General features: G+C 30.9%; 1 protein-coding gene and 1 long non-coding RNA gene across 3 annotated transcripts; one reads left to right on the forward strand and one right to left on the reverse strand.

Annotated features, from left to right (window-relative positions):
* Nucleotides 1-25,308: 25,308 nt before the first annotated feature.
* LOC148313544 (uncharacterized) lies at nt 25,309-107,603 on the reverse strand. 2 transcript variants are annotated; one of them, XM_088261654.1, is made up of 3 exons: nt 107,465-107,599; nt 106,688-107,236; nt 25,309-28,508 (listed from the first exon to the last, which is right to left on the reverse strand). In XM_088261654.1, the coding sequence occupies exons 2-3, from the start codon at nt 107,039-107,041 to the stop codon at nt 28,482-28,484; spliced, it is 381 nt and encodes a 126-aa protein (XP_088117780.1). In that variant the 5' UTR covers nt 107,042-107,236; nt 107,465-107,599; the 3' UTR covers nt 25,309-28,481. The 2 variants fall into 2 exon arrangements, with proteins under 2 accessions (XP_088117780.1, XP_088117773.1); XM_088261647.1 differs by having other exon boundaries at nt 28,406-28,508; nt 107,469-107,603.
* LOC148313545 (uncharacterized) lies at nt 102,120-104,832 on the forward strand. Its single transcript, XR_015837681.1, has 3 exons — nt 102,120-102,218; nt 103,007-103,902; nt 104,292-104,832. It is a non-coding gene; the product is annotated as an uncharacterized LOC148313545 (long non-coding RNA).
* Nucleotides 107,604-139,786: the final 32,183 nt, after the last annotated feature.

A 139,786-nucleotide genomic window follows, 5' to 3' on the forward strand; every position in this document is an offset into this window, starting at 1 on the left:
GTCGTCGAAAAAGGAGCACAAGAAAGATTTTTTCAATTGCAGCATATAAACAATTTAAATATGAAATAAAATGGTGAATATTACACGTGTGTAAAGTAATGACTTAAACCAGCATATGAGACAGTTCGTAAGACCTGGAAATACATTTATTTCATTCTTCTTCATATACGTTGAAATCATAAATAAAATAAAAATTATATTTTATATTAATAAATAAAACCCTTATCCGCACCCCAATGGTGCATAGGGCACTGCTTCATATAAACGCAGTGTTATCTTGATCGTTTACACATGAAGGAAAGGTGATCAGCCCTCCGCTTCAGGTACCAGTCCAGGGTTATATTAAATAAATATTGCAGTGTAAAAATCACTTTTATTTATTTTACCCCCCCTGAGAATCGAACCCGAGACCTCCAGAACGGTAGCCGAGCGTGCTGACCATTACACTACGGAGGCGAACAGCCTATATATTAATTTATATTAACTCAATCAAAATCGGTTCTCGAAATGTGAATAATTAGGATTTTGGAATCTGTTTATTTAAAAATTAGCACCAAAATACACATTTCAGGAGATTTGCCTACGTTTAAAATAAATGATGACAAGGGCAGCATATTTTACGAAGATAAAGGAAACATATCAAAATCAAAAGCAATCCAGTAAAGGCATAAAACAGAACATCTTTTTTTTTAAATATATTTTGTATTAGAATTGACGTCATGTGTTCTGGTGAACGCAGTTGATTTACAAATTACATGAGATATGTAAAAAATACAGACAGACGTTGAAAATCATACAAACGATGACCTAAATAATACTCGAACAGGCATCTGTATCATATTTTTATGTGGGTCACGATTTGGGTCCAACAAAACGGTTTTTCTTTTTGCATAAATCTTTGTTCTACATGTTAAGCATTAACATTGTACAATACATGTCACAACTAGGGCAAGCGAAATTATCGAAAAATGGCGTTACCGGTATCGTTTTTGGTAGAAATTCGTAGATACTACCGATTTACTCGTAAATATAAGGTTGTCAAGAATTCAATATTATGAAATAAATGCCTTAATCTCATTCACCGCTAGAATTATTTGCCTAAATTGCAATAAAATAGTTTTTTTGTTGTTGCGCTATCGAATTGATGAAACACAACTAAAATATATTTAAGGAGGTATCGGTTGAACTTTAGAACATTTGTGGTGAAGAGGTTTCATCACAAATGTAAAAAAATGTAAACCATAGACACTGAAGTTCTGGTTCTCAATACCAGTACAATAAAGTTGTTACTTTGTACTGTGGCATAATATTTAGATTAAAACAAAGAAATGTGAACATTACGATACTTTTAAATTAATTTACAAATATTTAAAAATAGTCCACCATCTTTTTCTCCACTGTTATCAAAATAAAACCAAAGAACCATTGTAATAAATTAAGTATAAACGCTAATTAGGAATATGAAAGAAATGAAAAAGTACGTTTAACTCTTTGCGAGCTCGTATAATGCTTTACAGACGTTATCAACACATTTTTTTAAAATTTAAAATAATAAGCCTAAGTTACTGGTAATCCAAATTTAATTAGTGATAATTCAGCCATGGAAACCGGTTTGTCGAAAAACGGCTATGCATGCCCTAGTCGAAACTGCAAATAGGATTGGCAAATTTGGAAGATAATGATCGATAAAGTAAATGAAAATGTCGACATAATTCTTTTTCTCGGTACCAAATTCATTTTATTATCAATGTAGAAGAAATTGATTTAATACGTGTCCCGCATGCCGAATTTAGAATATGTATATGTACGTTTTATAAAGGCAAAAACTCGAGAAGTCAACGAATATCGTAGGGCATATACATACACAAATATCACAATAAAACTAAAAAAAAATTTAAAAAGAGTATTAAAAAGTTGTTGGTTACAAATTTAACATGCCAGAGAGAGAAAAAAAACGTTGATTTTAAAATAAATATTGTCGAAAACAGCAGATTTATAACAAAGCATATATGAAATAAAGACGACATTCCGAAGACTTGATTCGTAATGCTGCCGTGAAAAAAAATTTTTTTTAACTGTAAGAGGGTCGTAACATAAATATAACATTTCACGTAACGTAACATGTCGTAACGTTACATTACGCTAGCCATAATTATTGCATTAAAAAACTTCAGTACAACTATCTTCAGTGTAAAGATTCTAATTCATAATATGTTATATTATAATATTAATTTCAGTTTTAATTTTTACTTTACTTTTATATTTCATTTCATTACTTTTTATTGCTACTATTCCTTTAATACGACCAAATTCGTATTACGTATTTAACCTGACCTTTTACTTGTTTCATTAAGTTTGTTGTGTTCTCATCTAACTGAAGAAAAACGTTTCAACGATTTGTATTGCATTGTATTTCATGTCATGTTGAGTTTTTCATTGTTTGTGAATCATAAATAAACAAATAACTGAACGTTTACCCGAATGTAAAAACCTTTTATTACTTTAAGATAATTACTTTGCCAGAAATTTTTAAAATTTATGTGCATAAGATGGCAAGTAGTTATGAACACTAAATACCTGGCGCAAACTAATTTCCACGAAAAGGCATTTTTACACGGACTGTTACGTTTGGTAGAATAAATATCTGTTCATAAAACATTTAAGAGTGCCTTAATAATACGTGAGTAGCTTGCGCGAAATATACCGGCAGAATTATTATTTATAATCCCTCTCGTCTGCCTGCATAAATTGTTTGCCCAATAACGTAAAACGTATCTACATCTGCTTACCAATACTGTACGCCTAATTTAGAGAACGCACTTTAGTACGTTTAATACGGTGGGAATTTAAAAAAAAAACTACAATTTGTAGATATAAAAAGCTTTTTAAAAAAACGTACACACATGTGCATTCGTCGCACGCTATTTACGGAGGGTTCGTTTGTAGGTAGGGTAGAAAATGGGAAAACCAAGAATATCGAGTCGGAATGACATTTCTTTATAAAGGAATGCGGGAATTTAAAAAGTAATTTGAATCAGTACTTAACAAAAAGTTATTTTTTTAAAGTTAACGTTTAAAAATGATTTAATCACTTAAATAATATTAGAAATAGGTTTTCATTTAAGATAATTATTTATTATTTTCAAAGTTAAGGTGCAAAGTATCCATATTGAATAATTACCAAAGAATTTATTGTAAAATAATTTTTATTTTTGATTCGTTTTGATCCACTTAATCCACAAGTTTATTCCGAAAATGAAAATATATTATTATATGAAAAAAAATATTATTTTAAAAATTTAGGAGTAAAGGATCTATGTATAAAAAATAATCAACAAATAATTGATGGTAATTTTTTAAAATATTTTGATACGTTTTGATCCACTTAATCCACAAGTTTGTTTAAAATTTATATAAAACAATAAGTTAATTCACGTTTCTTCCACCCTATACATACTTATTATAAACTTCACATAACATGAATTTAAAAATATGTATTTTACCGCGTGGTGATATTGCCTCGCGTTAACTTTCGTTATACAATACACAGATCAAACAGCATACATACTTGATCAAATGTGTACATATAATACGTAATATACGTGAAAATTATGTATCTTAATACATTATACAAATATGAAAACGAAATATGATAAGACAGAAATCCAATATAATGATATTATTATGTTTGACAGTTTGGAAAGGTTTGAAGGGTGAAATAAATGGCTAATGAAAGGTGACATTCAGGTTATTAACAGATAAGTAAAGTTCATTATATACTCTCGATTAAGTTCGATTAATAATTTGATTAATATAACCAACATTATCGTGTTGGTGTATCAATTAGATTCACAACAAACTTAAAGAAACAAGTAAAAGCACAGGTTAAATACATAATAGAAATTAAGTACTATCTTTGCTATTTTTCAAAATAATATTTGATTAAAAATGAACAGCAGAAGATTAATTTTTCATATTTTTTTGTGAGACATGGCACTTAGCCCATAGAAGCCATATACTCAGCTTTGAGAATGGATGCCAGAGTAGAATTTTAGGCTTGCGGTGGTTTGACTTTGTGAGGAACAAGGAAATACGACGTGGGACGCAGCAATCTATGGTCACAACTGTCGCCAAGAAAAGGCGATCCAGTTAGCTAGGCAATGTACTTCGCATGCCTTCCGAGAGCCTTAAATCAAGCGTGCCTCTTTTACAAGGCATCTGGTTTCCGCCGCCCAGGACGTCCGCTGCTGACAATCCGCCGGTAGTTTTCGCCTGAATTTCGGGACGCAGACCTGACTTGGGAGGATGTAAGAGAGCTGGGAGCCTGGAGGCAGTTTGTGGATTCCATATGCTTTCCTTATTCTCATTTACTTATAAATAATAAACAAATTCCATTATTTATACGACGCGACGAGCACAATCCCATAATTTTATTAGACCATTAAATTACCCAAAATCAAATTGAATCAGTAAATACTTATCTGAATACAACATTTCAGCTGAATACATCTGGGAAATCAGGGAAATAGGAACGCGATCTTTGATATATTTCTTCGGGAAGAAAAACATATACAGTGGACTGCTGATTATTCTTAGTTAGTTTAACTGGGTTTCTGTTTTATCAGGATAAAAAAAAACTTAAAGAATTTTTGTATTTTCTATTGAGGATATCTTTTGTAAATACATATTACAATTTCTTGATTGCTTCTTTAAAGCGTAGTACGCTTTAATACCCTCCATACCAAATTAGTAGAAAAACGCTTAATTAAACCATACTTTTATAGAAGTACGTGTTGTTGAACAGTTCATAAAAAAATAACTAACCAACTATTAATCCGCTTCCCCGCAGGGGTAGGCATAGAGAATAGAATGCCACACCGATCTGTCTTTCCAGATAGATCATGCCAAGTTTTCCTTGATCTTCCTCTTCTATAGCGAACTAACTTCATTCTCCTCATAAATTTGTTTTACTCTTCTTTCTTCACTAACACTTTATACATGCCTAAACTATCTCAGCACACCATTCTTAATTTTAACGATAATGCTTATCTTCGCCTTGCATATCACCATTCAAATATCTATCATACATCGTTTTGCTACTCATTCATCTGAGAGATCGTATTTCGACTACATTCAGTCTACTTTCATCCTTGTTTTGCCATTTCCATACATTAGGGTTGGAACCAGGACTGATAGGTTTTTATTTGCTATAACTGATTTCAGTACACCATTCACTCTATTTCTAGCCTACATTCTTCTTTTTTTTACATCTTTGTTATCTTTCATCTTGAATAAATTATATATTACTGTTATTATCTAAGGAGAGAAATGAAAATAACTATTTTGTACGTTAGTTCGAAATTAATTTACCCTTTTGCATATAAATAAACTGCGAAGAGTCTTGCAGACTCTTGAGTAATGGAATAGTAAATAAAAAGTCATGTGTCGGGAATGTTAGAAGAAAAAACCTCCCAGCGACTGGAAGCACAATGGAGATTGCGTCATTTCAAGTTCCAATAAAAGAAACGTCCAGAAGGAAGATTAAACGAATAAATTTGAAACCAACGACGTAGAATATTAAGTTAGTGAACCCGTTCCATGCAAACATACAAGTAAAGGAAAACTAAGTTATGTATGAAGATTAATACAGCGTACATAAAGTTTTTTACGAGACTCAAATAACATTTTTATTTAAAAAAGCATAAAATATGGATAATCAATACACATTTTGTGATTCTACAATAAATTTCAACATGCTTGAAAGCTGCTTTGCTCTCGAATTAATACAATACCATATAAACAATATAAAATAAAACAACTTTGTTTTAACCACTTTTTATTGGTACACTTTATCCAATCGGTTTCGACAAGAACCTTGTCATCATCAAGTTGTCATTCGGAGTTGACGTATTCGCTACGCAATGCACAATAAAAGAACATTTAGGAGTTTTTAAAATCATATTTTTAAAATCATATTTTCATATGGTGTACGGAGTGCGTGGAAGTTTTTGGTAAGGGAAGGGTAATTAACTTTGAGTATTTCAATGTTTTAAAGTTTAGTACACAAACTCTGATGATGACAAAGTTCTTGTCGCAACCGGTTAGATAAAGTGTACCAATAAAAAGTGGTTAAAATAAAGTTGTTGTATTTTATAAAGTTTATAAAATGTGCAGCAAAGTAACTGCGAAAAACATTCAAGAAATAATACCATATATTCAAAATAAAATAACCTTGAAAATACACGGCATCATCAGCATCATCCACATGCCTGTTTTCAAGAATAATTTTATAAAAAAGTCAAATATTCTAAAATAAATTATAATTTACAATCACTGTTATTTACAAAAAAGTTACAACAATACTATTTTTCAACAGATAGATTCCTTTTTTTGTATATTGACGTTTGTTTTGTAGATTTACATAATTGATATAATCAATATAAATCAAAATATTTCATTGATTTTTTGTGACAAATATTGTTTATTAATATCATCGATTTACATTAATAATAATAGGTGGTTTCAACAGGGAGAGTTTTTTGGGATTGGCAAATATGATTTGTAGTTATATAGAACGTATGTATTTTAAATACCTGTATTTTTTAAATTCATGAATGAATTTTCGTTATTGTATATTTAAAATCTTATCATTAAAGATACTGAAGCGAAAAAATATCCAAAATTTATTTTGAGCCATCCATTAATACATCCATCACAAGATATTATGCATGATGGTAAAAAGCGTTGACCACTACAATATGGACGTCGACAAATTATTGCATTATAATGTATTAGATTACAATAACCAATATATTATCCCTTCACAATGCTGTTTGTCGGAGCGCTGTAAGTTGATAAGCTCAAATTCAGGACAAATAAATAAATCAAATAAATCCGAAAAACAAACAAATAAAAAGAACAAAGAAAAGACAAATCTCACATTAACAAAATGATGGTACATTAACATTACAATAAAGTAACGATTTCGATCATATAATGAAATGAAATTAAAGACATGCTTTAAACTGCTATTTCAACTTGAGTAAAGATTCGTTGGTATTAAAATCATTGAGTAATTTAACATGAAACTAAAAGTATGATGGGTGATGAAAATCATTTTCATATATTAAAAGTCGTGCCAAATAGGTCTCAGATAAACAAACGCTAAACTATTATAAATACGCAGTTACATCACAATAGTCAGAAAGCGAAGCAGATGAATTATCATTATTACTGTAAGTTATACTAACGATATTATTTATAAGCGTTTTGCAAAATGATTTTACTGTGGTGCATACTCAGCTGATTAAAATATGCAAATAATAAAAGCATATTTGTTCTCCGAATGGGAAATCGCACTGACAGCAAAGTAATGAAAATATCAAAATCAAGTATCATTTGTCTTCACCTACGCAGATCAGTAGTCAGCATATTTTACTCTTAGATATGAGTACCTACGCTTTTGATCACGGCGGTAACAATGTTTGATGTTTTTCACTGAATATGATACAAACGATGTATGAATTAAAAATCGGTAAATGATCTGAAGCTACATATAGACTTATATTATGTTTAAGCAATACAATTTCATAGCAATTCGAAACTATAACTGTGAATCTTTAACATATGGTCCTATGGACAACCCTACACTGAAAAAAATTGATACAAATGTAGTGCTTAAGAAGGATTTTTTTAGAAAGATAGAAGAACTTTGGCTGTCTCAAAGCAAAAGTTTCCCTTTAAAAGGTGAAGAGAAAAATACAAACATATTTTAATGATTTATTATTGTTATTATGTTTTTATTTTATTTGACTACTAAACTATTTGACAAACTAAAATGAGAAAATATGTCAAACTAATGAAGTTAAGTTTTTTAAAATTTTATTTGGTAAAGTATTTATTTTGTAACATTTGCACCGTAACACATATGCAAACAAATTGAGATTTGGTCTGCCGGGCTGTTTTAAGCTCCAGAACAAATGCATAACGAGAGAATAACTACGCTTGGCTAATAAACATGATCAGCGACAAACCTATCGCAACTTGAACTACACATGGCTAGACATGCATAAAATATGATATACGAGGTAAAGATGAAGAAAATTATATGTCAATTGTGATTTTTAAACTAAAGTTTATCCGCTCAGCTTTTTCTAAACTCAACAAATTTGACGTTGCCTCGGCGCATAAACATGAATTACAATATCAAAAACAGATATGGCTCGAAAACTCAAAGGGTTCGGTCACCCTGAAGTTTTTCATGCATGATAAAAGCAAGGCACTTCAGACATAATCGTTTCACGAATTTCCGCGCTGGAAAACGGGGGAGAGAAACCTTTTTATCCTGTAAAGTTGATCCACGTGGGTCTATACAGAGGCCGGAGTCGGAATTAATCACGAAGTCTACGAGAGGAAGAGAGGACCGCGGAGGGGAAGCAGACGACCACAATATCCTGTGTTTTAAATGTTAGAACATCTATTCCCAGCTGTAGAGCTGCCCCGGACGCCGAAAATACACCTACAGATACACACAAAATAAAACAATCGTAACAAATGAATAATAAGGTCGATTCCGCATCATGCATCATCGCGGAGAATCGGATAAAAATAGGAAAAAGCTTGATAGATCTACGACGTTAGCGACTTGACGTCTTTACAGTTTAGCTATTAGAGAATTTAACGATAATTACTGAAATTCGCCTGTCATTTCATTAGTGTAACAAAGTATAAAATAACTACACAAAAGATTTTATGAAGGTTTAACATTTAGGAACAAAGTAAAAAATATTTACAACATTTTGAGTGCGTCCAAATACTTGTTCACAAAATCTGGATTTTCTCTAATTACAGGAATTATTTTCATATTATTTTTTGACATCTCATCAAAGATGAAGAAGAATATGGAAGTCTGGGCATTTACGGGGCTGACAACCGTCAAAGGCTAGTTTAAGTGATCACTTTACACACGTGTAAATGCCCAGACTTCCATATTCTTCTCACAGCTTTGATGAGATGTCGAAAAATAATATATATACAAACATAGATTGCCTCGTGTTATGATTAATTATAAATAATAATAAAAAAAAAATAGCTTGATAAATCAACGATGGAAGTGACGTGACCTTCGTTATAATAGAGTTATAAATTAGAGGATTTGCTGATTATGGCTGCAATTTTGACGGGTTTTATCGAATATATTAATTTGATCAAATATTTTCCAGGTTTGAGAGTACTTCTTTGAGAAAAAATATGTATAAACGCCGGAAGCCCTCACTTTTAAGTAAATAATATTTCTTACAAATCACATAATGTTGTATCGTATGTATTTATAATGGCGAATATAATGTGCACTTACGTTAACAATTATAAAGTGTTTTATTTGAAATAATATAAGGTGGCAATAAAATCGTTTACTCAACTGAAAATGAGCTAGTTATATTCCAACCTAATAACCATAAAAATTAATAGATTTATATTATCCACTGACACTTCGTGATGGAATTGCATTTTTAATTTATTATTAGATTAAAACCAATATTTTTAGCTTTTCCACTTTTTTATATACCAGTCTGATGATGTCGGTAACGACGAAACCCGGTCGCTGGTCAAATATAAAAAAGTGGAAAAGCTAAAAATATTGGTTTTAATCTAATAATAAATTACCATAAAAATTGTTTTAATTTTTTAACGTATTTAATTTGCCGATATTTCAAACTTTAACGCGAACTTCACCGGTATGTTCAAAATCATGACCCAAAGTTCCCATGCATAATTCATTTCAGTGATTTCCTCTAACGATAAGAACAAAATAAAACATAGTTTATTTTTAAGAGACTGAACCCAATGAAACAAAAAACGAGAAATAACAAAATTGGACCCAATGAAGCTGTTTCTACAAACTTAAATCAGATAAAAAAACAACTGGTCTGAAGGTGTATCTTAGAATAGCAACGCATAATATGAATTTATAATCTGTTCTCGATTCTGTTGAAAATTGTAATTAAACTGCATGTCAATATCACAAACATCAGTAAATGATGAAGGAAAATATTAACATTTTAATAGTTATTAACCTGCTTATAACGAAAAAAAAGCACATTGGATAGAAAAAGATGTACCGTTCCCAGTAATATAAGAAGTTGCATTTTGTATAAAAAATAAGTATTTCAGTTGTTCATAATAGTGATAAAAAAATTGATTTCGAATGTACTAAAATAAACACTGTTTGCAAGAGAAATATTTGTTTTCTTATTGTAATATTCAAATTTTTCTATTTCATACGATTTTCGTCATCCTAAGCGCTTCGCTATTAAAAATAAAAATTATGTTGTGATAGAGTGGACTCGAACCACGAAACTTTGATTTAAAGTCCGCGATACTAACCACGGATCCACGACCCGATCGTCGTAAAATATAAATTATATCTAGTTATACAATAAACTTCCACCTAGAAATTTCACCAACTAAATGGTTTTAGTATTTTTTATATACTTTGACTATAACCAATCATTTATTTTACTCCTATTCGTTTCATTTCCGGAGACATACCGAATAAATGCCAAACAATCGGAAATGCTGAGTGTTGTAGCTATATGAATATGTTGTGCACTTCGACATTAACGAAGTCATTAGGTATTCCAAAATAATTCGATTAATATCCGTTGGCCATTCGCAATTCCCACTTAACTGTTGAAACTTTTTAATGTTGGGTATTTCAGGACTAACACCATTGTCAAACTTGTCAAAGTGCGCACGAACAATACATATGCGAATTGTAAATCATGTATTATAGATGGGCTGCGAAGGGTTGAGGACAAACCCCCGAGAAGGCTGAGGGTACGGAATATGCAAATGAGAGACAGAAATACAAAGCATGGTTAATAAAGGGTTATTAGTGTTTATCATATTGTAACTAAAATATAACATCGCACAATACTTGGGCCCTTATAGAAAAAAAAACAATATCTCCAATGAAGAATACGATCGTAGTTGGAAAATGAAGCAGAGGACGACCGAGGAAAACTTGGCACGATTAGGTTTGTCAAATAGTTGGAAGCGGCCAGGTCAGGAGTAGGAATAGTCGGTGGGTGTGTATGAGGAGATAAATGAATGTGAAAGAGGGTAACAATGTTTGCAAAGACAGAGTAGTGTGGCGTTTTATTTTCTCTGCCTAACCCTGCGATGAATCGGCGTGATGGTTAGTCAGTTATTTAATGAAATCAATTTTTAATACCTAAATGAGTAACACATTGAATCATAGAATATTCTATGATTCAATATATTCTATATTCTAACCTAACCTAACCTAACCTAACCCTGCGATGAATCGGCGTGATGGTTAGTCAGTTATTTAATGAAATCAATTTTTAATACCTAAATGAGTAACACATTGAATCATAGAATATTCCATGTATTATTTTATTTTTTTTATTTTATTTGTTCGGGAATTGTACAGCTTTACATTTAACAAAGTATATAATAAACAATAGTTACATTAACAATAATAAACATTACATTACATTAACAAAATTAGTTACATTTATAAAAATAAAGCCAATTAAACAATTCCACATTTATGTTAAAATAACTATTAAAACATTAAGAGATAAAAAAGGGTATGGTATAAAAAATAGATTTTGCAGGAAGGAGAAGGAAAGGAGAAGAATTACCTAACCTAAATAAAAACAAAACAAAATTATTTTACAAATTAATCTGTGATGCTCAACCTAATTGCTGAAGTACTAAAGGATGTTTTCTATCAACTGCGAAAAATGAGATATAAATGTTTGGTCGTGGAGGGAAACGGGTAATTAGCAAGAAGCCAACAAAAGCCACATAATACTGGCATTCTTGGTGAAGCGACCAAATGAAGTCCCAACGGCCTCCAATTAACCGTCTAGGTATCCCTGAAACAAACCTCATCAGATTTGGCCGGAAACAAAGGCCTAAGAGCGTCCCCGGAGACATTTTGAATTCGAAAATAGAATCGAACGTTTTTGCAACCGCCCATTCGAGAAGTCATTAGGAGAAAAATTCCTGAACGGAAGAATCGGGAATATTTAGTAAAAAGATTTCCAATTCCACAATATATACGAGTATATATATATATATATATATATATATATATATATATATATATATATATATATATATATATATATATATATATATATATATATATATATATATATATATATATATATATATATATATATATATATATATATATATATATATATATATATATATATATATATATATATATATATATATATATATATTATATATTTATATATATATATATATATATATATATATATATATATATATATATATATATATATATATATATATATATATATATATATATTTGTATGTGTGTGTGTGTGTGTAAATATGTTATATACATTTGTGTTTTTGTCGAAACTTAATTTAATTGAACTTATTCTACATTTGTACCTTCTCAATAATTGTATATTAATAATTGTATGTTGTAGTTATTATTCAGACCTGACGATGGAAGTTTAGCTTCCGAAAATAGTAGTCATTAATAAACTCAAGTGGTATAAAAATAAGTTTTTCCTTAACCATTGTATATTAATATGTATGCATTGAATTCGAATATCTGCAAGTTATGGAAATTAATACAATTTTTATTATATTTGCCATGAAAACGTGGTTAAGCTGTCGGATTTTCTGTTTTTATTTCTCTTTTATATCATTTTCTCTGACTTGGTGCTTCCCGTTGTATTACGTATTTTTAAAAGGTTAGTTTTGCTTTATTCAGTGTGTTGTCACGTATGTATTAAATAGATAGCCGACTGAAGATGCATAACACAATTTTTTTTATTGCATTGAAAAACAGTATTTCAAAATATGTGCAGCGGATCAGACTGGCATACTTAATATTCTAAGACAATTTCATTCCCTAACTGAAATCTTATAACGATGTGAGTTACTGTTTTGAAAATAAAATAAAATCTTCATATGCCATGTGAGTTGCGCATGTATGCATTATAGATAATAGAGGCGTTCGGTGTGCACTCGATAAAAACAGTGAAATTATGAAAATACAAAGTAATTAAAAGCTTGTAAAACTAATGTCACATATTCTGCCCCCGCAGCAGCACGAGGTAAGCCAGAAGGTGAATGGGCTCGTAACACAGGTATTCGTAACACTGCAACGTGTTCACATATCGCTCACTCCTTTCAAGAACGTCATAAATCAAAAAACTTGATTTTTTAGGAGAGCGTTTTTAAAGTTTAAAAATATAACACAATGTTTTAAAAATAAATATCAAGCCACTCATTGAACTTTTTACTGTGTAACAGATCTTTTTGGGTAAAACCTGAAGGTTTTTTCTCCATTTCAAAAATATTTAGTATATTCATAAAAATAATTAAACAATACGTTTTCTTCGAAATGCAAAAGCAACATTTTCTTCCCTTTAGCGGGTAAATATTAAGTTAAAAATATGCCTCTTTTGCTGGGATATAGTACATTTTCTGGGCATTCCGAAAACATGCACAACTGAAAATGGTCGATTTTTTATTTATGACGTTCTTGAAAGGAGTGAGCGATACGTGGGTTGTTCTAGACAATGCAAACGACGAATTTGAACGAGAATGTTGAATATGATTCGTAATAATTCAAAATGCCTGTGAAGCTCCATATTATGATGTATTATAGTGGATCCGCCGCTGGTACATAATATGTAAATTCCTACACATAGTATATTTTTGTGGGGTTTTGTAATCATGATTCGAATACGTATAAAAATATCATACAAAAAAAAATCTGTGCTGGAGATCCCGGGTTTTATTCCCAGGGGGGTCAACAAAACTGTGGGTGGTTTTCACTTTCATATTTATTTATTTATTTAAACTTCATGCACAGAAAGAAATAAGTATATTGGCGGGCTTATTGCTAAAAAGCAATATCTTCCAACCAAACAAAAATATTTATTTAATATTATAAACTTGTACTGATCACGTTGCCTTCGTGCAGTAAATAGCCCGGTAATTTAATATGGCAGTGTGTAAAATTTATTTAATATAAACATGTTTTATTTAAAAAACATAGTTTTAGTATTATTATGCCATTAATATTATCAAACGCCATGAAAGGTAGTAAATTTAAAAAAAAGTCAATACGATTATAATATTAAATGCATTATTTTAACTCGTGGCATACTAAAACCCATGGAAATAATGCAAAGATACCACAAAGTTAAAGCCATCATGTAAACATCGCAATCAATGGAAATCAATTAAAAAACAAGGATCAAAAAGTAAGTGAATTTAAAATAAATCGATTAAATCGTAAGGGAATGCTTTTATTCTTCGAAGATTAAAACCTTAATACTTCTTCAATCACTCCAACAATGTGGAGTCGTAATATAATGATACGTATTTACCATTATTTTCAATCGTGCGTTGTAATACAACAAAAACGCGTTTGATTATTTCAATGGAAATAAAGGCTGATCGTGAGTAATGTTCTTGAAACATAATGGATGAGAGGCTAAAAATTGAGGTGAACCATAGCCCTGCCGATGAACTATTTCCCTGGCTATAATTCAACATCACATGTGTGCGCGTATTAAGTACACTATTTGTTGGAAAATAAATTTTATCATGTTTCCACTGTTTTGACACGGCCGACTGTGAATTGGAACGCTAAATAAATTTTAACGAGTACGTAACTAACTGAAAGGTACTCTCTGAACCTCGCAAATTGCACGTACTTTGAATTGGGTACCGAGAATGGCGCTATTGGACCCCTGAAACAACAAATCAGCTTTGAATGTTCACAAATCGACGGTGAATTGCATCGATTCATCAGGGCATTGCTGTAATACAATTACGTCGAATAATTTGTGATTTTTTGCGACTAGCAACACAGAAATGTACGAGTGGTTACTAAAAATGAGTTATTATTCATGGCGATTTGGGAATACGGTACCTATAACTTTTTGAACAATTGTGAAGCCGACTAGTTAAAAAATGTTTCGTGCGGAGTGAAACTTTCATTTGACGTGTCAAATAAAGTATGATAAAAAAAAACATAGTGCGAAGACATAATATATAAATAAATGTATTATTTGAAATTAATAAAATAAAAATATTTTTATTTATTATCAGAAAGTACAAAAAATTAAGAGTATTTTAAGGTTATCAGAGATTTTACAATTAAAAATGTTAAATAAATACAAACAAACTTGTTAGATTTTGAACGTAATGAAAATGAGAGTGATTTTCGAATAAACGTTTAGCACAAGATGTTCGCAGGGGGGTAGTAAGGTGGATGCTTTATACTTTATACTGAAACGACTCTGGAAACACTCGAGCCCCAACTTTCGTGGATAACGAAAGTTCTCAAAATTAATTGCCCGAGATAATTTGCGAGATGACGAAATGAAAGGCCGAGGAAAGAACGAATTTAGGAACGAGCCAGGCCGGGGTAAGTTTACCGAATAGTTTAGACAACAAATTGGCGGGGATTGTCTTTTAAAATGTTTGCCAACTCCTCGCGCGAGAGTAATCTACTAGGTAATCGAAGCCTCGCTATCAATACTTCCGACATTGTTTCACAAAGCAAATTTAACGCAACGTCATGTCGGAATACACCCTTATATAATTTATTACGATTCGTTGGATCGGGTAATTAAATACGACTCTTGGAATGGATATAAATTATCGGGCAATCTTTTGTTGAAATAAAACGTTACTTGAATCACATACTTTATGCAAATTTTGTGAATTATATTTGTAAAGGGTACATAAAGCTGTAAAAAAAATACTCGATAAATTAGACAGTGAATCCTAATAAGTCATGTCAAATCGAATTACAATCGTGTTTCTTGGTTGTAAACAACTCCTAATATGGTGTAATATTAATTGTTATTGTGAAAAACATGTTTCCATTGGCACTTTACGCAATATACATTAATACACGATTTTATCATTTTTGCAAAAAATACTGAACTGACAACAGATAAAAAATTTATATTTTTATAATTTATTATTTTCAAACAAATCTGTTATTAGATTACGACGTAACGCACCTAAATTAAGTTTTTTCCTCTCAAAAGGACTCGTACAAATAAGGAATGTATGACGTTCACATGCTTTTATGAGTACGAGTATACAATTCTTGAGCTCTAGCAATTGCTGCTATTCTCTTTTCCTTACCTTTTTTTCAACTCGATTTCTACGAACCAAGCCTCTTTTCTTACGTTATTCGTACTTCATCAAATATATCATACATTATTAATAAAAAAAAAGGATCTTGCCTTAATATAATTAACGATCAAGGAAATACCGTATCCATCAGGTGTGGTACTCTATGCACCAATAGGGGCGGATAACAGAGATTTTATTTAACTCAAAGTGGTATATTTAAAACAAGACGACATTTCTGGTTGTTCCGTGATTTCAGGATTTTTTTTATACAGATGTACAATAAAAAATGGAAAATCGCAAATGTTTTACGAACCAGATTTCTAACTAAGTTAGCACGTGTGTGTTAGTGTGTGTGTTCGTTCGTATTTGGAAAAAGTGCCTTACAAACATCGAGTAAAATGAATTTCCTTTGAGCGAACATATCGCGATTCAGATTGCCAGCGATATTGATATCAAGAATGTAATAAAATTCAGATGACGCCTTTGCTCCAGCATTGATTGGAAATCTGAAACGAAAGTAGAGGATTTCATGAAGGAATGTATCCGTAAGTCGAGGAAAAGCTGCTCCCAATACGTTTTTGTGTTTCAGCAATTTAAAATGCAGCCATAAATTTACGGGCGAAATTAATTTTTACGGTGCGGTTTATTTAAGGAGAGTTAGGTTATCGCCGGGGTAAAATAGGGGATTCTGAAATGGATTTAATATTCAAACGCAATCAAAAGTCTGAAGCTTACCACTGAATAGGTTTAACATGAAAAAATAATGCTAGGGTGCGAAGTTTTCTCGTTATTTATTGCAACACCGTAAGATGGCTCCACTATCCCATTCTCTTGTAATCTACTACTAGTTATATTCCTCGACTCTGAATTCTCTGCCCCCGACCGCACTTACTGCTAATGTTCAGGCATTAGGTTTTATTACATTCAAGCCAAGAGATGAACCCTGAAACATGAATTCACAAGAATCCAGTGTTGTGACATTACTTTTCATTTCCCAACCTTACAGACATATTTTTGTACGTGCTGACAGCCATCGCACAGCCCCACAAGGCTGGAATAGATGAACATACGAGGTCTAAAACCTGTATGTCCAGAAAACAAAGAAATTCCTTCATATAAAAAATACGATATAAATATCGACGTGAAATCGTGGACCATCAAAGCAACTTAATTAATAAATTGAGCAATAACAATTGGCAATAACAATAGTGAATCATCCTGTTGGTTTTTTTTAAATATAATTTATGCATAAAAATAAATAATTCATATTAATAACCAGTATTTTATCACGGCGCACTATGGGTCCCGGATACAGAACAACGCTTCTTTTTAACATCACACAACATCCATCTAAAAATAAACAATAGCACAGCAAAATTCAAAATTGAAAAAAAAAACATCACGAGATTATTACATAGTATTTCTTTTAACAAACTCGCATGAGTAGATGTACAATGGACATATATATACACATATACATGTAGGTAGACGTTTTCAAAATAAATTATGTCTGATAAAATGTTTACTTGTATTTAAAGTCTGAATAGAATGCGGACTACCCTAATTTGTAAGGCAATGCGATAAAAGAGGTATTATAAAAAATGTCCTCGTTTATGTTTTAATTTAATAATTAAATAACTACTTTGTATATATATTTATTTCGAATATAAAACTAGGCAGGGCAGGCGCCATGGCAAAGCAAATCCGTGATTTTTCAGTAAATGCATTTGAAGCGCTATGACCTGGTTAGGTCACGTGGTTACTCTATTTAAGAATAATCTGAAGGAATATAGTCTTGGAAAAACGATAATCCATAGTGTGTTTATCATGTGGCGTCTTACGTTGTACGCAGAAATGTCTCCACAGGGGGTTTAAGTATTATCACGTTTTCCATTTTGCGCGCTGTTGATCTTCCTACAAAAGTACTCGTTCGGAAATCAAAATTGAAAAATGTGTACGGTACCTACTAGCTTGATCCATAGAATTAGGTTTTCCATAGATTTGTCTTTCGATACATTTGATTTTCCATAGAACACACTTTAAAAATCTCACATCTACGTTACGAATTTCAATCTAGCGTTGTTCTCGCAAACGAGCGATGTAAGTGAAAACAATTTTTTTTATGCAAGGCTAAGTTGAACTAAGTACAATATGTAAATTCAAAACATATCGTGTAACACAACAACTTCATGAATGCCACTATCAGTTGACGTATCTCACTGGCATTATATTGGTATTGTTAATGTGACAAAGTATTAATGTTGATTAAAATCATGATGGATGAAAACTTTTTACATTCATTTGTAGGGAAAAGACTTTTATTAATGTTGCATGCAAATATAAAATAAATAAATAATCGTAAGCTACGGTTACATATTTCTTAACGACATGTAATATATTGTACCATTCAGGTGTAAAGATTATTTTAAATCTTATACAAAAAGGCTATCTTATTTATAAAAATTATTATAATGTAGTTAGGACAAACAATACAAATCAAAGATTAAATTAAAATGCTTACGTACATACATGTTATGAATATGAGAATATTTTCGACTTACATTCACAAAGTAAGAATAGTGAAACTTGCGGAATACAGTAACTTATTACTGAAGATCCTTAAAATACATATATTTAATAAAAACAGTGACTTTGGTTTTATTGCAAACAAAATCTGTATTTAATTTAAAGATAAGAAATAAATATAAGAGAACTAATAAGATTTATCATCGCCTTAAAAGCCAAGGCGATAAGATTTTAAACTGTTATTAGAAGCTGCTAGGGTAATTTTGTTTAACTATGAGGTAGTTTTCAAAAAAGCACACCTCCGAAATTGCCAATTTATAGTAATTTTTATTATTTATAAATTTGCAGTTAATAGTAGGGAAGGAAAAAGATTAATTGATAACGAAACATTTTTTGATTCGTCACGATACAGATGACGTACAAAATGAATTGTTGACGATTCCGCATATGATTTAGCAATGAAGCTCTAGTAGTAGAGTCTTGCAAGTCGAATTCTTGAAGAAAAACTTAAAGCACAGTATGAAATATCCTCGAATCCATCGTTGCACAAGCCATAGAAAGTTAAAAAATACCCATAAAAAGCAAAGACAATAAATTAGTAATTTATTATTCTTCTTCCTGGCTCCAACTCATCTTATCGTCTTTGTAGACTATTGGGGTCAGCTCTCCTCGTCCTTATGTTGTAGGTCCTACGAACTTGATTCCTCTGCTTCACTTTGCTTGCCCCTGGAATCCCGAAAGCTGGCCCAATTCAATTGGTAATCTTCCTCTTCTTCCCCTATCCGCACCCAATGGTGCATAGGGAACTGCATTCCATAAACACAGTGATATTTTGATCGTTAACACATGAAGGAAAGGCGATCAGCCCTCCGCTTCAGGTTCCAGTCCAGGGTGATATTGAAAAAAATATATGAAAAATCACTTTAATTTATGTGCCCCCCCCGCCTTGGGAATCGAACCCGGGACTTCCAGAACGGTAGCCGAGCGTGCTGATCATTAAACGACGGAGGTGGATACCAATTAGAAATCCCGTGACAAAAATAAAAGAATTATCGATCTAAAAAACAACTGGCTGATAACTATATTATACAATACGTTCATTGTTTTTCTTTCATCGAAATATTTTAATGTAACGATAAATTGGCTGATTAAAAGCTTCTTAACATTTCGTTATGTGCAGCTGTTTTGGATCATTATAAACCGGTAGAAAACCACGATGAATCCGGATGTTTCAGCCATTGTAAATTGAAAACCCGTGTTATAGTTTTATGGTCCAATATAATCGAGCGCTTTAATTGAGCGACGAATTTACCGATCCCAGACGGATAACTATTATTTCGACGCTCGACTATTGAGTTCTGCAGCAATATCGTAAGCAAATATTTACCCGGAGTGAGTGCGGGCGACAGGCTGCTCAATACGGCTGGCTGTACCGGCCACGAACTATACAATAGAGTTAGTGAGCACTGATTACTCCCATCGGACAGCCGGCGCGCGAAAGTCTCTGAGATCAAAGGGATCAAACTGAACGCAATTTTGAAATACAGCTGGCATGATAATACCAAAAACTATCGAACATATATATATATATATATATATATATATATATATATATATATATATATATATATATATATATATATATATATATATATATATATATATATATATATATACACCGCAGGACAAAAAAATTTACGAGTTTACTTGCTACCGCACGCCTTGACTTTACTGAACTCTTTTTCTAAGAAATCCTTTATTGATACCTCTTTCTTTTGTTCAATAAATTAAAAACACTTTGTGTCACCTTTCTACAATATTTACATTTTAAAATGTCTCAACAATTTTGTTTTACCCGCGTTTGAGGGAACATAACACAACAATCATGGAAAGTGCAAAGCAAATGTCGATAGCGATAAAATCCAAAATAATCACACTGTCGCAACAAAACATATCTAATTGTAAAATATCTCGTCGAGTTGGGTATTCAGAAGGTGCAGTGAGGTTTTTATTTAAAAAATTCCAACAAACTGACTCCATAGAACGGAAAAAAGGAAGCGGATGGGGGCGCGCGACATCTGCCCGAGATGATCGATTAATAAAAAAAAATGTTATGCGCGATCGATTTTTAACGGCACTTAAAATACACGCAGAGGTGCAGTCTACTAGCTAATCAACATTTTCAGTAAAAACAGTGTTCAGGCGGCAGTTGGAGCATGGTTTCCAAGCACGAAGTCCCGCAAAGAAACCATTACTGACGAACAAAATGCAGAAGGCTAGACTGGATTGGGCGAAGGAGCACCAGAATTGGACCTTGGAGGATTGGCAAAATGTTATTTTCTCCGATGAATTAAAATTCAACCTTTTTGGTCCAGACGGCATAAAGATAGTTCGACGAAAACTTGGGGAAAAATACCATCCGTCGTGCGTCCCTCGAACCGTTAAACATTCACCCTACGTCATGATTTGGGGGTGCATGACAGCGTACGGTTTGGGACCTTTAAATTTTATACAGGGTACGATGAATGCCATCCAGTACAAAAAAGTGCTGAAAAACCATCTTATTCCAACAATCGAGGACATTACGCAGTATACCGCGGACCCGATTTTTCAGGACGATTTGGCGCCGTGCCATAGAGCCCGCACTGTGAGTACAAATATTTATTTTTTAATGCACTTTGTAGACCACTTGATAAATAATTTATTGTTTTTCTTACAGATCATTGAATACAAAGATAAAATTGGCTTAAAATCGTTGACGTGGCCCGGGAATAGTCCTGATTTGAACCCGATAGAAAATTTATGGGCGATTATGAAAAAAAAAGTTGGGAAAAAAAATAAAAAAACATTGAGGAATTAAAAAAAAACTTGATTCAAGTTTAGGAAGAAGAAATAACATCAGAAATTTAAGATTCGCTTTACGCTTCGTTAAATAATAGAATTTTACATGTTATAAAAAATAAAGGTGAATTCACTAAGTATTAAATATTTTTAAATGTTATAAATATGTTTAAATGTAAAATACCTTAATTTAAAATAAAGCGATTAGAACCTTCTTCTTAAATATGAATAAAAAAATTACATGTCTTTTATTACTCCATCACAAACACTCGACCATAAATGAACCGTTATGGGTCTCTTAGGTTCGGATAATCTGATACCTGGTATATAATGGCAATTTCTAAGTACAATTCATGAGTAAGATCTTTCATTTTAACCTTGAAGTAACGAGTAGTCATCACATATGTTAAACAATACAAAAAAAACTAATTAAATATCAAGAATAATTCATTATGTGTCAATTTTAGTTTTTTTGAGGACTCGTAATTTTTTTTGTCCAGGGGTGTATATATATATATATATAAATATATATATATATATATATATATAAATAATATATATATATATATATATATATATATATATATATATATATATATAAATATATATATATATTTATATATATATATATATATATTATATATATATATATATATATATATATATATATATATATTATATATATATATATATATATATATATATATATATATATATATATATATATATATATATATATATATATATATATATATATATATATAAATATAAATATGTATAAATAAATATATATATATACATATATATATATATATATATATATATATATATATATATATATATATATATATATATATATATATATATATATATATATATATATATATATATATATATATATATATATATATATATATATATATATATATATATATATATATATATATATATATATATATATATATATATATATATATATATATATATATATATATATATATATATATATATATATATATATAAACGTATTAACTAGAAAATAAGTAAGCATCACGCCGCTTCTTTGCAAGGGTAAGCAGAAAGTACGGCAAAACGATGTATGATAGATATTCGAATAGTGAAATAAGGAAGGAATGCAAAGCTGAGATAAGGATTATGGATAAAATTAAGAAAGGTGTGTGGGGATGGTTTGGACATGTGTAACTAATGAGTGCGAAAAGAACGGTAAAACTAATTTATGAGGCGAATGTTATAAAAGAAGGTACAGAGGATGACCGGGAAAAACTTAACGTGATCAGGTATGTCAAATACTTGAAAGTGGCCGGGTGAGGAGTCAAATAATCGGCGGGTACGTATGAGGAGATGCATGAATATGGGATAGGGAGTAGTGTGGCGTTCTATTCTCTCTGCCTACCCCTGCGGAGAAGCGGCGTGATGATAAATTAGTAAGTTAACATTTCTATAAATTAAGTGACGAAAACTAGCAATACATTGATGAAGATCTGGTAAAATGTTATTTATTTTTAAACAAACAATACAACAGTAAAAGGAAGCAGGAATAAATAAATAAATGACAATATTATATTACACAATTCGTTTGTGATCTGGTTGTTCCAAATACATAAATCTGAAAATATACGAAATTAATGTCTCGCATAGCCGTGGATAAAATGATGGTTTTCACGAAACCTTTATAGTATGCTTATATAAAACGAAAATTATTGTATTAAGTAGAAAAATATAAAATAGATCACCTAAACCAATTATTTACTGGAGGGTACTAAAGGGTTCTCAAGTGAGAATGTCGAGTAATTAAAATATAGAAAAGCTTTTGAAGTTAAAGCTTTTATGTTCAAAGTAAAGAAAATACCTTAAAGACATCAGAAAGTTGTGTTTTTGAGCTTTCTGAACACGCGTAAATGTAATTAAGTACAACTTAGATGTTTTATTGAATTTACGTTTAATACTGTGTTTTTTATCTACGTAAATAGTTTATTCGTCTTTTGAACAAGCCTCAGACAAATCAACTTATTCATTATAAAATCCTTATTGGAAAAAAATACGAAATAAACAAGGTAAGTATTAAAAAATATAACCCTTTGTTTTTTTTTCTTAAAATTTTGGACAGAGACCTCGAGGGGATACAAGCTCCACCGCGCACAATTCAGAAATTTAGACCTAAATAACAATGGCGATGGATATGTGCAAAGTTGCTAGTCAATGTGTGCTTTGGTGGCATTTCTGTGTTAATTGGCATTTGTGTGTTAAGGGTTTAAAGGTCGGTAACAAATCATACAATCATCAAAACACGAATTCCTATTCTGCTCCTATTACTTGAACATATAATAGCAGTTTGTCGATATAGCTCAATTAAGCAACAAGGAGTTCCACACCGAGAACTACTGGGTGTCAAAGGCAACATTCTAAAAATCCGTTCTCATCAAAATATCAAAATCCATCATTATTGCCAGTATTTTTTTTTTCAATTTATAAGTCCCTTTTTGTTTTTCGATGCGTTTGACAAAATAGCAATAAATATTATACAAATGAAAAAAAAACATAAAAACTGATTAAAATTTACAAAAAACTAAATGCCAATTCAATTAAAAGCAGACGGACTTTATGAAGGTCTCAAATCTTAATCGGATCAGGCATCAATCCTTACCTTTGTAGATAAATAGCAAACTAAGAATAATAAAAAAACTTATTATTTATAATTTCATACTTACGATCCTCAGAAGAGATAGTACTTAAACATTTTATACGGAAAGTTTTATAACTTTGATAGAAAAAATAAAGTATCCTTCAGTACTAAACCTTTATACATGTAATGTTTAATGTTGGTGGGTAAAAATCAACCCTTTGTGGTTCAGGTTTAGGTTCACTACAATACAAACAATGAAGGTATTATATTTCTGTTTCGATGTTAAACTTCGATGAGTTTTAATGGAAGGTTAAAAAAAGAGTGCCATCATCAAAAAACATGGGTTGTTTTATCTCAAGAGATTATAGGTACATAAATTATATGGCTGGAGATACAAGAGGATTTACCGCATGATATTTTTAATTTAAATAAATAAACTAACATAGAACGAAATATAAATTCAAAGGAAAACAAATGGGAAACAATTTTGGTGGATTTAAACAAATGACTTGATGTTTGTTTTTCATTATATGTAATATTTTGAATAATGTTATTGATTTAACAGACTTTACGAAAAGCACGTTTCGTTATTCTGCTCTAATTATTCTGTGGTCGACTCCCAATTAAAACAAATATACTTTATTTCTGTATAAATAGGAACTCTGGACTAGAACCAAAAATATAAGAATAAAATATAATATTCTATGTATTTCAAAAGTATTTCTCCTATTGACACGAAGTAAATGAACTCAACCTTACATTGGTCAGTCTTACGTTTTAAAACAACTTCAACTTTTGGAAAAATAAATAATTTTAATAGGTAGAATTGGTGAATGTTACACGTGTGTAAAGTGATCACTTAAACCAGCCTATGACGGTCGTAAGCCCCGTAAATGCCCAGACTTCCATATTCTTCTTCATCTTTGATGAGATGTCAAAAAATAATTTTAAAAAACATGGTATATCGATGGAAAATCGTTAATGTAACTTTAACTCTAGATTACAGGAAATTCGTAAAATTTACAAGAGGACTTCTAATCTGTGGGGAGCACATAGGCAATACATGTAAAGAATTTAGCGACAACTAGAATGTATTCAGTTTTTTTCCGATATTTTGTGTTCGTATTTTACATAAAGTTCTCAAAAAACACTTATTCTTAACTTATTTTTTAATGTAAATGTTTTTGGTTAAATGATTTGTTCTTATCGTCGAACATTTGACAATAGTCCCGCATTAAGGTACATTGAAACAAGTCCCTTGGTCTAGGGGTAAAAATTTTAAATTTTCATAAATAGCTTTAGAGAAACGACCAAATTTAGAGTTGAATGTATGTACATGTTAAAGATAAATATTAATATTGAGAATATAAACCATTGAATTGGCCAAGTAAGAATCTGTGTCATGCATGGATATGAATATGTCCACCCAAATTCCGCATTGCATCGGATCTCATATAAGCCATATTGAATAAAATATGTTCTCGAGTATGTAATATATGCGAGGGAAGATAACGTTTGCCATTATTGCCAAATTGGCGCCGTAACGAGAAGGCTAACGTAGACAAACTATCCCTTTGTTCTCAGCGCGTGTCCGGTTCCCGTTCCGAGAGTGCTAGACCCTTCACGGATCAAATCACAGCGGATCCGAATCACACCCTTTGCCCTAAATAGGTATCGAGTTTAAAAATGTACAAAATTAACTAAAACACTTGAGAAAATCTTATCTAAATTTTTCTCGAGTGCTATCGCACCCTTTATGGAGTGAAATAAAGATCCAAAGTCAGCACAGTGTTTATAAAACCACGTGTAGTCGGTTGATTTATTTATAAATACACGCTCATGTAGTCTATTGTCGTAAGTCTCTATCCGATTACATTAGAAAAGTATGTATCTGGCGCTAGAAAAATAAATATTCAAACCAATATTTTATAACATAGTCAGTTTTGAGTTTCAAAAATATTTTCTTCTGACCCTTATTCGCACCTTATTTGACCCTTATTTGCACCTTATTGACACTTATTTGCGGATATGAGTTAGAAAGTTTCATCCTCCCAATTTTAGCTAGATCTTTATATTTAATACATGAAGACATTTACTAAAGTATAAGACTTACGTGAAGGTAGTTCAGGGTGATATTAGAGACAGCAATTACTTATAGTTATTTTGACCTGGGAATCGAACCCAGAACCGAGACGTATATTATTGCTTATAATAAAAAAGGCACTAATAAAATGACAAATATGTCAATAAAGTGAGAAGTATGGTTGTCAAGATGTCATGATTAATGTTACGCGTATATAAAGTTACCAATTAAACCAGCCTATTCCAGGCCGTAAGCCTTGTAAATGCCAAAACTTCCATATCTTCTTTTCTTATTCCTTTTTCGTGTATTTTGAGATATAAATTAAAATTTTGATATAAATATTAGATACACCACGGAGATTTTAAAATGATCACAAAAATGTAGGATTTTTTTTTTACAAAAATTCGCAATTTTCATGTAAAATTTTTGCTTTTTCTGAATTGCGGGACGTCGCTTGGTGCTATGCGGAATATGGGTAAAATTATTGTGTTATGTCAAACCCTTGGAAACCCCAGATAACCCATGCCAAGCTCTGTTCTAAACGAGGGTGGGTGGAAGTGTTATGTCACTTAAAACTCCGTATAACCTATTCCAAATCCTGAATAAAACCGGTATTTATGTACGGAGAGAACAAAAAAAGGGGTAAAGGAACAGCCAACTATACTCATATTTAAGTATATTGTAAGTATAAATATGTCTCATATTACTTTTTGACATCTCAATGTAGATGAAGAAGAATATGGAAGTCTGGGGATTTACAGGGCTTACGACCGTCATAGGCTGGTTTAAGTGATCACTTTACACACGTGTAACATTCACCGATTCTACCCATGATCGACAACCAAACTACTCAAATTCTTAGAAGTTCTATATATTCATATGTATATGATCCAATTTCGAACCATTGTGCTTGAATCACTAGAAATTTACGAGAAACATCTATTGTGAGATGAAAGAAGCTTTTTACTAAGCAGAAGAAGTAAATATGTCTACTTCTATTATCTGGTGTTTGGCGGCAAGGAAAAAATAGCAATCGTAATAAAAAATTAAGAATAAAGTCTGATCAAAATTAGTCGATTAGAAGACAGTTTTCTTTTTAGAATAAGTTAAGAAAATTTGGTAGCATTACGTTATATTAATCGCCATTTCGTGTAACCCCTATGACGTTTATTTGACAACACGTGTTTGATTGTTAATATAATAGGAAGGCGATGGGACGGATGTTCACACGTCGTATGTTCCACGAGGCTTTGACGGCCGTACTGACGTTACTATCTAATTTACATATCACAGAGGAATCAGCACACAATCCCATATAATGGAGTCACATAGCGTACTGGCGCAGTATTCTAATTGCATCAAAGGAAGGATTTACTAAACCTTAGCATATTTCAATTTGATCAAAGATCGAGTATATCAAATATTAAGTATTTTCCATAAAATATAGAATTAATAAGGATGAAAGAGATTTAAAAAATACATGCTTAAAGTTTATACTTCGCTGTTTGAGCTGTTACCAATACTTTTTATAAAAAACACATTTTCATTGATTAAAAAGTTTTTTTTTTTAAAATATAAAATGATTATATCAAAAGTAGGTTGGTTACCTTTATTATAAACCGTGTTCATATATTATCTATGAGCAACATGTCGGCTACCCTTACAAGGGCTTTGATGTAATAGCTTATGTCTTAAATGCCATGTGAGAATAATAAAGATAAACTGTTCAAGAGTATTTTTTTTAAATTTTAAATGGTTAATTGTATAACAACCTTTTTTTACCAAACGATTTTTATAACAGCGCCCTGAAGAAAGTCCCTGCAAGAGTAAACAATTTTTTTTTCAAGTATCATATTTTGTAAGAACTATTTGAAAAAATCGCTTGAAAAAAAAGTTTGAAGATACTGTGAAGTACATATTTTATGATGTTTTCCCATTTAACCATGAAAAATAATTGTAATAAAAAAACTGATGAAAAAACTCAGAATGAGTTATTAAAAACTCAGAATGAGTAAAGTAAAGTATTTTTTTGGAAATAAATTTTACAAAGTATGTATTACAAAAATTCGCAAAAATATTTCTTGAGATGCCAGAATATACGAGTACTTACAAAGCTAAAGAACAAAACGATTATCGTCAAAAGTTCGAGCATAATTCTACATATTTAATAAAAATGAATTACCTTACAATTTTTTTTCAGTTCTATATTTTATGAAATCTGGAACAAACCTGAAATAGAAAAGAAAAGTACATTAAAAGTTAATTCACAAATGTGAAAAAAATGTTAAAAATATTCTCCATTTTAATCGTCAAGAATTGTGAAAAAGTTAACTTTAAGTGGCTATAATCACTCAGACTCATTGAAATTATAAATCAAAAGAGCGTTAATGTCGCCAAACTCGATGTTTTATTATGCTTTTGAAGTTATTTCGCCCAAGCTCGTAAAATAATAACGAGTTAGTTTTGATGTCTAGTGCCTTAACACAATGAATGAATAACGTCCATAGAAATGAAATACGGCAACTGAAAATAAAATAGTACTTTACCAATAAATTTACAGAAAGTTTTCTCATTTCTCTCGTAAGGGTAGCCAGAGAGACAAAAAATATTTAAAGAGTGTGTACGTTATATTACCGCGTTTTGTACCTTTGCGATTTGACAAGAGAGGATCAAATAACGTCCAAAAGGATAATAAACAATTTATTTACTTAAATCTAGAAGTTCATTAATTAAAAGGATTTTTTCTAAAACATAAAGTTTATTCATTAAGGAAAAAAAAACACAATGTACTTTGTAATTTTTTGAATAAAATAATTTTAAATTTCTGTCAGAGAATTTTCCACGTAAGTTGTTAGGAAAATGCTATACTAGACGCAATCCTAGAAGGAACACATATGGTCTCTCCAAACTTTTTTGAAAGACAGCCAATTAGAAAACTCGTTCAAACTTTCCTTGGTATAGTCATATTATTCGAAATTCATTTTCGTACTAAAAGATAATGTAACAATTTTCACATTTATCAAATAAACTCGCTTAGGCGTGCTTCAAATTACCACTACAGTTTTTTTTAAACTTATTCGATGTACGCGCAGAAATTCATTGGACAGAGTATACTCGTATGTAAAATTATTAAAAACTAATACAGGATAATATTTCAGAAAGAAAAGCTGTATTTTATTTTTGTTCACATATCAAACGTATTTATGAAGGTTTCATAGAAATATTACAGTATAAGGGAATTGAAAAACTTTAAATTATTGCTGTTTTAGCGTCAAGACGTATACATTCAGTGTCAAACCCTCGAAATAATAAAAATAGGACACAGGCAAAAAAAAAACTTCACGAAAACAATAAAAATAAATGTACCAGTTCAAATCCTTACTGTTTATAATATGTATATAATCATAATAAAATAAATATTTCTGTCACAGAAGTCTACTGAATTTTAAATTAACAAAAGAAAAGTAAAAACACTGCATTATGAATATTTTAAAGTCAATCCATTTTGAGCAAGTCCATTAGTTATTAAGTGAAAATATTTTCGCATGATTAATTTGATGGAAATGGATCAACAAAAGGTGGAAACATTCTCGGAATTAAAAATGACAAAAGGTAGGCGAAATCTTTCAAGTAAATTAATGAACAAAAATTTGTAAAAAAAAGTCTGACGAAGGGAAGAACGTTCGGTAGGTAAGTACATTTTCAATACATTAGGAATATTGCTAAATTCATGGCGTCAATATAATATATCGCTAACGTTTTGTATTTCAGGGTAAACAAAGAAAGCAGGCTAACGATAAATGAGGCGGGTTATATTAAAACTACGTTATCTACAAATTTTATTAAAACATAAAATGACAATATAAAGGTGAAGGAAGTGACATACTTGAGTGTCACGTTAAATCTCTGGAATTCAGCACATACCTTACTTGCGACCTGATTCAAATGTATTATATTTCCGCTAAGGTGGATCAAGAAACACGTTTCCACTATATGCTTATTACGAATCGTGCGCATGATAACACTTAAGCGAACTTTATTTTATAATAGAAAATCTGATTTCTAAACTTTTGCACGCACGTAATTAAAGTAAGTAGTTCCTATTTGTTTCAGTTGCAAGTCAACCCGCCATCTCCAATTACAAGTTTGTAGTTGACCGTTTGGGGAAACGAAGGGTAAGTATGTTATGTTGATACAAACGGAAAATGTTCCAACTTTCTAAATACACCGCAACATAATCCATTAATATAACATTTATAACTTTTTTTCTATTAATATGATTCAACGTTTTAAAGGGGTGAAGGTAAGCTTTAACATAACGAGGAACATGTGAGTTTTACAAAAGGGAGAAAAAGGTCAAAATTCAGAATTCAGTTGTTAATAAAAAAAACATTTAAGCTAAAAATACTTCTATACACTATAAACAACTCAAATGCATTTCACAAGTTAGTATTGTATAGAAATTACGAGTATTTTTCAGAAGCCCACATTACTTGGCAATTCATTTGTAATCGCCATTTGAAGTTAAATATTAAAACTTCTTTCAATCCACGAGCACCACTAAAGGTGTCAACATTTAATGCAGGTCATGTCATTGTCCTAATTATTTATATAGAATTTCAACCAGATACCTTTGTCTCGCTCCTTATTATCAAGAACAATCTAAATTATTGACATAACACGCAAAATACGATAAGTTTAAAAGCTATATTTAAAAAAAATTACTTCAAATTCAACCTAAAAGCAGATAAGATGACTTCTGAAACGATACGCTTGAACCAGGAAAAAATAGCAATGGCGTACGTGTTAGGGTAATGGATTCACAATAACTCCTAACCGCTACTGGTACGGAACTACGCCGAGGCGCGGCGTTGTTGTTACAAAAGAAACGCCTTCATGAAGATTGAATGTCACGAAGAGTGATTGTGCCTTTGCTGCGGAAACTACTGAAGAACTGGTAAATAACATAAAAAAATTGATATCAAAATACATAAAATTTGTGTTTATAATTATTAATAAACAATAGCTTAATAAGATGCAAGAGCTATTTAATTTATACGCGTTAAGGTGTTCTGCAAAAGCTGAAACGATAATTTGAACATTTTACGATAAGCGAAACAAAAGAATTGAATGAAAGTGTGATTTCAAGATAAAAAAGTGCACGTGGAATTGGTTTATAAAAATAAGGTTGATATATTCAATAAAACATTTAAAAATTAATAAAATAGTAAAGTATGGCTGAAAAAAAAGATTAAGTTTCAAAAGAAAAAAATGTTTCAATTAGACAAGTTTCAAAAAGACACTGACACGACCAGGAACAACTCATGCCCATAAATTTATGTACCCCGACTCACTGAGAAATTCAAACGAAAATATATGGCGAAACGCGTAAAAAATACTTTTATTCGTCGATTGATCTACTAACAATTCATGAAATAAATAAACTAAAAGAAAATATAAATAAAAATATTTCCTTCTACGAAAATATAATATTTTTTAAAGCAATCATAAAGATTTTCTTCAAGAGTATTTTAGTAATATGGAAAGGCTGGTATTTGATTTCTGATATCGTGATTCAATGCCCGTCAATTTCACGATATTTTTCATTTCAATGCAATCATTTTGTGGCTGTGAATTCAATACCCGACAAGAAAAAACAGTTATTCCTTCGCTATAAGTGATTTTGTCTACCTCCATAGCGCAGTGGTCAGCGCGTTTGGCTACTGTGCTGGAGGTCCCGTGTTCGATTCCCGGGGGGGTCAAGGCCGATTTTCACTCTCATATTTATTTAATATCACCCTGGACTGGTACGAGAAGCGCAGGGCCGATCACCTTGCCTTCGTGCAATTAACGATCGAGATAACACTGCGTCGCTACGATGCAGTGCCCTATGCACCATTGGGTGCGGATAAGGGTTAGGAGAAGAAGAAGAATAAGTGATCAAAATCATCACCAAGTTATTTCACTTCAAATTTATTATTTAATTTCGAGGAGTGAAATCACCATAGTAATGTTTTTTTATCAAAAAAATATACATAAAACGAACTCAAAAATAGGTGCTTTGCTCTAGTATTAGATTAACATAACTCGATAAAACGTATATTGAAAAGACAATTAATAATAAAGGAATTGTAGGACAATTTGTATGAATGAATAAAAATATTTTGTGTGCTTGTAGAAATTTATTCATAAGTATATGTATTGTAGCTTAAATTAAGTGATATTTAAATAAAATGGTCTAAGTTCAAAGTAATGAAACATTTACGTTGAGTTAAAATGCGGACGAAACTGTGAATAATATACATATACGAAACGAAACTAATTTGCGAGGTGCAGTGCTCTATTACGGGGTGGTTCAGGTTACACAGTAGCTAACCCATCTCCTTTGCCACAAGGTCCCGAACGAGGTGAGTTAGGATTACGACAGTGTAACTAGTAACTACCAATCGTCCATGTGTTACGGCTACTAATACCTGATAATGAAATAATGGTTTCTTAAGAGAGCAAGAAAATACAATTATATTTTGGTTATAAAACAACAAAAAATCTTCAGTTAAAAATATATTGACGATACTATGAATTATAAGGCGAAACAACTATCACTTAGCCCTTAATTTGCTTAATTAAGATATCAAAAAGATTATTAAAAATATTTTATAAGACTTTTTGTCGATTTGTGGTTTGAAAATATGGAAGGTCTTGAAGGTATTGACGCAGTGTTATCTTGATCGTTACTTACATGAAGGCAAATTGATCAGTCCTGCGCATCAGAGACCAGTCCAGGGTAATATTAAATAAATATTAGAGCATAATTTAAATTTGAATCACTAACTTTGTGATTTTCCATTTTATAATTAAAATATAATTTTGTTTTAAAATCACTATAAATATTTTATTTTAACATAATTATAGTGTCCGGTAGACATGAAATCGGTAGACATTAAAATTATGTTACAATAAAATATTTATAGTGATTTTAAAACAAAGTTAAACTTTAATTTTATAATATTAGAGTGTTTAATCACCAATACTTTTGGTTGGTTGGAAGATACTGCTTTTTAGCAATAAGCCCGCCAATGTACATATTTTTTTCTGTACATGAAGGTAAATTAAATATTTATTTACATCCGGGAATCGAACCCGGGATCTCCAGCATGGTGCCTTGCACCACGGAGGCGGTGAAACGGATACTCAACCTGTAATAGTAATTGTTCGCGGAGTGTATTGCAACTCTAAACTGTGTAATTCTTAAATATTTTACAGCAATAAATCGGATGAATGAAATGCACGAGAAAGTTCAGCAACAATAAAATTCCCGATGCGGCTACTGCAAATTAAATGAGTGGTGAGTTTCGTATTGCGGAGAGGGAGCATTATTATTGCTTGAGGCTTTACACCTGGTCATTTCCTTGGCGAGCTTCCAGCACACGGACCGAGACCGTGAACAAAACATAACGTTCATACTACAGATTTGTACACAACGTACACCTACCACTGACGGCTTGACAGATTCACAGTGTCAAAACAACAAATATATAACATAGCTTAAAAACTTCAAAATCACGATTCGGTTATAATAAGCCTCGTTTAATTCTAATAAATTTCTAAATACAATAATAATGTTTGATTCCAAAGAGTAATAAAATACTTTAATTTCATCTGTCATATCATTATCTTGTCTCAAAAAGTGCCCTTGAGGTAGTCTTAAAATAGCGCTCTGCAAATTATCCAAAATTATTGTTATTTCTATTCCTATAAAATTTTCCTACAAATAAACTTCGACTTATTCTCCAAGTAATATGACACATTTTCATATCACACATTTTCATATCAGACACATTGAAGCAACCCCTTTTTTTATATGAAAGTTCGTATCAGAGTAGGGTAGAGGTTACCTGTGTTGTTAGTTAGGGCAAATGCCCTTGGGAGAACCGCGCAGCAAAACACCGCATCGCAAAAATGTATAATTTTCTTGCACTCGTTTATTAGGTAGCAACTAGCGACGCTAACAACCGCTAGTAACTTGTCGACGGAACAAGGTGGGTGGTACTGGCAAAATATGCCATGCCAGAATAATTGTATTAAAACGTTTCTACTCCTCCTACCTTCCGACGACGTGAAAACATCGAGAAATGTACATATTTTATATCTATGCATATTTTAGAGACAACGGTAAAAACTTCCGTTTATAAAATTGTATTATAAAATCATTTTCACGGTTAATTTGGGTTATAAAATTCATTGAATGTAGATGTAAAATTATTAGCCTGTGCGGAACATCTACTTACAACAAAGACATGTTCATATCTATTTTTATTACATCAAATGCCACTACGACTTTACAAAATGACTTTGTAAAACTTATCGAAGTTTTTCATATTTCATTTTGTTTTGTTTAATTTTTAAAAACGTCCTGTGGCGACGGAAAAAATTCTACACCCAACATTGGCTAGAACTTTGAGGTGAATGCACAGGTGTACGTTGTCTTCCATGAAATTAATCTTGCGGAGAAGAAAGTGTGTACAGTTACCTAGACAACGATAATAATATTAAAGGTGTCGGAAAATCTCATTTTGTCGCTAGCGCGCGCTTCGTAAAACCCGCCCAATAATTGTTTACGTTGGTACTATCATTATTCATTCTAAGGTCATTAAAATCTTCACGACTTTAGGTATGTACTGTTATCTTGTGGCCGTTGAGAATACAACAAAAACAACACGATAAACCTCGAAAACAACAAAAATTGTATACACGGGGCGCCGACAAAGTAAACACCGCTAAATAAAATATTTTTTTCACTCGGGTTTTTGTCTAAGGGTACTGATTCAACATTTTTGCGTCCGTGCAAAAGGTTTCTTTTTCATGTGTTTTTAGTTAAATAAATTTCGGTCTTAAACATTAATTGATAAGTTAACATTTACCTACACTTTGCCTCTTTTTATGTATCACCACTAAAATCTACGTTACAATCTACGTTAAATTTTACGTTATTTATGATTTATATGTTGATTTCCTTGATATGAAAAATCTCCAGCCAGTAATTATATAACAGGTTTCCAACCTTTGGGTTGCGAATACAGCCACGAAAGATTTTTTGCGGGTCTGCGAAACTGTTGTTTAGCTTAACGTATTTGTTGCAAAAATGTTGTGTCAAATCGTTATTTATCACCATATCCTAAAGGCCTCTATCTTCAATATATATATATTTCTGGATTTCAAAGCCATGAAACAATTGATATTTAACATGACGCTACATGACTCCTGTGGAGTACCTTATCCATCACGACATGTAAATAAGCTAAGAGGAGATTTAGAAATAGAACATAAAAGCATAAAAAATCGCAAAGATATGCAACAATGAAAATAAAATAAAAGGTAAAACCCAAGACACAATGTGCGGAATGGTAACCAACAATTTAATGGCTGTCATTACTCAGTGCCTTAACTTTACTATCCTGATTATGCCTTTGTAATGTGAATTTACGATCACCGCGGGGGGAGGTGGGTAACACGTGTCACTTTACTAATTGTACAATAAAACAGAAGTAATTATGTACCAGACTACTTGTGTAATATATCCGTTTTGAAATAATAATAACATTAATCGACGCTAACAATTACAAGGTACGTACAGCCTTCTGAGAAATATTTATTACGAACAAGGGCTCGGCTTACTTTATTATGTATGCGAGCACTTTGCTTGAAACATAATTAGAGTAATAAATTACGAAAGCGGTTATTTTCAATAAACATATGCATTTGCTTATAAGTCTTACTAGGGTATAATTGAATACAAAATCAAAACTTCATTATAATATGTCAATTTTTGCTCGCCTCCAAAGTATAAAGGTTAGAAACTTTTGCTACCATACGCGAGGAACTGGAATCGATTCCCAACATTTACATAACTACTATAGGTTATTTTACACTCCAATATTTGATGTATTGTTAGACTTACTAGTACATTTAGAACAGTTTCCTTACTACGCATTATGTAGTTCGAATGAGGTACAAAGAAGAAACAAAAAAGAAAAGCAGTATTTGATTGGTCATTAAAAATAAAAATAAACAACATTTTGAGTGTGTCCAAAAACTTGTTCACAAAATCTGGATTATCTCCAATAACAGGAGTTATATTAATATTTTTTTATATAAGAGTTAATATAAGAGTTTCTGCTTAGTAAAAAGCTACTTTACATCTCACCAATAGATGTCCCTTTTGAAGTTCTGGTGATTCAAGAACAAGGTTTCTTAATTTGTTCATATATATAGAACTTCCAAGAATTTGACTAGTGTGGTTATAATAATGGGTAGAATTGGTGAATGTTACACGTGTGTAAAGTGATCACTTAAACCAGCCTATGACAATCGTCAGCTCCGTAAATGCCCAGACTTCCATATTCTTCTTCATTTTTGATGAGATGTCAAAAAATAATATAAAAATAAAACACTTATATTATACCACTTAATGAGTTTTACTTCATTACATTAGAATAAAACTTATTAAGTGGTATTATACAAGGGTTTTATTTTTTATTTTTAATAATTTAATGTTAAATGTTACAGAAAGTTATTGCCGATTCAATAAATAATATAGTATTTTAGTTAATATTCTTTCAACTATCAAGGGGGAAATTTAAAATTCCGACATGACATAATAATTCCGATAGCACAAAATCCCGACGTTTCAATTATAATTCTGTAAACATAAAATCCTAATAAAGATATTCCACAGAGATGAAGTGAATGTTTTTAGGCATTTAGATGGCTTATGACCATAATCAAATGCCTGACATTTTAAATTCCAACAGATTAAAACCTGAATATCAGACTTGGACAGGAATTAATATTTCGTGAGAAGTACTTAACATTGGAAATTTCATAATATTTTTATTATAAATGGTTTAAACTTATTATCGTAGTAATAGATGATACTTTTTGGGTTAAACATTGAATTATTACATCTGACTGACGTTTCGACCTACATTACAGGGGTCTTATTCAGGGTGCTGTATGATATATTATGGACTTTAAATATGATATATAACAGTTTGCTGGTACTAGATTAGAATAAATATCACAGCACCCTTAAGAAGACGTCTGCTTATAGTAATAATTTATAATACACGACTTAGCCAAAAAAATCTTAAATATGACCGAAAATTCTACGTTCAAGGGAACTCGAAAACACAATTCAGAAACGATCGGCTGCGCGAGAAGCCAGACGTGTCTACACGCACAATTTTTTTTTTAGAATATATTTACATCGAAAAATGCTTTTATATTTTTTTCAACTCTTTTACCCTTACATTTCAATAAGTCTTCTCAAAACCATATATTTATTTCGAAGTAAAGCTTATATTTTAACAGTGTTTAAAAAAAAAATAACTTCATTAATTGATTTGACAGTCACTTTGTGGTAAAATCTATCCATTTTTAATTAATGTTTTACTTAGTAAATACCACTATTTCATAAAATCTACTGTGACACGTGTTTCGATGCATTCCGCATCATACGGTGTTTGAAAATGATGCGGAACGCATCGAAACACGTGTCACAGTAGATTTTAAGAAATAGTGGTATTTACTAAGTAAAACATTAATTTAAAAAAATATATAACGTTAAATGTTACCCGGGTTTAAAGAAAATTAAGTGGTGGGCTATCGAATATCCCGCCTTAATATGTGTATCAGCACTATTGGTGAATTATTTTAATGTATGTAGGCACTGCCCGTATTTATCATCGGATGGTTTTCAGTGTCGGAAGAAGCGGTTTTCAGCATGATAAAGTTACCGTTCACCCGGAAATGCAGAGGCCAGCAATGGACTATTACACACTGAAGCCCTTAACAAGCTCTATTTGGTGTCAAGTGGATTAATGCGCACAACAGGCAAGGCACATCGGCTATATTTTGGAAACCACAATGTTATCAAAATGATTTCTGAATCATGGAATATTTCAGCATTGTTTATGCGTTGTTTATTCAAACAAATATAAGTGATTTTTTCACTGTAACATTTATTCAATATTACCCTGGACTGGTACCTGAAGCGGAGGGCTGATCACCTTTCCTTAATGTGTAAACGATTAAGATAACTCTGCGTTTATATGACGCAGTGCCCTATGCACCATTGGGGTGCGGATAAGGGTTTTATATATTATCCAGACATTATGATGGAATTATACGTGACCATAATAAAAAAAACTCGTTGAGTGGTTATTATATATACTATTATTATTAACATTTTTGTAAAAAAAAAATCAAAATCAAAATTAAAATTATACTTGACTATAATAAAAAACTCGGTGAGTGGTTATATACTAATATAATAAAATAAATAAGTAAAAAAAAACTGTTGAATATTTAATTACTAGTTTTTCACGATACAAAAAAAAACAACAAAAAAAAGTGTTATTACAACAATAATTTTGTATTTTGTATTTTATCATTCATCATTCACATTGTGTAATACCACTTTTAAAAAACACTAATTCGAGACTACCGGTTTCGGAATAATCATTCCATCATCAGGTCATTAAAATGAATTGGTGTTTTTTTATTTATTTTAAAAGTGATATTACACAAAGTGAGAGATGAATGATAAGGAGAGTGTTTTAATAATATTTTGTGATTAATGTAATGAATGGCGTTAGTAAATAAATTAATGAATGAAGGAAGTAATAATGCCATTCATTATTCATTACCAACATTTTGCGTGTTTAAATCCTTGCTCACAAATTTGGGTTTCTGCAATTAGGAGTTATTTTAATATTGACATCTCACCATAAATAAAAAAGAATATGGAGATCTGGGTTTTTACAGGGCTTACGACCTGTCATAGGGTGGTTTAAGTGATCACTTTGTACACTTGTTACATTCACCATTCTACCCATGATTGATACATGATTTGCACTAGAATAAAATTATAATTTAAACCAGCTTATGACAGGTCGTAAGTCCTGTAAATACCTAGACTTTTATATCCCTTTTCATCTATTTTGAGTTGCCAATATTATTTATTACTTAAGTATATCTATGTTGCAGATATATTTTTTGTTTATTTCGCATTTTTATGAACAATAAAATTATTCACATACACATGTAAATGCGTTAGTAAATACATGTTATCATTATAAAATATGCATCACATAAACGAAAATAGTGGTGCAACGTGCTGGTTAATTATTATAGTTATTACTATTTACACACCCGGTATCCAGCCAAACAACTTGCACAAATGCCAGAGCCAACATAATAAATTACGCATCATTTAGATGAAAACGAAATATAAACTCGGGCGCCACAGTTCAAAATAACTATTACGCAACAATTATTCACAATGACAACTTAAACCCCTATTCATAAAACTAAGAAATTAATCGCACGATTTTAAACTGACCCTGGGTTTTCAAATGGATAAAGCATACATTTGCGGACGGTTAAAAGTGTGTTGAAACGACTATGAATAAGGGAGTAAATGAAGTAACCCTTAGATAAATTTCCCCGCCACTTACCACCTGACACATTGCCTCTCAGCTATTACGAGATAACCTACTCTGAACGAGTGGTAATAATTATGACACACAACTCTCTGTTCTGTCGGTACAATCAGGATATAAGGTCGTGGATACTCGACAGAGCCCGGTGCCAGAATAAGCCAAAAGAACGCCTCTGTGCTTCAAACATTTGGGTGAATTTCCAGACAGACATCAGTTTCCTTGTGATGGGACTTTGTCTTCGTAAGCGCTTGATTACACTTGGTTTAAATTGACCAAGAATAAAAATGGAATAAATTCAAGATGAAGCGAAGTTGGCAAGAGAAAGGAGAGGTATAAAAATAAAGTTGTATTTTTCGTCAGTAAGTTCAGTTTATTATAATTTGTTGGTAAATATATAAATTGTAGATTATTAATTTTGTATATCAAGCAATGTTTTATAATTTATACACGTGTTTCATATTAAAATAATAATATGCTGTACCACAAACCACATTGAGATTATGTTTACCTGCCAAAATTTTACGGTCAATAATTACACGGAAAAGCATGTACAAAAAATTATGTTTATTCCTTTAATGTACATGTAAGAGTAATAAAGTTTAACTGATAATTAAAATACCGATAAAAAAATCATATACTTATTAATGGTTGAATTTTTTAAAATAAATATTTCAATTCATAACTATTTTTAAGTTTTTTGAAAATTCTATTTTCAAATACAAGTCGCTTAAACTACCAAGTAGAAATCAAATCATGAGTACATATTCAATATAAACATTGAATGATAAGGAAAAATTATATACATACATTTAAGCTATTGCAAAAACATTCGTGTATTGACTTGTCGAGAAAGCTTTTTCAGATGGTTTCATTTATGCCAAATATTTACTTCTAGCGAAAATTGAACCGAAAATTTGCTAGTAGCGAAAATTTTATATCAGAAAAAAATACTAAATAAATTTCAGTTATCTAGGAAAAAATCTATTTATTTCAGCTACTTAACTTGTTTTACTAACAACAACAAAAATTGTAACAAAAACTTTAAGAATGATTTTATGTATATTTGAGTCGGGTTGTGGTCTCGTGGTTAGTATCGCGGACGTTGAGTAAGAGGCTCTAGGTTAGACCCTCAACTGCCATTACATGATTTCTTTTTCAGGCTTACCTGAAAGTAGTATTGACTTAAATATTTAAGTATATTTTTTTTTATTTGTATGATTTATTTACACGTTTAATTGATATTCCTTTGGTACGTATATTTACATAAATTGGTTTAGCAAAGGAAAATAAACGAAATTATTTAAGATCATATTGTTCGATGACGTGCTTTAGAAAATTCTATCAAAATACTGTTGAAACACATATGAAAAATATTATTTCAACAATATATTATTCATTTCCAATGGGAAATTTTAATATAATTTATATTTGAAGCACTAACTTTGTGATTTTCGATTTTTGAATTAAAATGTCACTTTGTTTTAAAATCACTATAAATATTTTATTATAACTTAATTATAATGTCTACCGGTTTCGAAGTTAAACGCTTCTTTATCAAGACTGATTAATACTAAAACTCTAACTTCTAAACAATATTCCAAATATTTTGACGGTTAGGGTAAGAAGCTTAGGTAGATCTCTGTTTTGTAGAAGTGGCTTTATTTTTTTTGTTGATTGGCAGTCACTTTTTTTGAAACTTTAATTGTGTGGGGGTGATGTGTTACCCTTTAACGGTCGATACGCATTCTATTCGTGAAATTCAAGTATAAATTAAACGTTTAGCGTCAATTGGAAATGTGGAATAGAGAAATAATACGTAACGGGCGTTGTGAGCTCTGCCAACCGGCGGCAGCGACGGAACGGGCAGATGGGTAGCGCGCGGTCGTAAAGTTTTTATGGACAGCGAGACCGCCTCGCCCAAGTAAAGAGTTGCCAAGAGACGAGAATTTTAGTCACAATTATTCTTCCCTGATAATTTCATTACATTCGTGGCGTTATGGTAATCATTCCCCGAGATAAATGGACGATTCCCGCTGGCACCAGAGGACTGTAAGCACGGACGGTATTATACATCTCGGAAAGGGCGTTTAGAAGACACATTACTCAAAAATTAAACGATTCAAGCACAAAAAAACTCCTTCGAATTTTCGACGAGAGGTGAGTCTGTTACTCTTGATATTCGTTTTAAAATGACAATGAAAGATAAAATACGTGTTACAAATAAACATAAACGCGTTGCCTCATTTTTGTCCTTGATTTTTTGAGTTTATAATTTAAAACATGCCATTATATAATTATAAAAGAAGAAAATAAATTGGAGCAAATTTTTTTACGATAAATTTGAATCGAAGTTGGTTTTCTTCCCCCTGGTGCGAAAAAACTAGTTGTCACTAAAATTCGATTAATTATTTTAGATTTTCTGGATTAAACAAAGTATAACAATTTTCTACTTACAACGTTCTACTATCAAATAGATGATCTTAAGGGATTTGTGGTACTGAAATTAAGTTATAAACAACAGTTTTTTCATTGTTTAATATAAAAAGTGTTTTTAAGCTTAAAAACTTATTAAGCGCGAAAAACGCTTCTTCTCACAAAACCATATATTTTTACGTTTGCGTAAAATATGCATTTTATTTACGTGTAATTCTGTTGAAATCAACTAAATGAGAATGTTGCGTAATTATTCTCATTAAGAATTTATTAAACGTAAAAAAAGTTTTAGTTAAAACAAAATGAGAGTGAAACAATATACATTTTATTTAAAACTATTAAAAAGCTGATATCAAATGGAACACCCATAGATAAGAACTGTAAAAAAGAGTTCGTTTTCACATCCACTATAATTTAGCACCGTCAATATGACTCGAGAATGATATCCTATTTTTAACACTCTAATGTACTACAAAAAGCTTTTATGTCTCCGTTAAGAAAACTTCACAGCAACTTAAATTATGATAAAATATTAAAATGCTACCGGCACAGAAACGAGACCGTAATGGTATTGTCAATCTCAGCAAAAGTTAAGGCAATTTGTATTTGGTATATAAACGCGGAAACGCTTTAAAGGCTGAAAAGTTAATGATGTTGACGCTGAAGGCCTAGACGAAGAAATATACACGTAACTCAAGTTAAGCGGATAACTTGAAAGGCAAGGAAATATGTTTGTGCTTCCGTATTTACATAGCTGAATGCCATAATTTAGATGTGAAAACACAGCAGAAAATTATTCAAATATAAAAAGTTTATAATAGCTTTTTTATCAAATATTTATTAAATCGAAGTAAGATCTCTTCAGATTTACAATTAATTTAATATCAGAACGTCATTTTTGGTACAATTTAGGAATAATTACGCAGTAGCCACCGAGACGAAAGGTTTAATGTAATAAATTACAACTTAAATTAATACATAAATGTGGCATTATTATTAAAAAAAAATTAAGCATAAAAAAATCCTTTACGGTTCCATAAAGCATACAATTAGCTATTTGTATGTCATTGCTGTAAAAAAAAACGACGATAAAACTTTTTTATAGGGCGAGGGACCAATTAAAAATAAAGCAATTTAATTCGCTTAAAATATGTACTTTTAATTATATGCTACGTCCATCGAGTAATTTTCTATGAATGAGAAAAACTATAGACATATGGAGACGGGTGTCTTCCGAAATAAAGTTAATTCGTTTTACAAGTGCAAAGAAGTATCGTTTCACTCGGAACTTCTTAACCGCTAAAAACATACAGACAGCAAATTCATTAGAATGTCAACATTCAGCGTTATTTTATTTTTAAATAGATATATATTTTCACTCACGTTTAAGCCCTCAACAGATTTTCGGCACGTTTAAAACGTGTATTTTACCATGTTTTTACATACTAACCAAGATGTTTTGTTTAAGGTATAAAATGTATGTTTTATTTTTACGTGTATTAATTTGCTTTACGTAAACTCATTTCAAGCAGTTTAATAATATAAGAAAAAATAATTTTTCTTTTTTCCACCCGATAATGGTCAAAAATATATTGAATATCTTTTTTTACTACAAAAAGATATCATTTTAAACAAGATATATAAGATACTCGTAAAATAAAATGTAAATTATGATTTTGATAAAGTAAAAGCTAAGATGAAATGTATGAAATGCAGGGAGATAAAAAATAAAGAAACTTATTGGTTACTGGTTTTTGTCATAGGAAGATGGATTCATCTTAAGATTGAGTATACCATAAATGTTACAAACACGCAAAAGCAAATTAATGCTGGTGCCTAGCAATTGACTGATAAATATCTAAGAAATAAATAAGTCATATTGAAAAATGCATCAATTAGCTCACGCTCTACCAACGATAAATAATTTCTGGCACAATTAGGAATTAATATTGTAAGGCGACATAACTGTCAAGAAAATAAAAATCAATCGAAGAATTTGAAACCTATCTTCTTATATAAACATTACAAGACGAAATACCTTTTTAAAAATGTCACTTCTACGATTAATGACTTCAATTATTTACGGACTGCATTCATACAGTAAATAAAGTATTTTACAATTCCCGCGATCACTGCTCAGTTCAGTCACACTCCTTTCATGTTAGCCTGAAATCTAAATCATACCTATTATATCCCTGAGTGACAATCCGCCGCACAGCCTCCGTATGTTATATAGACTCTATTGTCTAAAATTTATGCCTACGAAATAGCTCGCATTAAAGCAGAAGGATTTCTATACGTAATTCCTCCCTGTGAAACTAGAGGCAATATAATAAAATGTACAGTCCCTTGCTAAAAAAATATCACCAAATGTTATATATTTAACATTTTAAATAAAGTATACATATGATATAAAATAAAATGAATCTAGCAACATTTTTGTTTAAAAAAATGCAACAACAAAAAATCGCGTTGTGGGATAATAATGTTAAAAGACTTATTTTTCTTCAAACCGTTATCCGCATCTGATAGTGCATAGGGCACTGTCTCATATAAACACAGTTTAATCTCTTTTTTTTTCTTCTTTTTTTTTTAAAGATGAATATTTGTGTTTTTATTATTTACTCAATTTCATACTATTTCTGTGAGTCTAAACGGCTCATTATTAGAAATAGGTATCAAATTGTGGTAGAGTGGTTTCGAACCGAGAAACTCTGACTCAAGAGTCCGCGACACTAACCACGGGACCACAACCCTACACATTGATCGTTAACACATGAAGGAAAGGAAACGTAAAGGAAGGAAAAAAACGTAAGGGAGAAAGAAAATAGGAATTATATTGTAACATGAATAGAGTGAGGAGTGCAGAACTTACATAGAACTACAACCAGACTTAAAAACATAACTCTGACAAAATTTTGGAGGCATCACGATAGGGTAATATATAGAATCGTAATATAATTTTACCCACGACTGTAAGTACGTAAAGTCGTAACGTTCTCATTTGGTTGTTTTAATGTCATGTTATGAAATTTTACGCTCCATTTAAGGACATTAATTATGTATTAACAGTCAGTCCTTACCGTTAATAGCGTGGATATCACATTTACACTGCTAAAATAGTTGCACTAAAATATATAAAATTAAAAGAAATTTGTCTTCAATGTTTTTTGCAGATACTTTGTGACACATTTTATAAAATAAAACAACTTTGTTCTAAACACTTTTTATTGATACACTTCCAACAGGTTTCAACAAGAACCTTGTCATCATCAGGGTTTATGTACAAATTTTAAAATATTGAAATACTCATAGTTAGGTTATAGATAATTACCCTTCCCTTACGATACCAAAAAACCTCTTTAACCTAACTTTAAGTATTTCAATGTTTTAGAATTAGTACATAAACCCTGATGATGACAAGGTTCTTGTTGAAAAAAGTGTACCAATAAAAAGTGGTTAAAACAAAGTTGTTTTATTTTATAAAGTTTAAAATATATTCTTTAAAATATTGTACTGAAATCATAACATAAGTGCATCACTCTTGGAGTACCTTACTAAAACAATTAACTGAGAGTCAGTTTTTAATATATATTAACCGATTATCAAAAATGCAGCTCCGAATGGAATTTTTTTGGAGAGAGATATTAAAATACAGCAAAATAATTTATTACTCCGGGCATCCTCATTTTTAACAGGTGATTAAATCTCAACCTGAGTGTATAATATTATACCCTCTTCTTTTGATTTATGTCACACTGCATTTAAACACATAATAAAATTGATTTATTCTATTCTTCCAAATGTTGAAATGAAAAAATATCATTTAAATAACAATAATATTTATATATATTTATGAAGATACATGTTAACATTCGTAGTGTAGCTGTTATTACATTTTATTAGCACCCGTTTTCGATTCCAGGTTAACGTTGAAATACTGAACTTATATTTTGAGATAACGGAGACAAAATTCGTCTTCTAATTTGACTTCTGTGTGCAAACATATAAAAATAACTGTCAAAGAATCAAAATCTGTTGGTTTTGAATAAAATAACGAAACATTGACTACAGTTAGTTTCGCAAAAAAAAAAAAACAAAAGTAGTATACATATAATATTTGTAATATTGATTGCGTAAAACTTCTTTTAACTAGAATAAACTGATGTCACCAGTTTTATGGTGTCGGTTACGAAGAAACTCGGTCGCTGGTCAAATAAAATCTATGTGGAAAAAACTTTATAGTGGTTACTTTATTCTATACAACTCAGTTTCACAAAGAAACGTCAGTACATAACTTACAAACGATTCCCAGGAGGGTCAAAATAAGTAATAATATTTTTTTTAAATAATTATTAAGTGTTTTTTTAAAAATAATTATTGAATATTTCCCTAGTGCACCTACAGGATAATATTGATTATCTCGCCTTCATAAAATTAACGATCTACTTAACATTGCTATATTTTAATGCAGTGCCCTTTGCACCACAGGGTGCAGATGAGGGTAAGAACACATTTGATATATATATATATATATATATATATATATATATATATATATATATATATATATATATATATATAAATGTATATATATAAATATATATATATATATATATATATATATATATATATATATATATATATATGTGTATGTATATATATATATATATATATATATAAATATATATATATATATATATATATATATATATATATATATATATATATATATATATATATATATATATATATATTTAAATATATATATATATATATATATATATATATATATATATATATATATATATATATATATATATATATATATATATATATATATATATATATATATATATATATATATATATTATATATATATATATATATATATATATATATATATATATATATATATATATATATATATATATATATTATATATATATATATATATATATATATATATATATATATATATATATATATATATATATATATATATATATATATATATATATATATATATATATATATATATATATATATATATATATATATATATATATATATATATATATATATATATAAGTAACTGTTTTAATCATTGAACCGAAGATAAATACTATAAACCCTGATTTTTAAATGATATTTGGCAAATGAAACGATATCAACATGAAAGCAATTCGCAAAGTGACACCAAACTCAATTAGTTTTATTGCGCTAGACATATTCAAAGGAGATTGCTAAGCAATATTATTCTCCCCATCTGGACAAGAATGTACATAGGATATAATATTAAACTGCTTGGATAGAAGATTCAATCGTATTCTGGACGAGATATTAAGATAAATATAAAATAGAGCCAGATTAAATTTGAAATACAATCGGACAAACACTCCAACAATGTTTATCGACGAAAATAAATAATAAATAACAATAAATTAATACATATTTCAATAACATAAAAATGTTAAATATATTTATTACGGCCCAGTATTTGATAAGTCGCAACTGAATTTTCATTAAAACCAGGTAACATGTAACGTAATTGATTTTTTTTCCTCACCGTTTGCATTGAAAAAATAAGTTTTTCTTCGAATTAATTACATGGTTTTGGAAAGAAAAGAGTTATTATAAGAGTTATAAATCCAGGTAACATTTTACGATTTTTTTTTTCACCGTATGCATTGAAAAACAAGTTTTTATTCGAATTAAAATTATTTGGTTTTGAAAAGAAAAGAGTTATTTATTTGTTGAGGAGAAAAAAAAAAGATTTTTTTTTCCATTTACATTCTAAAAAACAAAAAATATCCAATATACATTCTAAAACAAGAGCGTAATCACACGTCTAGATTTCAAAGGGGGGGTGAAAATAAATATCAGCGATTTTACACTCTAATATTTATTACACCTACCCTGGACTGTACAATGAACCACAGGAGTGAACACCTTGCCTCCATGTAAGCAACGATCATGATAATACTGCATGCAGTGCCTTATGCACCATTGGGTGTGGACACAAGTTAGAAGACCATAAAAGCAAGACAATCAGGCTTGTGCTTCAGAGGCCAGTTGAGAGAAACACGGGTTAGGCAAAATTGTGTTTTCTTACTGAGCGGTAGATGGCTCAGGAAATCAAATTCTCATCAAAATGTTATTTGGTGATACAGAGTTATGAAAAACATTTTGCACGCTATCATGTCGTGCTATAGAGGTATAGAGGAAGCATCGTCAGGGCTCTATCTAGAGCTTAAAGTGTCTCAAGAACCATCACAAAAAGTAACATAGGACTTACAATAAACGTTACAGCGCTACTTCATTCCATCGCTAGAAGAGTGTAGATAGAGATTTTGAATGGTGATTCGACAATACTTTTCTGAAGCGAAAGATGTACAAAGATAAATAGTTGGTAAATGCAAACATAAAGATTATAATATTTTATGTAAAACCATAGATTTTTGTGTTATTATTTTTTGACATCTCCTCAAAGATGAAGAAGAATATGGAAGTCTGGGCATTTAAGGGGCTGACGACCGACATAGGCTGGTTTAAGTGATCACTTTACACACGTGTAAAATTCACCAAGTCTACCCATTATTGACAAATTCTTGGAAGTTTTGTACATATGAACCAATTTATAAACGTTATTCTTTACACGTATGTAAAGCGATCACTTAAACCAGCCTTTGACGGTCGTCAGCCCCGTAAACGCCCAGACTTCCATATTCTTATTCATATTTGATGAGATGTCAAAAAATAATATGAACAATAACTCCTATAATTGGAGATATCCAGATTTGTGAACAAGTATTTGGACACACTCAAAGTGTTGTAGATTTTTATGTTGTTTCTTTTTTTCTCAAAGTGAAAAATGTTTCAACAAATTATTGGAAAATACGAGTATATTTAAAAAGAGAACATATTTCGGGATATATGCAAAAACTAAGAAAGTTGTGTTGAGATGGTTTGGGCATGTGAATTGAATGAGCGAAGAAATGATAGTCAAAACAAATTATGAGGTGTGTGATCGATAATAGAAGCGGAAGAAGACCAAGGTAAACTTAGCATGATCAAGTATTTCAAATACTTGGGCATGGTCAGGTCAGGAGTCATCGACGGAATAATCGACGTGTATGTATGAATGTGGAAGAGGCGAAGATTGTGTACAAAGACAGATTTGGGTGGCGTTCTATTTTCTCTACCTACCCCTACAGGGAAGCGGCATGGTGGTTAATTAGTTATTAAAAAAGAGCGATTTAGCAGAGCTAACATTACAAAATTGTTGCATTTCAGATTCCACTATGGTCAATAAAAGCAACATTTAGGAATATTAATATTTTTCCCGTTTTTAAATCATTTTTTCATATGGTGTATAAAATACATATCACCGTTACACGCGGAAGTTTTTTAGCACCGTAAGGGAAAGGTTAAACACGATTATTGTATTATAATTTGAGTGGATATTATTAGAATCTCGACTGAAGATCAGCATTAATCTTGGGTTTGAGATAATCGCGACTTTGACAATTGGAGCGTGCCGAGTGCTAATGAGCGAAACCGCAGTTCACCAGTCAATATTTTCTAATCAACCGAGAGTTGATAAATTTGATTGATTCCGGCATTAACCGCGCCAGAAATGGGGGAAGTTTTAATAACATTCCGAGCGGAGACGGTTTTATAAAACTGCGTGTAAACTGCGGTTCGAAGGGCGGAGACTTTGCTTAATTATCTTTACTTTTGATTACTAATTTTTGGGAAAGTTGGGAGATTGATACATTGGGCGATAACGATTAAGGGAGGAGATATCACCCTTCAGACATCAAACAAACTCTGTCGAAACTTTGTAATTAGCACTTAATCAAAGATAAAAAAGTTCTTCATTTTAATAACCCAATAAATGGAGGTAATCATTATCTATCCTACGCCATTTTCAACTCCTTCTTTAAATAAGATACTAAAATGCAACGTTAATTATTAAACTCGTTTTAGCCGAAAAGTATGTCACACTCTTCTTATCATTCATCGATCACATTGTGTAATATCATTTAAAAAACATTAATTCATGACCACCGTTTTTTTCTTTAATATTAATTATTTTGCATTTCACAATATAAGTACAAAATATAAATACAAAAAGTAAAAAAAATTAACAAATATATATATGTATTTAAATATATGTACATATATATATGTGTATATATGTATATATATATATATATATACATATATATATATATATATATATATATATATATATATATATATATATATATATATATATATATATATATATATATATATATATATATATAATTAAAATACAAAAAAAATCCCTCGAAAGCATGGCCTGTGTGTGGGTATATATTATATTTTAGGTTATAGTAAAGGGCACTGGCAACAATGTCGGAATAACCATTCCATCCTCAGGTCAAATGTACACTAAAATGAAATCGCTTCGGTCTGCTATTTATATATAAGTAAAGATTTAAGTGGTATTACACAAAGTGAACGATGAATAATAAGGAGTGTTATATTATCATACCATAAAGTTAACATTGCTTTTAATTGTCAAATCGATGAATTCGAAGTTTTCTTTAAGGAAAAAAACAGTAGAGCGATTTAAATGTTTCAATCAATAATATCATTCATTACCAGCGTGAATTTATTAATACAACGACAACAAAATAAATATGAGATTGTATCCTTTGAAAATCAATATTTTCTCAACTGAACAATAGTAATAAAATATTATTTTTGATTTAGAACTGAAAAAAGTCACGAAAATATTGTTTTTAGTAATTGCTTTTCTGATGTTAAACAGTTTTGCGTAGAACTAAATCGTAGTATATAAATTTTCGTTCCAAAAGCTAAGTATACACAGTCGGGTAATTACACGCGGTGTTCCATCCCTCGGTCAACACTTTGAATGAAAAACAGTTGAAAATTCATTAAAAATTCACAAGCCTGACAGCACAATCAGGTTTTTCGTCACGATTTACGTCAAGACAGGGTTTTAAGAGTCTAGTTCATTATAAAAATATATTTATTGTTTAATTTTAATATAATTGATATTGTTTTAGTAACCATTCGGTTTTGAAGAGATGTCCTAAGAAGTACACAAATAAATAGTACCGTGACTCAAACACCAATTGATAATCCAGTTAAAATGAAATAAAAATACCATTTATGAATTATTGTGTCATAACTATTCTATTGAAAAATCAAATATATTGTTCCTACCGCCTCTATGTCCAGATAAAATTATCGAAATGCTATCTTACGTCAAGTATAACTCATAAAAGGTCTCTTGGGGGACGTCAATTTTTTGAATACTGGTGGGTCAAATTGTATTACATAATAATATTTATATATATTTCGGAATAGTACCATTAATTTAGGTTTGTCATTCGTTCCAATACGTCAGGAGACAGTTCCGTCCCGATGATTCAGTAATTCAGTACGGCAAAATATGACGTGAGTGAAAATATTCAAAAAATTATTGTTTACATTGTAAACAGGCATAAAAAATTAAATTGTAAGAACACTAGGTCTCGGAAGTTCCTAATATTAAAAAAAAAACGTTTTTTTTAAGTCTTAAAAGTGAAAATTTCTGTAAAAAAAACTCACTCCCTTCCGCCGACAATGTTTTTGGGTCGTAAAAAAGCAGAAAACTCAAATTAAAATTTTTCAAGTAGGTACGAAAATATACCTTTTTTAAAAAGAAAACATGGAAACCCTACATTCATTGTAACAATCATTCGTTGATTTTTTCATTTTCCCATCAATCTGCCAAAGAAATTTCATATCTACCACGCATGGTGACCACGTAATAATACCTTTTTTTATCTAAAGAAGGCTCATCTCTTAACCCTGAAACGTTAGTAGAAAAGAGGTTGTTGTTACAGTCCCTAAAAGTGTTTACCATCCGTCGTCATGAAAGTGTCACATTAAACACGTGCAAAGCTCGCCGCTTTTATGTACCTACAAGCAAAATGGGATACGGGCAGCAGATAAGGTCCGGCCGTATAATATTCGAGTCATTACGTAAAATCCAAAATGTCAAGCGGCGCAGTCAAATGAAAAATATGCCTCAGCCGAATCTCGGGGATCATTTCAATTTGTTATTCGTAAGAGTATATGTTCCTATATACGAGTAGGAAACAGCTACATAATTCGGGAATCCGTTTCAGGAAAGAGCAATATATGTACATCTAAACACTAAATGTATGTATTTCGAATGATTTTTTTTAATACGATTCCATTAAAAAAATTCAGCATAGAGTACGTTTACAATAATCGTGAACACTTGACCAAATTCTACAAAAGTACTTGTTCACATATCGCTCACTCCTTTCAAGAACGTCATAAATCAAAAATCGACAGTTTTCAGTTGTGCAAGTTTTTGGAATGCCCAGAAAATGTAATGTATCCCAGCAAAAGAGGCATATTTTTAACTTAATATTTACCAGCTACAGGGCAAAAATTGTTGTTTTTGCATTTTGAATAAAGGGTATTGTTTAATTATTTTTTTAAACATACTTAATATTTTTCAAATGGAGAAAAAACCTTCAGGTTTTACCTAAAAATATATGTTGCACAGTAAAAGTTCAATAAGTGGCTTGATATTTATTTTTGAAACATTGTATTATATTTTTAAACTTTAAAAACGTTCTCCTGTAAAATCAAGTTTTTAGATTTATGACGTTCTTGAAAGGAGTGAGCGATATCTGGACTATCTTCAATTAGGAGTTTTATTTTATTATTTTTTACATAATTTTTGTAAGCCCTGTAAATGCCCAGACTTCCATAGTCTTCTTTAACTATGTTGAGATGTCAAACAAAAAAAAACTGATGGTCTCATATAGGGTTACAAACAATGGGATAATTCGTATAAATTTTTTGAAGAACGAGAAAACTATTCCTGGATTTTTCTTCTACGCCGCTCCAAATAACGATTCGCTTTGATGAGATTAGTTTAGCGGCAAAACAGGCCATGGGCGTACAACTCAATTAAAGATTTCTGAGAAAATTCCCCATGTGTTTCGTACCGTTCAAATCTGGTAAATGTCATCGACTGATTTATTACCGCTTGAAATATTTCCTTCAAAGCTTTGACGAAAAATGTTATAAATCAAAAAATAATTGAAGGGCGCTGAAATTCTTACCCGAAAATATTTAACACATATCGACTTAATATAATAATAATAATTTGGGATAATTTACATAGCTTCATTACACGTAAAAAACTACCTCATAAAGAATAATGTATCAACTGTAGAAAATACAAAAACGTATTATTAAAACTAAGTTTTACTTGATTCATTCGAACATACTTAAGAAAATAAAGACATTAATAGATGACTAAAAACCATAAAAAAAGTAATATCGCTATTTCAAAATTATCATCATTTAAATATCAATATGAAAAAACAAAACTATGTTTATTTATTTATGCATGTCAAATAAATTTGTCAATAACAATATTTTATAATTTATATGTATTTGTTTTTATATGTGAAATAGATAACATACATTTGTATAAATTTAAAAAAAATGTTTCAAAGGACATAATCAGTACGGAAAAAAGTTCTGTACCGTTTTGATCAGAATTTTAACAGAACTCGTTTGTTTTGTTCTTCATATAAACACGTTTTATAAATTCAAAATGTTTTCCTTGAGAATTTTGCATAAACACTACCTGTGCCGAGAGTAACACTCAGAATTTTAGGTCCAAGCTTACATGAATAATATTATCGTTTCTACCGTAGCATTTTTGAATTTAATCTTGAAATAATGTGTTCATAAATACGAATTGAATTTTTTGCGCCCAATTGGGTAGGTTTTGTCCTCAACGCGGTCGTAGTGTTTGCATAATAATGTCTATGGGCGAAGAGAAAAATGATATTTTATAATACATGGGTTTATGAGTTCGCGATCAGGGATTGAATTATGAAATATGGTTAAATGATAATTATTGCCACAAAACTCGAAATAGGAGATTTGCGGCGAGACTCTCCGCACAGGAATACAATTACAGTACAAAATAATACAATGTTCAACTCTAAATATACACTTGAAAAGTGATTTTAGAAATTCAAACAAAACAAGAACGAAAATACGTTTACATTGTGCTTCAAATAATACATATTTAATATTGAAACCATCGCTGTATTATGACTGAATTGCGAATAAATTTGATCATCGCTAAAGCCTTTTTGTATATTTTGTTAATTGAAATATTTCCCACATTCCGACATTGGATTTCATCGTTAAATGAAAAAGCTATTCATTTGCTGCAAAACCCTCGAAGTAGTATTTTACGAAAATGGTGATAGCTTAATTATCCAAAATTATAATTGTGCGATACTAAAAATAATAAGTTCATTTTATTATTTAGAAGTTGGTACTGAAACGTTAGTAAAAATATTTGAAGATTTCTCCTATATTATGTATCCACTTATCGTAATTAATTAATTAAATGCTTGGTGGAAATTTAATATTTAATAATATTTTAAGTTTTTCCTAAACTAAGTCATTAAAAAAGAACGAAAAAGCAAACATCAAACGTTCCCTGAATCTAGAATGTTAAATCAGTGATGAGTCATTCAGATCATAGAGAACAAATACAAAATTTGAGAAAATAATTTTACCCACAAGAAATTACATACTCCTACACTTCATACGTGACTTCTTCTCACACGTTTGCAGCTCCTTTTTGGCGGTGGGTAAACGTAAATAGACGCAAACGTAGCCGTGTATTTTTTAAGACACTAACGGGTTGAATTATTGTTATTATTATGATTACTAAATACCCGGTCTTACCCATTTCTGTTGGATTGTAACCATTTACTAGCATTGCTCGATAAACTATCATTTTGCACAAATGGTGTATGAATGCGTTAATTATTTAGTAAGTACACATTACGACATCCGGACAAAAGAAAACAGAAGATGACAACTGTGAAAACCTTATAAATAACAACGTAGAACAACGTAGAAGGGGAAAAAAACAATTTGAACCAGTTAAAGTTGACGGCAGTATATATATTTTACAAAGAGCTTTTATTTAGTAACTACAAATTATTGAAAATATTGATGTTTTTGACACGAAAAAATTAACAAATTCAACAGAATTATGAACTACTTTACATTGACATTACGAAAAATTATGTTGAGTCATTAAATATTAAGGAGAAAACCTTAACGCGACCAAATATAAAAGCTTTCTACCATTCAATAAAAAACACCACTTTTTATACGTCTTTCAAGACATCGCGCCACGGTGTGTCACAAAGCGTCACCGTCGCAAATTGCAAAATTGCACGAATTACACTTTGAATTGACTCTGTGACACTCTTTCATTGAGATTCTGTTGCTTTGAACAAAAAATGGCATTAAAAATCCACTTAATTTTTTTAGACGATCCACGTATGATATCGATGAGTTGACATCGGTCGGAAGTGGTTTCAAATTAAACGACTATATCGGCAGTGGTTGGCAACAGGGAGAAGGGTTGCATAAACAGGATTCAGATGGGCTCATTAATCATTCAGGAAACGTTCCGACATATGATTGCGTCACAAACAGACCAAAATGAACAACTGTGTGTAATATTAACTGACAAGAGAAAAGATGGAAAATTTCCTTCTATTATGCTATACTTTTTGAATTATAGGAACATGTCCCAATTAAGAGTGAAGGAAATACAAAATAAATTTCTTTGTAAATATCAAAAGAATTGAATTATTTTTTTGTCATTTAATTTAATGGTACTTAAAAGAGAAGCATGACATTGACATTCATCCTTATCTTACATTTATTTATAAAAAAACAGGGTTTTTTGGGAGAGTTCCGTTGGAATAAAATAATTAGTAGTACTCTTTAACACAAAATTAATTATTGTACTATACATGGACCAACGAAAAAAGTGCTTTTATAATAGATATTTAGAAATACTTAAGTCTGTTAACTTTTTAATGGCAAAAATAAGATTCACCGTTTGTACTTCTTTATATAGTTTAGTTTACCATTTCTATTATAGACTTATGATGAGTACAACATTTTGAGTGTGTCCAAATACTTGTTCACAAAATCTGGATTATCTCCAATTACAGGAGTTATTTTCATATTATTTTTTGACATCTCATCAAAGATGAAGAAGAATATGGAAGTCTGGGCATTTACGGGGCTTACGACCGTCATAGGCTGGTTTGAGTGATCACTTTACACACGTGTAACATTCACCAATTCTACCCATTATTGACAATTTTGACATCTCATCAAAGATGAAGAAGAATATGGAAGTCTGCAGTCCAGAAGAATATGGAAATAATGGGTAGAATTGGTGAATGTTACACGTGTGTAAAGTGATCACTCAAACCAGCCTATGACGGTCGTAAGCCCCGTAAATGCCCAGACTTCCATATTCTTCTTCATCTTTGATGAGATGTCAAAAAATAATATTATGATGAGTATTTTATCATTTGTATTGTAATTGTTCCCTCAGACGATTCAGTAATGTTTTCAGCAAACAAATTACAAATATGCATGGATTGATCGTATAAATCTAAAAATCCGTCTATAATCTAAAAATCCGTTGATGATATATGCACAGGTATAAAGTACTTAAAAATATGTTTTTTAAAAAACCTTGAAAACGTGATTTTATCTAAAAAGGTATTTTAAAGGGTGACACATTACTCGATTCATAAAACGAGAGGGTTAGATAGTTTTAGAAGTGATCAATCTTCAGTTAATATCGAGAAATTCGAGTTGGGGTCCCGTCCTCAGTGTCGCAGACGCTTGAGTTAATACTTTTAGATTCGACCCCCATTCTATCACAAATATATTCCCTTTTTCAAACAGATTTTTCCCTTAAAGGTCCCTTAAACTTTCCCTATAAAAAGAAACTTCGAATTAACATATATGTGCGTATCACAAATAATTATAAGACCTTTTACTTTTTTTACATTCATTACATTGGTTCTAAATATGACACCATAATAAAAAAATAAATTAAAAATAAGAGCCGGGCTAAGAAAATTTAAGGAGTCTTGTCTCGTTGTATGAATCTTAATTTTTAAATAATTTATATTCGAACATTTTACTGTATCCAAATACTTGGTCACAAGCCTGTGACGGATCGTAAGCCCTGCAAATAACATATTTTTCTTCATCTATGTTGTGATGTAAAAAATCTTTTCAAACATTTTTTTTTTCATTAATTTTCAACGACGAAAATCAAATGCATCCAATGCCGAAGTTACTAAAATACTAAACTATTAAATAACGAGAGAATTTATTAGAAGGTTTATTAACCTTAGTGGAAGAATACAGCCTTTGAAAGTGGAATACCACGGAGCTGACTAATGCTGGTTTCCTAACTATATCCGGTACTGCCTCCCCCAGATTATGGTAATAGCTCCCTCACTCAACCCCGCCCCGCGCCCCTGCCGCGCCGCCGCCGCCCCGCTCGCGACAATGATGTCACGCAATTCACCCCGAACCTTCTATTGACGCCTGAAAAGCGATTGGGAATTGGGAAGATTCAGGAAATGAATCGAAATTAGAGTTACGGCATTACACTGCACAAACCACAGACGGAAATGAAGACATAAAAATATGATTTATTGCCTGATACTAAAATATTTTACTGCGAAAATATTAATATGAGTTTATATGCTAGTAACGTCTATTGCATAAATATTAAGATTTCAAATATTTCTTCACCTTCCTTTCATTTTCGTATTTATAGTGCATAGTTCAACAGATTAGTTTATGCTTATGCTTAGTTTATGTAACGGTACGAAAAAAATATTTATTGAATGCATTAACTCCGTTGTAATTACCTTAACATACATTTGTATGAAGGGTAACTTCAATCAGGTAAATATTATGTATTGTATATACCATTACCAAAAAAAGGTATTCTTACTATGCAATCCTTAACAAAGTAATGTAAGTATCCAATATGCATGGGTGAATGTTACACATTGTACAAAGTGATTATTCAAACCAGCCAGTGATAAGTCGCAAGCCCTGCAACTACCTAGACTTCCGTTTTCCCATCGATATAAAAACTCTTTTATTTATTTCTGTATGTTTTTAGAAAAACGTTATAAATTCAAATAATCCTGAAATGACTCATTTATGGATAAAAACTTGAACATACTCGAATATCGCAAACAAATATTTATTTATTTACATTGTATTAATAATAATAATAATAAATCCCTTACCGCACCCCAATGGTGCATAGGGCACTGCTTCATATAAACGCAGTGTTATCTCGATCGATTACACATGAAGGAAAGGTGATCAGCCCTCCACTTCAGGTACCAGTCCAGGGTAATATTGAATAAATATTAGAGTGAAAAAATCACTTATATTTATTAAACCCCCCTGGGAATCGAACCCGGGACCTCCAGAACGGTAGCCGAGCATGCTGACCATTACACTACGGAGGCGGACATTATATGTATTATATCTACAATAATAAAAATCGATAAATCCAAACGAAGTATTATTATTGTTCTAGAACTGAATATGTTTAAAATCAATAGATGTTAACATCATTGCATATTTATTAAGGACCAACAAAATCCGAGAGCTAGAATTGCTAAAGTGCGTCGCTCGAATACGTGCTTGGTTTATAAAAACGTTAAGCTTTGTAACCCCTAGGTATTGGATAAAAACTTCAAAAGTAATTTCTTCTGGAAGGATAATGTTTAGTATTGTTCGTTACTACATTAGAAATGTCTGTTTAAATATTGGTAACAAAAAAAGTAAGTAGTTTTATATCATATTTGCATATGCACATGAAATAATTTACCCAAAACCCGTATATAATTGGTATGTTATTCCCAAATCAAAATCGAGATTTTGATAAAAAAAAAAAAAAAACAAAATGATTAGTCAGTAGGTACATTTGTATTACAAAAAAGTAAGTGGTAAGTTAAAAATTCACATGGCCCGTCATTCATCTAAAACATTTTATGAATCCTTACTTAAAATCAGAAAATAAATAATTATTAAGCGTTTGTGAATTCATACTGACCGCTATTTCAAAAAATAATTACCCATATAATAATTGACTTATATGAATTTACTTACTGATCAAAGTTACTTTTATTCAATGTAAATATTATAATATATAGATTAAAGTATGAATTGCTCACATCGAGTTGCATGAAAATGTGAATGTTAATAATGTATTGTTGTATAAATGTATAAATAATGTATTATTGTATGTTGTATGAATGTATTGTTAGTAAATAAAAACTTTTGAATAAGAACATAAGGACTATGGTTTTGAGTAATATTGTTTTGAATTCGTATTTAAATTTTATAAAAATATTACCTAAACCAAAAACACCTAAGTGAGTTTAAATTTCAAATGTTTGGTGAAATAAAGATCAAAAATCGCATTTGATTCATTTCTAAAAAAATGTTATGATAAAACATATAATTCGCCGAAATAAAAATATTAATAAATCTTACCATATCAAAGTAAAAAAAACACACTTAAAATCTTTTTAGCTTTTTCTTGAGAGCTTAAAGCTCCTTTGAAGCGCTGTTTAAACAAACAAAAAATATTGACATCTATATACGCCGTTTGCACGACTTCGAGGGATGTTATTTGAAATTGATTAAATTATTGAAAAAACATGAATAATAATAACATAAAGAATGAATATGCTATATATTTGTATAAATGGAAGGAGTAGTATTACAAATTGTGTTTGAAATGAGTTTCAGTCGGCGATATTGGGTTTTATACTCGTGACATCAAAGACCTGAAAATGACATTTAATATGTGTGTTTGTTGAGACATTATTAGAAACGGATGTAAAAAGAAAAACAAAAAATGGAATAAATCTATAATTGTGGCATATATCATTTAAAATAGGACATGAAATTTAAATGACATTCAGTCTAATTTGTGAAATTCTTTAGTGGAATACTTTTTTTAAAACTTTGTATTAAACCTTTCACTGGGTAACTGCCAAATAAATCATTAAAAAAATAATAATAAAAAAATTAAAAATAAACAAAAAATTAATATACAGATGTCAGAGCCCGTATATTATTTATTGCTAAATGGTTCATTCTTTCATACCAATACATAATGAGATGTTTTCATAATTAATTTTCAAAATCAGGTCATTACTTGGTCATTTGAAAATAAATTTTAGTATTTATTGTTATAATTTTTTTAACGTATTTCCATCACAGTTACGTTTATTTAAGCAAAAAATAAACTTTAATTCATCAACTCAATAGAATTTTGGAATTACAAATGGGAAAATAAAATTAAGAAACGTGTAATGAGATGGTTTTGGCATGTGAATCAAATGAGTAAAGAAAGAACAGTAAAACAAACTTATGAGGCGAATGTAGTTGGTAATAGAAGCAGAATAGAAAGACCGAGAAAAACTTGGCATGATTAAGTTTTTCAAATACTGATCAATCGTCAGGCAAGGAGTCGGAATATTCGGTGGGTATGTATGAGGAGATGCATGAATGTGAAAGAGGCAAATATTATTTGCAAAGACAGATTTGTATGGCGTTTTATTCTATCTGCCTAACCCTACGGAGAAAGGGCGTGATGGTTAGTAAGTTAGTTATATACGATGACAATATGCAGGAATCGTCCCTTTTGATTTTTCAAAAGAAAGGTTGACCATTTTGCACTTTACTATTTTAGAGTAATTGATATTACATCCGAATTTTTTGTTAATTCAGATATCAAAAATTGTTTACCTTGATATTATGTATTCAGAAAATACCATGTTCTTAGATGAATGAAAATCGTCACAGATTACACAATTACTATAAAATCGTTCGTGCGAAAAGGAAATACGAAAAATATAAAAGTTTTCCCCTAAACCTCGGTTTGGCTGGGGTTAAAAATTCAATGGGTGACGAAAATGTGATTTGGAGATACAGATTTTTCGTATTCACAGACGTTTGATTTTCGTAACATGGGGATATTCCGACCGCTACAACGTATACTGTAGTATATTACAAAATGTTATTCTAAAAGAAAAATGAATAAAAATAATCATAGATTTATACGCAACATTTGTACTGAGTTCCCCAAGTTATCAAATTATATTAAAATAAATGTAATTTGTAGCAACGTATACTTTTTTTAAGACATAAGAAATGTAAGTAAAATCTAATTTGTCTAATGCACAAAAATACGTGGAATTTTTTATTTTAACATTATTTGCTGTACATCTCAGCATAGATGAAGAAGAATATGAATGTCTAGACATTTACAGGGCTTACAATCGTCATAGGCTGGTTTAAGTGATCACTTTACACACGTGTAACATTCACCAATTCTACCCATGATTGACACTGGTTGATTGAAACTTCTAGGTATATTGATCATACTCAAAACACAGTGCTTGACTTCACTAGAGACGTCTATGGTGGGATGAGGAAAGTTTTTTTTTACTAAGCAGAAACTCTTTCATTGGTATGTGAGGTTCGAATCCTGGAATATTATTTTTACTTCAAAGGCTTCGTTTTTGTTTTGAAATTGTTAGACACTTAAAATATTAACCCTTTCTTTCAGCCGCAGTGCAGTGGTTAGCGCTTTTCGTTACCATGGTGGAGATACCGGGTTCGATACCCAATATGGTCAATATCTGTATAAGTGTTCACACTATTATCACCCTGGACTACTGCCAGAATGTCAATACTGCTTGGATACAATACAGTGCTCTTTGCACCATTGAACATGGATACAAGTTCAGTGCTCTTTGCACCATCGAACATGGATACGAGTTGTGTTGAGAGTATGTGAGAATAAACATCAGGTGAATTCATTTTGAATTTAGGCCTCGTGCCAGACGGTAGTAAAGCGATAAATTAATATGGATTATGCAAGTACTGCTTTGTAGAACACAGTACTTATGGAGGGATTTACGTGAGGTCCTGCACTATCATCCACTATTTATAGTTTATAGTAACACCCGGGCCAAATTCAAACAGGTTGTCGGTGTGTGAACTCGTTAGCAGTAAAATGGGAGAGTTGATGGGGCAGAAAGTGGGAAGAGAGGGAGGGGGATAAAGGGTGACAAGGCACGAACTAGGGATGCTGAAATGTGTGAGAAATTGACAATATACATTTATTAAAAAATAAAATGATTTTGTAAATTTCATTAATTGATTTGGCAGTCACGTTGTGGTAAAATCTATCCATTTTTAATTCACGTTTTACTAAGTAAATACCACTATTTCTTAAAATCTACTGTGACACGTGTTATGTTGCATTCCGCATCATTTTCAAACACCGTATGTGAAGCTAATTCTAAATTTTAGAGTTGGGTCCTTGGGACGTTGAAGGTTGAAGAGGGGGTAGTAGCTGTTTCTTATTTTGTTAATTAATTTTATTATTTTTTTTTTATTTCTTATCAGTGGGAACAAAGACAATAGGGGGGAGGCTTTAGTTATTGTCATATTGTTAATTATGGGTTTATAGTTATTTATATTTTTATGAATTTCTATTGTTTCAAAATGTTGCAGTTTATGACTGTTCGTATTAATTATTTTTAGGATTTCTACGTTATTGAATATGGGACATTACTTATTATTATTATGTTTACGGGAGATTGACTCGTATTGTCATTGCTTTCATGCAAACGTCATGTACAGATAACGCAGAGAACATCCTAGTCTAAGCTCTATTCGGGGCTACCTTGCTACAGATTCTGGATTCGATTCTTATAGGGGTATAAAATATACATATATTTTTTACTATTTATTATCACCCTGGATAAGTACCTTAGGCGTAAGATCAAAAATGAATACCGAATGATAACAGATATTCTGCAGTACTCTATGTACCATTAGATGCGGATAAGGGGAGTCAAAAAAAGTTGTGTTTTATTAATAAAATATAAAGATATAAGCAATAACAAGTCAGGAGTCGGAATAATTAGCGGTTATGTGTAATGAGATGCATGAATATGGAAGGGGCGAAGATTGTTTGCAGGCAGATTGGTGTGGCGTTTTATTCTCTCTGCCTACCCTTGCGAGACAGCCGCGTGATGGTTATCTATTTTTTAGTATTTATATACACGTATACATAGTTTAAAATAAACAAAACTAAAAAGTCAACTAATTTCAAATTGTATAAAAACATATAAAAAATAATGAAGAATATGCAAAACGATAAAGAATTTTATATATTGTATTTTCTTTGACACAGAAATAATAAATCAATTTGCATAAACTGTTTTCCGCCGAATTATTAAAAAATATATACTTCACTTTTTAACAGTAGCCGGAATAAACAAAATAACACTAAATGGATGCACGTAACATGGGGATTCCTTATTCAAACAGTGAATGTTTTATCATTTCCGCATGTGCTGCAGATTGCAGTCCGCCTGCGATGGATCCGAGCCTCGTGGGTTATTACCGGGTGGAGTACCGAGAGTAACGCGCGGCGCGACAAGGTTTTACAGTACAGGATGAAAAGTTCCAGAAAACGGACGTAAAACACACATGTTTACAGCTAAAATACACATGAATGTACATACGATACGATATTGCTGTAGTTTTTCCTTTGAGCTTAATATAGTTTCAAAGTTCGGCGGACAAATAATGATAAGCTGGTGATTATATTTCATAATGCTATGAAACATAATTCTACAAATATTATTTTTTGATATCTCATCAAAGATGAAGAAGAATATGGAAGTCTGGGCATTTACGGGGCTAACAACCGTCATAGGCTGGTTTAAGTCCAGACTTCCATATTCTTCTTCATCTTTGATGAGATGTCAAAAAATAATATAAAAATAACTCTTGTAATTGGAGATAATCCAGATTTTGTGAACAAGTATTTGGACACACTCAGAATGTTGTAAATAATTCTACAACATCATATGTGGAGGTCCTAACCAAAAAGTTACATTTCCATTTTAATAGATTTATATTATCCACTGACACTTCGTGATGGAATTGCATTTTAATATATTATTAGATAAAAACCAATATTTTTAGCATTTCTACTTTATTTTTATTTGACCAGCGACCGGGTTTCGTCGTTACCGACATCATCAGTCTGATGATGTCGGTAACGACGAAACCCGGTCGCTGGTCAAATAAAAATAAAGTGGAAAAGCTAAAAATATTGGTTTTAATCTAATAATATATTTCCATTATAAATGATTTTAAGTAATCAGGAATACTAGCTTGTAAAGTTGTTACGTTTTGGTGCGATTTAATGATTTCATATTGGTTTAACATAGGATAGGTCGCGTTTTGTCGCAACTTTAATCAATAATTCAAAAGAACACAGTAGACACAACAGATTTGCATTTAAAGGATTTTTTGTGCAATATTGGAAATGTATCTTTTTTGTGAGGACCTACACTTATATATAACATTAATATATGTTATGTTATGCTTTACATATATTTATAATATAATTGATATAAATGGAAAACAAAGATTATTTTTAGAATTCGCATTTTTTTGTTAATTTATTAAGGGAAATTCACATATAATAAAACGTAAAAGGAATAGAAACAGAACAAAGCCAGGTATAACGTACCACAGAAATACAAAAATGTTGATTGACAGATAAAAGTCAGAATACATGGTCATAGTAGGAGTCTGTATATGTGTTTATATGAGTAAATATAATACTACAGATGAGAATTACAATTTGCAGTTCTTAATTTACTTAGAGAATTTATAAAATCAGATATTAAAAATAAAAAATATTTTTAATTCGCTTTTTAAATGTATATTTATTGCCACCTGAGTTTATTATGACTACTAGTTTCGGAAGCTAAACTTCCATCGTCAGGTCTGAATAAAAGTTATTATTGAGACCTGAAGATGGAAGTTTAGCTTCCGAAACTAGTAGTCTTTAATAAACTCAAGTGGTATAAAAACAAGTGTTTCCTTAATCATTTTAACATGTCTTACCACAAAGTAAATGCCGAAACAATAAATAAAATATATTTACTGCAATCGAATGAGTCAATTGGATAAATGTTTAAGTTGTAGTTTGTGGCCATACAAATCATCAATGTAGAAAATCGCGTAATTCAATTATCTAGATAACATTTGCGTGAATAGGCCATGCCACACATCATGATAGAACGTGGCGTTCTCTGATCTATCAAATTGAGTGAAAATTTGTGAAAGTTAGTAGGTGTGCGCCACACTATTATAAAACGCCCCTTCTTTTACTACTTCCCTGATAAGCTTGAAAAAAGCTAAGGGATAACTGCGAAAACACTCAACACGCTCGTAAATTTAACAATGTGTCCCTTCAGACGACTCGCCAAATAACACAAAGGTCAAGACTTGTTGACCATACATTCACAGTTTTAACCGTGGAAACATAGACACGTAATAACACGTTAGATCTTACGGTGTTCTTTTACTTTACGTTGACTGAAACAAATTTTCCCCTATACCACGTGACGCGGAGCTGTATTGCAAATAACACGTGTGCCATCGCAAAACGCCACGATTTTCCGGGTAGAATAACGATCAGTCGGTCAGGCACATCGTTTTTGCCATTCCCATAAAATGACTGGGCAGCAGCCGTTTTTATTACTTTGGGAATATATTCAAATGGAAATAAATTTGACTGCTATCACACAAACGTAGCAATTGCAAAAGTAAAATTGTAGCATTTTGGGTATTTTTTATATCATAGAGATGTCACATTGCTAATAGGTAATAAAATAACTGAATTTTAGTACAAATGAATGTTTGATTCGCATGTGAAACAACCCATTGAAAACGCATTTTCCTTAAAAGATATCTGGAGGTGAATGATATTCGTCACATCAATATTTATGGGGCTAACGACCGTCATAGGCTGGTTTAAGTGATTACATACGTGTAATATTCACCAATTCTCCCCATGATTGACAACCACACAACTCAAATTCTTGGAACTTCTATATATATTATCCAAATTCGAAACATAGTGCTTGAATCACTAGATTTCACTAGAGACATCTATGGTAAGACGCAAAAAAAATTAAAAAAATTAACATTTATAATTGGATATAATCCAGATTTGTGAGATAGTATTTGGACACATTAAAAATGTTGTAATTCAATAACCATAGTGAACTAATTCCGGAGTGAAATAATTTGTTTCAAACTTAATAACTTAATAAAACAATAGTTTTGCTCTATTCAATGATCACATGTGTAGGTCACTTGGAGATCAGTCCTTAGATATTTGCATAGAAAAACAGTTTACACAAAATGTACTTTGCATGTAAAGCTGTCGTAAATATGGAGATAACGCAAAGGAACTAGTTTCCTTTTCTGTGTATAGAAATGTTCGGTTTCTTAATAGCCGTAACAGGGCATAAACATAAGAGCGATACGTGATCATATTTACAATATCGGAGTAATAAATTTAAGAATTTGTTATTGTTCAAAAGCGGATAAGAAACCCATAGACACAACAAATTATTGTTCTCCTGTGAGCACGAAATTTATAGCTGTCATTTCTTGTTTGAAATCTTTTGTATATTCTTGTCAAATTAATGCGTAAGCTTGCTGATGACAAAAAGCAGGTGGAATATAATATTAGGAAAAAAGAATTAATTTCGTTGACTGGGTAGACAGTAAAATTATATATGTATGGATTTACGTATGTACGTACGTATGTCCGCCTCCGTAGTGTAATGGTCAGCATGCTCGGCTACCGTTCAGGAGGTCTCGGGTTCAATTCCCAGGAGGGTTTAATAAATATAAGTGATTTTTTCAATCTAATATTTATTCAATATTACACTGGACTGGTACCTGAAGCGGAGGGCTGATCACCTTTCCTTCATGTGTAATCGATCGAGATAACACTGCGTTTATATGAATCAGTGCCCTATGCACCATTGGGGTGCGGTAAGGGATTTATTATTATTATTATGTACGTACGAGTAGGTATAATATATTTTAATAGTAACTAAAAAATAAAAACTTTATAAAATGTGCCACAAAGTAACTGCGAAAAACATTCAAGAAAAAATAAAAAGAATGAATTATATTTATTTAACCATATTACATACATAAGTCACATATAAAATATTCCCGATAAGTTACTATTACTCATTTTAGGACATGGGATAAAGATTACCAAGACTGAAAAACAAATGAGAAAAAAAGTCAAAATGTAATGTACAAAGCAATAAAAGTAATAAAAGTAAATGGGCGTATTAAAACACAAGGTAAGAAGCATGTTTAAAGGAAAAAATTAGAAAATATTATTAATCACTAACAGAAATATTTCATTAAGTATTTTACCAAATCATTCGTTTTGGCTCCCTGACTGGAAATTAATTTGATATGTAAAATGTACTTAAGAACTATCATTATACACATATTTGTAAAACACAGTACTGAATCCTCTCACACTGTCCAATTATGAAATTCTAATAATAATTACATCAAAGCATATTATCATTGTCCCAATATTGAAACAGTATTCTAACGGAGTACAAAGTAAAAGAGAATGATAAATTCAATATGTTTTTATTTTTTAGTGTCAATCCAATTTTATTTTCACACGATAATCGGCGCAGTGTGCCAAGTAAACATTTCCACAATGAATAGTAATGGGATCGATCCTTGTATTTTAATGAACGCACAAAAAACATCTCAGCGAACCAATATTGTCGAACTAATTCAGCCCAGAATGGGAAAAAAGTACACGAAAACAATCTCGCTCGATCTCATTTTTTAGCGGAAATATTTGCTGAAGTAAACGAAAGTTGAAGTGCGCCCTTCGAAGCGTTTTCAGTTAGCATAAAACCAGTTGGTAACGCGTTTAGTCCGTCGTTACATTAACCCCCGACATTTTGTATCGCCCCCGAGCGATTAAAATACAAACACATCAAAATTAATGATCAATAGTTGAAAAATCAATAGGTACTGAATTGTCATTTAAATGTTTGTACAATGTGAATTTTTAAAATCACATTACTGACATTTAAAATGTCAACCTATTGGGACGGAGGGTATGTTATACTATGGTCTACTTCTTTTTAAGGGCACACCGATGGTCTAAAATGTCTACCTTTCTGGACATTTTTTTGGATGGGAGTTACATACATTTATTATTTACCTTGATTATTATGTACAAGGTTTAAAGATCATTAAGTGGATTTTTGTTTCTTTGAACATAAAAAAAGATCTACTTTTCTGGACTAGAGAGTCACATTTTTTTTAATCAATGAGGTCCAACTTAGAAATTTACAAAATTTGTTCCAGAACTCGGGTTAAACTTATTGTACGATTATCTCCATACAATAATACAACATTTTTAATCACGGGCGAAGTCGGCTAAAAAACACCAGTTTCGTATATTTTTACCAGCCAAAATCATGGAATGTTATTGTTTTTCTCGTTGAAATATGTGTTTTTAACATAAACAGTATAAAATAAAATTTTAAAAAGTGTGTGAAAATAGGAATAAATAATCGTCAAAAAATTGAGAGTTAAAATAGCTTTTATATTATATTATCTATATCACACGGCAGTCTATATTCTAATGAGAGTTTAAAACGTTCGTGTTTAGTTTGAAAGGTGATATTGAAGTGGACCTTTTTGAAGCGGATGGATTATACAGGCTGTGAAGCTTAGCTATGTACCTTCGTGAGATTAATAAGGTATTTATGAAGTACGAAATGGGCAAACACAATAACCGTTAGGGCTGTGTCCTCAGTACCTCAACATCCAGCCGCAAACACTCCTAGACTATTCATACACATTCAATAGGAAATAGCGTCTGGATAACATCTATCTTATACCCGTAAACTATTACGAAGCTCAGTTAAACGAGCAGTTTAAATGTGGCCGCTAGAGGGTCGTTAAATTATCTATTAGTTCAATATCGAAGAATCCTCTAAATATTTAGTTAAAATGTAACAAGATCACAAGTCTACCCCCTAGCGTATCGTGGGCCAACAAGAACATAAAAATATAAAAGAACTTGTGTTTAGTTTACTTAATGAATTCGAATGGCGTACAGAAATTTAAAAAAAAAATTTTTGGTGAATCGCGGGACGTAATACTAGATAGTTTGAATCTAGAATCAATGATGGTAGCAATCCTTCAGGGGAAAAATCCAGTAAATGTGTTCTTAATGATTTTGACAAATCTTTATAAATAAAAATGTAAATGTTACTTTCTCCAAAATCTCAAATCTCGTAAAGTAAAATTTCCAATTGCTTTGAAACTTTAACACAAAGTTGCATATAAATAAACGGAAGAGGGAAAAAAATATTTTTCATTTATTAAAAATACCTTTTTGGACGCAATGGAGCGCAATGTATTGAACAAAACAGTAACAAGAAACTAAGCATTGTTCATAGCGGACAACGTAATTCTTGACAGCTGCTTTCATTTAACATTTTCGATATTTTCGATTGCATTGTTGATTTATAGATTTTTAATCTTTTCATTGCTTCACTGGCATTGTGAAATTTTACATATTAGAAAAGAGTCTTTTTTTTCATTTAACCAGACTGAACCACAACAACGCGTGGTCGGATACAGCTAGTTGACAATAAAAATAAACTGGTAAATAAAGTGTTTTTTTTTGTTGATGATTTTGCCATCTCAACATAGATGAAGAAGAAAATGGAAGTCATATGAAAAAAGCCCTGTATAATTACAGAGCATATGAGATAAGCCCTGTAAACACCCAGAATTCCAGATTCTTCTTCATATATGTTGAGATGTCAAATGAAAAAATAACTCCAAAGCGGAGAAAATCCAGTATTTGGACGCACTCAAAATGTAGTAAAGTATAATATTTCAGGCGTGTCCTAATATATGTTAAGCTTCAAAAATGATATCAGTAAGCAAGTATTCATTATCCTATACACAATTCATAAATAATGTATCCATTCATTGCGCAAATTAAATTTAGGCATTCAGAGTGCGCAAGCTGTAGCTCGCTATGCAATCTGCTAGCGGCCGGAAGTAATGTTGCAGCGTTTTGATTCTGCATCCACCTCTGGACGATTATCCGGCCTCGCTCTGCGGCGGATAAGCGGACAAAGCTTCCGGCTTCCGGTTGGGAATCCCGGCCGTTCAGGGCGCACACTAAAAACGCGGCAAAACTTTACGTATTCAATTTCCCGCGAGAACCTACCACCGAGATTTGATATAAGTAAGTTGTACTTATCATATTCTCAAAGTGCATTGCGGTTTTGCGGATGACCAAGTTCATGTACAGTTTTGTGAAACACACTTAGCATCAATATTGATAATATAGATAATATAGATAGATGTTAATTGGTGTTATTCCGCTACCACTTGAGAATATGATCTCGACGAACTTTTGCAATTCTAGGATTTAGGGATTTTAAAAAATTGACCAAGCGATCCCAGTGCTCAGATCTCGGAGACAAATTTCCATAATTTTTATTGTGAAGAAGATCTCTTAGATTACCTTGAACTGTTCGCTTAGACATCTTGATTCCAGATTTTTCTAATTTGTCAAAAATCGCATAAATTGATGCTTTACTGTTTTTCCATACTATTTTCATTTGTAGTGATCTCTCAACAAGCGGTGTTTTTTTCCACATTATCCGACTCTTTCTAGTGTTAAGCTCTTCATATTCATATATTTCCAGTATATTTTGGACCGATACTCAAGAAACATCGCGTCTTTTAGAAATTTCTCTGTTACTAGTATTAGTGAAAAGGGTTGAAATTTATAAATTTTTAGAGGTGGTAAAAAAACTTGCCCATCTCTAAAAAATAAGTAGTGCATCGTATTACCGTAGTAGATTTTTTTGAAATCCACATTTAACGGAATATCGTATAAAATGTATAAATTTTGTTCAGTTGTATGAATGAGTTCACTAAACAATATTTTTACTGATTTGAGGACTTACTTTAAGGAAAAATTTGAAGAATATATTAAAAACTCAGAAGTAAAATCCAAACATTCTAAATCCTTTCTAGAAAAGGCAGTGTTGCTAACAATATTAAAAAAAAATAATCAAATTTAACTACTTTACTAAATTTTACACCTTAGAAAAGATTCCGAAAAAAAATATATAGTTTAAAAAAAAATTATATGGTAATAAAATTATTTCATGTTTAAAAAAAAATTATATGGTAATAAAATTATTTCATGTAAATTTTATTGATCGGAATATTTCATCATGCTGAAATAATGGGGAACATCAATTCGCACGTTCCTGAAAATTACGCGCATCGTAGCGTCAACATAGTTGTTTCACATTCCGATTTACGTGACTAATCCGCCAATCCGCCATTGCTTGTGTCAAACGTATCGTGAAAAACCCCTACTTACGTACATATAATGTACTAAGCAATATGACATCAATATCCTTCATATCTCTTGGGAATATCACTTAATACACCTATTATCATACCAACTCGCTGATTCAAGAGCTACACTCAAACGTTTATCTATTTCGATGTTCAATATCTACATTTTAATTAATATTGTTTATGCATAAATACAGTAAACTGGCATTTTGCATTTAAATTGTGTTCAAATCGTGACAATGTGTTTTATATATTTATTATTATTTGAAAACAATAAAAGCTCATTCCAGTTTGAAAAACAGTGGGTGCAATACTTATTACTTTGATAATAAAAATATAGCATTATAAAATAAGAACATGAAAATACTGTGAATAATAAAATGTTTCTTATAACTATCTAATGTGTCATGTGTAACTTCAATAAGTATATATACATTATTTCATTTGTAATAAATGTATATTTACTTTGCATCTCATGTAAAATAAAAAAAATAAATAAACAATTTTGTTGAACCCGACAGGAAAATTAAATAAAATAAATCACAAATGAATGATTTTTTCCTCTTGTTTTGACAATTGTGTATGTGCATTTTTATTCCACGTAAACGTATTTCGAATTAAACTGTTGTGACGCGCTTTCACAAATGTCGCATAATATTATACAAAATATTTATGACTTCTACTAAAATGGGTGTAAGCACACATGTTGGAATGTCAACGTAAATACAAGATTCAAAATATAAATTTGATAACAGTCGTTATTTAACCATGAGTATCATATGCCTGTATTACAGGCAATACTTTAATGGTATGGGAACGTTAAGAAATATATTCATTTAAAGGCTTTCATACACAATATGTGTCTATGCATTCCATTATTTTATATTATTATTCCTTTCTGGCACCATATTTTGTATTTCAGCCAGGTACTGAGAGTGAATTTTTTATGCTCGAATAAGGTTCAACATTATTAGATCGTAACATAAAAGGGTGAAAGGAATATTTTCTATAAGGGTAGTTGGGTGTTAGAGGTGTCGTTATTTCCGCCATAACTAAACCTTTTGTTACCTGAACACCAAACAGCTCATCTCTCAGAACGCCGAGCCATTGAGATGTTAAACAATCATATTTCATAAGGACGATTTGAATCGAGCGGTACAAAGTTCAGTCTGGGCGTATTCCCACTAAACCTTTCTGGTTAAAGGCCGAACGTGATGGGAATTAATTAGCGGCTGTTTGGAGATAAATAGGCCCGCCAGCCTATTTGTGTTTTCTTTGATAAAACAGTGGTGATTATTCATATTTTATATCGATGTTTCGTTCCCTACGCGTATTGTTCAAAATCTGAACCCGATATCGTTGAATCAATCATCTAATATAACGACAAAAGATACACGGATGGGAAGACGTAGATGCCACAACGATGTTCTTAAGATTCGGGGTCTTGATTTTGTTTAAGCGTAACGATGTTTACTCAACTTAGGGGATGGCACACAGCTGATGAAACAAGATATAACCCTAGAATATATTATGCTGCCAAAAATACGTTCATGTTTCAGTCCCGGGGTAGGGGGAGTCTACTGTAAATCACAACAATTAAAACTTCTCAAAAACACATTTCACAACATAATACGCACTAGGCAAAACGCAACTTTGTACTCCATATTTAATTCTTCCCCCAGTAAATCTAAAGCTTCGGTTAATCTCTATAACCTTTGCGTGACTGTTCTCATATTTCACGGATGTTTTTATTGCGTAAAATTTAGTCATTCGAAGCTACACGCCACGCTATTGGAAGTGCTGCAATAAAACCGTACAACTTAATTTATGTAAAACATTGCCAAAAATATTCCCTTTGTTATCCGTTTGCCATCTCGGGCAATACAATAAAATTGAATACCGATTGCGATACCGCGAGCAAACTTGATGAGTTTTTGGTATTGGAAAAGAATAAGGTTTATTTTTCAGTAATATTTTTATGGAATCAGCGTAAAAAATAAATATATGTTTACGTTTAAGACTTATAAAGAAAAAAATACAGATAAGTGCGCCTTGAAAATAAATTTACTGTTTGTTAGAAGCAAATAATGTAAACATTAATCTTGTCAAGGATTTTAATTCTTAAAAATGATCCGATCCTTTCCAAGGAGTATAAAAATAAGTTTACTTAATTCTTGTAGACGGCTGTTTGTAAATCTTGGGTCGCGGATTCGATTTCAACCAATCTCTAAGAAATTTTAAAAAACCTCAATATTGGTTTATAATAAAGCTTTTGATGTAATTTATCTAAAGTAAACTAAATTAATTTATTGTAAGTATTATTAAGGGGTTTAGAAGCAAGTAAAAACCTTTCATGTAATCAGCGTAATTTGGAAATCAATAACTATTATTAGTGACTCATTTATCAATTCGACAGTCACTTTGTAGTTATATCTATCCATTTTTAATTAATTAAAATTTAATATTAGATATAATTTATTTAAATTTATACAATAAATTTATATTGTGTTAAATCTGAAATTTTTTATGATATATAAATTTAAAATATTATTTATGTTTTAAGTCACACAAACACATCAACTGATTTTCGGATGGATTAATAACGCATGTTGTCAATATTTTGTGCAAGTCGAAGTGTATGATTCTCTTTACAAGTTATCGTTGTTTTATTATCAATAGGGGAGTGCAGAGATGTTACTATGAAAACGCCATAGCCGAATATTCTACCCGATTCTCACAAAAGTTATTAGAAAGAATGACTTTGGCCGAATATAACTGAATAAAACTTTACACCATAAGCAAGGGAAATAATAACTGCAACTTAAACATGAAAAAAAAAACATGTGTGCATAGTAAGTACTATGAATGTGGGGTATGGTGTTGATTATATGCTAGTGTAGCGATTGTTCTGACGAAGAGACGGGAAGGATTTCTAGAAATCGGTAGAGTAAAATATCGATGAGTGGTTATATACGAAAATATAATAACCAAAATTTTGTTCAATTACAATTTATCAAACATATATACATATGCTATGGATATACATTACTCATCGCAGCAAAAATAATGAAAAAAATCATAATGATATACCGAAAATCTTCATGTATCCAGCAATGTTCCAAACTAAACACAATGAATATATTATACCTAAAGCCAAATGAATTTATCCCGATATAAATATACTTTCCATTGTTCTAATTTTTTCTTTTTCTCCGTTAAGCCTCTTTTCTGGAAGTTGTCTAAAGTTAGGAAGGATGGGATTGTAAGGGGGAAAATGTAATTCGTATCGAATTATCGAGTAACCATTATTATTAAAGCGGAAAATATCTACATTTTGCGATAATAAATATTAATAATAAGTCGTTTTGTTAATGTGTCTTTGTACTGGTTTTATCTACAAAAAATATATGGACATCGTACAATATAAGGACAGAAAAATCGCAATTGAACGACTAACATAAATTGATAAGGTAAAATCCGAACTTGTTACATATCTACACATTGTATTCAACATTCAAGGGAATTCTGTATCAATGTTCCATTTAACCTGTCACCGGCCATTTTAGGGCATTATCCGAAGTAATTTATAGGCCTAGTTTTCATATTATCGACGAATTTGTCTGATGAAAGCTGACGGCTAGGTCGCGATTTCGCAGCCTCTTTGCTGGGGTCTCGTTTCTCTATAAAGCTCGTTATAAATGTCAGATAACAGATATAACATAATGTAATATGTAATACCTAACTCGCGTTGTCTCCGTAAAGATTTTGTCGCTGAAAGGCTCATTGGAACAAAGGAAAACCCAACAGCGGTTTATATCCTAAATGGTTTATCAGAATATACGAACAAAGGATTCGAGTGTCTATGAGGAAGATGAATGGCTCGATATATGATATTCAACAACCTCGAATCAATCATCGTTTGTAAAATCATATTCAATCCCAAAGTAAAACGTAACGTTCGCTTCTTCAAGCACAACTTCGTAAATAAAAATGAGAAATACGATAAAATATTTAAATACTGAACATACTTATTCAGGATACATATTTACTTAATCTCTTATTTAAGCATACACATAAATATATGTTTGTAAGTATATTTATATTTATTGGTTATCAAAATACCCTTTTAGATAATTTATGAGGGTTTATTAAGGTATACGGGTTCAAATGCATTCCCCTTTGAACTTTAAGCTCGGTCAAGCTAAGTACGGTCAAAATACGGACAGTGTTCGTATTTTTATATTTTATCTTTGAGCCATCAATCAATAAACAATATTTTTGTAATGTGTTTTCTGCGATAAAAGGCTTTCAATCATTGTAAAATTAAATTGGAAAAGTATCGGAAAATCACGTTAAAATAGAAAAAAAAGTCTTCGTGTAATAGAATTATAAAAAAAAACTTTTTATTGTGAGGAAATAGAAAAGATTACACGGTATAAAGATAATGAGACAATTTCAAGGAAAAAAAGTTATGGAAAAGGATGGATACTCCAGGCGATTTTTCGTCAAGAAATGCTACAAAAACTTTCCGACAATACGTAATTGGCATGACATAAATTGCTTTTCAACTTTTGGTATGTTAAGAAAGACTCGTTCATAATTGCGTCAGTAAAAGTTTTTGTTGAATGTTTTATTAGTATTTTATTCTTTAACTTGCATGTTTTATCTGTTATCTAAATAAACAATTTAGAACAAAACGAATTTACTTAATTGTTTAATTTAAAGAAATGATCAACTCAATAACTTTCAAAAAAGTTAGTAAAAGATGAACTCAAGTAAGTTTTTATACGAAGGAAATAATTAATTTAAAGCTGGATATGTTTTCCCTTAAGTTTTGCCAATTATACATTTTTAATGTCGTTATTCAACTCTAAACTCATTTTAAAAAATACATTCAATATTAGCATTAAAATAAAACATTTTCAGATACGTAAATTATATATACTCGTATACAGACACACATACATACAATTTTATGTATATATCCTTAAAACTTACGGAGTCTAACATATGAAATATGACATGGTATTGGATCAACGATTCATTACTTTGCACTTACTAAAACTAACTAACCAACTAACCATCACGCCGCTTCCCCGCAGGGGTAGGCAGAGAGAATAGAGCGCCACACCACTCTGTCCTTGCAAACATTCATCGCCTCTTCCACGTTCATGCATCTCCTCATACATACCCGCCGATTGTTACGACTCCTAACCTGACCACTTTCAAGTATTTGGCATACCTGATCGTGCTTTTCATGTTTTTCTCGGTCTTCCTCTGCTTCTTTTCCCACTAACATTCGCCTCATAAATTTGTTTTACCGTTCTTTCCTCACTCATTCGTTCTACATGTCCAAACCATCTCAACACACCTTTCTTAATTTTATCGATAATGCTTATCTCAGCTTTGCATTCCTTCCTTATTTCACTATTCGCACATCTATCATACATCGTTTTGTCGCACATTCTTCTGAGAGATCGCATTTCGACTGCATTCAGTCTACTTGCATCCTTCTTTTGCCAACTCCATGTTTCACTTCCATACATTAGAGTTGGAACCAGGACTCCGTTGTGCACTGCCAGTACTTACCAAATTGTAAAAACAGAGTTTAAATGTTAATTACAGTTGAACTCGAATATGGTGTAATCTTATTTTTGGATCAATTACTATTTGTTAGTTTTTTTTCAATAATCTTGTAGTTGCATCTATAGTAACATCATTAATAATAACACAGGAATCAGAAAATGTTGGTTGTGATCGTAATTTTTCTTAGAAGGTAAAATAAAGGTTTTCTGGTTACGCGAATAAAGAACAATGGTGCGGATATGGGACTGCGGAAGGTTTAATAAAGTGGTAAAGCGATAAAACTTGTTATTGGTGAGCTTGGAAAAAAATGAAACAAAGGTTCAAACATTGTTTGAGTCGATGGTCGGCCAGTGAGCTTGCTGAAACAATGACGCTTACCTATAGTAACGTCGTTTATGAATGCAGGACGTCAAACGTATTAACATGGTGCATTTATTATGCTTGTATAAAAAATTTGCAACATTTTACAATTGTAAGAAAGAACGAATTTAATTTCAAACATATTAAGGATAGCAAAAAAAATACAAGACAAATTTTGTTATATTTTTTATTTTAAAGAATATTTGTTTTGTCGTGATAATCAGTTATATTGTGAACAATTTGTTTTTCTAACCCTTATCCGCATCCAACGGTGCGTAGGGCACTGCATCGTATAGAAGCAGTGTTATCTTGATGATTAAATGCATGAAGGAAAGGTGATCAATCGACCTTCGTCCAGGGTCAGATTAAATATATATTGGACTGAAAAATCACGAATATTTATTTTGACCATCTTGAGGAATCGAACCCGGGACCTCGAGCACAGTAGCTCAGCGCGCTAACTTCGCTAACTACTACTTTACTACTAATAACTAACATCTTCTTGGCTCTATCCCAACTTCTCGTAGACTGTTGGGGTCAGCTCTCCTCCTCCTCAGATTGTAGGTCCTTCTACCATGGACAACGTCACCTAGCCCATGCCTTCGAATCATGTTATCTTTCTGTAGCATTCATGATTTTTTTGGTATTTTACTCATATTAATGTACATTCATGGAAACTATTTTTTGTTTAAGCCGTGAGTAGTTTTCTGTCCATTTAAAAAAATATTTTATGTGTTTTAAATACACTAGAGTATTAAAATCTATTTTTTTTTAAAAATCTAAATTAAAATAGTCTAGAATACTAAATTAAATATTTATAGATTAACCCATTAACCCGTACATTCTTTCCTGGGGTTTTTAAAGTTAATTTTCAGGGAGATATGCATTTCTCGAAAATGTATTTCAGATCGTCCGAGTCCGCAAACCGATAAATATATGATTAAACTAACTATGGTCGTCCACTTCTCTGTTTAAAAAGTTGGACATACACGCGTAGATATATTACGTAATTTTATTCATGAACGAGTACCTGCATGTTGATAAACTGCGAGTTTGTTAATGGTTTCATTGATGAAATTTATATTTATTTATTTAAAATCCAATACTTTCATTATAAAAAACAAATGAAAGTATTGGATTTTTACCCAAAACCACCCCAGCTGTATTCAGATTGACTTTCTCAAAGAAAAAAGAAACAGCAGGTATTTGGTAAAAATTTACCAATTTCGTCATAATTCCGTATAACAGTGACGAAATGTAAAAAAAAAATATTGTACGATGAGAAAAAAATGTAAATTAGACAGCACCGCAGCTGAATAAAAGGAACTTTAAAAAAGTATATTTCATTTCAGTTTACAAAGAGAAAATGGCAGTGTACACAGAGGCAGGGTGAATAATGTAGGAACGCAATCTGGGGGTTACATTCGTCTCGCGGAACGAACGCTCCATGCTCGCAATAAGGCGGGAACGTAATTTTCTATCCCTTTACTTTTCAGCCCCGAGTATGGAATGGCTTTCGTCTTCATCACGTGGAAACTTTCCTCCGTTCCTTCGCACCGTTGCTCTGCACACACACACGTATAGACACATCGAGTTTGTACACGCTACTCGACACACACGTGAGCAAACAGAAAACTTCCCGCTACTAACTACTGTCGTAAAAATAATCTACGCTGATCATCAATCTGAATTGTGTTTTTCCTTGTAAACCTTTTTAACGATACTAACATCTAACACTTTCGATTTAAATGAAAAATTAAATACATGATATATTGCGTTTAAACGACTGTAAATTGCGTAGAATGTAATCCGAATAAAAGATTTTGCCATTACATAAAATATATAATTTTTTAATACACAAGAGATTGTCGGTAACAATTAAATATAGTGATCAGTTATCAGAAAATATCCGATCATAATAACATCATTACTATGATTCTTCTTCTTTTTTATGGCTATTCACCATTCTAGAGTGATCTAGCCAGTGTCGAGTTACTTTTAATTTACACTTTTTACATTTCAATTCAAACTATTAGTATTCCTGTAAGTGGGGTTAGTTTTATTTGTAATTTAAGTTTGTTTAATGAGCATTACTATGATAATTGAACCAATCTTCTTCTTCTTCTTCTTCTTTTGTAGATTCTAGGGATCTGTTTGTGCCTCCGCATGTTGCTCTTGGGATGTTGACTCCCAGCTGTCTTTCCATCTTTTCGGAGGTCTGCGTCCTTCCGGGTTGCCTTGAAGGGCGATACGCGGAAGTCTGTCTTCCGACATTCTGTTTATATGTTCATTCCAGTATCGCCTTCGTTGTCGTCCCCATCTCACGATATCCTCCGTCTTACACATGCTCCGGATGTCGGTATTTCTTACTCGGTTACATTTCGGTATAATTAAACACGATGTGGCATAATATTATGTGCAAGTAAAGTGATTTTGCAGTGAAATGAGGACAAATCGATGTAAAACAATTTTATTTTAACTGCTACCTATCGACACTGGCGAGAAAGTTTATTTTTGTTATATATTATCCCTCGATTCCCAAGTGGACCCACATTTCATTTGCAAGTTGACTTACTGCCTGTACCTTGTTCTACAGGTGTATCCAAATAAAAATAAGCATCGCCAATGTATAACCGTAAAGCAATAAGTAAGGATATTTTCCCCGACACTTTGTAGAAGCATGGATTTTGCTTATTCGAGAGAGAAAAATGGGTTGGACAGATGGCCTGGTTCACTGCGAATATGCTGTCGCTACAATAATATTATATGTTTGACATTTTAGAAGACGCAGAAGTTCATCAAAAAGATTCTGCAAACTTTATAATACTCCTCGTTTGCTTGGGAAACATATTAGGGAAACTTCCTCAGAATATGCATCTCATCATTTCGTGAATGTAAATATTTTGTAAGAGGCGGAATCCCACAAATAAGATATAATAATACGTACGAAATATAATTAATATATCAATGACACTTTTAATTACATTTTTGAGATCTCGTCATGGATGAAGAAGGGTACGGCAGTCTGGCTATTTACAGGGCTTGTGACCTGTCATAGGCTATTTAGCCAGCATACGAAATTTTATAAGCCCTGTTTACAACCTTCTTCAACAAAATATCCTCAAATCCATATCCTTCATCATCAAAAATGTAAGCATAACTTCAAAAAATGTAGAGAAAACTCAAGATTTGTAAACAAGTATTTGGACACACTCAAAATGTTACATAAATAAATATTTAAAAAATAAAACAGCACACAATAATTTTACAACTTATTAGTGCATTACATATAAAAATATATAAAAACGAGATTTTTTATTGTCAAAACCATAATGAAAATAAATCCTTAAATATTATGTTATAAGAGGTTATTCCGTACAAAATATATAATATATTAATCATCAGTAGCACATCTTTATGATAAACCTAAGTACTTCAAAAAGGAAAGCAAACAACCAATTATTTTTTGACAAAAAATAATATGAAAAATAACTCTATAATTGGAGACAATCCAGATATGTGAACAAGTATTTGGACACACTCAAAATGTTGTAAACCAATTATTTCTATAATTGATTCACCAGTCGATTTGTAGCATTAATTTTTATTTTATTTGAAAACTGAAAATAAATTTGGTAAATATCACTGATTATAAAATTAATTGTGACACCTATTTCATGTTTTTTTTAATGATGTTAAGTATCTATTTATAAATATATTTTGATATTTTTCATACTTACAGATTTTTCTGTAGATTATAGGATATTACGGAATTTTTTATCCTCTTAATGAATTGTCATGCAGAGATCAAACAACTGGCAAAATATGAATACGTATAAGATTACTGGAATCTTTGATGTTTGAGAATAGGCGTAGGATAACAACCATATGGAAAAATATTGCTAAAAAAACAGAATTTTTATTTTGAACCACATAAATGAACATACGAACAAAGGAAATCAGATATCTGATAGGATTAACGAGTCCGTAATATAATGAGTTTGATAAATAATATGTAAGAAATTTATACATTATTATTCTCTCTGCCTAACCCTGCGGGGAAGCGGCGTGATGGTTAGTTAGTAAGTTAAAATATTTTCAAATTACTTGAACAGTTTTCGAACAATACAACACTTTCGCTATCATTGCCACTTTTTTGGGAGAAATTCATCAATACGGCATATAAATCAAACCACACGAACAATTTAATGTAAATTGCTACACGTGTTAGCTAACACACGCGAAACTATACCTTATTATATCGAATCGTGTTTTATTTAAGTCTTTGGGTAAAATTTGCAAACAATTTTGTAATTGTGGTTCTTAAAGACTCAGGTGGCATGTAAATCAAATTAACAAACTCATTTATGAAACTCTAACGAGTTTTTTAAGTGTTAAATTACATTATTATCCTGTTTTTCCACGTAGAACCATAACACATGATGATTAATCTTCCAGTATTGAGAATAATTCATTAAACATTATATATTTTATTACATATTGTTAAAACCTTCGTGAAATAAGATTTGTTTGCTACCGAGTATGAAGACTAATCTGACATTAAAAAGAATTAAAGTATATTTATTTCCCAGACAAGTATTTATGTATTTATTAATTATAATTATAAATATATATATATATATATATATATATATATATATATATATATATATATATATATATATATATATATATACATATATATATTTATATATAAATATATATTTATATATATATATATATATATATATATATATATATATATATATATATATATATATATATATATATATATATATATATATAATAAAATACTCCAATGGTTTGTACCCTATTAAACAAGTTTTTCATTTAAACGAGTCAATTGCACACTCAGAATAACACCGTTTATTATATATTATAGGTAGTTTTGATTAGTTAATGTATTTTCATGTCCCAAAACATACGAATTTTTGCAATTGAATTGTATTTTATAACAATGTTCATGACTTACAACATTTTGAGTGTGTCCAAATACTTGTTCACAAAATCTGGATTATCTCCAATCACAGGAGTTATTTTAATATTATTTTTTGACAATGCCCAGACTTCCATATTCTTCTTCATCTTTGATGAGATGTCAAAAAAAAATCATGACTTATATATCTTGTATAATGGAATTTATTTTTTGTAATGTATTTTACAATGAATATAAGTAGATATTTTATTTTTACTACCAACATTTACAAAGTAGTATAACACGCAGGTGAAAAGTGAAAAAATCGGTTCGCATTACAAAGATTGTCAGGTGTGCTTAGTGCTCCCCGCGGGGAAGTAACATTTTTATAGGCACGTTGAAATTGTATTCAACGTGAAGCATCGCAACAAATTGGCCAGTTAATAAATAAAATATACATAATATGGAAAAGCCTTTCAACTTAAAAAATCCACAGCTAAAATTAACGCCGGATCGTTTATAAAGAAATTAAGCAAATCCACGAGGCGTGAAGAGTATGCAAATATTTTGCACCAGGAGAGGAGAAATTCGAGGAACCTCTGATGGAAAGAATGGAAACTGTAAAGGAAATGTAAGGCTTGAAAGATGCACGACTGAGAATGGAGGGGAGGATTGTGGAGTGGCATAGGAGCTCATGACAGCCTCACTAAAATGTTCCCTGTAAACGGCCCTCGAGCAAGCTTTATCAAAGTCTTAACTACTTACAGCCGTGCTATAGTACTATAGTTCAACTGCATTGGTATTGATATTAATGCAGCAATTCGCAAAAGGATTACGAATATTTTATTGAGTGTGCGAATTCAAGAATGCAAATTGCGATTATAAAAAAAATATAATAAATAAAACCAGTAAAAATAAAATGTTTAAAAAAAGTAGACTATTGTACTTAAGTATACATATTTTTTTTTTGATTCGGCAGTCGCTTTGTGGAAATATCGATCCACTTTTGATTTGAATTGTACTGAAATATCAGTACATATTTCCTACGTATTTACCAAATGAACTTTATTTAAGTTTTAGTTTGTATTTCTTTTTTTTTTTAATTAAAAAGAAAAATATTTGTGTTTTTATTATCGACACAAATATTACAATTTCATACTATTTCTGTGAGCCTTAGCAGCTCATTATTACAAATAGGTATCAAATTGTGGTAGAGTGGGTTCGAACCGAGAAACTCTGACTTAAGAGTGCGCGACCCTACCCACGGGACCACAACCCGACACGTGACCCGTGTTTCGATGCATTCCGAATCATTTTCAAACACCGGTGATTGAAAATGATTCACAATGCATCAAAACACATGTCAGCTTAGATTTTAAGAAATAGAGGTATTTACCAAGAAAAATTATATGAAAAATGGATAGATGGGTAGATGAAAACAAAATAAATAAAATAAAATAAATAATAATAATAAAAATAAATAAAATGGATGTATGGATAGATTTTAATAACCACACAGTGGCAAATCAATTAATGAAATTTTTACTAGTTCAGGTATCTACTAATTAATATTTTTTTTAATATAAGAATAGAGAGAAGGTAGAATAATAAAAGCATAAAAATGCTAAATATGATACACGTATTACGCATTTTTGTGGTGTGAAATATTTATTATGCGCATATGTTTTCATATTTTATCTGGGAAATTTTCCTTCATTTACACGGTAGTATATTTGGTGAAATCTGTATATTTTATCTAAAACGGGTAATTGGTTACAAAATATAATTTAATGAAAACAAAAACAAATATGGTATATTTACATTACTAACAAAATGCTTAAAAATATATTACAAAAGTATTATATTACAATTTCGTATTTCAAAATAAATGCGAAAAAAAATCATCAACATAATTTGTTTATAAAATTCTCTATAACGTATTTTTTATAATTATTTTTTTAAAAAGCAATTTAAAGCGTTTTATTAATCGATTAAAGTTGAAACAGCATTTTCATGAAAATTTTCATGAAAATAAATTTAAAACTTGTATTATTCTTTTGGCCTTTATCCGCACTTAAAAGATGCATAGGGCATTGCATCGGAATTACACGGTGTTCATTATGAAGGGAAATACCAACACAGTTGCATACTCATAATCGCACACGATATGGAAACTGCTTTTTTGTACCTTGAGTAAGAAAATGTTTTTAAAAAATTGTTTTAACACTTGTTTTTCAAATGAAAAAAATTAACTGATTTTATACTTTATGATAAGTGTTATGCATTGAATATGTTTTTGTTATCTTAGGTACCTACCATACATGGAATTGGCAAAAAAGGAATGAAAGCAGAGTGCACGCAGAGGCGCGCCGTTGAAATGCGTTCTTTCAGACGAATATTTGGAATGTCGTTGTTTGACAGAATTAAAAATGAACGGATAACTAGAGAATTACCACGAAAGTATATTTGGCAAATGTGAACAACTTGGCACAAGCAGATCAATCAGAACCTAAAATTTCAAATAATATTAAACATTTCCAAATAATATTAAATCACATAGTTTAATGGTCTTAGATCCTTCAAAAAGTTGCAGGAAGAACAATGAGACATAACCAAATAAGTTTCAATTGTAGGTAACCAAATAACAATTAATTATTTGATTAGAGCCAAGAGCGTAAATTCTGTCAAGCCCAAATATTCCAGAGAACAAGCGCTTATTTGTTACAAAAATGATAATGTTTGAAATATTACAATTTACAAAATACACATGACTTTGTATATCACGAACCTTTAACCCAAAATACAATTGTCGGTTAAAATTTTCAGAAATTCTGAAGGGATGCGAATAAAATGGATGACAGGATTCTCAAAGAACCTTTTCAATTTATGTGCCATTATATCAATTAAAATGGTCCCCACGCTACGTAATTAATTTGAGCAATATTATATTATAATACTCCAATGATGGTTTAAATTGTCACCAGCGTATATATTTGGAAGAGATTAAAGGGAATTTATCGTTGACAATATATTGAGTGTCAAATATTTGCACACAAATACTAAATTTACCATAAACATAAGTCATGAAGATTAAATTTTAAAAGTTGGCAAATACATTTCATATATAATTCAAAGGATTCAATTCTAACGAAACATGTTATAATATATGTATATTCCCTAATAATACTGTGTGTATTAACCTTTTTTGCGTAATGCTTAAGAAGTTTGCCTATTTTGTATTCAACCTTCCATTCTTAGAAGCGTCATGACAAATTAAAGTTTATTTTGCTAAAACCATGATGAAAACATTAGTTTCTTTATTGGTCATCACAAAATGTCCCTCATTTGGTATAGTTATATCCATTTTTTTAAAGAAAGATTGAAATTGGAAATAATGTGCGAAAGAAAGTCTGTAGTTGACAAAATTGATGAGGCAATATGGCATAAAGATCTAGCAGGTTTAGTGTCTCATTTAGAAAATATGACAAGAAGAATAAGACTATGACTGAACTATGTGACAAATCTTGATTGGTATAAACTATTGAATCTATTGTACTGTTTCTAGGAATCAACCTTATTCACTTATTATTTGGTATACACATTCACTATTATTTTTAAGATATAAAACCAGAATATTCTATGAATCCTTGTACATAATTCAGGGAGATCTTTTAGGCAACTAATAAATATTTCATTTTTTAAGTTTCATTTTGGAAATTAAGTTAAATTACAATATATTTCAATGTCTAGTGTACTATACATGTTTATATACAGACCCATAGAAATCTATTATTAAGTTATTTTGGGTGATTTTTAATTATATTCAGGTGATGTAATAAACAATACCCGAATACGTAAACTGTTTTCAATTATTCTCACCTTACGATGGTAAATATATAAAAATTAAAGGAAGTGTCAAACCTATCAAAAAAATTAGGTATCGCAATTTTATTAATCAGAATGATGGGTTTATCAAAATAATTTTCCATAATTACCATCAATACTGACTGAAATAACGAGTTTGACATTGGTAAGCCATCGAATATTATATCCCAAACAATACATAATAACAAATAATGGGTTGGAGGAATGTCTGAAACGTTTTTTTTGTTACCGTAATGCACGTTAAATATTGTTTGGCTATTTTTAATACGACCGGATTGACAATTATCAGTTATCATTCATTTTCATTCGAAAGACGTTTAGAGAAAGACCAAAAGAATTATGGATGTTACAGAAAGACAACATGATTGGAAGGCATGACCTTGTTGACGTTGTATATGATATAAAGAATAAGATCTGCAACCTGAGAATGAGGAGGGCTGACTCTAAAAATCTACAAAGACGATAAGTTGGGATGGAACCAGGAAGACGAAGATGAATTTTCACCTTACTTTTACTCCTAAACATAATATATTATATCCAAAAGAGTTACTACACGTTACAAGAGTTTAGCCTGCCTTCCTAACATCATTTGGATCCACTGAACTAACTACGTCGGGGTACTATTAGCTAATGTTTAGTCATAGAAAGTATTTATTAAGCAGCACGAGTACAGCCAAGGGATTATGGCTATCCGTGTTTCAAGCGGCCTTTACTTTATGTCATACCATGGCCTTTATAGCGCACATTAACTAACCAACATTAATATTAATTAAATTCGGACCGAGCTCGTAGTTAATTCCAGATCGTGCATTTAATTAAAAAATACTTATGGCCAGTAATCTCTCTGAAACACCCCATCCCGCCGACCAGCGCTGGACACAAAAAATACACAATTATTTAGTACACAAATACGTGAAAATAGGTCATCGTATTCATTGCAGGCCGCGGTAAACCGCAATGAAATTTATATTTGCAATATCAAGATGAGCAACGTTTAATGGCTGGTTACCGACACAAAAGTTTGCCAAAGTGTAATCTCAACTCGGGAAACGAACCATTAATCAACGTGTTAGCAATATTGAATACCATTGGCACCTAATGGTTGGAAATATCCAAGTCCAGACAATAATGGAGGAAATCACGACAATAAAATGAAATGATTTATTAATGATCATAACTTTGTTAAACCATGTACACTGCCACTTCAGTGGATCATTTCTTATATCGACGCATCTTTTGATCAATATTTCGATTTATTATTTACATTCATAAGTCTTCTTCTTCTACTTCTTTAGTTAGGACTGTGTCCTGTTACTCTCCGGTCCACTCCTGGGAGGTGGAAGACCAGCTGTTTATCGCTCTACAGCGAAGACCATGGTACCAAATGCTAATTATTCAATCATTAATGTTATTAATTGATTCGGCAGTTACGTGGTAAAATCAATTTGCTTATTTACTAATTTACAATTTACTTAGTAAAAAAACACAATTACTTTATTAAATTTCATTATTCAATCAATGTTAATTTTTACTATTACAATACAAAGTGATCACTAGATGGATAATATTATCATAAAATAATATGTTATAACCTTCTTGTTATAATCCATAGCTGCACCCAAAGGTACATATGGTACTGCATTGTATAGACTCAGTGAAAATTTAAAAAAAATATATGGCTATTGCACATGTTAATTGAAAAAAATATATACAAAAAAAGACTTTGTGATGGACTCTCCATCATTTAGGTAGTCTTCCTGGGGGTCTGTTACTCTTATGCTGCTGTCTGCTGCTATCCTCACCACTCGATCCGAACTTGCTCTTCCCACATGATTTCTCCAGAAACGTCTTTTTACTCTTTCCCATCGCACAACATCTTCGACTTCGCAGAATTTTCATATTTCAGAGTTTCTTACTCTGTCGCGAAGCGTTAGGCCTGCAATGGGTCGTAGAGTCTTCATTCCAGAAAACAAGGCTTTTCTTTCTCGTAGTGTCAGCTCTTGTTTCTATGCCGTATGTCGTGATCGGTCTTACGCAGGTCTTATATGGTAAATTCACACCTTATTCTCTTCCTGCACCTGTTTATTTCTTCATACAGGAGTTTTCAAGCATCTAGCCACAGCGGCGGCCTTGTTTGCTTACTCTCTTAATTTATCATAGAGGTTATTGCTGCTGGACACTTCGACACGTCACTTGCTCTATGATTTTATTGTTAATTGCAAGTTTGCACATTTATAAGTAAAAACAACATTTTGAGTGTGTCCAAATACGTGTTCACAAATCTGGATTATCTCCAATTATAGGAGTTATTTTTCATATTATATTTGTCATCTCAACAAAAAAAGAGTTTCTTTTAATAAAAAAGCTTCTTTTCATACCACTAAAAGATGTCTCTAGTGATTCAATGTTGCGAAATTGGATCATATATAAAGAACTTACAAGAAATTGACTTGTGTGGTTGTCAATCATATGTAGAATTGGTGAATGTTACACGTGTGTAAAGTGATTATTAAAACTAGACTATGACGGTTTACAGCCCCGTAAATGCCCAGACTTCCATATTCTTCTTATTATCTTTGTTGAGATGTCAAAAAATTATTTATGAGTAAATTTTATAATTGCATATATTTTGCATGACAGAAGCATTTCACATTTTCAATACGAACTTTAGGGTTCCCATACTTGTATAGGGTAGGCGTTAGGAGTAAATTGAAACATAACAGGGCCAAGGAAGAAAATCGCAAATTAAAAATGAACATGTGTAAATTTAATATAAAGGCAAAGTGTTCGGAGCGATTGAAAGTTACCAAAGTAAATTACTTATTGATTTCGTAACAGGGTACCTACGCATTTACAGTTACTGGAATTAATTCAAGTTCAACGATTTCGTTTGACTTCAAAGGGATTTTGGAAATTCCAGCGCGGATATATTCCAAGTTTCCGCGTTGTTCAAGTTTGTGCCTCGGGATACAGAGAAACAGCGTAAACCATAAGTGTTAACTAACTGAACTAACTAAACATCACACTGCTTCCCCGCAGGGGTAGGCAGAGAGAATAGAACGCCACACAACTCTGTCTTTGCAAACTTTCTTGGCCTCTTCCACATTCGTGCATCTCATCATACATACCCACTGACCACTTTGAAGTATTTGACATACCTGATCATGCCAAGTTTTTCTCGGTCTTCCTCTACTTATATTTCCAACTACATTCGCTATATAAATTTGTTAAACGGTTCTTTCCTTACTCATTCGTTCCACATGTCCAAACCATCTCAAGACACCTTTGTTAATTTAATCGATAATGCTTTTCTCAGCGTTGCATCCTTTTCCCTTTTCACCATTCGAACATCTATTATACACCGCTTTGCCGCTCATTCGTCTGAGGGATCGATGAGACTGCATTCAGTCAACTTTTATTATTCTATTGCCAACTCCAATCTTCACTTCCATACATAGTTGGAGCCAGGACTTATCAGACCATGCGTGTGAAATATAAAAAATGACCAGCGTGACCCCCGCGCTGTTACCGAAAATAAAACCTATCTTTTCTATATTCGTCCTGATGTAATTTATAGTTGAATAATATCAGGAACAACCGTTTCATCCCGTCCATCAGTTATTCGTAGAATGCATTTGGCAGAACGAAAGGAAAGCATCGCGTTTCGTACGTGAAAGACGGTATTTCATAATGGCGAGTCTTGTGTGACAGCTTCCCATGTCAGTCACCGGCACATTCCAGTAAAGCGAACGGTGTCGGATTTACAAAAAGAACACTCTTTTTGTCGTGTTAAATTAATATAACATGCCGTTTGTTTCGTTGTACGTTTATTATAACATGAAATATTTTGTTTTCCATACTAAATATTATTATTTCAACAATTTCGTTCCGCTTGTGACCAATTAATCACTTAAAAGACCGAGATAATTCTTGTTTTAAGGATTATCTAATTAGCACTTCCGCCCCTGTGGAAAACAAAAATGAGAGAACAAACGAAAGTAATAAAGGATTGCGATGATAAAAATAAAACCTGTGATATTTATCCCTACTTTATGTTTGAAATTCATCTGTGGATGACAGGGTGATGTGGAGGTGATGGGGTGATGGTAATGCGGGAGTTAGCACTCCTCAAAACAAAGAATTTGAAAGATTATAAAGGCGTTTTAAAAATTATTGTTGTACTTATTCTGTAAAACTCCATATTTATTACGATATCTATGTAAAAAAATACTTCTTCTCCGTCTTATTCCTCATTGCTGAGGGTTGTGACCCCTGCAGAAGCAATGACTCTTCTCCAGTTATCCCTTGACTCGCTGCACGTAGCGCTCCAACCACTGAGGTGCCTGCAGCTGCCTTAATTTGATCAGTCCATCGTGTGGGGATATTCCTCTCCCTCTCTTTCTCTCCAGGCTACCGATCACAACTAGTCGTTCCAGGCTATCCTCGTTGCCACGCGCAACGTGCCCAAAGATAAAAAAATACACGTAATCATTAACGCATATGGAAGGCAATTATTTAGTATTCATAATAAACGATGATGATTGTTTCAACTTTGTGAGGCATTTTTATTAAATTACCGTAAATTTTTCGTGGATAGAGTTGACAAAACATCATATTGACGTTTTGGGCGTCCTTCCAAAGGGATTCTATATGGAAGATAACATACATATACTTATGTATTAACAACCGAGTGAAAATTACTTTCACTGTAGGGTAGACTGGGTACGGTTGAAACAATTTTGCTTATATTGTCCATAGTATTGCTCTTTACAAGTCAAGCGATGATGAAGATGCATTAAATACAAGAGCGTGTTTCTGTCTACTAATGGGAAGTATTATTTCAGTACCCGGTGTGTTCTTTTTAGTGGCAGATCAAATTTAAAAAATATATCCGATTTGTTTCAACCGTCCCCATACCAGGGGCAGTTGAAACAGTGATTGGGGTCAGTTGAAACACATGCAAATAAATCAATATTTAATATTGTAAGACGTTTTATTCATTATTTATTTTTGTGTTATAAATAATTATGGCACCGCATGACAATATTAATCAGTCTACAGATATGTAATGAACAAAAACAACTAAAAACAATGGCATTTAAAAAAAAAAACAAATCGAGCCAAAATAATCTGTGAATAAACTAAAAGGAAACACTTCTGTCATTTTGATTAGTCATAAATCAAGCGGAAATCTAGCTTTGGGATCATTCCGAGTCGCAATTGTGGCAAACATAGCTAAGACCACCTTTTGTGCAGTCTTCTTGAGCCCACAGTTTACAAGTGGTGCACTGTATCCACTTTTCACCGGATCTGCTCTCTGAATACAGTGACAGACAAACAAGACAATAGCACTCGTCCTCTTTTGATGATGATTCCTGTTGCGTATTATGATTATTTTTTCCTTTAACGATCCTTCTACTTTTTCCTCCATCCAATCTTTTCTTCACTTACTTAGTTTTCATCCCTTTCAACCTTATTTCATGCTCCTTTCTTATCTCTTCTTTCTCTGTTTTTTTAGTAGCAAGTATTTTGCAAGCTCCTGCTCCCGCTATTTATTAAAAACTTTGTTGTGGGGTTCATATCCCATTTTCTTCTTCACCAGATGCATCTCGCTTTCGTATATATCTAATGAGCGAACAGTGGTTTAATCCATGCTTTTCCGACGCTTTTCGCAGTGAATCTCCTGCTTTAACCTCCTCATAAGCGTATGTATACCTCGACAAGTCGACCTCTCCTCTCGAAGTCTTTCTTGCGCGTACTCTCGGCACCTAGAAAACAGGAAAACTGAAAAAATATGTTGTTTCAACCGTACCCACAAAAAATGTTTCAACCGTCCCCAACCCCTCCTTTTGGTGGAAAACAGAAAATAGTAATGTTAACAATAATGGCACATTAAAACTAATCACTATATCGTGTTCTACAAGCTTCATTTCAAACACGAAATCACACTCAATAATATCGTTTCAATAGAAACCGTAATAAAAGGAAAATTCTCAGAACAAAAATACTTACTTTTGGTTATCAAAATACAATAGGACCTCCTACAAGCAACTGCATAGTGCGGCGAGCGATGCAACACTGATATTTGTGTTTGAACTTGTTGTCCACTTTGTTCGTCCCTTGGACCCTTCACCCTACCGCATACGGTTTGCAAGATATTTGCTCTGTTTCAACCGTCCTTTGTTTCAACCGTACCCAGTCTACCCTACTTCTGGACTTACTCTTAAGCATTTTTAATCCAGCTAAAAAAAATGTGGGTAAAGTTTATTTTGCACAAGTGTTTGAAAATTTTAGTAGGCCTTTTATTTATTTATATTAAATTTCAGTTTACTAAATATCTTTGTTTCATTTATTTACATTATTTTTAAATTTTTATTTACATAAAAATTAAACATAATTTTTTTTAACTAAAAAATTAAAGTTTTTTGTTTTAAATCTATTTCGGTTTAGCATCAGAGCAAACAATGAAAAATTAAAACATCAAATATTAAATTTTAATCATGAATTTCTTTCGTGATTTGTAACAGTGGAATTCAACGTATGAATATTTAACATTGAAATTGTTACATGCTGAAATGTGAGGTGTAAATTCATTCAGGATAAAATACCTTCAGTATTATCATTCAAAACCATAAATACAAGAATGTATAGACGACATTTACGGCATGCGAAGGTTAAGGCGGTGGTAAGGTAAGATTTGGGTTAGGGGAATTTAGGAGTCTAATTATACAATATATAATACACGTAAAGCTCACAAGGAACTAAATAAGTTAGTAAGATTTTTCATGATAAAAATGTGAAAATAATTCAAGTTTAATTACTGAACAAATATATTACGTAAATATTTACACTAGTTATTATACTAACAAAACTTACCACGTTCATTTACGATCGAATTTCATACGTATATTAAAAAAAAAGTGTTTAAAGCAAATCTAAAAGCATAACATATTTATAGGGATACCTGGAAGTAAATCTAAGAATAAATCAGATTAAAATTTAGAAAAACAGGATTTCGATTACATTTTAACTGGGTGTGCATCAACATTAAGTATCGAGGTTAAATAATAACATTATTTTTTTATTAAACATTGAATGAAAATGAAGAATACGAATCATAAAATGGCTAATAATGAGCTCAAACGTTAGTTTATCGAATAAGAAATAAAACCAAATACCAAATATTCATATCAAGTTGTAAAATGTCAAGTTATATCTTACAAATGTCACGTAATGATGCAAAAATGTACCCACAGGGTGAAAGGTTTAAATATTTTCACGCTTTCTGTGTTACACGCTTAAGATCTTGCTACTGAAAATTTAAATATCTTTCAGTTAGTTGTGGTAGAAATGGAAAGGGATAAGTGACTTTATAAAACATTTGAGATTACAATTGACGTGAACTTTTTAAGCTTATTTCCAATATTTTATTGCATACCGCGGCCGCGGCATTTGCAAATAACAGACGGCTATTGCCGAAATAAAATCACAATAAAAATTCATCAAAACAATCGGTTAAAATATTAAATTAATTTGATAAACTATACATGTTCGCAAGAAATGATAGTACGGCATTCCGAGATGATTCATAAATTTATTATATTTCTCAATAGAAACAAGAAAACTTAAGTATATTTTTCTTTCTTACAGTACCAAAATGTCGTTTTAGCGTTAGGTACATTGTAATGCACATTGAAAAGAAAGTTCGTAAGGGAACTTAGAGCGTTGACTACGTCCAAAATAAAACGGAAACTGCTTCATGGTACGTTATATAAGTAGCAGCAACTCCAACAGTTAAGCGGTGCAATTATGCTACATCAAAATGTAATCTAGTTTTATTTGGTCATTATGTATGAAAAAGGGTCCATTTGACCTAGTATCTACTAAGTGCCTATCCCAAGCGATCCGAGCTTTAGCTCGTGGTTTATTTATCACGGAGGGGTCTGAATCGGCTTGTTGCACTTCTAAAGAAAGTTTCGAGATAAAAAACGATAAAAATGTGAAGATTGAATCTACAAAACACAGCGGATTACCAGTAGAAAAACGTGACCTAATTTGGATTATACCGTATTTATAATCAAATAATGTAATATATTTTGGAAAGTAATGCACAACTTTGTATGGATTTTAGTATTTAAAATCATTATTTTTCGCAAAAATTACATGACAAAGCTAACAAAATATCGTTCAAATAAAAACAAAATGTTAAAATAATATTAACACGTGTGTTTTCCCAAAGTCAAGCAAAACCTATCAAAATCGCGTTGTGTACCCAAAACTATTACCAACAGAAATTTCTGCTATTTTGCACAATAAAAATAAAATTTCATTTGGAAAATGGATATCAATTTGGGGATTTTTTTGGATTCAACGTGAGACAAAGACAGAAAAATAAACGATAATGGTTGCTATGAAATATTCATGTGTATTTTTATACCACAACCTTTTCAGTATTATCATATAAATAAGAAACAGGCTTCCGTATGCGGCGGCTCCTTCAAAAATAATTATTCTGCGGAAGACTTAGTTTGTTAGCCGATATTCGTCTAACCGTTTGCTATAATATACAGGATGTAATTTACTTGATGGAAGATTGAAAAGGGAGACTGACGACTCATATTATTGAAAATATTCTGCCAAAAGCATAAAATCAAGAAGCCAACCGGTACATTTATCAATATCAAAAATAATTTCAGATTATTAATCATCGGAAAATTTAAGTATAGAAATATGCGGTATTGAACCAATATAGTATTGGTAATCTCGAATACAAAACTAAGATCCTCACTCTGACCTTGCCACACAAAAAAAAGCTACAAGTATTCATAAACATCGTATTTATTGAAGCTATGAATATTTTTCTGGATGCCAATATTTGTAGCTGAGAATATTATGCTGAATACCAACATTTGAAATTTATTTGTAATAAGAATAAAGCTTAATATGTTTTATTCGTTTCAGGCATAGACAATAAGTTTTATGACACTATCTTCGATTAGCGAACAACTACTTTGTAATAAAAATGCTATTGTGCTGCGAAACTGACATGCTAAATACACGTGATAGGAGGGAAAAATAGCGACTTATATTAGATTTAAATAATACATTAAGATTAAACATAAAATAAATTGTTTTATGTATAAAATGTTAAATCAAACACTGATTTTTTGAGTCTACTAAGTTGTATTTTATTGTTAAAAAACACAAATCAAATTTCGTGACAAGCGTTTCACCTTGTTATTTTTATATGTTTTTTTAACAATAAAATACAACTTAGTAGACTCAAAAAATCAGTGTTTGATTTAACATTTAATACATAAATAAAAATTGAGTTCTACAAAATAAACGCCAAATCTATAAATATATACTTGAATTGTTTTAAATAACTAAATAAACATAAACATTCTTGGTCAACTTTAAGTGTTGGAAAAGTTTAATTAAAACTAATTTTATAAGTAGCACTGTTTTTATAGCCGTCTTTTCTAACTTTAGTTGTTTTCTTAACAAAGCAAGCAAGTCCAAAAAAGTTAAGGCTGCCCTGCACTGATGAAATTATACGTTATTATTATTTTTCGCATTCGTTGCTTTCTACTTTTATAGTGATCTATAAAGAATTTTACATACATCATTATAACTTTTAAGTCTGAGAGCGGAGGAAGCTATGCTAGAACTGATACACTTCAAGTAATGCTCCTGAATGTGGACGAAAATAAATATTTTTGAGAGTAAGTCTTTTAACAATGTTTCGAGATGATTGTTTGAGTGATGTTACATAAGGTGAGGTAAAAGTACCATCTTGTTAAGGATGTGGAATCGTTACCTCTATATACTAAATAATTTAATACTAACACCGACGTCAAAACAAAAACAAGGTTATTAAATGCAAAAATGGCGGGTTTTACTAGGCAATAACTGTATGTACGTACAGCACTGATAAGGAAAATATGACATGCATGCACCTGGAATATCGGGCATCTTCACCAGTTGACAGTTTTTTTTTTTCCTAATTATTATTAAATAAATGGAATCGATTTGAAGTCGAAATAACGGGAATCCACCCCGATTTTAGATAGTTACAATGTTCCAATAAAAAATAATAATATCTCTAGTTATATTAGAAATAAAACAACAAATAAACAGATTTTTCAGTTGTTATTTTAATTGACCAGAAACCTATTTCATCGTTAGCGACATCATCAGACTGTGAATGATGTCAATAATGACAAAACCAGGTCGCTGGTCAGGTAAAATAAAGCGGAAAAAGCTAAGTAGTTGTTTTATTTAACTACCAAGAAAAGTCAATAAAAACTTAATCTAAAAATATATATATTTGGGCAGGCATAGTGTCATAGCATCAATTCTGTGTCATAACTTACTTAATGTTCTTTTTCTCATTCTGACCTATTTGTTTTATAATTTTAAAGGTCAGCAATGCAACATAGAACACAAGCTTTCACTATTCATAGCTACAATTCATTCAAATTTAAATATTTTTTGTGAAAAAATTACGGTTCTTTGAAAATCAATTTAAATACGTACTTTTTATGTAAATTTATTTCGCTAGACAGACGACGTCAGTAGTGGTGATCAAAATCAACCACTGAATCAGGAATATCCAATGGATAAGGTCACAAAATATTTTAGGAGGGAATTATACTTTGCCCTTTTATGCGAGAAATGTCAGGGAAAATATTTGTATTGTAATATATGCACATATGAAATGTGACATTATGATTCTATTTCTTCATATATTCTAGAAATATATTTTCTACCCCTTTCCCTATCTGCACTCAGAATCACATTGTAGAGAGCGTACGCGATATTTATCAAAGTTACATAAAGGCAAGGTGATCAGTAGAAACAGACAAGCAGTGTAAAGTAGTCGAGATCAACTGCTTCAAGTTGCTGGAGTTCTGCAGTCACAATAAAATATTTGAAAATTCATACACATGACTGCACATCAACTGCAGCTGTCGATTACAGTTCTTCTTCAGACCCTTATCCGCACCCCAATGGTGCATAGGGCACTGCATCATATAATTGAGATTATCTTGAGATTATAAAGAGTTATCTTGATCGTTAACACATGAAGGAAAGGTGATCAGCCCTCCGCTTTAGGTACCATTCCAGGGTAATATAGAATAAATATTAAAGCGAAAAAATTATTTATATTTATTTGATCCCCTTCTTCCCCTGGGAATCGAACCTGGGACCTCCAGAGCGGTAGTAGAGCGTGCTGACCATTACAATACGCAGGTGGACCAATTCCGTCGATTATAGCTGCTCAAAATGCTTGTAAGTGCAAAATGACATTTTTGCATTAAAATTGCACATTGCCCTGCTGAGGCAACTTGACACAGTTGACCCTGGCTACTTTAAGCAGCTATTCTTTTCCCACACTTAGGCATTAGTTCAGTCGATGGTAACGTACGAGTACAAACTATGTATAATGGTCAAAATACAAATTCATACATGTTAATCAAGTTAACCACTACCACACGCAGGCTGATAAACCTTACATTACCATTAGTGTACTGTGTAAGTAGGTAATACCCTAATACCTCCCCTATTACCAAATGGATCATTTATTCAAATTTCCTCCCCGAAATGAGTCGATGGCATTAATAAGATTTTGTGATTGTGACCCAGTTTTCGGTTTTAAGCTGTATATCATAACATTATTCTACACGCTAAGATAATACAAGGGCGCCCTTTAACGACGCGTTTAGTGCAAAGTATTCATTTACTAAAAAGCATGAGTAATTAAATATAGATAGTTTGAACTTCACTATTTATTTAATAAAACTTCATGTACAGAAAATAAATGCGTACATTGGCGGGGTTATTGCTAAAAAGCAATTTCTTCCAATCAACCAAACACAGAATATAGTGATATTGGTCAAAACGTTTGATACCTTAAATACCTGTTTGCAATCAGAGGGTAGATAGTGTTTGAACATTAAAAACAACTATAAATTACTTATTACTGTTGTATTAATTAAGCAACTTCTTTATATTTTATTCAATATTCATGAAAATAAAAATAAATGATGATAATAAGGAAGGCTAAATAAAAAGGTAGTTTAGGGAATAATGTAGAGGGAAAAACTAAGGGATGTGATGTGATGGACAGTTAGGATTTTATAGATGGCAATGTCTCAGACGTTTCTGAAAAGTTATCAGAGAAGGTGCATTTTTCATTCATTCCATAGTCTGGGCGCTTGGACAGAGAAGGAATTACTGAAGAATAATGTGTTTTGGCGGGGAACGGAAAGTGTTCTTTCTTTGGAAGAATGTAGTGATAGACCATGATCTGAGAGGTATATAAGGTTTTCAGAAAGATATTTAAGTGCATTGGGGTTGTGAAGAATATTATAAAGTAGCGAGAGAGATTGAAGATTTATGCGCTGGGTGAAGTGAAGCCATTTTAGTTCAGTGCGAGAAGGTGATGCATACACTATTACTTTTCCGAAAAAGATACTCAATTTTAATTAACACAAGACCAGTTATGACGAAGAGATGGTAGTCCAATAAGCCAGAAAGCGTTCTAATTTAATAGATTGGCTTTAAAAAAAGCTCTGATACAATCCATTGTGTCGAAATACCATTTAACATGAGAAACATTGGTTTGGCTTAAACAAGCTTTAAGCTTCTTAAAATTGACCTTGTATTTATACCGCATCATGCTTTGTAGACTATGGAGAGGGATGTTAAAAATAAATATCCTTAAAAGACACATGATGCATTTTTATTGCATAATACATTTTCTTTTGTACACAGTTGCAGTGATAACAATAGGACAATTTTTGAAATAGAATACGTATTTCTGTGTGAATGAATTTAAAAAAAAAAAAACTCCTATAAAAATTCATTGGAAACTTTTTAAATTCGTCGCTTGTTCGGATAAAGCATATTTAAATTGCAAAAGGAAACTTTATAATGTGAATTCGAAGAAAAAATCTTGGAATCAAAATTACCGGGAATTGGGAAAGACTTTATAAAATGGAGGTAAAAACCCTTTTGGTCTTGAATAATATTAGAGTTAACAAAGAAATGGTTTGCCTTTATAATAAGGCACGGAATGAAAATTAGGTTTTTTTAGCTTTCGCTATTTCGTGCTTCTTTCGGAAGTAAACTTTTTGACACGTCAAACTAAAAATACAGGCACAATATCCAATCGAATACAATAAATAATATTGTGATTATTAATTTTGATGAAAAACTAACATCACGTTTGCGTAATTAAAATGCAACATCCCTCTATAAAGGGCATTGCTACGTAGTATTTTTTTAATAAATTATTTTACCAAACAGGTATTTACATTTTTTTTCACAAAGATTTTTTTTTGCTAAAATAAAGGTAAGCGGGAACCGAATTTCACTAATTTCAATACCAGTAAATAGAGCTAAAGTTGATGAAGTATATATTATACAAAAAAACCTATTGATTTTATAAAAATAAACATTTATTTTATTGTCATTCTCCATAATGTAAATATCAATAACTGAAAATAAAGATAACAGTTTTTTTTTTTAAATTCTACCTACATTTATAAAATTCTGTTCACAGTAATATATTTTTTTAATTAACCATTCGTAAGCTAAGGAGTTTATGGTAAAATCAATATCTATGAATTTACTACGTTGCAATCTCCCTTGTGTTGATTTGAAATTTTCATCTTAGATATATTGTATATGGCTTTACAAATGCTAAATTTATAATAATTTGAAGCACAAACAATTCTAGCACACCTGTACACTGCGAACAAACACTTAAATTACAAAAGCAAGTTTTGATGTCTCTTAGACAGTTCATTATTTTCATTTCATGATTAGTTGATGCTGTGCTAAAAATACACTTTACTACATAGCACACGCTGTCTACAAAATGAAGATGTATTCTCATTTCAGTACCTCACCTGTCACCAGAAAGAAATGTGTTTGTGAAATGTGAGATACCACGACGTGACAACTTTATATAAACGCGAGCTTGCTAGACCCCCGTGCGGGCGTGGGAAGGTTACTTTAATATAAAGTGACCCTATAACCACCACAAAGTATCTAGGGGTCTATCATTCGCCCAATTTTAAAGAGAATTTTAGAAAAGGGGTTTTTTCTCCTATCATGTTATGAATTGTATTTAGCGGAATTCGAGTAACAGGACCAAAAGTACTAAAATGTGACGTCCCAACCGATTATTATGAGTTTGGTCCGTATATACGTTAATCTGCCAAAGACTGGAGGGACTGAACGCCTTACATTTAAGGCCCAATATTCGATAAGTTGCAAATTAATTTTGTCTAAACCCAGGAAACATTTGATGTAATTGATTCTTTTTCTTAAAACACCGTTTTTGTACTGAAAAATAATTATTTATGCAGTTTTGAAAAATAATGAGAAATATGAGTTATTGAAAGGTGAGGAGTTAAAAAAACACATATATATATATATATATATATATATATATATATATATATATATATATATATATATATATATATATATATATATATATATATATATATATATATATATATATATATATATATATATATATATATATATATATATATATATATATATATATATATATATAATATATATATATATATATATATATATATATATATATATATATATATATATATATATATATATATATATATATATATATATATATATATATATATATATATATATATATATATGACACTATTATTTTTTTCGTAAATATTGAGAAAAATATTAAAATTCCAGTATTTGTATATTGTAAAAAAAGAGCGTGGATACATGTCTAGTCCTCAGCGCTAAAAGTGTATCCACGCTCAGTTTTTAATGCGTTCTAAATTCAACGCTGGAGATCTCGGCCTTAACCCAGTGTTCCATACCTTACACTAAAGGCACGGATGAAAGGAAGAACAATAAATAAAACTTCAGACACCTTTCATGGCAATTCGCTGTACTCCCAAATCGTGCTTTTTTATAATTAAATGTTTTCAACTAAACAGACATTATTTTATAGCGTTGCCATGCAATATTTTTTCGCACTGCGTTAATTTCTGAAGGACCAAAGGAATTTCAAAGAAAGAAAGCTCGTTAAATAATTTTCAACTTTCTCTGGGAATACTTACCAAGCTACGCTAGCATTAATGTTTAACATTTATATATTTTAATTACGTTGTTTTATTTTACTATTTAGTTTTTAAGTTTCTAAAAACATTTGTATGCTCAGAAGTTCGTCGAGATTATTTACTAAAAAAAAATAGTTCGTTATACGGATTTATTTTTACTAGCGCCAATTTACATTTTTATATTGAATCAACATATTTCTTTGCCTTATTTGCTGAAATATTTTGGGTCCAATTTGCATATTTATTCCCCGAGATATTTTACAACGGAATTCCTGAAATTCGGAAAGGGTCAGCTTTATAAAAATGAGACTTGCAATAAATTTTCACAATTATTATTGGTGGAATTCTTTACGAGTACGTAGTTTTATTGTTTTTTCAACATAAGTACATGTATTTATGCAATATGTACTTATATCGGTGGCGATCTAACTTTGAGAATATAAATTATGAATGCAATCAATCAACCCTTAATCTGTTTCTAATCTCTTCAATAGGTACTGCAATGATTTAAATATATATAGTTCAATATCAATATTTACATGGAACTACACAAACCCCAGGTGATCAGGTACGATAATAAATGGTTGAAATCAGTAGAATAATTGGAAAATTGTTCGATTACTGACATTCCATTTCCGAATTTATTATAATATATATTCCATAATTTGTTTCATTTACGTACCTTTTTTCTAAAGCAGTCACAGTGAAAAACGGCTAAAGAAAAATAAATATTGCCGTTTATGCGAGTGCATACCGCTTATTAAATTTTAGTCATTTTAAATTTGAGGCTTACTTGGTAAATACCTTTATTTTAAAAATTGTGATACGTGTTTCAATGCATTCCGTATCTTTTTTAATCACCGCACGTGAATCTGAGAGTTGTGTCCTTGGGACGTTGAAGGATGAAGAAGGGATAAGTGCTGTTTCTTTATTATATATATATATATATATATATATATATATATATATATATATATATATATATATATATATATATATATATATATATATATATATATATATATATATATATATATATATATATATATATATATATATATATATATATATATATATATATATATATATATATATATATATATATATATATATATATATATATATATATATATATATATATATATATATATATATATATATATATATATATATATATATATATATATATATATATATATATATATATATATATATATATATATATATATATATATATATATATATATATATATATATATATATATATATATATATATATATATATATATATATATATATATATATATATATATTATTTTATTATTTTTTTAATTTTTTATTAGTGGGAACATAGACAGTAAGTAAATCACAATAGATTTTGAGAAATAGTTATATTTACCGAGTAAAACTTAAATTAAAAATCCATAGATATTACCACAGGGTTACTGCCGACAATTAATGAAATTTTAGTTAAACTCCTTATAATAAACGCGTATGGAACGTGTATACAACTCCTAATAAATAAATATTCAGTGTGGAACTGACGAAACGTATTATTTTCTTTTACTTGATTTATATTTTCAGGGAGAAAGAACAAATATTGCTTTTAGGATTTGAAACAAGTCGTAAGTCTATTGTTTTCCGGGGAATACAAGAGGCAATCTGCCATCGCCAGCGCAACCCCTGTCTAGTCGTCAAAGCACTCACAAATTCTCTACGGGGTTAGCTACCCTCTGTTGATGTAATACGGAACCGGCCCATATTTTTACATTAACAAATTTGGGAAACACGAATTCTATTACAATGGATAGCGACGAAATAAACCCTTTTTTACGTAAATAGAAAACGCATTAATTTCAAACATCAATTGCAAGAACTCAATGCTTATAATAATGCACTTATGACCCCAGTGCTTCTACGCAAGGATCTGCACATACATACTGTGAAATTCGATAAATCCAAAATTATAGGTCATTAACTGATATCTAAGAATTGAGAGAAAAACGCATTTTTGGGGTGAATTACAGGACACTGCGCGTTATCTTTGCCAAGAAAAGAGCAGATGAAGCTTCTGTCAAAAAGACAACTCCCAATTTTGCGATCTCTGCTAAATGTTTCCAAAAAGATTATATTAGAAGCCAAATTCTCCTAGATTGCATTGGAATGATCGGGTTTTGTCGAAAACCGAGAGGCAACCAAAATGTTTTAGCCTACAGAAAATGCAGCGTATTCCTTTGAGTACAGTCACACCATCACGGGTCACAGTGGGTTCATGAGTTACCTGTATCGATGAAAGCTCTCTTAGATATACATCGATATACATCGATGAAAGCTCCACGTGATAATATTTCCCCCAAAGATTTCCCTCACCTGTTTACCTGTGTACCTTGCAAAGCTATCTTCTAACAATGACTCTGGAGGCGCGATGCCTGGGCCAGGGCCTATTCAATCCGCGATAATTCATAAGGAATTATCAAAAGGTTAGTATCATGAATTATAAGTGAAGCGAAGGTTATTGGTGAAATAAACCAAATGAGATAAAATGTCGAACGCCTGTTGATATTGGTCAATACTCCGGCTTCTCGTGATAAGTTTGCTGTATTTTGAAACCTGAAAATCGTTTTGTCTGAAACATTATTTCAGACGAAACGATTAAAAGAAGCACGTCCAAGAGAAAACGTAAAATATTATTACTCCTTAGCAGATTATAAAATTATTTTTATTCTGTTTAGTGTTCGTTAAGTTTCTAGGATGATGTTAATTTTTTCAGATTATTTTTTACACGGATTATTTTTTAAATTCATCTAACGTTAAATACATACCTTCTTTGCATAGAACAGTAATTTTTAGCCAAATTTCTTTTTTTCAGACATAAAAGGGACAACAACGAGCATTAATGCTTTCGTAGAAATATAGTTTTAGTGCATAAAATAATAAATACTAAACGATATAAACTGTGGAAGTGACAACGCGGAAACATTTTATGACAAATTGCAACACGATTATTTCGCAAATCAGTTTAATTATATATGAAAACACAGTCTAGACATATTCATATATATCAGTCTAGACATTTTGAACTACGAGTACATGTAATACTGATTATGAAATATTCGAATAGTTTGGTAACACCTAAATATCCCGCAGATTTTTTTTACGGTTTAGGTGTTACTTGTTCACCTATAACAAAATATTTATTTTAAATAAATGTGTACGAATAGGAAAAACATTAATATTTATTTTATCCACCCTGGGAATCGAGCCCACGATCTTCAGGATGATAGTCAAATGCACTAACCACTACACTGTGAAGGCGAACATAATTAGAAATGCTGACAAGAAATTATACTTTAAATTATGATTTTATTTTATAACTGCGAGTCATCTTCGAGAATATAAGAGGAGGGAATAGAAAAAAAAATTAAGAAGATATTTTCAAACGATCAAAAATAAATTTGTACCGAAAAAAATATTTGAAAATTGTTCAAAATTCTTATGAGTGGTGGATTGAAAAACAGTCGCAAAAGATCTCGCATCTTTGTATTTTATAAATTAAATAAAAAGTACGATACATTTTTCTATTTTTTTATACTCCTTTGTATCATGAAGCATCATTTATATTTTTTTACCGTTTCGTATTTTTTTTTCAATTGAATTATTTCAATATAAAATATGCGAAGCAAAATACGGTAGGTAAACATTTGAGTAATCTTTACTCGCCCTGTTCATATTTGCTTCAAACAAATTATAATCAATTAACTTTTACTTAAATATTATACGCATATATGTACATGGGGTTTGCTTTATTTTTAGCCACGCTTGACCACCTTTTTTGAAATTCCGATACAATGCAGATAAAATAAAAAATAAAAATTGCCATTTATCGACATCTAGCGGAGAAATTTCAAAACTCTACTGGGTTTTGATAACAAAATATTTTCAAGTTACATATTTAAGTTAAGAGATGTCGCTTTTCAAATCTAGGCAAAACTCGCAACAATCTACACCAAACCATCAACAGATGGCAATGCCAAACATTTTTTTCGCAAAGCAAAAAAACAAAGAAAATATTTTTACTAGATTGTTACGAATGTTTATAAACACAAAAAAAATTAGATCAATAAAATAAAGCTCTAGAAAATAGTATAAATAAAGGTGGCAACGTTTATATTTTGTCATTATTTTTGCTGTTTTTTTATATTTTTCAATACGAAAAATCAAACATCTTCAGAAATAAACTGTTTTTCATTTTAAAATATTCAGTAGTTATTTATATGTCTATCTAAAGTAAAAAAAAAAAAGAACCTCACTGTATTCAAAAATTTGGCTCGCTCTTTATAAATTACAAACACTTCGAGTACATAGTTTTTTTTTTAAACCAATATTTAGCAATGTAAAGATATTTGTACACAAATACCAAATATAACACAAAATGATTTATTTTGGCGTTTAAACTGAATTTAAGTTAAAGATTATATGGATGTTCAATCTGTGAATGTTACACAGTTAAACCGATTAAAAACGTGTCATTAGCACTGTAAATACTCGAAATTCTATATTCACTTCTCAAGTCAATAAAAACTCATTATTTTCTGTTGAGATACAGTAGAACCTTGGAAATCCAAAATCCCGGAAAATCTGAACAAAATTTTAAAGAAAGACATTTGTAGAAAAACTGAAAGACTAAAGAACCCATTTATTATTAATAACCTAATTTTTTTAAAGAATTATTGCAAAGTTAATAAAGTATACAGTACTTTACCTATATTGCAACTCAAGTTCTGTAATATTAGATTGAAATTTTAAAAGTTTTTTGATTGAAATGTAAAAAGCACATACAACGTAACAATTATAGTGTAAAGTACTTTGTATTTAATTTACTGTAATTGCAAACAGTTGGTAGAATTCCATATTGAATTGTTGGGTAATACATCCAAAATTAAACACGGTTATTGGATTTGCAGTGATTGATAATGTCTTAATAAGACAAAACGCGTCGCATATCATGTTTCTAAATAAAAGTAAAATTCAATCAAACGTGTTTAATTTTGGATATATTACCCAACAATAGCTATGTATTTAGTGCATTACAAATTTCTTGTCTAATCTGAACTTTTCCAAACCTGAACAGGTCACAGTCCCAATTAGTTTAGATTTCCCCCCGTTTTAAACAATCTCGTATATGCAGTGGATCCCCATCCACTGTATATACGAGATTGTTTAAAACATATCATCAGTCATTAAAAAATATTAAATATATCAAACCTGGTCATCGCCGAACTGAACCTTTTTATTAGGAACTCCTTCTATCCAGACATCTACAATATTCTGCACTTGATCCTCATCCTCCGTCGGTGCAGGACTCACTTGACGATGCTTCCTTCCGAGGACAATGATTTCCCCTCCATCCTCTTCCTCCCCTCTCCAAGCACCGCACTGAGTTCCTACAGTCCTCTCACCCGGAACACTTTCGCCACTTAGTTTACGCTTTCTCGGAATATGCTGAGAATCAATAGTATGCTCATCCATTTCAGATTCAACAAGAGATTCTTTAGAAACTACACTGTCAGTACTAACAGTAGCATCAGAAACCTTTTTCTCAATATTCAAGGCATCCATTTTGGTGGAGTCTTGCTTGATTCCCGAATAAAACTTTACAAACGAGTCCCTTTGAAGGATTGAAGTTTCGGAACTATTTGAACTCCCAGAAACAAGAATTCCTCTTATATTGGATGCTTTTGAAAAAACAAAACTTTTTAATTGTAAATAAGGACTTTTGAGAGTACTTTTAATTGATATTATTTCCTGATACAACTGAAAAAAAATAATCCTTAAAATTAATTAAAATACTTTTTTAAATCTTAAGGCATGTGAAACAATCATAATTTTAAATAATGATTCTACATTATTTCTTGCATAAAAATATTTCTTAATAAAATTCAAATTAAGACAACATAAGGTTATCCCGTTTTGAAAGCATACATATAAATTGTACAATATAATTATGTTGGTAAAATGAAAGTAAGTGAAGAATTGACGTACTTACAGCACAAGGAAAGATTCTCCTGTACATGACAGTGAAGTCGATTTATAATTAGAGATATTGTTTACCGGTAAACAGTACTAACACCAAAAACACAAGAATGTGGGGTTATGTTTAACAAACGAGAAACGAGTGTACATTTTGACAGATGTAGTGTTGCCTATGATTTAAGAAAAATTAATATACTGTCTGGAACAGGTTCTTAAGTTGAGAAAAATAACCGGGGTTTGAAGTTCCTTTTTTGACGCAATATGGTTTTGTAGAAAACTCGATCTTTCAATAAGTCTCTATTGGATATTAAGCTTTGAAGTTTCCTAATAGACTACGCTGTATTTTAACATTATTATGCATATGACATTTAAGAAATACGTAGAACATTATAACACCATTTGCGTTCTGATAAAACCGCATGATGGATTATTAAATATGTTCAAATACCAAACCTATTGTGATGCTGTTACGGTTTCTGAGTTTTTTTTGAAAATCATGTATTAGCTTACACCTCATCCAATGTGTCTAGCAAGTGATTAAGCGGAAATTTAAAGCCCATAACAGATTTAATCTTTATTTTATTAATAATTGTTGGATGTCACTTGACTTGAAATCGCAATTCACAATTTGAGAAAATATATTGAAATGCATTTTGCAATGTTTTACCTTGTTTTCCTCACAAATTTAGTTTTATATAATGTAGATAGGTAGACGAGTAAACAGGCGAAATATTTTATTAAAATTTTGAATGTAATGCTCTGTTGGGTAAGTACATTTATCAGTAAAATTATAAATAACTGCAACTTTCAGTCTTATTCCATAAAAAGTGTTCATCAACACCATTTTAAGATTCAAAAAGTATTCCCATAACAATTGGGACTTATTATCTAAGTAAGAAATATTTGATTTCCAAATTCTGAGTGACAAGTCAAATTCACCCACAGGAAATGTTTTATTATTTTTTATTTTAATCGCCGTTTGTATAGGAATACGTTTTTTCAATGAATTAAAAATAAAGAAGTATGTTAAATTACGATGAATATTTGAAAATATCCCTAAATTAATTATTATATTTATTGAAAAACAGCATTGTAGTAAGTTGCTAGACTATTCCGAATTAACCAAATCGAACATATCGGGAACCCGTTAATATATTTTCGTTAGAATATTTTCCATTTAATCAAAAATATAAATTAAATTAATCTTAAAATGGACAAATTGAAAGAATTTGTCAATTTTAACAAAACGAGAGCAGTTATAATAAAATAAGTAAGAGAGGGTAGTATCTACTTTCTGTTGCGTGAAGTTCGTTATGTACTATATACACATTAGCAGGTAGAATAATTCAGTGGAATATTGCTCTCTGGACTCGCTTTATGACGTGGAAATGATTACGTTAATCCTCCATTGCTCTCGGGTGAGGCGCGTTTCGGTTAATTAGGGCGCTCTGTCAACATGGTCAAGATTAATTAAATTTTATTTTTATTTTAATGACTTTCACATGCAAGTAAGTGCTTACGTTCAAGGTAAGTGCAACGGAGTTAGGCACCCATTTGAGTAAGTTATAAGACAAATCAATTTTTAAATGCCCATTAATGTTGTTATTTTAATTTGGTTTTAATTTTATCAATCTAAAAAATCTAAGAAATCGTTTCATGTATGTATGTAAATGCGTGTCTCGTACAAAGGGATATTTTGGAATGCCATATCATCATAATTATCTTATGATATACAATACATGTTTTTTTTGTTGTTGTTGTTTAATAAAGCAATTTCAATGGGACATTCATTAATACGTACAAATTAAGAATATAATATTTTTCCATTCATATTATTGTGTAATACGTATATTAAAAAAATATGTAGGTACATCGTGAAATTTAATTTAATTATTTGATTGATTGTTCTGCTGAAAAACGAAAATACCAGACTTTCTCATGTAATGTCAATGTGTGTAAAAATGCATACTTTATTTATGAAGATTTTCAGACAGTATTAATAATAATAAGAAGTTGAGATAGCGATGAATTTATTCAAACTGTATTTGGGCAGTAAAGTTGTGGACTGCATTGAAACAGATTGGATGATCTAAAACGTTTATTCTCAAAAAAAAAGAGTAAATAGTTGATTAGCTTTGGATGACTTTTTGTACATGCGAAGATCTGCGAAAAGGGAATTACTTTTCGTCTATCGGCCATATAGGTCAATGAAAAAAAGAAAGAACACTGTCTTCTAACTGCTTACATGGGCTCTCTGTTAATACTCATTGATTTATCCAAAATATCTAATTACAATGAAAAGGTTATCCACAGATAATCAAATATTAACTGCAATTATTAAAAATTTATAAGCATAGATTATGAAATATTAAATTTTTTAAGCAAATTGCGAGGCCCTGTTAACGTACTTCAGCACAATCATGCAGTTGTTTTTGCTGTTTGTTTTCTGCTTTTATAATTTTGTTCCGAGATGAAGCTTTGCGTATTCACTGTGTTTGCTTTTATGTGAGCTTAAACCGTCTTTCATTGCTTTTATTATGTTTTTATTGATAACGTTTTCCCACCGGCTACTCAGCGCTGCAACCTTTCTTCGTTTAAAGGGCTTTCCCAGTCATCTAAATTAAACAAATGAAACTCGTTTATTAAAATTAATTTTCCAGTCGAGATAAAGGATTATTGCAGTGTTTTATTACGGATGAAATTGACTATTATTTTATACAAATTGTAATGAGCTTTCCCGCTTTTAACAAATATTTTATTGTTCCCTTAATTGAAATATGTAAAATTTGACCTGTCGTCAAGTGACTGATAATTATGTTTTAATTGATAAAATGTAACGTTTTTATAAATTATGTTTTTAATTGGAAAAAATAAATCTTTTCTTTTCTTTTATCCTTAATTTTAACCCAGGTGTTCCATAAGGCACCACCTCGGTTAGACTTGAGGATAAAGGAGTGGAATATCGATTGCCCAATATAAAAAGGCAACAACACAACAATAGTTTTGATTCAATCAATATTTATTTGTTGTTGGCGGTGAATTTGTTGTAATATCAATCCATTAAAAAAACATTACTTTGTAAATACCACCAATTTTAATTGTACATATATATATATATATATATATATATATATATATATATATATATATATATATATATATATATATATATATATATATATATATATATATCAAAGTATATGGTGACATATTGCTCACTCCTTTCAAGAACGTCATAAATCAAAAATCGTCGATTTTCAGTTGTGCATGTTTTCGTAATGCCCATAAAATGTACTATATCTCAGCAAAAGAGGCATATTTTTAACTTAATATTTACCCGCTACAGGGCAGAAAGTGTTGTTTTTGCATTTTGAAGAAAATGTATTGCTAAATTATTTTTTTAAATATACTAAATATTTTTCAAATGGTGAAAAAACCTTCAGGTTTTACCTAAAACGATCTGTTGCGCAGTAAAAAGTTCAATAAGTGGCTTGAAATTTATTTTTAATACATTTCATTATATTCTTAAATTTTAAAAACGATCTGCTGAAAAATTAAGTTTTTTTATATATGACGTTGATGAAAGGAGTGAGCGATATGTAGGCAGTATAAATATTAAACAACGTATGCGAAACTTTGGGAGATGTACGATAGTGATGTTAACATCACCTTTAAAGATGATGTTAATATCACCAATTTTTATTTTATTTCATGGTGTTAAAAAAAATTCCATGACTAAAGACTTCCCTTAAGAATCTACGTTCTAGAAAATTGACTTAAACAAAACGATAAATACTTTACTGTCATTTTCGATAATCTACCGTTGAAGAGTAGATAGGAAAACGATATGAAATATGAATGAGATAGTTATATTAGATATTATTAAAGAAAAAAAATAATAAATTTACCTAAACATAAAAAATTAGTTTAAAAAAATTAAGTGACGTTTACAGCATGATGTGTGTACAAATGGGAGGCAGCACCTACACATATAAAGTCTTACCCGCCATAAAGTTCAACAAATAACAAACCAACGGGGGACGATTCTTATGGTAATTTCCTAAACTGGAGGAATATTTTCTTTCGCCGTATCGTTTCAGCCTCATTCAAACGAAAGTGAATGACGATTAAAAGCAAATATTTATTCTGCAGAGCTGAATATCCCACAGAGGAAATATTACTCCAAACTTATCGTGTTCATCTCCTTGTTTAAGCTTTTCTTGCAATGGGGCTACTAACTGAGGTACTTAGAAGAAGGCGAAAAGGAACTATCGTCTTGTATATATTGTAAGGGCCAACAGGCGCACTTCGACATTCTCATTTGCATAAGAATTGGGTATATCCTTTATTGCTAATATCATTATACATCTTCATAGTTACTTAATTTCATAACGAGGATTACAAGGATTTGGGTATAAAAGTAATTAAAAGCTCTTCATGATTATCCTCCTGAATATGTAGGTATTGTAAAATTATGTTTTTATCTAAGTAGGTACCTATATCTGTACATTATTTTAACACAGGCTGTAAAGTGTAAATTTTACTGCTCATTCACTTGCTTTATATTGCTATTATATCAGAGTACACATAATTTTTTTAAACGATATGAATAGTAGACGATTTTAAGACATTTAATCAATTAAAATTATTGTTATAAAAGCTGTTTTCATAATCTTTTCCTTCAAACAAAGGCTTATATTTTTTAATCAGTTATTATTGATTTAAGACTTTTTGCATTTCTTTTTCTTACAAAATCGTCCAGTTTGACCTGCAAGAAAATCATAAATTTCAAAAATTCTCACTTAAACATAAATAATTTCTTTGTGCAACATTAGGATAAGAAAATACAAGTCCTCGTACAGTTTGTTAAAAAGGATTAAAGGTTACATTTCACCTACCGATTTAGCGCAATGTTGCCAGCATCCACGCTGGGGGCTGTTGTAACATGCCCCTGGCAGCCTATTCGCGCATCACAATTTAGCCATTTACGATGGGTTTTTCAAAAGCTTTTGAACACTGTCATGCAAGAGGGAGACGGATACACCTTTGTTAGTAAAAATTACGACTCCGCTGAGAAAATAAACAAATGAACAGAATGCTTTATGCCCCGAAAGGGGTTACGGCCCGAGATGGGACGGAATTACAGACGTATATAAACAACGGTTTGTTATTTTATATTTGCAAAATAAATTTAAATATCACGTGCTGAAATTTGGTACCTTTCTCTTTGCGGAGCCTGTTAGAATGTTTATATAAAATGTTGAAAAGGAATCATCTCAATTATTTACCATTCGCCTACGCATCTCCCTGCGAATGTTAAGGAGACGTTTTCGAGGTAATATTTTTCCATTACTTTATACAAATCTTCTTTATGTTTTCCTTTATTCCCTTATCGCTTTATTTCAAGTAAAATATGGAATGCTTAATGGTTTAAAAGAAATTTTGCTGAAGATAATTCAGATGGAATTTGAAAAAATAATTCAAGCCTTGTTGTTTATAAAGATCATTCGACAGTACTTTTATATTACGTATAATGCATTACTTTTACTGTATTATTGTTTGTAGTTACTGTAGGAGATCCACTACCGCGTTCGCATATTTTCTTTAGCTGTGAGTTGAAGAAGGAAGATTGAAAGCGAAGGGAAAAGCAATCAAAACCCATCAGATGTAGGTACCAGAACCGTGAAAGATGAGTTCTCGGCAGTCTCCGAACTTTATTTACTCCAGCGGAGATCTACGGTAAAATGTCGAGATAGAACTCTCGACGATATTCCTGCAGGGCATTTATTACTTTTCCATTAGATTTCGTATTATTTTTGTCTATCAAAGTAATTCAATCGTTTTATATGATGATTCAATGAACGGTACCCTATGGAATTTAAATTAAAAATTTAACTCGTTTTAGCTTTAAAAATCCAATAATATGTTTTCATGGGATTTTAAAAACAAAACATAATTGAGTCACTTTTACTTGGTAAGAATATCAGATATAACGTACAAACATAAATACAAACAAAGTATATACATATTTTTAAAAAAAATCTCTTCGTATTCATAAACATCCGAAATAATAGTTATGAATTAATTGATTCGGCAGTCACTTTGTGGTAATATCTATCCATTTTTAATTAGTGATTTTACACTCTATATTTATTTAATATTACCCTGGAATAGTCCCTAAAGTGCACGAGTGATCGCCTTGTATTCATGTATGTAACGATCAAGACAAAACTGCGTCAATATGATGCAGTTCTCTATGCACCATTTGGTGTGTATAAAGGTGAGAAGAAAAAGAAGAATATGAAAATATATAAACTTTTGTTGGCTTTGACCGCTGCAGCGGTTTATGTTTTGTATTTTTTTTAACATGAAATTTTCAAAGCAAAGTACATTAATCACACTATGAAGTGTTGTATTAGCGTTAAATTAAGAGAAAAAATATTTAACATGATTTCGTTTCACTTTCAAAACATTTTCTGCCATAAGACTTCATAAAATAATTTAGCACAATTTTCACAAGGGCGTACTCCTTCGTGCGCTGTATGTGTGTGTATTACAATAATATGTGCAACCCAAAGTTAGCCCATTTAATATTTTCTAAAATTTGGATGTGGTCAGTAATCAATGTTCCTCACTTTCGTCAATACTTGCTTGTTTCAGATAACCTGGTTTTGATATTGGTCGCCGGTCCGTGGGCGAGAGGGAGCTCTCTCGAGATGCGGCGGAGGCTGAGGAGAGAGGGAGAGAGAGCGACGAGAGTAATCCTTCTGTCACCAGGAGATGGATGAGCCGCCACCTGATGGAAGGAGAGGATTCTCCCACCAGGATATTATTCTCACTGCCAGGATTACTCACTTACCGGTCGCTTTAAGATTTCGCTCGCCGAATCGATACCTCATTCCCTGCGCCGCTTTTCGACTTCAAAAAAATATGGATGAGAATATTTGTACATGTTTTATATGTATCACGTTCTCAATATTTTTTACCGTTTGATGCTGCTATTATCAATCAATAGAAGCTGGAATCTCTACGTTAAAATTATCTACGGTAATCGTAAATAATTATATTGTACATGAATTTTAACATTGCATATGTACATACCTGTATGAAGAAAAAAATCTGTACTAGTTTTATTTCTTATGATAAATTACCTTAATCGTAAGTTTAACTATATTTACGTTTAAAATTAACGCTACTAGTTTTGGGAAAGCACACCTCTCATTGGCAGTAGTTAGTAATGTAGTATTATAAAGTTAATACCAGGACCATTGGTATTTTTTAAAAGTATTTTGTTTTTTTCATATATGTGTATGTATATATGTATGTGTGCGTGTATTAGCTTTATTACTTATTCTTGTTTTACAATACATCTGTATTATTGTATTAATGTATTAATCGAACTGCAAATCGTAATGTACATAAAAATAAAATAAAACGACTTATAAATTATCTTGGGTAGTCAAAAAATAACATTTGAGCAGAATAGTTTTTAATACTTTCATAAATTTATTGTTACCATATGAAAAAATATCACATATAATCAAAAGTAGAACTTCAGGGTTTGGTATAAAAAAATACTTGTGTTTTAATGTAATTGTCGAAATTTGAATCAAAGCTTACTAACCTAAATTTAACAATTAATAAAATGAAGGAATTAAGATTGATAAGGGTACAGCAACCAAATATTTATTCCAGCTCCATTTCGTCGTCGTCGATTAAAAAATAAAATTAACGACACTTAAAATCATCGAGTATATTTATTTTATATCCTAAAAATAAAAAGTGAAAAAGTAATTTAACCAACATTAGTTTGTGGCTTAATTGCTTGTAACACGGTAAAATTAATTTTTATGATGCATCTGTTTTTTTCCAAAATATTACAACCCTTATAATGGTAATATAACATTAACGTTATATAATCTGAATTACATGAAATCAATTTTATCTCTTTTTATTAAGACGCATAATAAAACAGAAATAATCGTAACAGTTCACAGGAGATAATTTCTTCATGTTTAGGAAATGAAACCGTGTCATATAAAGAGTTTAGTGATAAAATGGTGGATTATTTGTGAGGATGGGTGACACGAGCATAAAGCGTTGACAATTACTCACATAATATTATATCGGAACACAATAAAGGGAATTATAATCATTATTCGATTTCCCCGTAAAATAAGTGAACAATCATCAACTCTGGATCACTCAAACACAGAATATCACCAGGGACGTATTTAGGGGGTTTTGTAAATGCACATATTCAGAAATATGTTCGCTCAGTTTTTACCTACGTTTTTATTGACTGTTTCCGTTTCACATATTTGTAACGTATTAATTTTTATACTTACGTATTTTTATTTTATTTTTACCTATGCATTTTCAACCAAATATATTATACAAATATAAAAAAAAACATTCTTTGATATATTGTTATTATATTCGCTTGTGAATATACATGGTATTAAAAAAAGTGTGGCAAAGTGGCTGAAAAAAGTCTACTACTTCTGAAACTTCATCTTTTTATGCCTTTATTCCAATATACTAAGTAATTGATCTGACAACATAGCTGCGTAAATTTAAAACATAGTTTTCCGATAGCATCACAAAGAAATAATATGAAATATTATCGCTTTTACACCCCTAGGATGGATTTAAATCAAATATTTGATATGGGATTACCAAATATTTCAGAGAAATCGAATAAGTTGCGAGTCAACAAAAAAGCTTTCTGTTTTTTAATTCAATTGCAAAATTAAATTTAGGCATTAAATAAAATACAGAAACAAACATAAAAAACTGTGTTCTAAGAAAAATATTAGTTTTAATAATTACAGCAATATGACATTTGACATATTGATATTAAAAATATCTGCATTTGTAATAGCAATTTACGTACTCACGTACGATTAACGTACTCAGTTCACATCCGCTCCCTATGTGAAGCATATGGAGCTCACAAAGTACATCTAGATTCTTCTGTTGGGTGACATCTTCTTGACGTTCTCCCAAAGCAAGTCCGTGTTTCATAATTCAGACAAAAATTGCAGACGAATTTTCTGCAATGGCCGGCTGAAACCTGATACCTTGTAAAAGAAGCAAACATGATTGAGAACTTTAATTAAAACATCATAAAAACATCTAACAATTCCGCATCAAACGGGTACAAGGCTTAAAATTTATTTAAAAAAAGTTTTTTAAGATTGTGGTAAATGCGCCCCTGGCAGAGCGACAGATGTTTGGATTCTCAAAAGCAAACATTTGAAATGCGTTCACGCCTGTCTTGGTCTCGTATCGCGCCTGATTTATGACCGTCACAGTGCACACTATCAGTAGCCCTCCCTTTCTTCTCCTCCACTGCTTACCCTCACTTGTTCTTACTCCCACTTTACTTATACCTACCACCCTCAGCTTCGCAATCATACTACCCTCAAGGCAGCCGTAACTACAGAAGAATTACAAATAGGTATGTACGTACATCGATATTTCCTGTCATTTCAAGAGACAAAAAATTGTATTTGTAAAAAAAATGTATTTGTATAAAAACAGATTTATATGTGTTTTATCACTTTTTAACATAAATGAATAAAAAATATCACAAAACCAATAATATAATTTATTTATTGTGACTGCAGACAGTTGGTAGAATTCCAAATTGAATTGTTGGGTAATATATCCAAAATAAAACACGTTTTTTTGGATTGAGTTCTACATTTATTTATGTATATTTATGTATGCTTGACGCGTTTCGTCTTCTTAGGGCATTATCAAACACCCCAAAGTGTTTGATAATGTCCTAAGAAGACGAAACGCGTCACGTATACATACACAAATGTAGAATTCAATCCAAGAAAACGTGTTTTATTTTGGATATATTACCCAACAATCCAATAATATAAGACAAAAAATCATGTAACAAGTGAATGGAAAACATTTTCCCGATTATACCGGCATGCTGATGCGACATAAAGGAATATTATTGACAAATAGAAGAAAAACCTTGAAAAGAAGCCAATCATATTCATGCGGGTTATATTTCTATAAGCCAGCTTCCGTATATGAACTGCTGGTATTTGGTTACTATACATAATCTCAGATTCGATTCTTGGGGCTTCAAGAGAAGTATAAGTGTTTATTCTGTTTATTTTCAAGCTTTCCTCTTTTACAAGGCATCAGTGCTGACAATTCGTCGGCAGTTCTCGTCAGAACTTCGGGACGCGGATCTGACTTGGGAGCTGGAAGCCTGGAGACAATTTGTGGACTCTATATGCTCCACCTAGGGAGCGGATATGGTTTGATAATAAATAATAATTTTCAAGTAAGTTCAGGACTGATCAAATTACCCTAATGTAACATATTTAAAGATCAAGTTACATTGTCGACTCGGTACAGTACCCTGTGCACCATTGAGTACGGATAAGAAATAATCATAATTAGGATAGAATGATTATAATTTCCCTTGTCTATTTTATTTTGATTTATTTGCTAACGTCAATCCTAAAATACAATACATTTTTCAAATATATATCAGTTGCCTTAAATTTTGTAACAATTTTATTTCTCTTTTTTGTACATTATGAGAGAGAGATTATTTTAAAATATTACAAATACTTGCTGCTTAAATTATAAACTTACATATACACATACAATTTTTTTTTAAATATAAAAATTCGTTTGAAAAAAAGAATTAAAATCCAGCAACCCAATGTAAATATACAAATGTTTTTTTTTTAACGAAGAATGTTGCAATGACGAGAGATGTCACGAAATTAAGGAAGGAACGTTTTTATTGCTAGTCCAACCCTTAGTGTCAATAAAAAAATATTTACGATCGCTAATACGATTCCTACGACTGAAAATTATACAATTTTCATGAATGTGAAATTATGAAATATTTTCACGTTGCGTCGCGAATTTTTAAAATTAATCTAAAATTTTAATTCAAGGACCCACTAAATCTGCTTAAATCCAAAATAAACTTGTCAACTTTTGTAATGTCGTCAATTATATATATTTTTTTAACTGGCCAAGTGATTGGGATAATGGGAAAGGGAGATTAATTTATAAAATACTTTGTATACCGTTTCTGGCCAACATTTACTGATAATATATTTTTAAATTTCTTAATCGACTATTTATGGATTTTCCACCCTTGAAGAGATCAAGAAAAAACGTAAATAATTTTTCAAGTATCTATGAATAATAATTTTTTAAAAAAACATCAATATACGAGAATCAGTCGTTAGAAATAACGATTTATCGATATTTGGTAATTTTCTAAATCGATTTCAATGTTATCCTATCGGTTTTAATGACAATATTATATTTAAGATGTAGGAGATTTTTTCTGCAGCATTGAAACATTATTTTTTTATTAAATATAGTATGAGGAGAAGATGTGGAACCCATATATGGTAAGTAAAAAAAAAACAGATTTTAATTATTTACCGAATTAACTTTTGTATTGATAATGTTAGTGTATTACGGTTATTTCAAACATCTTAGTAGTATTCTAGTTTTTTTTTATACTTATTATAACAAACAGTATTTGTTTCAGTTAAGAATAAATAAAGAACAGCGAGAATAGGAAAGAGGAAATCTTTACCGCCGAGGTTTCTTATTTTTATAACGGGCAAAACACCTTTGAGTGTGGGAATGCAAGACCTCCCAAACAGATGGTCCAGATATCCTAAAAAGGCCGAATTTTCGAGAAAGGAGTTGCTCAAAACTTTTTCTTAATGATTAGTTTGGTTTGAGAAATAAATAAATACTCAGATAAACTTAAAATCTAGAAGATAATATTTTTTAGCTACTTTCATTGATAAAGATTTGTTTCAAATATATTAATTTAAGGGTGTTTGAACTGTCAAATTAAAAGCGGACAGTTTAACGATAAAATGTTTAAATTTATGTATCATTTTTATGAATTCTGGCTGCACTCATAGGTAAGTTAAGCATTGTATTTTCTTGTAGGTTTGTTAAGCATTTATTGAGTCTGTTATTAAGTTAAAGTTTGAAATGGTTTTCATTATTTTAAACCAGCATACAGGTAAACAACGTCACATTTCAAATGCTCCCAATTACTCACCATATTTCAATTTATATAAGAGTATAAGAATAAGAATATTTACTATAAGAGTATTTAATACTTACACCATCAATAATTTAACTTTTTAGGTTATTGTTATTTTGTATTTTAATTGTTTTATTTCAAAATGTTATTTACACGCCTATCGCCTTTTGAGAACCTTATTTTTGCTTTCTTATCTCAATTTCCCCAAAAAGGGTAAATACAGGGTAGCAGAAGAACAAAACTAAGCCTCGGCCATAAATGTTTACAAATCCGTGAAAGTAGAGGCTTTGATAAAGGTTTCTCGGTTCCACATTCTCCGCAAGTTGGAGTAAATGACCCGACGCAAGGAGTTAATGATTCCGTAAAAGAAATATGAAAAAATCACACCTGGAGAGAAAGATGTTTTTTGATTGAGAGAATTTCTGTTTTTACTTAACGAAACATTTGTAAAGATAGGTTAATTAATTGTGGATTCATTGTAATTTTAGTGTGATACAAAATATTAATGATTTTATAGAACTTTAAAATATTGATTAACTTTGTTTTCACCACTTTTTTTATCAATACAATTTAACCTACCGGTTTCGACAAGAACCTTGTTATTATCAGGGTTTATTTTAATTAAAAAACATTAAAATACTCTCACCAAAAACTTCCACTCACTCCGTAAAAATCCTAAGTGTTGTTTTTATTATTCATTGCATAGTTACCCCAAAATTAATTAATCAAAGTAAAAAAACTAAAAATAATTCAATCATAAATGATAAAATAAACTTAAAACTAAAAATAAATAAAAAATATTAATTTTACAAAGTAAACGTATAAAATTAATTAAACAAAGTTAATTAAGTTTATAAAATGTGCCACAAAGTATCTGCAGAAAACATTCAAGAAATGATTGGTACATCCTCGTGCATTATTGTGCACACAAACACAAATATTTCATAATTGGGCAAACACTCAACTACAAACTTGGTGTAGTTTCCGAATAACCGAAAATAAATTGTAATTTTTTTCTTTATCCTTAACTATCTTTACTTTTTCATACAAAAACCTCTTAGATATACTTAATACGGAAAAATAATTTCGCTAGAAAAAAGATTACATAAACAAGTACTATTTGAAAGTTGTGTTGTACAAACAAGAATTGATTGATATTTCATACTCAATTACTTTTATGATATGTTTCTATCTTTCAATTAATCTCTCAGTTGCTTAAAAAGCTCTGAATGAGTTACGATATTAATAAAACGTTGATTAAAGTAAAACAATCGTCGCCCGTGCTACAATCCAATTCAGTTTAATTACGCCAGTTTCATCAGTTTTTATAGTTATTAGGGAAGTTATACTAGCCACAATTCACCCCTCTTCTGTTCCTTATCTCGAGTTATGATCAACTCGAATTGTTAACGTACGAGAACAATAAATCGACAGCTTGAGATGAAAGATTACATCCCGCTGTTAATTATTTCACTCTTGATTCATCTGAGTTCATTTTCTCCGGGTTAGAAAACAACATAGAGGGTTAGTGTGCGTAGAAAAAATTCAGGCTTGGCGGAAATGGAGTAACATATATACACGAGACAAGCTTAAAAAAAATAAAAATTGATAATTGATGTACGGGAATCGAGTTTTTTTACTTTAATTGACGAACATATGTAAACTCCTTAAAAATGAATTTATTTTCGTGAATAATTTATTGAACAATTCATAATCCTTTTGATTCTTTTTTCTTGACAGTGTGGATCGATAACTGAGTGATAAAAATACCAACATCATTTGACCAGAAGTTCATTATATCCCAATTTTTTCAGAAGTTCATACTATCTTTGTAGATAGGACATACATAACGAGGCTCTACCCAACCGAGTTTCTCCAGGGTATGCTTGGCTACAATAGTTTAGAGACTAGAAGGAATGTGTATTTGGTTACGCATTTTTTTCGATTGTTGCGCGGTTTTATTGATAATCCTGAAATTATCCGGAGCATTGGTCTGTATGTTCCCGATAGTTACCTAAGACTGCGTCGGCATAGATTGTTTCACATTCCTATACACAGGACCAACCTGCCGATGGTTATGCCTGTAGGAAGAGCTACCGCTATGTTGAACAATATCACATTGGATATTGATCTGTTCCATGTATCCGAAGGAGTCTTCCGAAGCGGGATTCTTCTACACATTAAACAAGAGTCTTCTTGCTTACTTTTTAATTTTTTTTTAATGTATACGCCTTAAATGTTAGTTTGTAATGTATGTATTAATTATTGAATAAATTGAATTGAATTGAATTGAAAAATGCATTGAATCATACAGGTACCACACAATGCAGTTAAATAGAAATAAGTTCATTGTAGGCATTCTTACAAATTACTCCTTAATTTAAAAAAATATATATTACTTGTAAATTGTAAAGAGTCTGATTTTGGGTAAACATATGTACATAATACCCAAAAGTACACTTTTTAGAATTGATATGCCTTAATTTCATTGAAAAAAAAGAAATGCGTGCAATAACGCCTAGAACAAACTTCACTATACTATCCCGAAACATGTTTGTTCGTCTTAATGCATTCTGCTATTGTGCCCTTGATATAAATTTCGTAATGCAAATAAATGCTGGTGAATCAAAAAATAAAAGTTCCTACGTACGATTTCGATCTATCAAGAACAAAACTGAACCGAAACATTCAAATGAACTACTATTTTTTTTACCTTTTATACGCATATCGCTCACTCCTTTCATCAACGTCATATTGTATATCAAAAATCGTCAATTTTCATTTGTGCATGTTTTCGGAATGCCCAGAAAATGTCCTATATCCCAGCAAAAGCGGCATATTTTCAACATAATATTTACCCCCTACAGGGCGGAAAGTGGTGTTTTTGCATTTTGAAGAAAAGGTGTTGTTTAATTATTTATATATATATATATATATATATATATATATATATATATATATATATATATATATATATATATATATATATATATATATATATATATATATATATATATATATATATATATATATATATATATATATATATATATATATATATATATATACATATATATATATATATATATATATATATATATATATATATATATATATATATATATATATACTAAATATTTTTCAAATGGAGAAAACACACTCAGTAGTACCTAAAAAATCTGTTGCACAGTAAAAAATTCAAAAAGTTACTTGATATTTATTTTCGAAACATTTTATTATATTTTTAAACTTTAAAAACGATCTTCTGAAAAATCAAGTTTTTTTTTTATAAATGACGTTGTTGAAAGGAGTGAGCGATATGTCACCATACAAAAAAAACCTGTTTCGTTTTATATGCTGTCTAATACCCATATCGAAAAATGCCATCCTTCATTTTTCTATGAAATTATTGCATATTCTATCTCGTTAACTACATATTTCAATGCATTTTTTTTAATAATTCTAAATTTGATATTGCTTCAACTATCCAAACGAGTGTAAGGCTGTACAACATCAGACGTAGGTACATAATCAAACGAGTCAATGAAGAGACGAGACCATGTTATGATTATTACGAGTGATCTAATCATTGCTTCAACTAATCAGTGGAGTTGTGTGGCGGAGCTTATCGTCCGCTGTGAACTAATCCAGTATTATAGCTATCTCCACATCAGCACTCTCTGGAAAACAAATCCATAAAAGAATCGGCGCGAGTTGGATTAAAACTAGAATTAAATACGCATATACAGGAGTAATCGTTAGTCGTGAACTCACTAAATTTAATAAAATAAATTTTGCCAATATGTACTGAGGAGCAGTGAATTATTTTCTTCTTCTTCATCAAACCCTCATCCGTACCCGATGGTGCATAGGGCACTGCATCATATAAACGCAGTGTTATCTTGGTCGTTAACACATGAAGGAATGGTGATCAGCCCTTCGCTTCAGGTACCAGTCCGGGGAAATATTGAATTGATTTAGGTATATTGGATCTTCTTTTTCTTCATATACCATGTCAGATCCCTCCAATGTACTTGAGAATATAAGTCTCTATCTTAGGCAAGTCTAAACAGTGCCACAACTTTTTTGATCCCCGTCCAATCTCGTGTATTCCGAAGCCGGGAGATCAGTCTTCTGCCTACACTTCGCCGATTTTCTATTTTGCCTTTGATGATTACGTGCAATATAATATGACATAATATAACTTTATACCATTTTAACACCTTTATCATTCGGTTCAAAACACAATTATTATTTTTTTCACACACATTATTTTTTTTATAAGACATTCATTAAAGTTTCATAATTTTGTCAAAGTATAAAACATAAATGAAATTGTAATTTCCTTCACAATAAGTATTTTATGATATTCTTAATATTTAAAGCATTAACTTTGTGGATCATTGAAATATAATTTGGATAAATAAAATACTTTGTTTTTTGATCCACTCACAATGTGAGTGGATCAAAAAATAAAGTATTTTATTTCATCAAAGTATTATATGGTACTGTTAAATTTATTTCATTTCATTCAAACCCTCATCCACACCCCAATGGTGCATAGGGCACTGCATCAAATAAACGCAGTGTTGTCTTGATCATTAACATAAAGAAAAGGTGATCAGCCCTCCGCTTCAGATACCAGTCCAGGGTTTATTGAATAAATATGAGTGAAAAAATCACTTATATTTATTTGACCCTTCCTGGGAATCGAAACCGGGACCTCCAGTACGAAAGTCGAGCGTGCTGTCCATTACCCTACGGAGGCGGACATTGTTACATTTAACATACATAATGTAACATATACTATGTAACATTATGTATAACGTTGGTTTGGTCACAAATAAATAAGCGTACCTACATATTTTCGAGGGAAAATATTTTCTATGGCACTAATAAATCATCCAAAGACGTCACATAGCATTAATTTTACGGTTCTTATATTAAGTGAGTACATTAGGTAATTTCAGATACAATATATTAATTGCTGTCAAAAGAGGTATACACATACTGAAAATCAACTTTATGGTTTCTGTAAAGCCGTGAAATTACGCCGAGGTCTATAATTCTGTGAAAACTTCCAATCAAAAATCAATAATGGCGATACAATTATCGACAGAATATAAAAGTCTATTGGGAGGCAGTAAAGGCTTCTTCATTTTTATCTGCGATATAAAAATATAAAACGATCAATTTCATTGCACTAGATTCACTATATCATCGAAGTTTTACTATCATTAGATTATGAAAAAAATGTTTTCATGTGATAAGTACTTTTTGAAATTTATTGTGGGTTATATAAACTGTCAATATTTTATTGTTTACCTAACCTAAAACCAAAAGTAGCTTATATGGGTACATTATTAATAGATAGGGGGTATTATTATAAATTATTGCGTAGTTATGTTATAAAAATATCGAATAGTCTCGGTAACATAAGTCTCGGTTTGAATTTTTTTTTAATATTTTCAAATATTTTTTTTCAAAACGTCAGACAGGTTATTTTTGCACATGCACATCATAGCCTTGGAATAATCATTTTGCTTGATAAACATTTAAATGTGCAGAAATTCGATAATTGTTTTCATTACTCCTGACGTGATTCAATTGAAGGTATCACGCCGCTTCTCCGCAGGGGTAGGCAGAGAAAATAGAACGCCGAACGTCTTTCCAAACAATCTTCACCTCTTCCACATTCATGCATATGCATATCCTCATACATATCCGCCGAATATTCTGAATCCTGACCTGACCGCTTTCAAGTATCTGAAATACTTGATCAAGCCATATACTCCTAGAACTTCCTCTGCTTCAACCACATACGCCTTTTAAACTTGTTTTACTATTTTTTCTTCTCTCCTTCGATTCACATGCCCAAACCATTCACATGCCATAATACACCATTCTTATTATTATCGATAAAACCTGTCTCTGCCTTGCATTCATTCTTAATATCACAATCCGAGCATATAACATTTTGCCGCACATTCGTCTGAGAGAACGAATTTCGACTACTACATTCAGTCTACTTTTATCCTTCTTTTGCCAACTCCATGCTTCGCTTCCATACATTACGGCTGGAACTAGGACTCAATAATTATATATTATAATTTACATTTAAAAAATTATTATATTTTTTTATATATTTTTTTATTATCTTGTTATTTTGTTTTTATACCAGTTGTTCGTCAGACAGTTCGTGCTCCCTTTATTTGTTTTATAAAAACACCGCAATATTTTCGTTAGGATTTTTTTCTGAGTGCTTCTCAGACAACAGAAAGTAATAAGTTAATGAATCCCCAACAACCCTGACTGCATTTCCCCCATCACTTGTTTTTTATACTGCTGTAACTACTGCGCTATACATGCGACTGAAAATCATGTACGGCATTAAAAAAAATTGTTTACGAAGGTTTACAATTTGAAAGCTTTACATTCTATTCATTGCATTTATTAGACGATTACTAGACGGTTTTAATAATGAATCATTTTGACATCTCAACATAGATGAGGAAGAATATGACAGGGCATAAGCCCTGTAACTACCCAGACTTCCATACTCTTCTTCATATATGTTGAGATGTTATGTAAAATTAACTTACCCTAAGTGGAGAAATTCAGATTTGTGAAGAAGAATTTGGACACACCCATAATGATGTTAATAAAGACTTTTTTTTTACTTTTACAACGGATTAATAAAAAATACATATATAAAATTTATCATCGCTACTTTACTGTACAAATAGTTTATAAATTATTTTGCGATTCATTAAGGATAAAAGAACAATGATTTTACGTAAATGAAATACTTGAACAGTCCTTGCAAAAAATATTTATTTTGAAGGAATATATAATAACTATTTCCTAAAATTAAAATAAACCCCAAAAAAAAACTTAAATATTTGTAGTATTTTTATTTAACACTTGGAGCTCAATCTATTTCTTATTTAGTATTTATTTATTAAAATGACATCCTCCCTTGATGTAGATTTTACTAAAATGTCACTGTAAATTATCCCAATTTATTATTAAAAGCAAAAAAAACTAAAACATTTGTAATTTTTTTATTTCACACGTGGAGCTTAATCGCCCCAAGAAAGTTTTACTTGATGTATAATGATATCCTTCCTTGATGTAGATTTCAGTAAAACGGCACTGTAAATTATCCAAACTGATTATTATTATTATCAATTTTCATAATAGCTATTAAACATTAAACATTAAGGGTAAACATCGAATGTTTACCTAAAGTCTATGATATCTATCTACAATATAATAATATTTTTAAATGTACATCCCCGAACTTTTGGCTGGATGTGTAAGCGATAATTACCCCCAGCCCCTCTCATTTATATGTCTCATCAAGGGTTTACGAGGTGCGGGTACGATTTTTTTAATTGCTGTTGTTTTTTTATGATATTTTCATTCTCTGTCGCTGTCATATTCGGTCGCATAAATGCACGAAATCCTAGACGCAGGCCATTACACTAATGGTTCATTTCACATAGATACACAGAGTGGGGGGGGGGTAATCGTTACATAATCATAACTTGCTGTATTCCTGGTAGATAAGCCTACCGAATTTAATTACCTGCCTTACATTTATTATTCATAAATGGATATGTTACCTTTATCTAAGCTGCAAAATTAATTCAGAAATGTAAAATGTTGTTTATTAATTCACGTAGAAGAAACCTTTTTTAAACTTATGTTTCACTTAGTAAATACCACTTTATCTTAAAATGTATTGTAAAACGTGTTTTGATGCATTCCGCATCATTCAAACACCGTATATGAAGCTAATTCTAAATTTTAGAGTTGTGTCCCTAAAATGGATAGATTTGACTTAGAATCAATTAATGAAAGAAAAAATGAAATTAATGAAATTTGTTTACGTATATCTGGAAAAGTGTAGTTAAGTACGTACATTTTTTGTCTTGCTCGTTACCGTACGTCTTATAAATAATAAATAATTTAACCAAACAATTACGATAAATTTTTTTCAAATTTCGCTTAACGACCATGATGGAACGAATTATGCTCGTTAGAAGAGGTTCTACCGTATTTATTTTCCTTTTAATATTTATTGAAATTAAATTAATCCAGTGCAATAAACTATTGAAATAACACCGAGTTGATTAGATGCAGTGCCCTAAGCATCATTGGGTAGGAATAGCGTTAATAAATCAGATAATGTATAAATACATTATTAATTTTGACTCGATGAATATTTCATACGATTTAAAATACAGTGTTTTAATTGCCTTCGAGTTTTTGTTTCTGAACAATAAATCATTGTTTATTTAATTTACAAAAAAGTACAATAACTTCAATCAATGAGTTGCCTTAATTTACTTCTCTCCGTTGAACGTTTTTTAGTAGTATCTCCCCACATGAGTTTTTTTGCCGTTTTTTCTTCATCAAGATAAATAATTGGGATTTTATTGTTTAGTTTATAGCTGGTCTCGTATTATATCTCCGACGGTTACAGTATGCAGACATAGGGGCTGAAGATTGCATGGGAAATTATTATTTAGACGTAATATTTCATTCTTCAACATTTTTAAATATTTGAATTTATTTGTATGTAAGGTAAGTGAGGATATTTTAAATTAATTTTTTCATTTGACGGGCTTCATCGTTCATAGTTAGGTAGACTCTCGACTGCAATACTGGCGTTACGAGTTCGATTCGAAGTAAATTGGAAAATAAATTCAAGAAAGAGTTATTTTCAATTGGTTTGGATGTTTGCGATGTGCTTTTTCATATTTACCTTTTCTATTCTTATTATTAAAACTGCATATAGCACTTTCAGGTTATAAATCAAATAAAACAAAATGCATATTTGCTTGAATCTTTGTTGTTAATTTAATGAATTATAATACAGTTTTTATGATTTTATTTATTGCCGGTTATACCAATCTATATTCTTCGAGTATTTAAGTATTTAAAACAAAACAAACTCTGAAATGTTGGTTTAAAAAAATGACACCTCGCTATTTCACAAATCTATAGCTCTCTTAGTAAGAAAATAATGGCTTCCAATAATTAAAGACATTTAAAAAAAACATCCTACGCCTTTTATTAATTATTGTCAATGGAATAATTACTATGCTGAAAATTGAATTGAAAACGGCGTCAATTAAGGATTCTAGGACAAAAAATACATTTCAATATAATCCCTTCCCTCAGTTTCGTCTTTTGATTTAACCACAAATTTATTATAACTCATTTATTACGCTAAGCAGTAATGTTTACATCATGATTGTTACGAGGACTTTTAATTGTGACTTTCAGATTAACGTTTCTTACTAATAAAATAATGTTTGGCCTCGCAGCTGGAACTCTTAACTACAATATAGCGTATGTAAGTAAGTACTAATGGATGTTTTACGTGCAGCTGAATGGCAAGATGAAGAGTAACTGAACGATTAACGAAAAGCGTTTGAAGAAAAAAATCTTCATTAGCTTTGAAAATTGATTTTCAAGGATGAGACAAAAACGCAAATATGCAAAATCGTCAAATGGTTTATAGCAAGTTTAGAAGGTAAAGAAATAGGAAGGCTTGACTTTACTTGATGGCCACGACAAGATTATAATATTATTGTTTGTGTACCTATTTGTCCGCCTCCGTGAAGTAACAGTTTAACTGCCGTGCTGGAGGTCCTGGGTTCGATTTCCGAGGGGGTATGAAAATAAGTACCTACCTACGAGTGATAAATATCACACTCTAATATTCATTTAATATTACCCTTGACTAGTCCCTGAAGCGCAGGAGTGATCGATTACCTTGCCTTCATATAAGTACGATGCAGTGCCCTATGCACAATTTGGTTCAGATAAGGGTAAGAAGATGAAATGTGTACAAGGAGCTGGCAATTTTTTAAAAATTGTATTTACCTACACAACATTTTAATTAAAAACGAAATATGTTTGTATTTTACTGTTTCGTTTAAACTTGTTTGTAATGTTTCAGGTAGACACTATTTTTTCCCAACATTTGATGATAGTGAATAGTGAATTTGATGATAGATATCAAATCAATGGCACAAAAATATTTTGTCTAAGGAAAATTTTAGCAAATATATAAGACAAAAAAAGTGTGCCAAATATTATTGCATGCGTATTTCTTGCAGCTTGATTTGAAATTAATAGGGTTAAGTATGTATTATATATTAATACTTGTATTTTTGTACGTGAACCGTGACATTTAGTTTATGAATATAATCTCACAAAACTTGGTCGTATGTGTAGCTGTAGTTAATTGCGTTAAATTAATCACATCCTTTCTCATCATATTTACATATTAACACAATATTTGTTTTTAAACCGGATAAAAATTAAACGAACATTGCTATGTACCAGTTTACTCTGTGCTAGATTAGTGATTCTCAACAAAGGCGATATAATCCCTCAAATAGACGATTTAATTTGATTGGGGGGGGGGGGGGCGATCAAGAGGTAAAAATAGTAAAATGCGTGATATTTAAATTTGCAGCTTTAAAAGTATTAATACCAATTCGATCGAGTTAAAAAGCATGTATAATACTATAAAACATAATACTCGATTATTAAAGATAGCGGTAAAAAAATATTTTTAATAGTTTATAAATTTACATACATTACGCATTTCATTGTATTAATTTAAGCCAATAAGAGTTCGTTTGTTAGTCATTATCTATATATCAAAAGGACAGACCTCCGTGTCTGCCTCTGTGGTGTTATGGTAAGCGTTAGTTTAGCTACAGTGCTTGAGGTCCCGGGTTCAATTCCCAGGGGGGTGAAAATAAATAACAGTGATTTTACACAGTAATATTTATTCAATATTACTCTTGACTAGTCCATGAAGCGCAGGAGTGATCGCCTTGCCTTCATGTAAGTATGCACCATTGGTTGCGGATAAGGGTAAGAATTATATAAAAAAACAGACATTACATTATGAACATTGTACAAATTATCAGATTTTTTAAATATTTTTAATTATTAGCCATTGAAGAACATGTATTATATATACATACCTTGATTTTGAATGAATTTTGAATAAAAAAATTATAGCATTCGAGTGTCGGGTTGTGGTCCCGTGGTTAGTGTCGCGGACTCTTAAGTCAGAGTCTCTCGGTTCGAACGCACTCTACCACAATTCGATACCTATTTCTAATAATGAGCCGCTTAGGCTCACAGAAATAGTATGAAATTGAAATATTTGTGTAAATAATAAAAACATAAATATATATTTTTTTTAATACATTGTACCTACATAAACTTGCGTAAAGCGTACGCTTGCAAACCTATTCGCACATTACACATTTTATTCTCACATGACAATAATTCATTCAACTCTGGAGCTTGAATGAATTCAACAGGAAATAAAAACACACATTAATTTATGACTTCACACAGCTGTGTGAAATGGAATCATGCAAACATTGCTGTGCACTTTTTTACTAAATATTTTGCTCCCATTCAGTCAGACTGATTAAAAAAATGTACAGCGGTTTAAGCAGATGGCAGGAATTTTGCGTCACACATTTTACTTCCACAAGTGTTTCCACATACTATTATTTTTGCACAAACCAAGTACCTTAGTACTTACGTACTGGTGATTTTTTAATGTATTTATTTTAACAACATAAACAAGATTTTGTACTTAAAAGGATCATATAATATTCAGTTTACAACCAAATAAAGTTTCACGATAAAAAATTTAAATCAATTATTTTTATGACATACTCGTGACGTTAATATGGTAAATCAACTTTTTTTGGAAAATACCACTATGGTATACTGGATTTTTATGTTTTTATTATAAACTACGAGCAAATTTATGGATAAAATTATACTAATAACTAGTATCATCGTAATCAGCGTGATCTTCCGAGTATTAAAACAACGGTTATTTCATGTAACATTTACAGAAAGTGGATATGTAGTCATAAAGATGGTATTAGATTTTTTTAAAACTCTATAAAAAATGAACTAAATTTTACTTGAAGAAAGCTTTACAATAGGTATTAAAATTTTAAGTACAACGTTTCTTACAATATTTTATGTAAGTTTTGTATTTGAAAAACTATAAAAAAATAATGAATATCGCAAGAAACTAATCCATCTTAAAACAGACCACAAGGCGTACACCAAGCAGAAAAAGACAACGAAGCAATAGAAGAAAAAAACAACGATTGCTTTAAGTACCTACTTTTAATTTTTTTTTTAATTAAGTAAAAAATATATCAAAAAGTCATCATCAATGTAATGCATAAAAATACTCAAGTATTTACGATTTTTTGAAATATTTATGTTATGTAAATAATAACGAGTATGTTCACAAGTTCACAAATTACGAGTTGGTACATAAATTGAAATAAGCATGTTGTTTTTATAGTACAAAATACAGAAGTTATGGGGTATACCCATGGATATTTAGTATTTTTCAAGAATTATTCGTTAAATGACGCCAGCACTTATATAAATTTGTGTTGCAAAAGTGGACGGATGCTCTAATTTACGAAAATCAGTCTCTTTGTTTATACCATCCGCAGTTTCACCACATGTCCCGTATTCTATGAAAATCTGCGTCTGGAGAGATCTACCAACTAACCTATCATTACTCTGGTCCACCATAGGTACAGATACACGCGGGGGCAGTGTTTATTACACTCGTATACATAATGTTATGTAACTAAGCGTATGATAACACGTGGAAAAACGGAGCGTGAGAATGGTTTCGGAGGTGGATGTTTAAGCAAATCTTGGGACATTAATAAATTGACACAAATTTCAGGACGCTAATATTGTTGTGAGCAGCCTAGTTTTGAATACTAACGTCTAACAGTATTCAGGAATCCCGTCAATATTTGACCTTGTAACGAAAAGTCCATAAAAAATGTTTTTTGCGATCTTCACCCCCTTCTTCTTAACCTCATCCAATTAAAAACATATAATTCACCTACAAGTTAGTCAAAATATTTACTTAATAAATTAAATCTCAAATTTTGATGTTAACAACTTTTATTTTTTGTACTTTTTCTCTCTCCGGTTTTGATAAGTAGGTACCTTGTCATCTTTAGGAATGGGTATGTATGAAAACCAAAGATGGACATGTGTCGAAACCGGTTAGAAAAAAGTACCAAAAATAAAAGTGGTGTAAACCAAAGTACGAGTTTTATTTTTACAAGTTTATAAAATTTTCTAGTATCTGCAAAAAAACTATACTTCTTTTTTTTCTTTTATATAATATCCATATCCATAATATATAAACCATCGGCACACGACACTGATTTATATTAAAAGTACTATTTTTGTCAATTGCGTAAATAATAAATATTAATTTTCTAATTATGCTTGGGTAATTCATCCGTTCCTGACCCTAAGAATTATTTTTCCCGCTAATTAATTGTAGATCCGATTTTTCGCGGTTCGTACAAAAAAAAAAGAAAAAAGAAAAAAAAGGTAAATGTTTTTATTTTTTATTTTTTATAAAGATAGTTATTTCTTGTATCTTGAGAATAAATTAGACAGACACTAGTATTATAATTTTAATAGATAATCTACTTCGTTACATAATTAAAAGAGAATAGATATATAATTAATCTTACAAAATATTAATGTGGTGGTGTTTAGATTTGAGATGATGATATTAAACTTAAAATTATGTCCTGTTTTGTGGCAGTAAATCTGAATGTTCAACATCTGGATTTAAATCTCACAGCTTTGTGTTTATGTGTGGATATACAAAGTGCAAACGGTTCAACTTTTTCTTTTATATATTGTACGTCTAACGATAAATGTGTGATGTGACGTGTGAGACGAAAGACTGATTGCTTAAGGAAAAAAAAAAGTAAAAAGAATCTCCTGTTTATGGAAGTGGATATCTAACATGTTAATAATTGCAATGTTAGTAAATGATTATATTAATAATGCAAAAATAATTTTATCAACGCTATTTTAAAATTATTTTAAATCACTATAATCAGAGCCAGGGCGAAGCTGTTATTTTCAGATGTACATGAACCTTACTTTATCAGGTAAAAATCTAGATTTATTTTATTTATTACTAAAATCTTATTTTTCAGGACACATACAAACTTTATCATAGGAAAGATCTTTAAAAAATTTAGATTTTCGCACGAAATTTAATTTTTTAAATAATAAATTTTTGGAAGTGTAAAATGCCACCTTTAGACACATTGTTGCCTAGACGCTAGAGCCAAGACTAATTTTAATAATATGATTCTGAGCTGACATTCAAAAATCATGATAGATGTCATTGTTAACGAAATATGTTTTATATTTCTTGAACGTTTTTCACGAATACTTTGTGGTACATTTTATAAACTGCATAAAATAAAACAACTTTGTTCTTAACCACTTTTGATTGGTATTTTTTTTCTCCAACCGGTTTCGACAAGAACCTTGTTATCATCATGGTTAAACATGTACTATTTTAACCCATTTTTAAATACATTTTTTACCCAGAATATGACAAGGTTCTTGTCGAAATCGGTTGGAAAAAATACGAAAAAAAAAATGGTTTAAAACATTATTTTATAAAGTTTAACGATATAGGTGTTTTGAATTATGATTCAGCAGGTATTTGAAAATCATACGCGGTGCTGTGACCATTAGAAATCACGATTTACGCTCTTGATATTTTAAACTGCAATACGCTTATTTTATGGAAAATGTATTTGAAATCGTGAGTTATTTGTTGGCACTAAAGCAGACGTCCACTAGCCGCTTAATTTTAACAATTCAACTTTGTTAAAAACTACAATAATTTATATGTAATTTGCCAGTATTAACCAATCATACTGTTGATTTCAGATGAGTCAGTGCCTGAATAAGACGTCTCTCCCGTTCTGCGCAGACTCCGCGCCATGTTCGGATATCAAGCACAATACATTTAATTTGTAAGATGGCCGATAAACAACAATTAAGCAACGGCCCGGTCAATTAGTACAATCACACTTAAGTTGATGAGAGCTAAATCTTGGCGCGGCCGAGATCACACTTTTCGCACGCTCTTTGCCTGGACCGAATAACGTCACGGGCTTCTGACGTCACACCGTGATGAGAAAACTCACATGACATGAGTGATCTAGAGCTAGGTACAGTAAATTAAGGTGAGAATCTCGTTGGTGATGATTTACCGACGTGTGTAGGATTATAATATACCGAATGTCAAATAGATATAGGGTTTTTAATTTATTTGATTTATTATTGTTTATTCCTTCTGCTTTTCTTCATTCTATTTTCATCAGGCTAAAATTGTAGAACATTCAACAATAAATCGATATTTTTATATGTTAACAGTCGTTGTAATCGATTTTCCCGTCCCGCAGATTGAAGAAAAAAGTATATATCGTGGTGACTATTTCAAAGATTAGCAAATTTTAGAGAAAAGAGTCACTATGGATGTGTCGATATTGAGATATATCTGCCATATTATAGTTTTTTTTAATTGACGGTGATCGATGATCGTCTACTCGGGGTAAATCCTGCCTAGCTATATTCATGAAGCTTTACATACGGTGTTTGAAAATGATGCGAAATGGATTTTAAGTAGTAGTGGTATTTACTAAGTAAAACATAAATAAAAAAGGATAGATTTACCACAAGGTGACTGCCGAATTAATAAATGGAAAAATAAAATTATTGCAGCAGAGATACTAGTTATTGTAGATTCTGGTCCAAGTTATGAAATTTACATACGAAGAAGGGACACGGATTATGTCTTTATCTCATTATTATCATTATGTCATTATGGATCATTTTATTATTACTGATCATTATATCATTCTCCTCTAGTTTTCATCAAGCCACTCAAATAAAAATATATTATAATTTTCTTAATTTAAATTTTAATTGGTAAATACCACTATTTCTTAAAATCTATTGTGACACTTATTTCGATACATTCAGCGTCATTTTCAAAAATAAGTGTCACAATAAATTTTTAGGAATATTGGTATTAACCAAGCAAAATTTAAATTAAAAATGGATAGATATTACCACTAAGTGACTGCCGAATCAATTAATACACGATTACTTCCTAGATTTTTATGTACCACCTCTCATCAGTAGTACGTACTTGTCTGAGCCATATGCTTGAGGACTCACTTGGCTTCATGGTGAACGTACAATTGATCAATGAAATTAAACATATTTCTCAAGTCTGTCTAATTTCAGGGGTTAACAGTTAGGTAACATTGAAAAAGCTCCATCTTATTAAAATTTACTTTGAAGTTAAAGTCATCTAAAAGTAACCTAACGCAATGTCAACCTAAGTGTATGTTGTAAATGAATAGTATGAATCTAAAAGGTTATTGCTAAAATAAATAATTATTTATCATTCGGGAAAATACTGCGATCAATAATGAAAACTTTTGTAAAAAGATTTTATTATTGATGATTTTTATAGATCTTATTTCGCTCACTCCTTTCAAGAACGTCATAAATAAAAAATCGTCAATTTTCAGTTGTGCATGTTTTCGGAATGCCCAGAAAATGTACTATATCCCAGCAAAAGAGGTATATTTTTAACTTAATATTTACCCGCTACAGGACAGAAAGTGTTGTTTTTGCATTTTGAAGAAAATGTATTGTTTAATTATTTTTTTAAATATACTAAATATTTTTCAAATGGAGAAAAAACCTTCAGGTTTTACCTTAAAAGATCTGCTGCACAGTAAAAAGTTGAATAAGAGGCTTGATATTTATTTATAATACATTATATTATATTTTTAAACTTAAAAAACGTTCTCCTGAAAAATAAAGTTTTTTGATTTATGACATTCTTGAAAGGAGTGAGCGATTTGTCAAATTTCATTTGGCCATTTCAGAATAAACGATTGGAACCAGCAAACGGCCCCTGGTGTCATTCCATTCTCAAATCGCATAAATTTGTTCTCCATTTGCCTATAATTATTGTCATGACAATGAATGAGGTATGACGAGTGCGTAGGTACTGCATGCACCTACTCGCCTAAACTGGGAGTATCCGTTACAGTAATTAAAGCAGTTAAGCGGATGCTTATCAAACGTCACATAGCCGTTAATTAGTGGCAACACAGTGGCTGAGAGCGGTGGCGGCGAGCGAAAGCCAATATTACAGTGACATAAAAACGGAGTTCACGCACTGATCACAAATATGAAAAAAAAAACTTTTGCATTTTGATAAATAAAAAATATTTTATGAATTCAAATCTGTTTTTTTAGCCACACTTTCTAATACTTTTTCATTCCTTCAATGATTACATTTTATATTTTTAAACACCCTGAGCAATAGTGACCTCATGGTTATTTATTTATATTTATTTTCTTAATACATAAGGCAAAATGATTCCTTTTAGGTTCAAATCAAATCTTTTGATTTTGATTGCATGTACAAACATACACAAATTCATGAGTTTTAAAAGAAACCATTTAATGGTTGCAATGTTATTCAGCTTCTTAATTTTTTTTAAATGGTGTTTATTATTTCACAAGTATAAAAGTATAATTTTTATTAATAATTTCTCGTATTTTGTAAAACACTTCTATTATTTAAAACGAATCACAGTTGATTAAATCGGAATTGATTGTATTCATAATTTATATTTATTTATCCAAAATTGACTAATGTTTTTGTGTTGTTTTAATTTTTTTTATTATTGTGTACTGAGTATTTACAAATAAAAATAATTGCACACACACTAAAGCTAGTTTATTTTTCCTTTTATTTTATTGTGATTTAAACTTATTTTCAAAAATACGTTTAGGTTTTCGAAACGTTTTCATTGCGCTATATATTATCTATTCATCATCTATTTTTCTGAGGGTACCTAGCTAATCATTAGAATTCAATCCTTTCCCGCAATCATCATAATTCGTTTCGATTGAAGAAACACGAGTAAAATTTAAAAAATAAACTACACTCATTTCAGCTTTCTTAAAAATGTTTTTATCAAATCCTTATTATGAAAATACGGTTTGAATCTATTGGCCTGTTTTCAGACTGTTTCGATATTTTTACGCTGCCTTGTGTAACGGCTCGATGATGAGCTTTGTGAATGGTCCATGGCGACGTTTTGGTTGACTTGACCCGCGTGGACCGGGCCGTGTGAAATTATATTCTGTGGTTTATCGTCTAAACAATATTATCCCGCGGCTAGCTCTGTTAAATACTCCATGATGAATGGACCCATCGCGTAATGCGACAGTCGGATAGTTAAAATTCGCCTCGTAGCATTACGCTGAATACAAAAACTGAGACAAGGCAAAACAAATTTATAAAATAGTATTTCTTAAAAGGCAAATTTGTCCGCCTCCGTGGTGTAATGGTCAGCGTGTTTAGCTACCGTGCTGGAGGTCCCGGGTTCGATTCCCAGGGGGGGTGAAAATAAATATTAGTGATTTTACACTGTAATATTTATTTAATATTACCCTGGATCACCTTGCCTTCATGTAAGTAATGATCAAGATAACACTGCGTCAATTCGATGCAAGTGCCCTATGCACCATTGGGTGCGGATAAGGGTTATAAGTAAGTAAGTAATTTCTTAAAAGAGTACAGAGGTTCTTATTGAATAATCTAATTCATTTTATTTGAAATTATACTTTTAATTACTTTTCTTTAGACTGTGAAATGGACTCTAAAATTCTCAAGTATTTCTTATTGGTAAAAATCACGCCTCGGTGGTGTAATGGTTGGAGTGTTTAGCTACCGTGTTGGAGGTCCCGGGTTCAATTCTAGGGGGGGGAGTGAATACAAATATTTATTAAATATTACCCTGAAGCGCAGGAGTGATCACTTTGCCTCCAAGTAACGATCAAAGTAAAAATGTATGATGAGATGCCTGAATGTATGAAGAATGAAAAGTGTCTGAAAGAATTTAAAAATAAATGTCTTAGTTACTGTAAGGAAATGTAAATATATAAAGATGATGTAAATGTATATAATAGTTTATATTAGTTTTAATATAAGCTAACTTAAGAAATAAATAAAAAAAAAAAATAAAATAACATTGCGTTAATACGATGCAGTGCCCTATGCACCATTGGGTGCGGATAAGGGTTATAAGAAGATTTTTTATCACGAAATAATCGATCTATTTTTCTTGAAATCTGTAAAAGTATCTTAATTAATTTGAATCTTATTTACTGTAACCGTGTTTTGGGTCTGGTATCTAATTGGAATCTTTAAATCATTTTTAGAGAATATTAAAAATTGCTATAACGCTCCGGTACGAAAAACTTTTATTATCAAAGAATGAAAATGAGTTTATGAGGTTTTGTTTAAAGAACTTTAGAAATAAAGGCACTCGACCAGGTTTATTGAAAAATAACGTTGGATTTATACTAAAATAATATTTTCAAATTAAAAGATTTTGAAAGATACGCCATGTACATTATATTTGAAATTTATTATTGAATGGTAAACCCAACCCTGGCGTAGTGTAATATACAACCATAAATTGTTCTTCTTTTATTGACATATCGGAAATATTGCGTCTGTCTCCATAGCCACCCACTCTAACAGTGATGTGCGTATCCAAATACATAATAATATTTATCATTTGTATATTGGTCGCAAACCAAATAATGATTACCGAATAAAAAATTATATTCGGAAACCAATAAAAAACACAATACACGCTTCTCGATAGGAAATGTAACACTATAATCACTTCTAGCTTCTATGTGATAAATCCGATTACATCAGGTAAGTTTTGTGTTTTTTTTAAATGCTTTCATAATTTATGTAATCTTTGGATCATAGATAAATATACCTACATGTAAGTTTTTTTAAACTTACAATTAATATGTAAATTTTCGATATCTTGCTAAGATTATGTTCGAAAAATAAAAGTATGAATTCCACCAAATATTTATTTGAACAAGTTAATACATTCCGTTGGCTATGCCATTTACTCTGTTTGTTTTCCGAGAACCTTAATCAAGCTTACCTCTTTTACAAGGTTTTAGGTTTGCACCAACCAGGACGACCACTGCTAACAAGTTGTCGTCAGCTCTCGTATGAACTTCAGGACGTGGAACTGACTTGGGAGGATGTAAGGCAGCTGACAGAAAAGCCTGAAGTTAGTTTGTTGACCATGTGCTCCACATAGGGAGCGGACATAGTTAAATAATGATAATAATATAGTACATTATAATCGATTCATCATTCGATTACCATAGTCGTTTGTCCTCATCACTATTCTCTTTTCAAATGGAACACTATCTAGAGATTTGAACGGGGTTTCTTTTGGTGGGAAAATGAT

The sequence above is a fragment of the Brachycentrus maculatus genome, unplaced genomic scaffold (genome assembly GCF_059751285.1).
Source record: "Brachycentrus maculatus isolate JH-2025_06_01 unplaced genomic scaffold, ASM5975128v1 h1tg000010l, whole genome shotgun sequence".
In the NCBI taxonomy this organism is placed as follows: Eukaryota; Metazoa; Arthropoda; class Insecta; order Trichoptera; family Brachycentridae; genus Brachycentrus; species Brachycentrus maculatus.

What these genes read in the sequence shown, in the direction of transcription:
- LOC148313544 (XM_088261647.1), bottom strand. Translation starts at nt 107,495, where the DNA reads ATGTACAGGAGAATCTTTCCTTGTGCT. An exon ending in GGAGAATCTTTCCTTGTGCT is followed by an intron (nt 107,237 to 107,468) that starts GTAAGTACGTCA and finishes ATTTTTTTTCAG; the next exon opens with TTGTATCAGGAAATAATATC. An exon ending in TTCAGTTCGGCGATGACCAG is followed by an intron (nt 28,509 to 106,687) that starts GTTTGATATATT and finishes TTTCTATTTCAG; the next exon opens with GTTTGTTCCAGATTTCATAA.